Source organism: Myotis daubentonii, chromosome 3 (assembly GCF_963259705.1).
Source record: "Myotis daubentonii chromosome 3, mMyoDau2.1, whole genome shotgun sequence".
Classification (NCBI taxonomy): domain Eukaryota; kingdom Metazoa; phylum Chordata; class Mammalia; order Chiroptera; family Vespertilionidae; genus Myotis; species Myotis daubentonii.
Genome location: NC_081842.1, coordinates 219,477,824 through 219,588,259, shown reverse-complemented (window position 1 = coordinate 219,588,259; position 110,436 = coordinate 219,477,824). Strand labels below are relative to the sequence as shown.

The 110,436-nt window shown below is 62.2% G+C and overlaps 8 protein-coding genes and 1 long non-coding RNA gene across 18 annotated transcripts; 3 read left to right on the top strand and 6 right to left on the bottom strand.

Annotated features, from left to right (window-relative positions):
* The first annotated feature begins 1,248 nt into the window (after positions 1–1,248).
* Positions 1,249–14,340, top strand: LOC132231782 (ATPase family AAA domain-containing protein 3). Its single transcript, XM_059691555.1, has 16 exons — positions 1,249–1,574; positions 5,094–5,170; positions 5,399–5,500; positions 5,814–5,873; positions 6,629–6,698; positions 7,031–7,196; positions 7,327–7,396; positions 7,549–7,704; positions 8,329–8,385; positions 8,529–8,654; positions 8,863–8,987; positions 9,366–9,417; positions 9,691–9,761; positions 10,594–10,761; positions 12,018–12,126; positions 13,620–14,340. The coding sequence occupies exons 1-16, from the start codon at positions 1,373–1,375 to the stop codon at positions 13,782–13,784; spliced, it is 1,776 nt and encodes a 591-aa protein (XP_059547538.1). The 5' UTR covers positions 1,249–1,372; the 3' UTR covers positions 13,785–14,340.
* Positions 14,341–14,407: 67 nt separating this feature from the next.
* On the bottom strand, positions 14,408–21,304 carry TMEM240 (transmembrane protein 240). Of its 2 annotated transcripts, XM_059691556.1 has the most exons (4): positions 20,650–21,165; positions 20,225–20,331; positions 15,463–15,671; positions 14,408–15,094 (listed from the first exon to the last, which is right to left on the bottom strand). In XM_059691556.1, the coding sequence occupies exons 1-4, from the start codon at positions 20,704–20,706 to the stop codon at positions 14,946–14,948; spliced, it is 522 nt and encodes a 173-aa protein (XP_059547539.1). In that variant the 5' UTR covers positions 20,707–21,165; the 3' UTR covers positions 14,408–14,945. The 2 variants fall into 2 exon arrangements, with proteins under 2 accessions (XP_059547539.1, XP_059547541.1); XM_059691558.1 differs by lacking the exons at positions 14,408–15,094; positions 15,463–15,671 and adding an exon at positions 19,580–19,975 and having other exon boundaries at positions 20,650–21,304.
* Positions 21,305–21,900: 596 nt separating this feature from the next.
* Positions 21,901–44,615, bottom strand: SSU72 (SSU72 homolog, RNA polymerase II CTD phosphatase). The gene is made up of 5 exons (XM_059691584.1): positions 44,255–44,615; positions 33,811–33,954; positions 24,412–24,551; positions 24,026–24,144; positions 21,901–22,195 (listed from the first exon to the last, which is right to left on the bottom strand). The coding sequence occupies exons 1-5, from the start codon at positions 44,431–44,433 to the stop codon at positions 22,094–22,096; spliced, it is 684 nt and encodes a 227-aa protein (XP_059547567.1). The 5' UTR covers positions 44,434–44,615; the 3' UTR covers positions 21,901–22,093.
* Positions 44,616–52,640: 8,025 nt separating this feature from the next.
* On the bottom strand, positions 52,641–54,882 carry FNDC10 (fibronectin type III domain containing 10). The gene has a single exon (XM_059691554.1). The coding sequence runs from the start codon at positions 54,695–54,697 to the stop codon at positions 54,014–54,016; it is 684 nt and encodes a 227-aa protein (XP_059547537.1). The 5' UTR covers positions 54,698–54,882; the 3' UTR covers positions 52,641–54,013.
* Positions 54,883–62,665: 7,783 nt separating this feature from the next.
* On the top strand, positions 62,666–72,574 carry MIB2 (MIB E3 ubiquitin protein ligase 2). Of its 2 annotated transcripts, XM_059691563.1 has the most exons (21): positions 62,666–62,820; positions 65,383–65,455; positions 65,886–65,993; positions 66,299–66,568; positions 66,634–66,805; positions 67,628–67,734; positions 67,834–68,028; positions 68,150–68,292; positions 68,375–68,482; positions 69,350–69,454; positions 69,561–69,723; positions 69,809–69,942; positions 70,032–70,180; positions 70,261–70,417; positions 70,497–70,657; positions 70,756–70,882; positions 70,977–71,210; positions 71,555–71,733; positions 71,816–71,997; positions 72,078–72,143; positions 72,246–72,574. In XM_059691563.1, exons 4-21 carry the CDS (start codon positions 66,322–66,324, stop codon positions 72,482–72,484), a joined length of 2,868 nt encoding a protein of 955 aa, XP_059547546.1. In that variant the 5' UTR covers positions 62,666–62,820; positions 65,383–65,455; positions 65,886–65,993; positions 66,299–66,321; the 3' UTR covers positions 72,485–72,574. The 2 variants fall into 2 exon arrangements, with proteins under 2 accessions (XP_059547546.1, XP_059547547.1); XM_059691564.1 differs by lacking the exon at positions 68,375–68,482.
* LOC132231796 (uncharacterized) lies at positions 62,936–73,880 on the bottom strand. The gene is made up of 2 exons (XR_009452142.1): positions 73,599–73,880; positions 62,936–62,972 (listed from the first exon to the last, which is right to left on the bottom strand). It is a non-coding gene; the product is annotated as an uncharacterized LOC132231796 (long non-coding RNA).
* A 37-nt stretch (positions 73,881–73,917) lies between these two features.
* Positions 73,918–76,305, top strand: MMP23B (matrix metallopeptidase 23B). Its single transcript, XM_059691583.1, has 8 exons — positions 73,918–74,259; positions 74,533–74,672; positions 74,752–74,891; positions 74,961–75,128; positions 75,456–75,620; positions 75,698–75,808; positions 75,898–76,024; positions 76,096–76,305. The coding sequence occupies exons 1-8, from the start codon at positions 73,939–73,941 to the stop codon at positions 76,268–76,270; spliced, it is 1,347 nt and encodes a 448-aa protein (XP_059547566.1). The 5' UTR covers positions 73,918–73,938; the 3' UTR covers positions 76,271–76,305.
* Positions 76,306–76,737: 432 nt separating this feature from the next.
* CDK11B (cyclin dependent kinase 11B) lies at positions 76,738–90,363 on the bottom strand. Of its 5 annotated transcripts, none has more exons than XM_059691566.1 (20): positions 90,213–90,363; positions 89,878–89,999; positions 88,986–89,101; positions 87,556–87,683; positions 86,335–86,473; positions 83,020–83,156; positions 82,528–82,650; positions 82,339–82,434; positions 82,093–82,257; positions 81,118–81,183; positions 80,328–80,503; positions 79,479–79,569; positions 78,795–78,916; positions 78,510–78,615; positions 78,009–78,130; positions 77,825–77,932; positions 77,631–77,747; positions 77,396–77,544; positions 77,134–77,323; positions 76,738–77,041 (listed from the first exon to the last, which is right to left on the bottom strand). In XM_059691566.1, the coding sequence occupies exons 2-20, from the start codon at positions 89,986–89,988 to the stop codon at positions 76,949–76,951; spliced, it is 2,355 nt and encodes a 784-aa protein (XP_059547549.1). In that variant the 5' UTR covers positions 89,989–89,999; positions 90,213–90,363; the 3' UTR covers positions 76,738–76,948. The 5 variants fall into 5 exon arrangements, with proteins under 5 accessions (XP_059547549.1, XP_059547550.1, XP_059547551.1 ...); XM_059691567.1 differs by having other exon boundaries at positions 80,328–80,497; XM_059691568.1 differs by having other exon boundaries at positions 87,586–87,683.
* A 776-nt stretch (positions 90,364–91,139) lies between these two features.
* SLC35E2B (solute carrier family 35 member E2B) lies at positions 91,140–109,369 on the bottom strand. 4 transcript variants are annotated; one of them, XM_059691581.1, is made up of 10 exons: positions 109,238–109,369; positions 106,742–106,856; positions 101,828–102,201; positions 101,089–101,224; positions 99,306–99,433; positions 98,284–98,404; positions 96,696–96,749; positions 96,252–96,324; positions 95,291–95,436; positions 91,140–94,112 (listed from the first exon to the last, which is right to left on the bottom strand). In XM_059691581.1, exons 3-10 carry the CDS (start codon positions 102,135–102,137, stop codon positions 93,878–93,880), a joined length of 1,203 nt encoding a protein of 400 aa, XP_059547564.1. In that variant the 5' UTR covers positions 102,138–102,201; positions 106,742–106,856; positions 109,238–109,369; the 3' UTR covers positions 91,140–93,877. The 4 variants fall into 4 exon arrangements, with proteins under 4 accessions (XP_059547564.1, XP_059547565.1, XP_059547562.1 ...); XM_059691582.1 differs by lacking the exon at positions 109,238–109,369 and adding an exon at positions 109,017–109,138; XM_059691579.1 differs by lacking the exon at positions 109,238–109,369 and adding an exon at positions 108,715–108,895.
* Positions 109,370–110,436: the final 1,067 nt, after the last annotated feature.

Here is a 110,436-nt window from a genome sequence, read left to right as displayed (position 1 = left end):
TACTAGAGGCCCGGTGCATGGATTCGCGCACTGGTGGGGTCCCTCGGCCTGGCCTGCAGGGATCGGGCTGAAACTGGCTCTCTGACATCCCCAGAGGGGTCCTGGATTGTGAGAGGGCAGTTCTCAGGTGATGCACCCCGGAATCAACCTCCCTCTTCTCTGGTTCAGTGCACATCATAGCTACCGGTTGGAGCGTCTGCCCCCTGGTGGTCATTGTGTGTCATAGCTACTGGCCAGTCAACCAGTAGCTTAGGCTTTTATGTATATAGATAATTTTTTAAAATATTTTTTTATTTCAGAGAGGAAGGGAGAGAGAGAGAGAGGAAAATCAATGATGAGAGAGAATCATCAATTGGCTGCCTCCTGCATGGCCCACACTGGGGATCACGCCCGCAAACCTGGCAAGTGCCCTGACCAGGAACTGAACCTTGACCTTCTGGTTCCTAGGTTGATGCTCAACCACTGAGGCACGTCAGCCGGGCTATCTCTGTCTCTTTTTAAGAACATGTTTTTATGATTTTAGAGAGAGGAAAGGAGAGGGATAGAGAGACAGAAACATGGACATGACAATGAAACAGCCATGGGCTGCCTCTTGCATGCCCTCCACTGTGGATAGAGCCCGCGATTGGGCATGTGCCCGACCTCCCTGCGTGGGTGATGCTTAACCAGAGAGCCAGGCCCGCTGGCTGCCACAGGCGTCCTCTCCCAGCCTCTCCGGTCCTGGCGCACATCAAGATCCACCACCAGCCCTATCCGGTTTGGCTCAGTGGATAGAGCATCGGCCTGTGGACAGAAGGGTCCTGGGTCCGATTGCGGGGTACAGGGGGCAGCCAACAGTGATCTCTCTCATCACTGATGTTTCTATCTCTTTCACCCTCTCCATTCCGCTCTGAAATAAATAAAAATATATTTTTTTAAAAAGAAAAAGATCCACCACCGCTCCCTCCCCACCTGCCTCTCCGCCCGCCACGGAGTCAGGAACTCTGCAGGCGCCCCTAGCAACGGGACACGCCGTTGCTATCAGAACGGACGCCGTTTCCCTCGGCGCGCACGCTTCCCCGGACGATGAATTATGTCCCCGACCGGACCCCGTAACCAGGGACCGCCTCCCGTCCTCAGTCGGCCCGCCCCAGAGCCAGCTCAGGCAATCGCGTTGCCAGTACCGATGACGTCACGGCCCGCGCGGCCAATCCGAGGGCCGCGCGGTCCAGGTCCTCAGGCGCTTCCGTCGCCCGGGGAGGAGTAGGCGTGCGTCGCGCCTGCGCCGTGGCTCTGACCGTCGGCTCCCAGCGCGTGGAAGCTACTAGGAGCCGCGCGCGTGCGTCCGCTCGGTCCAGGTCCTGGCGGCGGCGGCACGCGGCGCTCGCGGGCCATGTCCTGGCTCTTCGGCATCAAGGGCCCCAAGGGCGAAGGCGAGGGACCCCCGCTGTCCCTGCCGCCCGTGCAGCCCGGGGCCGAGGGAGGCGGGGACCGCGGCGCGGGAGACCGGCCGGGGCCCAAGGACAAATGGAGCAACTTCGACCCGACGGGCCTGGAGCGCGCGGCCAAGGCGGCGCGGGAGCTGGAGCACTCGCGTGAGTGCGGCGGGGGCGGGGGCTCCTCCACGGAGGGCCGGTCCACCAGTCCCCGGGCAGCGGGCACCGGCGGCCTCTAGCCCCTCGGGCGTCGGAGCGACAGGGATGCACGTGGTTGTCGGGGGTCCTGCCCGTCAGACGGACACGGGCCTCCGGGGTGGGTCAGCCCAGCTCGCGCGCGTGCAGGGCGGCTCGGGCTCCTGTCGCCCTTGGCGCCGTCCCGGCTGCCACGTGCCCTTCGGGCGAGGAGACCAGCGCCGAGCGGCCTCCCCGCGGTGACAGGTCGCCGGGGGCAGGTTCCGGCCGGGCCTGGAGTCCGGTCCCCGCAGTCCCCGCCCCGGGCCGGCGCTCCTTCCCCTCCGCGTGGGTCGGCCGAGGCGTGGTCAGATCGGGGTGGCTGCTAGCAGGTTTCTGCATAAGAGGAGAAGCATGGCTGAGGGCCATTGGTTTCATTTCATTTTCTTTTTAAAATACTTTTGTTGCCCTGGCCGGCTCGGCTCAGTGGATAGAGCATCAGCCTGCGGACTGAGGGGTCCCGGGTTCGGTTCCGGCCAGGGGCGCATGCCTGGGTTGCGGGCTCCATCCCCAGTGTGGGGTATGCAGGAGGCAGCCAATCAGTGATTCTCTCCCATCATTGATGTTTCTCTCTCTCTCCTTCTCCCTCTCTGAAATCAATAAAGAAATATATACTAAAAAAAATACTTTTGTTGATTTCAGAGAAGTGGCGAGAGGGGGAGGGAGAGAGAGAGAGAGAGAGAAACATCACTGATGGGAGAGAATCATGGATCGGCGGCCTCCTGCACGCGCCCCACTGGGGATCGATCAGCCGGCAGCCGGGCCTGTGCCCTGACCTCCTGGTTCACAGGTCCACCCTCAGCCACCGAGCCCGGCCGCCGGGCTCAGGAGGCCACAGCGGAGGATTGGGGTCCGTTAGCCTGCAGGTCGGCGAGGTCTGAACAGCCGCCGGGCAGACAGCCCTGGCCCAGCCGGTGACCTTGCTGACCAGGAGTCACTGGCCCACATCCTCCCCAGCTCCCCTTTCTCCTGTGCCTCCGGACGTGGTGTGAGAGAGTAAGAGCCTGGGACGCAGAAGGCGCTGAATGAACTTGGAAGAACGTAAAGGCTCTCAAACGTTTGCTTAAGCAGCGGGGCCCTGTGTTCCGAGGAGGCCCAGAGAGCAGCCTGTGAACTGGTAGAAGCGGAGCCTCCGGGCAAAGGCCTGGGGCGGCCTGGCTCTGGGATGGCAGCGGCTCAGTCCAAACACCTAGGCTTTGGGGCGGGGCCAGGGCAGCCCTGTGCCTGGGACACGCCCCCGGCAGCCGGCGGTACTGTGCTTTCTAGGTAATTCCAGCATCAGGCTGGGCTGGGAAACCGGGGCTGGCCTCTGAGCATTGGGGTGCTGCAGACTTCGCTGGGGGACGCCTTTCTGCCCCAGCTCCTGGGGGGTTGCACCCGCTCACCACGTCCAGAACGTCCACGTTATCCCGCTTTTAGAAGCTGAGCCCTGGCTGTTGGCTCCCCAGCTCCGTGCAGTTACATGGACCGAGCGAGGGGCCGGCTGCGGGGCCTCCCTCCTGCCTGCTCCTGCCTCTGAGTTGCTCCCACGTCTCCTGCCCCAGAACACTCTCCGCCTGGGTCCCCAGGGCTGTCTGCTCTCCCGCCACCGAGCCCTCTCCAGGCGGCGTGTCCTCGGGGGCCACCACCTGGAGCTGCGGTCCCCCCACCAGTCTCCGCACCCAGCGACTGTCCCAGATGTGGGCTCTACCCCCTTTTTGTTCCTGCCACCCTTTCTGGCCTCTGCCACCCAGCAGGAGAGGATTCGCCCTGGCCGCCCGCCCCTTCCTGTCCCCAAGGCCTTCCCTGTGCCTCACGCCCCTGTCTCCCAGGTCCCCCCTGCGGCCTGTCCTCCCCAGACACCCGGCTCTCACTCAGGCCGCCGTGCCCGCAGTGCTGGGCCGCAGCCTCTCTCTCGGCCCCTGGAGCCGTCCTCAGTGCTCCTCGCAGCCGGGCGGCCGCCTGCCTCGCGCCTCCAGGTCCCTGGTGCGCCGTGGTTTCCCAGGTCTCCGCCCTCGGAGGCCAGAGCGGCACCTTTGGCCTTGAGCTGCCTGGGAGCGCCAGCCCACCTGCCTGTGCGCTGCAGGAGGGGGTGCCTGAAGGGGCACCTGCCTGTGTGGCTGCTGCTTGATGCTCTGGAGCACACGGCTCCTGGGGCAGAAAGATGTCCAGGTGAAGAACTGTTGCTGTTGGCACTGAAACCGTCGCCGGTGATCAGCGGGCGACGGGGTGCCAGGCCTGTGCTGAGCTGTTAGCCTGCTTTCTCATTTCTCGCCTCCAGGGGTCAGGTGGGTGGGTGGGTGGGGGACTCTGTGCTCCAGTGTCAGCTGAGGTGCTCAGAGCTGAACCTGGCTTGCCAGAGGTCACAGGAGGAAGCCGGTGGCTGGGGTTCGGTCCCAGCGTGGTGAGCCCGGCATCCATGTTCTGTCTTGTGCTCTCGGCTCCCCCGCGGTCAGAGTCACTTGTTAAAGGGGCTCCTGTGGTCGGCTCAGCCTTCGGCTTCGTGGCGTCCCATGCTCACCAGAGCAGCGGGCTGGGGCCCTGGGGCCCTCATGCTGCCTCAGAGGGGTCCTGGCAGAGGGGCTCCAGGAGGCCCTTCCCCAGCTCGGACTCCCTGCCAAACCGCGGGTCTTGGGCCCATGCAGACGCCCGGCTCCCGCCACGCCTGTGTCATGCGTGGGCTGTGCTCACAGTGGCAGTTGAACTCACAAAACCCCAAACTCTACACTGACGTTATGCGTCGCCCTCCACGTATGGCGGCTTCCCCACCGCCCAGGTAGAAACTGACGTCTGCAGCCCACGGCTGGCTGAGTCCGCGGAAGAGAAACCCAGGGGTACTGAGAACCGACTGTTTACCGAGAAAAGCCGCGTGTGCGTGGACCCGCGAAGCCCAAACCCACGGAGTGCAGGGGTCCGCCGAGCTGTGCCTGGGGGCTTCCTCAGCCCAGGGGGAGCAGGAGTTGGTTTCCTTTCCAGAACCCAGACATAGACAGGTGTGACCTCCACCTTAGCGAGGAGGCAGGTGGACGGTGTCAGAGCACCGGTGTTCACGCACCCGCTCTGGGAAGAGCCGCCTCCCGGGCTCACGGCTCGTTTCTAGTCTAATTCTCATCCACCTTCTTGCCTGCGTGTGCTTGATGGCAGTTCCGTCACCTGTTGGAGGCTTCAGAGAAATGTGCGGCCCGTGAGAAACAGGACGTTGGCTGCGGGCTTGCTTTTGGTTTCATTGGGAAAGGGCCGTGTGTTGACCTCAGGGGGCGAGGTCCGCCTGCTGATGGAACCCTCCGGAATGTGGTGGCCTCGGGGGACGAGCCCTCGCAGGAGGTGGGGGTGGAGCAGACATAGGCGACAGTCCCTGACCAGGAGGAGGGTGGGCGAGCTGTGGTCTCCCTGACAGCCTCTCGGCAGCGTGGACTCACCTGGCACCCATGTGTCCTAAGGCCCGGCTCCCGCACTCCTCCGCAGGGCACGCCAAGGAGGCGCTGAGCCTGGCCCAGATGCAGGAGCAGACGCTGCAGCTGGAGCAGCAGTCCAAGCTCAAGGTGAGTGGTGGGCTGGTGCTGCCAGGCCGGCCGTGGCCGAGGGGAGAGGAGGTGCCCCGGAGAGGGGTGAGCTCCCGCAGCAGGACCTGTGCCCAGACCTGTCCACTCCGAGCACACGGGGTCCAGCAGGGGGGAAGGGGGGGTGGGAGGGGTTGTCAGGAGTGGGAGCCCGAGCTGCCAGCCTGAGAGGAGGCTTGGGGTCTGGGCCTCAGCTCTGTGTGTCCGCAGGAGTACGAAGCCGCTGTGGAGCAGCTGAAGAGCGAGCAGATCCGCGTGCAGGCTGAGGAGCGCAGGAAGACGCTGAGCGAGGAGACGCGGCAGCACCAGGCCGTAAGGGCTGCAGGGCCACCCAGGCACCCGGCGGCCTGGGGACCAGGAGGGGGCTGTGGGGCGCCATGGTCCCACATGCAGTCTGGGTCTCTTGTTGACCCTTGAGGACCTGGGGTGGCCTTGCACAGCCCCTAAAGCCCGCGGACCCCTCCGTACTGAGTGTCCGCGCACGTGTCCTTGCAGACAGCCTGCGTGGGGCTCGTGGCTTCTTGGGGCTCCGGTGCCCAGTCGGGTCTGGGGCCACAGGTTGGTTGCGGGTCGCCCCCCAGCTTCTCCAGCTGCGCTGTGTTCACGCTGCTCTCTCCCTCCCCAGAGGGCCCAGTACCAGGACAAGCTGGCCCGGCAGCGCTACGACGACCAGCTGAGGCAGCAGGTGAGTCGGCCCCTGCAGGCGGGAGAGCCTGGTCCTGCTGGTGGGGGACCGAGGCCAGGGCTGTGGACGTGAGGGTTGTGCTGGTTCTGGGGGAGCTGTAGTTGGACTCCCGCACGTGCACACCCATGCCCCGTGGCTCCTGCCACACTGTGCCCCACGGCCTCCACGCGCGCTCTGCAGCCTCCATGCGGCGTTCCGTGGCCTCCACGGCAGAGGCAGGCTCCAGCTGCTCTTAGGGTTCAACCAGGTGGCACGTGACTGGGAACCTGGCTGAAGTGACAGGTTCATGAGGGGCAGTTTCAAATGTTTGTGCCTCTTGTGAGCATTATAGCTTTAAATTTTTAAAATACATATATTTTTTATTGATTTCAGAGAGAGAGAAACATCAACATTGAGAATCATTGATCGGCTGCCTCCGAGCCTGCAATCCACCCGGGCATGTGCCCTGACCGGGAATCGAACCATGACCTCCTGGTTCCTAGGTCACTGCTCAGGCACTGAGCCATGCCAGCTGGGCTATAGCTTTTAAATTTAATGAGCAGAACCCAGAGTGTTTTATGGACACCCGTGACCCCGTGGCCAAGCTGTACCAGGGGTGGGGGCTCCTGGCCCTGGCCCCTGGGCACCTGCGTGTCCAGCCATGTTCAGGCCTGCCTGCCCGGGCTGTGGATGGTGCAGCCCCAGGAGGTCAGCCCCTGGGCGCGTGCGTGTCCTGATGCTGAAAGCTTTTCCTTTTTCTTGTGGCTTCTTCTCAGCAACTTCTCAACGAGGAGAACCTACGAAAGCAGGAGGAGTCGGTGCAGAAGCAGGAGGCCATGAGGCGAGGTAGAGTGGTCAGCTCGCCGGGCGGTGGGGCCCGAGGATGGCCCGTGGGCAGGCGGGGGGTCGGCGCTGCTTGAGGCACCTGGAGCCCCAGTGGGGCTTCCTGAGGCCTCGGGGTCTCTGCCTCTGAGCCGACGTGAAAGTGGAAGCTTCAGCCCAGGCTGGGCGTCCGGGGTTTGGTCTTCTGCCCGGCACCCAGGGTCTCACGTGACTTCCTCCTGTGAGAGGTGTCTGGGCCTCGGGTCTGCATTCCGGGCTCCTCTGTCGAGGACCTGCCCGCCGCAGGGCCGGGGACCCCAGGCCTGGGGCTGAGCGCGCTCCCTCCTCCCGTGCAGCCACCGTGGAGCGGGAGATGGAGCTGCGGCACAAGAACGAGATGCTGCGGGTGGAGGCCGAGGCGCGGGCGCGGGCCAAGGCCGAGCGTGAGAACGCGGACATCATCCGGGAGCAGATCCGCCTGCGGGCCGCCGAGCGCCGCCAGACCATCCTGGAGTCCATCAGGTGAGGCCGCCCTGGCCCCGGGCAGCCTGTGCTCGCACGCGGACGGGGAGGCTGCCTGTCAGGCCCTTACTCTCTCTCCGGCAAGTGCACAGGCCTGTCCCTCCTGCTCACACCAGTGCCTCCCCGACAGGACGGCTGGCACCCTGTTTGGCGAAGGATTCCGGGGCTTTGTGACCGACTGGGACAGGGTGACCGCCACGGTAAGCACCACTGCCGCCGTGGGGCCCCGGGCCTGCCCTGCAAGGTGGCGGCTGGTCCTCCCGCTGCCCCCACCCGGCTCCTGGCACAGGGTGGCGAGGTGGTGAGGGCGTGGTGGCAATGGGGGGCATCACTCGCCTCCTTCCGGCCGCAGGTGGCCGGGCTGACGCTGCTGGCTGTCGGGATCTACTCTGCCAAGAACGCCACGCTGGTGGCCGGGCGGTACATCGAGGCGCGGCTGGGGAAGCCGTCCCTGGTGCGGGAGACCTCCCGCATCTCACTGCTAGAGGCGCTGCGGCACCCCCTGCAGGTAAGGGCTTGGCTGTCGGGGGACCAGTCCTCCTGGCGCTGTGTCCTGCCCATTCCTGGCCTGACAGCCAAGCTCCCGTGTCCTCCTCCCTCCATCTCCCCACGTACCTCCCCCTCCTGCATGCTGGATTTGCTCTAGGTTTGTCCTCGCTGCGTCCCTGGAGGTCTGTCGGCGCCGGCACAGAGGAGAGGGGTCCTTGGGGTTGGGGAGGCTCATCCAGTCGGCTCAGTCCCCTGGGGTCGCCTCTGGGTGTTTCCAGACAGCTGGGGCTCCCCTGTGCCCTTTCTCTGTAAGAGAAGTTGCTGGAAGTCATGGTGTTGCTGCCTCACCTCCATCCCCCCCACCCCTCCCCCGGAAGCGTGCTTCCCGCCCAGCGGGGATCCCGAGGCCTGTCCTCCCCGGGCTGTGATCTCTGTATCAGTCACGATGTGGGTGATGGAGAAAAAGAGAGGTCAGCAGCGACCTGTCCGTCCCCCAGACCAGCAACACGGACAGCTGGTCAGTCCGCCTTCTGAGCGCTGGCCCGAGTCCTGAGCGTGGGCCCGCAGGGCCGTCCTTGTGGCTCTAGCGCTTGGTGGCTGCCCCAGGGCTGCATCCATGACCCTGACCCCGGCTCCCCTGCAGGTCAGCAGGCGGCTGCTCAGCAAGCCTCAGGACGCGCTGGAGGGAGTGGTCCTCAGTGTGAGTGGGCAGAGGCGGGTAGGGGGCACTGCCTGGCGAACCCGCCCTGGGGTCAGCTGCCTCTTGTGCTGCCTGGGTGCCTGGGAGGGACAGACTGACTGGGCAGGGAGCGTCCCTCTAACCAGTTGCTCGTCCCCTGGTAGCCCAGCCTGGAGGCCCGAGTGCGTGACATCGCCATAGCGACGCGGAACACCAAGAAGAACCACAGCCTATACAGGAACGTGCTGATGTACGGGCCGCCCGGGACGGGCAAGACACTGTTTGCCAAGGTGAGAGGCGGCCCATCCCCTAGTGGCGCCTGCCTGGGGCCTGGATGCCATGGGCAGGGGGCAGGGGCTGGACCTTGTCTGCTTTACGGGGAGGAAAAACTGCCTGCCCCGCCCACCCCAACCCCTAGCTGCGCCTCCCCGTCCCCTGCCCCTGCTTTCCCCTCTTCCCGCCTCCGCACCCCACCCTCAGCCTCTACCGTCTCCCCAGAAACTGGCGCTGCACTCAGGCATGGACTACGCCATCATGACGGGCGGGGACGTGGCCCCCATGGGGCGGGACGGCGTGACGGCGGTGCACAAGGTCTTTGACTGGGCCAGCACCAGCCGGCGAGGGTGAGCGGCACCTCCTGGAGGCCTGGTTCCTAGCGTCCCCTGGCTGTCTGGGAAGGAAGGGGTCAGGGACTTCCTGCAGCCAGTCCTGCTGCCCCGGTGCCCAGGTGCCCAGGTAGTCCGGCAGCACCGTTCAGGGGACATTCACCCCGTGCGACTCCCGGTGGCCCGGGCTCACAGGAGCCTCTTGGTGCCGGTGGGTGTTTAATTCAGGGCCAGGTTCTGGCTGCTTTCTCCTGGTGCTGGCACTTGGCACGCCCCGGGTCGAGGTCTGGGTCCCAAAGCTGCTGAGGGCGCGTGGGGTGGGGGCTCCTGAGCACCGGCCATCCCAGGGGCCACGCAATGGGAGGCCCCTCCCTCAGGCAGCCCCTCCCCCCACAGCCTCCTCCTGTTTGTGGACGAAGCAGATGCCTTCCTCAGGAAGCGAGCCACCGTGAGTGTTCTGGAAGCTTCTGGGTGGTGTGTTCAGTGGCTTAGGCTACAGCTGTGCTTTCGGGAGGGTCATGCCTGAGGGTGGCCAGGCCTGCTCCTCAGCTGAGCTTTGCTAAATATTGTTGGACAAGCGGAAGCATCCCTGGCGTTTCTTAGAATCTTCTTGATCAAGTTCAGGTCATAGGCGCCACCGGGAGGAGCAGACACTGCCTTCCACGGGCAGCTCCGCCCAGCTGCTCAGCCAGCCTGTGCCTGACCCGGCTTCTCTCTGCAGGAGAAGATCAGCGAGGACCTCAGGGCGACCCTGAATGCCTTCCTGCACCGCACGGGCCAGCACAGCAGCAAGTGAGGCGCCTGCAGCTTGGGCTCCGCACAGAGCACTTGCCGCGTCAGCCCACCTGGTCCTCCGCGCCGCCCACTGGGGAGCCGGGCACGGCCTGTTCACGCTGCTGCAGGGCGGGGCAGGGGTAGGGCAGCGCTGCCGACCCAGTGCCCGCGGTGCCCACGCGTCTCCCGCTCTGGGACGTCCCGTGTCCCTTGTGCGGTGTGTCTAGGAAACACTGAGAAAATTTGCTGGGGTGTCTGGGCAGCGGCCCCACAGCTGGGTCCCCTGGGGCACAGATGCCCCGAGAGTGGGCTGGCCCCTTTTCAGTCCCCTAGTCACGCTCTTCTGCATCGGCGTGGCCCTCCTGCCCCGCCTCCCCAACTGGTCACACGGGGCGCCCAGCCCTGCTGGTGGGCATGTCCCTCACAGGCCATGGCTGCGACCCTGGAGAGGTGGCTGACCCTGTGAGCTGGCCTCGGCTCAGCCAAACCCTGGCCCTGAGCCCCGGCCTCCTGGTCGGAGGGCAGGGGGCTGTGTCAGACCTGGAGTCTGTCCCTCCTCACAGCAAGGCTTATCCGGCCTCCCCCTGGGCCGTCGGCCAGAGATGCATGGGGTGGGGCAGGGGCAGATCTGCTGGAGGGAGGGTGGACCACAGGGACCAGTGCTGGGTCTTAAAAAGCCCAGCCCGAACCTGCTAGCCGGGGGCAGGAGGTGGGCAGGATGGGCAGGTGGAGAGGGAGCAGTGGGTCGATAGAAGTGGAATCTGCTAGAGAACCACTGGGAGGGTTGGCCTGCGCCCCAGCTGTGAGCACGCGGCTCTGGAGCCCTCAGCTCCTGCTTCTGTTGCTGCAGGTTCATGCTGGTCCTGGCCAGCAACCAGCCCGAGCAGTTCGACTGGGCCATCAACGACCGCATCGACGAGATGGTCAGCTTTGAGCTGCCGCAGCGGGAGGAGCGGGAGCGCCTGGTGAGGATGTATTTTGACAAGTATGTTCTTAAACCAGCCACAGAAGGAAAGCAGTAAGTGTCCTGGAGCCGCCGGCGCTCCCTGCCCTCTCGCTGGCGTCCTCCCAGCAGGGCCTTGGCCCCCAGGCTGACCTCTGACCCCTATCGTGTGGCTTCACGAGGGGCTCAGGGCGGGTCATGTGCGACTTTGTCCCTGGAGGCCCTGCCACCCCCCCGTCCACCTGCCCCCTCCCGTCCACCTGCCCCCCCCGTCCACCTGCCCCCTCCCGTCCATCTGTCACTCCTTGTCCACATGCTGGGTCCCCATGTCCCTGTCCAGCTCTCTGCCGGGTCTTGGAGTTGACAGCCCATCCTTTTCTGTTACACAAAGTGCCTTAAGGAGGCAGATCCAGGCCGCAGTCAGGCCTGGGCGGTGAGGGCTGTGGTGGGCGGTTGCAGACCTAGAGCATCGCTCTGACACCTCCATCCACTGCACCCCGACTCCCAGGAGCCCGGGGCCCTTTGCCAGCATGCAGCAGGCCCGCCTCTGCAAAGCCCGTGTGGGGGTGGCGCCCTCCACACTGTCCAGGCCGCGCTCACTCGCCGCGGTGCCTGGCGTGCTCCAGATAAGCAGAGCCCGGCTATTTTAACCATCTCCAGGGGACGGGTCTCGGCAGCTCTGACCCGAATCCCTCCGTGCTGGCAACAGGGAGAGCGGCCTCTGTTCCAGACGGACTGTGCTCACTGCCACCCTTGTGCCTGCCCCCCAGCTCCCCTGGGCCTCCTCCCTTTGCCCCCAGCATCCCGGCCGCATGGGTGGGTTTCTGAGGCTTTTGCCGTGAGTGTCTGAGTGGTGCTCCTGGCCCTTCAGCCAGACCCGCCTGGGGAGGCTCGGCGCACGTGAGATGGCGGGAGCTTCACTCCGGTTGAGGCGTTGCTCTGATTTCCTGCTGCTCTGCCGGTTCCCCGGTTCACCCTGACGCAGCTTCAGATGCTCTGCAGCCTGGGGCTGGGCAGGGTTGGCAGAGAAGGAAGGACATGGTCCCTGTTCCCAGGGGACAGCGGGGCCCCTCCTCGTTTCTCAGCACGGCACTGCCCCTGCAGCAAGCATGCCCCACCGTCCTCACCCCAGCCCCTGCCTGGACCCTCGGGCTCCAAGAGGAGAGGAAGTGCCACCAGGGCAGGAAGGCCAGCTGTGCCCTGCCCGGGGGTCCCTGCACAGCCTCCTGCCCTGAGTCCCGCCCTCCCTCAGGGAGGGTCGTGGGGCCCTCACAGGCCTCTGGTCCTGCCGGGAGTCGGGGCCCCGGGGTCATGTGGGACCCTCTTCGCAGGCGCTTGAAGCTGGCCCAGTTTGACTACGGGAAGAAGTGCTCTGAGATTGCACGCCTGACCGAGGGCATGTCGGGCCGGGAGATCTCCCAGCTGGCTGTGGCCTGGCAGGTGAGTGGGCAGGCGCCCCCTCCGCCTCTGAGGCCTCCCAGCAGCCGCTGCCCGGGCGCCCCATCCTGTAGGCATCAGCTCCTTGGCTGCCCAGCAGGAAAACACCCGCTCTTGCATCTGACAGCCTGACCACCGGAAATTCAGAAATGCTTTTAAATGACTATTTTATTCACTCAGTGCCCATCTACTTCAGTTTGAAGTGTGGCTCAGATGTGCAGGGGCTGCATTAGAATGAGCTGGGTTATGCTGCTGTAACAAATAGCCCCAGGTTGCAAACTTGTATCCTGTGGGCCAGGTGGCTCTGCTCTGGGCCTGTATGTGCCGGTGGCTGGAGGACAGATGTCTTAGCTCGGGATGCAGTAAGTGTGCTCATCACAGGAGTGGCAGGGGCAGCCCAGGCCGGGCACAGAGCAAGGTGAGCAAAATGCCTGGTCAAGTGATGGGACTCGCTCTCGATGCCCCACATTGGCTGAGGCTGCTGGGGCAGCTGGACTGGCTCAGGCCCCTGCTTGGTGGACACCATTGCTGTCCACTCAGCAGGCTCAGTCAGCCACAGGGTGGTGACAGGAAGCAGGTAGGGTCCTGTGTCATCTGGGAGGGGGTGGCCCATGGTCACCTAAAGGTGACCTGCTTGGCAGCTGAAGAGTGGACCACCCTGGGCCTGGTTACCAAACTTCGGTGACCCCACCCAGGTGCCTGCCCCGTTGGGGGGTGGGAGCCCTGGGCACTGGGAGCAGAGTGGCCGGGCAGTGGCCTGGCTCTCAATGGTCCCTGTTTCTGGAAGGACTGTTTGCAGGTGGTGGGGGTCCTGTGAGGGGCAGGCCCTGTGGACCACAGTTGCTCAGTGTTCGGGGGCAGTTGGGCCTGGCGGGGCCACTCACCCCATCAGAATTGCTGGGGCTCCTGCCGCCCCTCCATGTCGAGAGGAACTGTCCCCCGAAAGGCCTGTGGTGGTTCTGTGGTCTGTGCCCTGGCAAAGGGCAGCTCTGCTGTCAGAAGCAAGGCCCTCAGTTCTGCAGGGGGGCTGGGCTGCTTCCCAAACTCACCCGGGGCTGCCTAATTTTAGAAAGTCACTGAGAAACTCATGGAGTGAGGCCAGGCCAGGGGCCAGGTGGGTGGTGCAGGGATGGCACCAAGTCCGGGCTGCAGATCACCTGCGAGCAGGTGTGAGTGGGCACATGTGTGTACTGGAGGCAAGGTGTGTGCCATCAGCGGGTAGGAGTGTGTGTTCTGCCCAGGGAGGATGTTGGCCAGCCATCCCCTGGCAAACTCTGCACCACGACTTGGCTCCCACCTGCCCCCAGCCTGAAGGAGGACATCTCCAAGAAACAGGCTCATGGTGGGGAAGCAGCATGGAGGGTGGGCCGGCCAGGCTGTGTTGTTGGGGGCCTGGCCCTGGCCCTGCCTACAGGGTGACGGGCCTGGTGCCTGGGGGTCCCCATGCAGGCAGCTCCGGGCCCCTGCCCTGCCTCAGTGCTCTCTCTCCCTGCCAGGCCATGGCGTATGCCTCCGAGGACGGGGTCCTCACCGAGGCCATGATGGACGCCAGGGTCCAGGACGCCATCCAGCAGCACCGGCAGAAGATGCAGTGGGTGAAGGCCGAGCGAGCCAGGCCCGAGGGCAGCCAGCCCCCGCTCCCGAGTGCACAGACGGAGTGAGCTGGGCCTGAACCCGGGGACCCCGGGCGCACTGGCTGGGCAGCACGAGGTGCCAGGTGTCCTGGAGTAGTGGGTGCTGCACAGCCCCGCACCTCCCCAGGGTTTCCGTCTTCCTCTGGGCAGGCCAGGGCAGCATTCGGGCCTCTGCTGCGGACAGCTGCGGCTCTGGTGTCTGATGGGAACCTGCCCTCCACGCATTGGTTGTGGCTGGAGAGCCTCAGGCTAGGGCCGGCCACGCCTGTGACGTGTGTCTCCAGCCAGGCCCAGAGCAGGGGGAAGGCAGGTCCCTGGCGTCTGGCTGCTGAGGCTGTGACCTGCAGGGGGTGGAGCCGGACATTGCAGGGGCCCAACCAGACCAGAACCTGGCCAGGGCTGAGCGGAGCAGACCCTGTGGTGCCCTGCACACCGCTTTGTGCCCTTGGGTACCTGGTGGATCTGCACCCGAGACCGGAGACCCCCCGACCTGCTGGGGCGCTGCCCCGGCCCAGATGGCCTGCAGCCCTGCCTCTCCTGGAGCTGGGTGTTTCTGTCAGAATCCAATAAAAAACTGACAACTACCTCAGTGCGTCTCATGGCTGGTGAGGGGCGGGGCTGGAGGGTCACGTGAAAGAAGAGGCAGAGGCTGGAGCTTTCCGGAGAATTTACTGACCAGCAGGGGCGGGGGTCACAGTGAGGCGCCCACCAGGGATGCCCTGGGCAGGGTGGCCGCACTCGCCACAGCGGGGCTCAGGGGCCTTATTGCTGCTGGGCCGGGGCCTCCCACCCCTCGCTGGGGCCCGCGGACGCACACGCCCCATGCACATGCTCCCGTGTGCAGACGTGGGTGCAGCCGGCGTCCGACCCCCTTCCCAGTCCAGACCCTTTCCCGGCTTCCCCTCCGCCCGGACGGAGAGAAGACAGCCGGCTCGGATGTGGGTAACAGACGTGATCCCCGGCCAGGCGCAGGGCGTGGGGCCCGCCCCCCAAGCGCCCACACCCTGCCTGGCCCTGGAGACCGGGGTCCTGCCCCCAGACCGGCCCCACCCCGACCCCTTTATAAAAAGAAGAGACAGCACCTTCCGCTGGACACACCCGGCGGCCGGGGCGCCCTGGCTCAGGCGGCCGTCCAGTCCGGTGTTCGTGGGCACGGTGGCCAGCGGCCCCCAGAGTCCTGCGCGCGGCCTAAAGGTGCCGCGGGCTCGGGTGGCCGTTGTGGTAGAGTTTCTGCTTCACGTGCACCATGTTCCCGGCCGCCTCCTCGAAGGGCCTGTGCGGCCGTCGGCCCAACTCCCGCAGGTTGCACAGCTTGGGCAGCCAGGTCCACGAGCCATCTGCTGGGCGTGGTCAGCGTCCGGTCAGGGCGGGGCGGCCCGACTCGGGGGACGGGTTGTAACCAGGGAATGACTTGGGAGGGCGCTTGGCTTGAGCTCGGTCTGGATGAGCATGGCCAGGGGCGTGGCTTTGGTTGTGGGCGTGGTCTAGGTGGCTGTGGGCGGGGCTGTGGTCTCCGAGGGCGGGACGGTCTGGGCGCGAGGGCCCCGGCGTGGGGGCGTGGTCTGTGGGTGGGGATGCGTTGTGGGCGTGGCGGGGCGTGGTCTGAGTGAACTGGGCGTGGTCTGGGTGAACTGGACGAGGCCAGGCGCTTGGGGGAGGAGCCTGGGGCGGGGCGGGGCGGGGCCGCGGGGCGGGCGGCACTCACCGTAGCGCCGGCCGGCCCTCCAGGCGCGCACGGCGCAGTGCAGGACGCCGTCCATCCACACCAGGAACCAGCTGATGCAGAAGCCGAGCAGCAGCCCCAGCATGAGGTCGATCTCCTGCTTGGTGACGTTGTCCGTCACGAAGTAGTTCTCGGAGGCGTCCACCACCGACTGGTCCCCGTCGTACGGGATCACGTAGTGGATGTGGTGCCTGGGGGCGGGGCGGCAGGGCGGGCTGGCACCTCTCCCGCGGGGCCGGCCGCCTGGGGCTGCCTGCTGGGGCCTCTGAAGCAGCCCTGGTGGGGTCTGAGGTCCGGAGGGCCCGCGGACCGCCCAGGGCCCCGGTCCCCAGGGGGAGGCTGCCCGTAGGGTGGGGGGTGCAAGACCAGTGGTCGTCAGCGTGAAGTCCAGTCCGGGGCATCTGCCCACACTGCACCCCCTACCTCTGCCCGACCTGGGCTGGTGGCTGACCCTGACGGGGTCACGGGCCAGTGCAGGTGGGCCAGTGGTTCCAGGGTGGAGGCCCAGGGCAGGTGTCCCGCTCTGAGGGCAGGTTCAGAGCCCACTTGCCGGACAGGTGCTGACCGCCCCTCTGGCCTCTCCCTAAGGCGACACTCACTAGCCCTTTCGGCAGCTTCCATCCGGGCACAGCGAGTGGCTATCCCCTTCTCCGTCCTTGAGTCTCTGTCCAGAACCCATCCCTTCGTCCCCTCTCCCGGGTGCACCCTGGCCTACGCCCTGCGTGGATCTGTAAGTCCTTGGGCCGCTCTGCTGCTCTCAGTGGTCGATGGAACTGTCTGGGTTTCTCAGCCCGTGGCCCCTCCTCTGCATCCGGCACCCACCAGGCTCTCGGCCTCCCCTGCCTCCACTGGCCAGGCTCAGGCTCCTGAACCCCCCAGGCCCTCGCTTGCCCCGGAGGCCACATTACACGGTCCTCACACATCTCATCAAGCCTCAGAACTGCCTGGATACCGCCTCCTCCAGGGAGTCCTCTGGGCCCGTGACACCAGGTGGAGTGGCTCTGCCCAGGAGGGTGGACTCTGGGCTTCCCCCACCCTCACCCCCTCACTGTTAAGACAGCCTAGGAGCCCTGGCTGGTTTGGCTCAGTGGATAGAGCGTCGGCCTGCGGACTCAAGGGTCCCAGGTTCGATTTTGGTCAAGGGCCTGTACCTTGGTTGCGGGCACATCCCCAGCAGGGGGTGTGCAGGAGGCAGCGGATCGATGTCTCTCTCTCATCGATGTTTAGTCTCTATCCCTCTCCCTTCCTCTCTGTAAAAAAAAATCAATTAAAAAAAAAACAACAATAAAAATGAGTGAGCGCCTAGGAGCCAAGGCACAGTGGGGTCCATGCACCCTCAACCCCCAGTCATCTTTGTCCCTGGCTCCTACAGACCCTCCTCTTGCCAGGCAGTGCAGGGGCCACCTGGGGTCCTCCTGCCCAGGGGGCCGCCTCTCCTGGCCCACCCCTCTCCGAGTCCCTTTGCTGGCTTTGCCAACTCTCCATCCATCCCCACCCCCCAGAGTCCCTGCCACTCCATATGGCTGCTCTGAGCTCCAGCTGCCTGCCTGGCGTCTCCATGTGGGATCTACAGACACCTCAAACTCACACCTAAAAATAGGTCCTCCCTCCCAGAACCTGCTCCTCCCGGCGTCCCTCCAGTTAGATGCTGACACCTCCGCCTGGTCTTCCTGGAGACGGGTTCCTCCTTCCCCCGCACTTTCCTATGCTCCCCGCCCCCCAGAGAGACCTCTGACCTCAGGCCCTGCTGCACCAACACTGGCCACAGGGGGTGCCTTCCTCCCCAGGGTCAGGGGAGTCCTGTCTCCTCACACCCTCTCCTGCTCCTCCTGGGGACCCCTGTGCACAGCAGCCCACAGGGCAGGGCCCCCATACCCCCGCCCTCGGTCAGTCAGCAAGAACTGGCTGACACCTAGTAGCCATTGCTCATCTGATCAGTTTGTCAATAGCCATTAGGAATCATCAATGGGTGATGGAGCCCTAGCCGGCTTGGCTCAGCGGATAGAGCATCGGCCCGCGGACTGGAGGGTCTCAGGTTTGAGTCCAGTCAAGGGCACCTACCTCCGTTGCAGGCTCAATCCCCGGCCTCAGTTGGGGCACGTGCAGGAGGCAACCAATCGATGTGTCTCTTTCACATTGATGTTTCTCTCTCTCTCTCTCTCTCTCTCTCTCTCTGTCTCTCCCCCTCCCTTCCACTCTCTAAAAATCAATGGAAAAAATATCCTCAGGTGAGGATGAACAACAACAAAAAGTGATGGAAACGAATGATCACCACCTAGAATGTGCAGCAGCTTCCAGGCCCCCTGAGAGGACGCCCCTCAGGAGCCGTTAGCAGTCCCATCACCCAGGCGCCCCAAGCCTCCGGGTGCTGATACTGAACATCACCACCCTCTTCTGCCTCCCCAGCCTCCTGGGCCTAGGACCTCTGGTGGGTCCTCAAAGGACAACTGCTTCTGACCCCTGGACACGCTGCTGGGCAGGGCAGGACTTGTCAAAGGCTGGGCCACCACAGGAGCCAGACATGCCCCTGGTGCTCAGAGGAGGCAAGGAGGAGGCCAGGTCCAACCACCGGGAGGCTCAGGACCCCAGAGGCTGGAGGCACAGTCTGTCCCATCACTGTCCTGGCACCAGCAACTCTCCCCCTGTGCTCTGCCCGCTCCTTCCTCCAATGCAGGCCCCTGGGGACAGGGCTCAGGTCTCCCATGTACACACGTATTTCCATGACGGGAACATACATGGGTCCTACCTGGACCATGCATGCTGCATGTGTTTACCTGCAGTCCAATGCATGTTGTGTATACACGCCGGCCACATGCACAGGACATGGCGTATATACCATGGACTTGGCCCATGAGGTCCGCATGTGTGCATGTGTATGCTTGCCCAGGCACAAGCATGGTGCATGTCACATGGAGATGCACATGCATGTGGCTTTGCACAGAGCCACCTTCTCTGTGGGCGCCGGGGCACATGCATGGATGTGTGTGCACAGACACCACCTGCTGGCACGCACACTGGAGTATGAATGTACATACATGTCCTCTGCATAAAACTTCCCGCAAGGCATGTAGAAGGCACACACGTACGTGCACGCTTATTCTTGTACAGGGTGTGTACACACATGGGTAGAGTCCATTGTGGCAATGCGTGTACATGGCATATACACAAATACTCCATGTGCAAAACTATGCAGGCAGTCACTGGGCCCACATGGAGCACACTGGTCGCTGTATATTGTATCATATACATGTACTGGGCATACACATGTTTGTTGTCAATAAACAAGTATATGTTGTACACCATATCATGTATGTAGTGATGTGTACGAAGCACACACATGTGGACACAAGCATGCAGAAACATTCTTAAGTTCATAGGTGGATTTCCACAGACACGCTAACCTGTGCACACAAGCCCAGCTGTGCATACCCCATGGACATCTGTTTACATGAGCCCACGTGTACTCTGGACACTGCATACATATGACTCACACACACACCCTGTGCAAATAGACTCTGAAAGCACATCCTGTCCGCCCTCAGTGTGAGGTCACCGGCCCAGAGAGGCTGGTCACAATGCAGCAGCCCACACACATGTAAAATGTGTGTTACCCGTGTTGTGCGCACCACCAGTCCCAGGGGGTCTCCAGGTCACCCCAGTTCATACCACTCACAGCCCTGGCCGCCCCAGGCAGGAACTCAGGGGTCTCTGGGAGAGTATGGCCACCGGGAAACCTCCGGGAGGTTCCTGGCCAGCACAGGTGAGGGCTGCTTGCACTGCTGTCTCCACCTGCTCCCAGGCCCAGTTCTGCTTCCACACACCGGTCGGCACCCACGGGCAGGGAGCATGCGGAGTGAAGCCTGAGGCCGCTTGCCTCTCCCCAGGCCCACCACGTGTGCACACGTCGGGAGCAGGCGTCCAGGTCAGGAGTGAAGAGGACGGGTTCTGGGGTTCATGCCCCTATCTCTCGCTAGCTGCGTGACCCCTGTCCGCTTTCTCACTGATTCCAGCCCGAGGGTGTCCTGTGGGGTGAGGGTGTGCATGCGGACATGCGCGTGTGCTGCGTACCCACATGTATATGCACAGACGGTACACACACTCGCGTCTCATGAGATGTTTATTTCGTACATGGACGTACAAACATGCATGGCCCGGAGGACGCCGTCATTACATGTGCACAGGATGCGGGTCACAGTGGGTGGTGTGGCCTGGGCGCTCCAAGCTGAGTGACCTTGAGCAAGCTCCACCCCTTGCCTCAGTTCCTCCTCTGCACAGTGAGGGGGTGGGCCCCGCCCACCTTGAGCGGCAGCACCTCCCTGGACCTGGCTCCCAGGAAAGTTCACGGACACCGTGCAGGGTCCAGGGCAGAGGCTGGTGCGCTCCGTGGGCACAGCCCTGGGCAGGGTCCCTCCCGGACACCAGGCTGGGCTGCTGCTTCCTTGGCCTCCGGGCCCTGGACCAGGAGGCCTGGGGCCTGTTCTGCCCATCACCCTCTCTGCGAAGGCGTTTTGGGAGGGGGTTCTAACTGACCCAGGCGCGCACCCCGCTCCAGAACTCCACTGGCCAACCTCCAGGTGCCTGCAGGCGGCTGGACAGCCCTTCCCCCGCTGGACCCGGTGCCGGATTCAGCGGCCCCATGGGCCTAGCGCGGCCCTTCGCAGGCCTGCGCGGGCTCCCGCGCGCCAGTGGGCCCCGAGTCCCATACATGTGAGATCACGCGTGAGCCCCGCGGGCACAGACTCACCGGCCACAGTTGCAGTGGCAGACGCGGTCCTCGCCCCGCAGGTGCGGGAGGATGTAGTTGTGGAATCGGTCCAGCAGGGCGTTCATGTCCATCAAGCACGCGATGGCCTGGAAGAGCCCATGACCGGTCAGGCCCAGGAGCAGCCCGGTGTCCGGGTGGGGGTGGGGCGCTGGGGACCGGGGAGCGCAGGCCGGGGATGGGGGTGCTGAGGGCAGCCCAGGATGGGGAGCAGGCTGGGCAGGGGGAGCGCAGGCTGGGGATGGGGGTGCTGAGGGCAGCCCAGGACGGGGAGCAGGCTGGGCAGGGGGAGCGCAGGCCGCGCGGCCGGTAAACAAGGCGCGGGAGGGGGAGGCGGCCGGCGGCGCGCGGGCGCGGGAGGCGGGCGCGGGTGGGGGAGCGGGCGCGCGGGAAGCCCCTCCGCTCACCATCACGATCGACGCCCCCAGAATCATGAAGATCATGGTGTTCGCGCTCATGGACATCGGGCGGGGCCGGGCCGGGCCGGAGCGCCGCCCCCCGGCCCCGGCGCCCCCCCGGCCCCGGCCCGATGCTGAGCCCCCGGCGCCTCCGCAGAGGTCAGCGCGCCGCGCACCCACCGCCGTGGGCCGGGTAAGAAGCGCGCGTCCGGAGCGCGGGGCAGGGGACTCGGTTGCTTCGGGGTCGTCCAGCCGCCGGGCCACCGTGCTCGCTGCGCTCCGCTCCGCCCTCGGCCCTGCCTCCCTCCCGTCCTCGCTCCGCGCGCTTCGGCCCCCTCTCCCTGCGCGCCCGCCTCCGGGAGGGACCACGCGGCCGCCCTGCCCCGCCCCCTACCCCTCCCTGGGGCATCTGGTCAGTACGCGGCCCTGGTCGCCTGCCCAGCAGCTCAGGAGCCCAGCGCACGTCCCGACCCCAGTGGCGATCCAGGGCCCCCGGGCGCAGCTCCCTCCTCCCTCCCCATTTGTCAGTGGAAGTATCTGAGCGGCCCTGGGCCCCCAGCCCTCGGTGGGGAGGCCCGCAGGGTCGCTGGGGAGCTGCCCGGAATGTCACTCCAAAGCCTTGGCCACAGGGACCAGGACAGCTGAGCAAAAGCCAGAGAATGCCCCCCCTCCCCCCGCTGGGGCAGCACCAGCCTCGGCCTGGCTTCCCGGCCTGGCTTCCGGAGGGTCAGTCTCGGGCACCGGGACTGGGCAGCCTGGGAGCTCCGTGATGCTGGGACCTGGGGAGGCTTCCGAGTCCACCCTCCTCCACAGCCCAGGACACGTGGCTGCACTGCCTGCACCACCCCACTCCCTCCCCGCAGGACCGAGCTTTTCCTCTGCATGAACCAGGAGGGTCACCGGGAAGCCGGGCTACTGGGGGGGAGGGGGCGGTCAATGGTGGGGGGCAGGTGCCGTAGGGAGTAGGGCCCCATTCTGCCAGCAGCCCCAGTGGCCGCAGAAACCCTTGGGTGCCGGGCAGCCGGGCCCTGGACTGTAGCCACAGAGCCCAGCAGAGAACCCCTAAGTGACCGTCGGGGGGCATGTCGGGCACCCAGCTCTGCCTCCTCCAGAGGGGCCTGCGCGGGGCCAGAGAGACGGGCCAAGCTCAGGACAAAGCAGAGGCAGCAGCAGCTGCTCACTGGACACCTGCAGGCTCTCTCCCAGGTGTCTGACCGTCCAGCCAGGTCGGGGAGGGAACACAGAATGGCAGGCAGACACTGCTTTGCTTAAAGAAAAACACTTTAATTTCACACTAGTAACGAGGGTGGGACACCGAACTCGACAGCTGTGGGGCCAAACTATGTACAGCGCAGGGGCCATCCCTGGGCAGCAGCCCTCGGGGTCAGACGGGTGGGAAGTACAAGTATTAACAACAGGCAGCGCGGAGGCCGTTGGGCGGGTGGCTGCTGGCTCAGTAGAAGCAGACGGTGTGCAGGAAGGTGCGGCCGCTCTTCTCCTCGAACTCCTGCAGCAGCTCCTCGATCTCGTTCTCCATGTCCTCCGTGTGCTGGATCTGCGGGCAGAGAGGCGTCTGAGCGGGAGGAGGGGGAGGGGGGTGAGGGTCCGAGGCCCCAGCAGCCCCGCAGGTGCTGACCATGCTTCCCACTCCTCATGCCGGGTGGCCCAGGCCTCCCCTGGGAGAGCGCAAAGGGAAGGGGCTGGGCTCTGAAATCAGGGCCTGCTGTCCAGTGTGTCCCATGTTCCATGGAGCCCGGCCGGCTGGCTCAGCGGGTGAGCGTCGACCTATGAACCAGGAGCTCAGGGTTCATTCCCAGTCAGGGCACGTGTCCGGGCTGAGGGCTTGATCCCCAGTGTGGGGTGTGCAGGAAGCAGCCAATCAACGGTTCTCTCTCATCACTGATGTTTCTCTCTCGCTCTTCCTTCCTCTCTGAAATCAATAAAAAATATATTTAAAAAATGGAAAAAAAGTCACATGCATTGCAGCTCCGGACCCTCACTCAACGGACACCGGGCACAGAAGGGCAGTCCCTTTCCCCCGAGTGGGGGGCGCACCGTCCCATGCAGGGTGTGTGGCAGCATCTGTGGCCTCTCCCCACCGGCTGCCACCAACTTCCCTCCCAGTTGTGAGATCACAAGTGTGCAAACACAGCCAGGCGCCCCGGTGGACAACCACTGCCCTAAAAGGCGTAGGTGCTGCCAGGGGTCAGCCTGGGTGGCCAGCTGGACTGCAGCCAAGGCCATTGCTGGCCCCAGTCCTGGCCTAAAGTAAGGTCCCTGAAGAGCGCCACCCCCACCCCAATCACTCAGCTTTAGCCAGGGTGACCCAAGCCACACGTGTAACCTCGGGGACATGTCTTCCCCCTGCAGCCTTTTCTCGTGCATGACGGCCGGATCATGGGCACAATCGCTGGAGCTTCAGCAGCCACACTGGACCATGAGGCACACGGGGAATGGAAGCTGTGCTGGGTCCCTCAGAGCAAACCAGCAGGGTGCACCTATCTCTAGACTTCTTGGTTAAACTTTTAAAAAAAAAATACTAACCCAAGGATGTTTTTCCCATTGATTTTTGTGTTAAAAAAATATATTTTTATTTTATTTCATAGAGGAAGGGAGAAGGAGAGATACATCAACGATGAGAGAGAACCATTGATCAACTGCCTCCTGCATGTCCCCCTATTGGGGATCAAGCCTGCAACCTGAGCACATGCCCTTGCCTGGAATCGAACCTGGGACCCTTCAGTCCGCGGGCTGACACTCTATCCACTGAGCCATGCCAGCCTGGTCCCAATGATTTATAGATACAGTGGAAGGGAGGGGAGGAGGGGCAAGAGAAAGAGAGGAACCACTGACGTGAGAGAGACTCTGATGGGCCGCCTCCCGCAGCCGGGGATCAAACCGGGGACCCCTGGGGCGCAGGCCGAGGCTCCTGCCATGTGTTTCTTCCTGTTTCTGTCCCCCACGCCAGCTCACCGAAACCCAGGGACCGGGGCAGAGCCAGGGCTGTGGGCTCCTCCGTGCTCGGTGCTTTTGTCACGCGTAAGAGACACTTTGCTCTGAGCACAGCTGCGGTGGCTGCACCAGCCCTGGCTTTCCGCACAAGGGAGGTGCCAGGGCCAGGGGCCGGCCGCCCGGAAGGGCCAGTGAAGGGATGTAGAGCCCCTGAGGCCCTTTGACACCTTGACACACGGCAGCTTCATGGCAGCGAGACCCCCGCAACCACTGCCTTCTGTCAGCGTCACACGCAGGCGAACTGCCCAGAGCAGCTACGGACTCTCACACCGTGGGCTCCCTCGGGTGCAGGACCTGGGTCTGGACCCTGAGCACCGCCGCCCGTCCCCAGGTGCCGGCGCAGCCAGAGCAGGCCAGGCGGGCGGATACTCACGCACTGGCACAGCTCGCAGATGAGGAAGGCCCCCAGCGTGGCCTCCTCGTGGTTGTCCTGGATGTCCACGTTGATCACGTGCACTGGCTGGCAGGTCTCCTGCTCCCTGGAATTCAGATCTAAGGGGACAGAAATGGCACGACGTCACCTGCCCTGGCCGAGCACCAAACCTCCTCCTCAAAATGGCTGTGACCCAGTGAACACCAGGCCCCGCCTCACCCCTCACCCGTCCTGGGAGAAGCACTCAGCCGGCTCTGCCCTGAACACGATGGGCCAAAGCCCCTGGCCAGGCCCTCCCGGCCGGCTGTGGGCCCCCTGGGGCCGGGGGGAGGGGGAGGGGGAGGATGAGGGACGAACGCACAAGCAGGCAGAGGGCCCGGGCTCACCTTCCACCACCTGGTCGTACACCCTCTCCTCGCAGGTGAGGATCAGGTCGAACAGGTCTCTGCAGTTCTGGAACCGCTCTGGCCGGGGCTTGATCCGCTTGTTCCTGTCCAACATGTGCAAGATGCCGTTCTGCGTGTAGCTGGGCACGGGGTTAAGGAACTTTATTGACTTTATTTTTTGGTTAATCCTCACCAAATGATCTTTTCCCATCGATTTTGAGAGAGTGGAAGGGTAGGGGAGAAACAGAGAGAGAGAGAGACGTCCAGGTGGGAGACTGGGTCCTGGGATCGAGCCTGCAACAAAAGTACGTGCCCTTGACCAGAATCAAAGCTGGACCCTTCAGTCCAAGGGCCAATATTCCATCCACGGAGCCCCGCCGGCCAGGACTTCAGGGGAGACGTCATGAACTCAGCTGAGCGGCGTCTGCACAGGCAGAGCTGCCAGGCTCCACGGGCAGGAGCGCCCAGGCCTTGAAGCGGGCAAGGCAAACGGCGGCCCTGTCCTGATGGGCGTCAGGACCCGCCCACCTCAGCCGGCCAGGCCACAGCTTCCAGACCAACAGGTTCCAGAAGTGGAGACCTGAGGCGGGCCACCTCCAGCCACCGTTCTCGCCGACCCACCAGCCGCCCGACTCGCCCCGCAGCAGCTCTGCTCACGCCGACCCATCAGCAAGGACACGGCTGACCGTAAAGCCACCCAGCCTGGCTCAGCAACAGCCATGCAATCCCAGAAAACCGGCAGCAAAAAGGGAAGGTGCCGGGATCACCACAGACAGAGTGAAAGGGGCCCCCCACAGTGAGGTCCACGCCAAGCAGGTGACCCCTGAGCTGGAGGCCCTCCTTGGGGGTCCTCCAGACAGGGTCACACCCCCACCCAACACAGTGACCCTGTGTTCTTGGGGCCCCAGGGAGAGGGTGTGGCCTGTAAGGGTCATTCCGGACCACTGGAAAGATGCATCTCGTTAATTCCATTTTAGAGGTACAGACCGGCTGATGCGGGAATTCTGAGTGACACATTCAATGTCTCCCAGACAATTTATTTAAATCAGCTCAGATTACTCACATTTCCTCCCTTCCTTTCATAATGTATTTAAGTGGTTTATCGAACAGTTTTAACTTAAAACGATGCTAGACTGTTAGCCGCGGTGTTCTGGCTCCTGACACTTTCCAGCTAAGTTAGTGAAGCCAGCGACCCGCAGGTTTGCTGCCCAGCCCCACCCCACGGGCTCGGCCAAGGCTGCGGTTCAGCCTGTGGTTAGCCCCTCCCCTGCCACCCAACCAGCCTGGCCCTCGGGAAAGGACCACAGACAGTCCTGCGAGAACTCGCACTCCCCTCCACGACTCAGGCAATGTCACAGGAGGGTGAGCTCGTTGGTGAACCAGACCCCGGCCCTCATTGGCGGGACAGGAGGTAAAACAGTGGCCTTTCGGGACTATTTTCTGGCAAATTCCAAGGATGTATGGCCTGCGCCAAGCCAAGCAGGACCAAGGGCAGGAGGTGCCCGCGCCAGCCCTTGAGCAGGAAACCAAACCCACCTGCCTTCAATTCCCAGAGACCCAGAGCTTCTCGAACCCCCACTTCAGGCCACAAGGGACAGGAGGGGGATGGGGATGAGCTGAGCCTGCCACCTGGACGAAGCCCCAATCAGAGCAGAGCTGGGGCCAGAGGGAGCGGCCGTGAGGGGCGAGCTGCTGGGAGCAGCAGACCCCAGGCCCTTTGTCAGAGCGAAAAGCTCCCGCAGCCCAGGACGCCTCCTGCTGAGCAGGGCTCCGCGTGCAGCGCGTGCGCCTCAAGCAGCCCCGAACCCAAGGGCACACCCTGGGAGCAGCAGGCACAGGGGGCCTGAGGCCCAGAGCGGCACGGGGAAGCAGGAGGACAGGGCTGACCCCCCTCCCTGAGCGAGCGAGCACTTAGGTTTTCAGTCACAACCCCCGCCCCCAGCACAGCTGCTCCTGTGGCCGCGGGCAGGACGGGCCTGGCTGGGCCTCCCCTGCAGTGACTCCGTGTGAAACAGGAGCTGGGGGACACCTCGGCAGCTTCCTACCCAGGCCAAGGAGAGAGGACAGAGCAGGTGGGCCCTGGCTCTGAGGGACACCTGCTGAGGGCACGGAGCGGGCAGGACCATCTGCACCCAGGCCCTGAGGGCCCTTCTGCTCCTCCGTGGCCATCCCTGGAAGCTGCTGGTGCTCACGGTGCAGGGCTCCCAGCTGCGTGGGAGCAGGAGGGCGTGGGCAGCGGGAGCTGGGGGCCAGGCCAGAGACCCCTGTGGGCGCTTGGCTCAAAGCAGAAAGCAAGGGAATGTGCTGCAGGAACCGGAGAAAAGACCAGGCCCTAGCAGCAGGGCTCCCCCGCTGCCCTCACTGAGGCCCTGATGATGGGCAGGGGCCTGCCATGCCCCCCTACCCCGCTCCCCAAGTCCCAGTCCTGGGTGGACAGAGCACTTCCCAAGGGCAGGAAGACTCCCTCCAACCTCAGGAAGGGGCAGGGAGGCCGGGGCAGGGACAGCCCTGACCCCAAGCCAGGCAGCACCCCTGGACAGGGCAGGAGTGCAGCCCCCCCGCCACGCTCCCTCCTAACCACCAGGGCCCAGAACCTTCACCGCCCCCCCACCCCACCCCTGCACCTGTGGGGTCATCTGCTCAAGTCCAGGCTGGACGGGTTGTGGTCGTGGTCGTGGTCGTCCTCTGCTGACAGGATGCTCAGAGCCCAGGACGCCCTGGTCGACACCGACTTCCCTCGGCCCCCAGATGCAGTCACACCCAGCTCAGGTGTCCCCACTTTGTACCTCAGCCTTGGAGGTGACCCCAAATCCTCTGTGGTTGACACTCCCTAAGGGTGGGCCATGCCAGGGAGCCAGCTCTGCACTGGGATCCTGTCACCCAATTTAACTTCTAATCTTAAACTTGATCAAACAAATGTCAGGCACAAACTCTCAAGTGGGGCCCAAGTCCCCTGGGGGGGGGGGGGTCCTCAAAGGCACTGTGGCTCAGAAGTGCCCACGGGAACACCCTCCCCAGGGCTCAGGCAGGGCCCTGGGACCACCAAGGCGGTCACAGCAGGTCCAGCCGCACTGGGCTGGGCTGACACTGCAGACTAGGCTGCGCCTGCTCAGCTCAGGCACACACTCCCTGGGACGGGCCCAGCGCCCGCCCCCCCGCCCCCTTGTTTCGAGGGCAGGAGGGCCCTATGCCAATTCCACAGCCACCAGGAGGGGCAGCCCCAGCCAGGAGGTCCGACTCCTGGCCAGTGACCCCTTCTCTGGTGTCTCCACATCCCCTCTGACCCCTGCCTGGTGGGTGTGCCCGTCCAGGGACCCCTCCCCTGCAGCTGGAGCTACTTGGGCACCCAGGGGACAGGCGGTTCCTCAGCAGGGAAGCTGCCCAGCCCATCTCGGGAACAGCTCACTTAGATTTTATGATGATGCAGCGGCAACATGTCTGCCTTTACCTGTGACCAGCCCCAAATGAATGGGGCAGTGGCCCGACGAGCTCTGGACTTGAGGGCCAGGTAGGCTGGCACCCCTGGTTGCTCAGCCTGGCATCTCCCTCAGGACCCCTCTCTTTGAACCCCCCTCAGAAAGTTTCCCCTGCCATGGCAGGAGGGCCGCACCCCTGAAATCCCATACCCCATCCTCCAACGCCAGTTAGAGCCACGGCCACGGCCACCTGGAGCTCAGATGCAGCACAGGCTGAAGGGACCACATGTGGGAACCATTGCAAAGCACGCCCAGTGGGACCAGGGTGAGGAGTGGCTGCCACCCTCTCCTTCCCAATCCTCCCACGGCCCAGAGAAGCAACCCACCCTCTCCCATCGCGGATACAGGTGACACCCCCAAGGCCTGCCGCATCCTACATTTTCCTGGCAAAGCGTGGAGTCAGCACGGATACAAGACGTTTCCCATGACCACAGGCCGGGCCCAGCGGCTGCTGGCCAGGTAGGTGCATCCTGGAGCCCATCCCCCACTGGAGGGCCGGCACCAGGGCAGGAGCCTGTGGGGAGCCCCTGGCACACGGGGGAGAGGAAGAACGGCCAAGAGCAGCTTTAAGCTGGAGAACCTCCCAAAGGCCTGTGGGGCCAGCTGGGAGCCTCAAACCACTCAGAACCGCTCAACAAAAGCTTTCGAGCAGCACTTTTTATATTAAGAAATAAATTCAAACTCATTTCATAATCAAAGCAATTTCTGCAAAGCATGTAGGCTGCACAAGCGAGAGCGTGGGAACCCGAGTCCACTCGAAGAGGCGCTGCCCTGCTGCCCTGAGACGAGGGCGGCCAGCTCTGCCGGGGGTCTGCAATGGCCCCACCCCCCTGGCTTTAGGTCAGGTGACCCACTTTCAACACACCGGGTGTGTGTGTGTTGGGGGGGAGACCAGGTCCACCCCTTAGGCCTGGGCGAGTGCACAGTGAGCATGGCCAAGGCACCGCCGATGTCCAGACCCCCAGGTGACCCTGGCTTCACCTCATTCACCCCAGCAGTCGGCTCTGCTCAGCTTGTTAAATAAACAAACATCATTTAAAAAAACAACGTAAACACACAGCTGCCGACCAGGGTGAAACGCACCAGGGTGAAACGCGACAGGGAGAGCCCAATGCTGCCCGTGCCGGCGCCAGGCGGGCGACAGGGACGCCAGCACAGTGAGCCCGGCCTGGGGGGCGGGCCAGGCAGCTGTTCCCACCCACCAAGCACAGCACGAGAAAGCGGGCCAGCTGGGAACACGGCTGACGAGACCCGAAGAAGTTTCTGGAGCAGCCCAGTGGCTGCAGCTACAGTGATGGTGCGGGGGCCTCAGAGAGGACGGGCCCCTCTCGAGCGCTGTGCCCACTAACCGCACACCCAGCACGGAGGTCAGGAGGCTGTGGGATATACAGTGCGAGAAATCATTTTTATTTTTAGCTTTTACCCCCTGATAAGAAAGAAGTACACAGTGAAGTGGTGGGTACACACGTGTTAAGCCAGGGCCTAAACGACAATGAGACTGAGATGGAGAAGCATAAAGTGACTATGACGGGAGATCGGGAGGCAGAGGTGCTGGACACAGGCTCTGGGAAGGGGTTACATTCGAATTTCAAATCCATGTTTAGGGACAACTGGTCACGTGTTCAAAGCCCACGAACATGTTTGGAGGCAGGCTTTCACAAAGCCGCTATCCACCGAAAGGTTTCAAACAGCCCAGAGCCTCCTGACAGACCAGCCCCTCCTCCCGGGCCCGCGGCGTCCCCGCAGCTCCAGGCTGGCCATTCCACATAGAAGCAGGTGACCGTCTCTCCACCAAAGGCTCCCCAAGGCCGCTCCCGGCTCAGCCGGGCTCCTCAGCAGGAGCTGGGGCTCCTGGGGGGAAGCTCAAGTGTGGAAAATGACCCCCCGGAGCCACACGAGTGCCCACAGGAAACACTATGTTTAAGCCACTCTGTATTCATGTGAACTCGTGGCAAAGGGAAGAAAATTTAAGGTCAAGGGGGAACATGTGCACTTAAAAACCAACGGTTGGAGGCCAAAGACGTCATCAAGCAAGAAATGGAACAAACTTGGCATTTGTTTCTCAAAAAGAAAAAAGACCGTCCGATGCACACTACAACATGGACAACCTCAAACCCCGCTGGTGTGAGCAGCGGCCAGGAGACCATGCGTCATGTCTCCAGCTGTAGACTGCCAGAAGAGGGGCACCCACTGAGAGGGTGGGCAGTGCGGGGCTGGGAGAGCTGGGACGGAAACAATGTTCTGGAAGCTGCCAAGACGGCGGCACAGCCCTGGGAGATGCACGGAAGTCACGGGCTGCCCTTTGGACGGACAAACTGCACACACCACACACCACCCTTTTCGAGTTCCCTCGTTAACGCAACTCAGAGGAGATTTCGTCTGGAGGGTCAGGTCAACTCCGGTTTCCTGAACTATTAGTAAATAATCCCCAAAAGGAAAATGGTAACGAAACTGTGACTAACCTAATTCCTGCTCCTGCTGGTGGAGAAAACCACACCAGCTATTTCATCAAGTCCTTTGCTCCTAATGGGACAACTGGCAAAACCTTACTGAGGCCAGTCCTTGCGAATACCATGATGCCAGTGCACGCAGGGACCTGAGGCCTGGCTGCGCCGGGCAGATGCAGGCCGCCTCCAGAACCTGTCACTCTCTCCATGGAAAAGTCATTTGCCAGCCCTGGCCGGCATGTCTCAGTGGTTGAGAGCATCAGCCTGCACACTGAAGGGTCTCAATTCCCGGTCAAGGGCATGTACCTGGACTACAGATTCCATCCCCGGCTCCGGTCAGGGTGGGTGTGGGAGGCAACCAATCAATGCGTCTCTTTCTCTCCCCCTCGCTCTCTCTAAAAATCAATGGAAAAAATATCCTTGGGTGAGGATCAACAACAAAGAAAATTCATTTGCCCCATGTTACAGCTTAAAACAGTGGTTCTCAACCTGTGGGTCGCGACCTCTTTGGGGGTCGAACAACTTTTCACACGGGTCGCCTAAGACCATCAGAAAACACACATATAATTACATATTGTTTTTGTGATTAATCACTATGCTTTAATTATGTTCAATTTGTAACAATGAAGTTGGGGGTCACCACAACATGAGGAACTGTATTAAAGGGTCATGGCATTAGGAAGGTTGAGAACCACTGTCTTAAAATATTTTTCTAGCTTTCTACTGGTTACTAGAGGCCCGGTGCACAAAATTCATGCATGGGTGTGTGTGTGTCCCTCAGCCCAGCCTGCACCCTCTCCAATCTGGGACCCCTCTCATAATCCAGGACTACTGGCTCCCAACCGCTCGCCTGCCTGCCTGCCCTCTAACCACTCCCCTGCTGGCCCAGTCCCCCCCAAGTACCCTCCCCTGCTGGTCTGGTCCCTCCCAACTGCCCTCCCCTCCTGGCCTGGTCCCCCCACAAGTGCCCTCCCCTGCTGGCCTGGTGCCCCCCAAGTGCCCTCCCCTGCTGGCCTGGTGCCCCCCAAGTGCCCTCCCCTGCTGGCCTGGTCCCCCCCAAGTGCTCTCCCCTGTAGGCCATCTTGTGTCCACATGGGGGCAGCCATCTTATGTTGGAGTGATGGTCAATTTGCATATTCCTCTTTATTATATACGATAACTGCCACTTCTGCAAACACCAACCAGGCATCCTGTCCCGGCACGGGGCTTAGCTCTTAGCTGCACAAATCAGGAGCAAGTGAGGAAGCAAGCAAACCGCTAGCCCCCCTGAGCTGGATGCTGGTCCCATCACTCATCAAGGATCCCCTCGCGTACGTACTGCCAGGCGACCCACTGATGCCCCTCCCCTCCCTCCCTCTGGGCGTCTGCAGTGTTTAGTGACCCCTGGAGCAGATACCCTCCATTACTGGGCAAGGGCTGCACTTGGGTCACGCTAAGCACCAAGCACAAGGTTGTTCTGCCCCTCCCCCACCCTCCAGGAGACAGAACTTCCACCCACATGAAGTCAATCAAGCAATGAAGGTGTCCCGTGCCGCTACATGCCCAGCTTTGTGGGGCAATCAAGAGGGGAGGGGGCTTTCCTACACGGGGTGGGTCGCCAGGAGACAAGTACTGTTGGTGACAGTGGGCACAGCACCCCCCCCCCCCCGCTTTCTGACATGGCAGAGGCACGCGCGCGCGCACACACACACACACACACACACACACACACACACACGTGCAGTTGTCTTTGGAACAGATGCTTCGGGGGGGACACCGAGTTCTGAAAAGTGGGTTCTGCTTCTGTTGAACTATCAGGGACACGCACATCACCCTCCTGCTCAGAGCCCCTCTGGATTTCGTCTTTTAAAAATGTGTCAGCTGCCGGCCGCTGTGAAAGGGCCTCTGTGAGCACTGAGGGAGTGTGCAAGCACACCACCCCGTTCTCACTGCTCCTGTGGGTGTGAGCTTAAACGTGAACGCTGCTGACAGAATATCTTCAGAACCAGCCAGGGTCTCACGATAAGCTCCAAGCACACGGAAGCCTGGGGCTAAAACCCAGCTCTTTCCAGGAAAAAGGGACCCTGGTTAACGCTGCTGCCAGGCTAAGGGCAGCCTCAGCTCCCAGGACCCGGAGACTGTCCTGAGGCTGCTCCTCGGCCAGCCAGCGCCCGGCCTCTCCTCCTGGCCCAAGAATGTGAGCAGAGCAGTTGCTCCAACATGGAGGGAGGACACAGGTGAGGACTCACCACTGGAAACACTCAGGGAGCTTCCCCCAATGCAGGCTCTGCCTGGGGTTGTGAGAAAGGGCCCGAGAACAGGCACTGCCCCAGTTGCGAGGGCTCCCGCCCGCCCAGCACACAACCTGGGGGACTGGCTCCAGGTGCCACCCAGACCCCCAAGGCCCACTGCAGTACCGACAGGAAGTGCCTGTTTCTGCCCCAGTGCCCCCACCCACATCTACCTGGAGCCTGGCAGGAGCGGGGGCTCACACACGAGCTACAAGACCTCCGGGCCACTCCGGCTAACGAATCTAGATGGACAGAGAACACCTGTGACCTATTAACACCTGTGCCAACATGGAGACCAAGCGTTCCATTTGGTGCTACATCCCTTTCACCCGAATTCAGCTGGGTTCCACCCTGAGAACTACACGTCATTGACGGCAGAAGCCCAGGAGTCCACAGCAGCACAGGGTGGTAGGTGCCTGGTCAAAACCCCGGCAGCGATCACCTTAACCACACACAGCTCGGTGCCACGTTCACAAGACTATATTTAAGAAGTACCTTCCCCTTAAAAACCACGTGAGAACAGAGTGAGCAGATGCCACCTGCAAGCTAAGGAGAGCGGCCTCCAAGAGCCCAACTCTGCCCACACCTTGATGTGGGTTTCTGCCCTCTAACGGTGAGAAAATAAATGTGCTATTTAAGCTAAAAAACAAACAAAGCACAAAACCCTTTCTTTCGTGAGTCTGAGGAAGCAGAGCCAGCCTGTTGCCTGTGCCTGATGCAAAGCAAAGTTCCTTCAAATTGTCACTTACTAACAGGCTTCCTTTGCTCACACACGAGGCCTTTAATGGATCTGACCTTCCAGAGACATCACCAGAGGTGGGTGCAGCAGCCGGCCGGTGTGGGTCAGTGCACACCCACCGGCACACACCTGCCTGCTCAGGAAAGCAGGCGGCCCTGCAGTGAGAAAAGCAACGGAGCCTGCGGTTCCCTCCCCCATCTCATCTGTGTAATATCATGACCTTGTCACCATGGACTTCCCGTGTCTGTCTGCGTGCCCTACGTGTCCATGGCCCCCAGGGTGCTGACCCTTGCACTGTCCAAGCAGCACTAGAAACGCACTTAGTTCTCTGAGCTGAGAAGACTCAGCACAGCACCCAGCGGCGGCCACGATCCCCCCGCCTCCCAGACGCCCGCCGTGGGCCGGCACGATGCCTGTGCCACAGACCACCACACTGGGGTCTTGAAAAGGGGGACCCGCTGGGATACAGCTCCTTGTCTTTCCTAAGGAGATCGTTGTACATCTGATCATATGTCGTTTTGAAATCATAAACGTTGGGCTTGTCGGGCGCTGGCCCTGGGAGCTTCACGTGAGTCCCTGTTCCGAAGGACCGGACACTGAATCCCCGTTTGCTGAAAGACACAAAGGAGACAAAGATCACAGCTGGGTTAAGTCAGACACGGACCCTGCAAGCACGGGGCATGCGGTGGGAGCAAACAAATGAGTAACCCTGTTGGTATTCGCGAGCACGCTTTTAAATACTGAACTTTAAGTACTTTATTCAAATTTGAGAGTCATGTAGCCTGTGACACAAAAACCAGATGAAACCGAAAATAACGGTGACGCAGGGCTGCCTGCCACGCCGGTTCTCTCCCACAACACGCTCCTCAGCTCCAGCGGGGCCCAGTGCGCAGCGGGCATGACAAATGGCTGCTAGATGAACGGGACTCAGGCCGCACTCAGGCGGAGCTGCTGAGTGACTAGGAAGCCTCTGGATAAGGTGCTGGCATCCGAGTGTCCAGCTGTGAAAGCTGGTGTCACCGCCACCTGACCTCTCACTCCTGGGAGCCCCCCGCCCCCCACATGCACCTGCAACCAGCCCCAGAACTGTCGGCAGCGGCGCTCAACCACCCAAGACAGAACCTGCAGGTCCATCCACACAGCAGGGCACTTCCTGCCACTGAGAAAGGGTGAGGGGCAGCACGTGCACCGAACCCAGAACTGGTCAGAGGACACGGGGAAACAGATGAGTGGCCAACCAACCGAGGGCCAGGCACTCAGCGGTGACATTCCGCACGGGCCGCCACTGCACATCCCGACGGAGCGGGAGGCCAGGCGTAAGGACGTCCGCAATGTGTGCTGTGACCAGAGGGCAACAGGCCCAGACACCAATCAGACTTGCTGACCACCTCCGCCCAGTCCCCACCCTGCCCCTCACCAATCCAGGTAACATACAAGAAAAGGAGTATTTTCTGTCAAAGCCCCAACCAGCCCGACAAGTCACCTCAACCATGGCGGTGGGAACCAGGCAGCGATAGGAACCCACTGCCTGCTCGATCCCCACAGGGGCCATGGTCATCCAGGCTGGCCGCACCTGCTTCTCTGGAGGTCATGTTCCCCTAAGCTGGCCTCCCAGCTGACCACTGCCCCACAGGAACTGCCCCAACAAGCCACTTCCCCTGCAAGTGCCCTAAAGGTGCTGCCAACGCTCCAGCAACCTAACGGCTATTTAACCAACCCTTTCCGCAGAGTGTGAAACCCATCAGCCCGCACGGCTCCCCGAGGGCAGAAGGACTCATGGGAAAGCAAGGCGCCGAGAAGCCCACAGGCACCAGCTCCCCCACCTCTTCACTGGCTCACCCCTAGGGCACCAGGAGCTGCCGCTCTGGCCAGCGGGAGGGATGTGCTGAGACCCACAGCTCCCCAAGGACCGGCGTGGAGCTGAGGCCTGTGCCCAGCAGAAGGCAGGGTCGTCCCTGTGGAGGGAGCAGCCAGGCCTGGGCCTCAACCGCGAGCTGAGGAGCACGTGGGCCGAAGGTGTGCATTAACCAGGGAGAACACTTGTGGCCAGCAGAGACCTAAGTGCGAAAGCAGCTGCTCAACACGTACCTGGGCCCACGCTGGGTCTGTCTCCAGAGGCCACACGTCTTTCACGAGCCCTGCCTCCTGGCGGTCGTGCTAAACAAGTCACGTGAAACCACATCCAGAAACACCGCTCCACTCAGCTGTGCAGACACTGCAACTGAAGGCCTGTGGCAGCCCTGTGGCGAGCAAGTCTACGGTGCCGTTTCCTTTTCTTTTTTAAATACATTTTTATTGATTTCAGAGAGGAAGGGAGAGGGAGAGAGACAGAAACATCAATGATGAGAATCACTGATTGGCTGCCTCCTGCACGCCCCCTCCTGGGGACCAAGCCCGCAACCCTGGCATGTGTCCCTGACCAGAATTGAACCTGGGACCTTTCAGTCCACAGGCTGACGTTCTGTTCCACCGAGCCAAACCAGCCAGGGCTACAGTGCCATTTTCTAGCAGGCTAAGATGATGATTACCTAGTCCTGTGGTCAGCAAACTGCGTCTCGCGAGCCACATGCGGCTCTCTGGCCCCTTGAGTGTGGCTCTTCCTAAGCCTTAGGAGTATTCTAATTAAGTTAATAACAATGTACCTACCTATATTGTTTAAGTTTAAAAAATTTGGCTCTCAAAAGAAATTTCAATCGTTGTACCGTTATATTTGGCTGTTGACTAATGAGTTTGCCGACCACTATCCTAAGGTATGTACATTGTTGGTTTAGAGCAGGGGTGGGCAAACTTTTTGACTGGAGGGCCACAATGGGTTCTTAAACTGGACCGGAGGGCCGGAACAAAAGCATGGATGGAGTGTTTGTGTGAACTAATATAAATTCAAAGTAAACATCTTACATAAAAGGGTACGGTCTTTTTTTTTTTTTAGTTTTATTCATTTCAAACGGGCCCGCAGGCCGTAGTTTGCCCACGGCTGGTTTAGACAGTGCTACTGCACACTTTAACAGACTGCAGTGCAGCGTGCATATCCATGACTTATGTGCGCGGGAAAACAAAACACACAGGACCTGAGGGCGTCTGGAACGCACCCTGCAGTGTCTCAGCTGTGATGCAATGAGGTAACTGGATATTCGGGAGAGAATTTTTGGGGTTGAATCCAGCTGGCGTAGCTCAGTGTCACTGAGCGTCAGCCTATAAACCAGGAGGTCACGGTTTGATTCCTGATCGGGGCACATGCCTGGGTTGTAGTCTCCAGAAGTGTGTGTGCGCAGAAGGCAGCCGATCAATGATTCTCATCATTGATGTTTCTGTCTCTCTCTCCCTTCTCTGAAATCAATTAAAAAATACATACTATAAAAAAAGAAAAGAAAAAAGAGTTGCTTAGGCCCTGGACGGTTAGCTCATTTGGTTAGAACGTTGTCCTGATACACCAAAGTTCAGGTTCAATCCCCAGTCAGGGCAGGAACCAACCAATGAATGCATAAATAAGTGGAACAGCAAATCAATGTCTCTTTCTCTAAAAGCAACAACAAAAAACAAGTAAGGAATGTATTAAAATGAGCCAACTCTTAAAATGAGCCTAAGCACAGCCACACTTGAAATCATCGACGAACTATCCAGTGAGTCCATCCGAGCCACAGCAAAGGAGTCAGGAAGCCCCAATGGTGACATTTCCAATGTGAAAAACCACCACTTCTCCTGGCAGCAGGTTCACCTTCCATTTGATTCGACAGTGTTTCCTGAAGCTCAGTATGTGCTGGGGGCAGTGGTCAAAACAGACCCATCTCTCTCCTCAGCTCCTGGGGGATGAGAAAATAAACAAACATCCAGGACACAGGACAGTGAGGAGCACGTCCAGAGGCTTCTGGGAGACCCCCTAGAGCAGTGGTTTTCAACCTTCCTAATGCCGCGACCCTTTAATACAGTTCATGTTGTGGTGACCCCCAACTTCATTGTTACAAATTGAACATAATTAAAGCATAGTGAGTAATCACAAAAACAATATGTAATTATATATGTGTTTTCCGATGGCCTTAGGCAACCCCTGTGAAAGGGTCGTTCGACCCCCAAAGGGGTCGCGACCCACAGGTTGGGAACTGCTGCCCTATAGGGCCTTCCCGTCCACATGATGCAGCTGTCTGGGTCCGACCTGCGGGGATGCCACCTGGCAGGCCTGTCTCCTGCTCATCGTGTCATGCTGGGTCTGAGGTTTCACTGGGTGTCCAGATGGAACACTCCCCATAGCCCTGACAGTAACTCATCCCCAAGGTAACCGGGTCCAGCCCTCCCCGCAACCGCCCAGACAAGGCTCCTCGCTGGCTGGGTTTCTCTGAGGAACTGCCTGCTGCCATCCTCACCGCCCTCCAGACTCTGAGATCGTCACCAACCATGTTTAAAAATAAGATGAATGCAGTTTGTTCCTCCCCCAACAAAATGCTCACAAGTGGTAAAGGCTAATTAGCAGCAAAGCCCTGCTTCTTCTAAGCTGGTGCAACGACATAACAGCCCATCCTGCGTGTGACAGCTGTGCCGTGTGACAATTTGTTTCTTACATAAGAGAACCGAGGGCTAGAATAAAATTCCTGACAACAACAGGCTTTGTTTCAACGGTCAACTATTTTCTATGTTAATCTAACCTTCCAAACAAGTGTTTACCAAACGCCTTCACGAGTACAAAAATCTTTCATCAAGAACCTATCTGCCCCGGCCAGTGTGGCTCAGTTGGTTGGGGCATGTCCTCTACACCAGAAGGTGGCGGGTTTGATTCCCAGTCAGGACACAAGCAGAAGACAACTGATCGACGTTTCTCTCCCTCTCTTTCCCTCCCTCCCTCTCCCTCTAAGATAAACAAAACCTATCCAAGACAATGTTAAATGTGGGGGTATAGAATTGTTTCCCTTGTTATCCAACGACTACAGGGAAAATGCTAACGTTAAGAAGAACACCAGAAGAATCCAGAAGAATCGTAAGAGGGTCAGTGCTGTAGTGTGAGCACTAACCTACTGGGAAGCATGCCTCTGGCTAAGAGTGAGCCCAGACCTGCCAGCCTCCTGGGAGCACAGCCTGTGGGGACAGAGCCCTCACCACATCCCCTCCACAGCTAAGTCACTGCTCCTCAGCCCCATCGCTAGCTACGGGACCTCATGCCCACAGAGCACAACCAGCTGCTCCCAAGCTACCTCACCTACAGTCTGCCTGCAGCTTCACTGTGAGCCGGCCAGGACTGGGAAGGCACACTTCTGAAATGTCAACGTTCCAATAAAAGTTGTATTCTCACCAGCAAATTGTGGGCCCAAAACACATTCCAATAAACATTTTCTATGATTTCATTTATGATGATCCCACAGGCCAAGAATGAAACGGAGCAGCTTCTAAGCAGATCTGTGCCTGAACTTGTGACAAATGTGCCCTTTAGACTGCCCGGTCGGTGCCCTGCTTGGACACCCTCCTGCCCCGTCTCCTCACAGGCCACCTTGCTCTGCCGGCCACTGGGGGCTCCCCCTCCACACAGCACCAGCACCAGCAGAAGGCAGTCCCAGGCCAGGACGCACACGGGCTGCACCGGCTCAGGCGCCTGTCCTCATCCGGAAGGGCCGGAGGAGACCCGAATGCAGGGAAGAATGCTCAGCTGTCGGGGCGGTTCCCATGCCTGGTCTGCCCGGTTCTGTGTCAATGTTCACCTTCAAACGGAATTCTCCAACCTGTCCTGCTTCTGAAGACAAAAACCATGTAGCCCCTCAGAGCCCATGAAGGTGGACGTGGTCCTCTGCCATTCCCAGGACCCGACTTCAGACCCAGTCACCTTTCCACATCATTTCCAGTTGGCTTCCTTTTTCCTTTAAGTTCTCCCAGAGCTGAGATATCAAAGATGCAGCTACAGAGGCTGCAGGACCCAGCTGACCCAGCCTAGTAAGCAGTTTCTGTAAATGTGCTCAGACCAGAGGTTTTGGGCACCTTGAGTGGGAGCACCCTGAGATGTGCCAGGTGTGTGACCACACCACCTCAGGCAGCCTGAGACACGTCCCCTCTGGGAGGAGGTCCGAGCGCCTTCTCTCCCCGTGTGGCTTGGGGCCCACATGATGTGAAGATCTGAGAGCACCATCCAGATCGGAGAACTGCAGGACCTCAGTTGACTGTGGCACCCCCACCTCCACCCCCCGGATCCCTCCTTCAACCCAGGTTTTCCCATCCCGAGTCTTGGTTGTCACATCTACAATGACCGGGGCCCCTCGGGTCCCTCACAAGCTGGGGCCTCCTGCTCTGGGCGGCGCCTCCTCCCCTGTGCCTGTGAGCATCTAAGGGTGTCCAGACGCAGTCAGATGGGGCTGGGAAAGCACCTGCTAGAGGAGCTCCAGAGACGGGCTCACCTGTTTGTCCCATGTTTGCAGCCCCTGCTCACCTTCCCAAAACCACACAGCCAGGGAGTTGTGACTGAGAACTCAGCCCAGCAACTCATAGAAGTCTGTCTTTAAAATTTGTTTTGAGCCCTGGCCGGTTTGGCTCAGTGAGTAGAGCATCGGCCTGCAGACTGAAGGGTCCTGGGTTCGATTCGGGCCAAGGGCACATGCCTGGGTTGTGGACTCGATCCCCAGTGTGGGGCGTGCCAGGAGGCAGCCAATCAATGATTCTCTCTCATCATTGATGTTTCTCTCTCTCTCTCCCTCTCCCTTCCTCTCTGAAATCAATAAAGATATATATTAAAAAAATAATAAAAATAAAATTTGTTTTGGATTGCTACATGTACAATTAGAAATGTAGCTTCCAAAAATCAACATGCCTCTTAACATCTAGGAGGTAGTTTGGAACAAAAAATGAATTGGCTCTAAAGAGAAATCTTAATCCACAAAGTACAAAGAACAGGAGTCTCTATGGAAGCATACAAGTCTTCCAACACCTTAAAAACCTAATCCCCGCCCCCCCCACTGGTATTTGAAAAATTTTAGTCTGAAAAGATAAAAATGATCACCCCAGGGAACATTCTGACTAGCTCTAGGAAGTGCCAACACTCATTATCACTTGTATTCGACTTGTCAAAAAAAAAATGCAGTCCAAGCTGATTTCAAGAGGGCAAAAACAAAACAAAACAGGGTTTCACTGATAACTACCTACAGAGTGCGTTCAGGTAACCACATTCTTTTTGATATTTGTCTGTTTTCCTATGCATACTCTTTTGTATTTGTAACCAGACTGCACACAAGTTTCTTGCTTTTTTCCATCTACCACATCATTTTTCTTTGCTTTCCACAAACATCACCTTTAAGGTCTAAATCTCTAAATCTGACTTTCGTAAGCTCTCCTAATTGTAACAGAAACCTTCAATAAGTTTCTGAAAATGCATTTAAGCCCTGTAAAAAATCCAAATACATAAAGCCATAAGTACTTTTTCAACAGTGAGAAAGACATGAAAAATTGTTCAATATCAAAGCAATTTAAAAATAAAGGAAGGTGAGATCCACACTTCTGCCCTGGTAGCATGAAAAGATTGTGAGGAAATGAAAATTTTATAAATAGGTATTTTCTGGAAGGCAGTCTGGCAAAAACGTATCAAAATGTAACTCTACCTCTAGGAATTTATGCCAAGGAAATAACCAGAAAATGTGCAGATACTTAGATGGCACAAGGATGCTGACATTGTACGACTGCAAAATAGAACAAGAACGCTCAAATGTCTATTAATGGGAGACTGGATACAAGTCACCCTGCCCAAGGGCCCAACCACTGGCTGTCACCACAGGAACAGATGTTCAAACTCAAAGCATCAAAATGAAAGTGACCCTGGAAAAGTTGCTCAGTTGGTTAGAGTGTCGTCCAGACACACCAAGGGCTTGATTCCTGGTCAGGGCACATACAAGAAGCAACCAATGAATGCGTAAATAAGCAGAACAACAAATCGATGTGTCTCTCAAATAAATAAATAAAAAAAACCACAGAAATGAGTACTGCAACCAGACCATGTTCACATGATGTGAAGAGAGGTTAGAGCTTCGTTTTGTCTCCCTTTAAGTGTATTAGACACAGAAAAATGGTATTTTGAGTGATCTTCATCTTCCATATTTTCTTCAGTGAGAATTTTGCAAACAAAGATTACTTTTTTAACAAAGGAAAACACTCCCCAAATAGGCATTTTAGAAATTAAAGAGCCATGTCTGAAAGAACCTTACATTCACCACATGAATAACGTGTTACCCTAAACTTACCTCCTTTGTCCTCATTCTGCCCTTGTGATGAGTAAACTTGAAAGACAGTAAACTCGGTAAAAGCACACAAAAGAATTCCTACTCTGGCTTGTTTTGCCCCTCTTTCCACAGGAGACCCAATGCTGTGCTCCCACCACTATGAACCACTAAGAACTTGCTATCTTTTTACTTTTCATTTTTATTTATTGACTAGGGGCCCAGTGCATGAATTCGTGCACCTTGAAAGGAACTGTGGGCCGCAAGGCTGTGGTGGGCACAGTGATGGGTCTCGGCCCATCCTCCTCACCCCTACCCGGCCCCTCCCGCCACTGCCCCTGGTACCGTCTGCAGGCAGCTCTGCTCCCGTCGACACCCCACACACTGAGGGCGCTGTTCCCGCTTGCACCTGCTGACAGTGTGGAGTGACTGGGGCCGTGCCAGCAGCGGTGCTAGCGGGGCCAGTGCTGTCAATGGTGCGAGCAGCAGCTGCTGCCCCTATCACCCCTCAGGAGCAGAGGGAGGTGGAGGAGCCCTCAGGGGCGATCGGGGCCAGCAGCCACCACTCACACCCGCTGATGGCAGCGGGTCACTCTCAGTGCCAGGCACTGGCAGTGGGTGCGAGCGGTGGCTCTGGCGCCAGCAGAGGGTGTGAGTGCCAGCTGGGACTGTGGCGTGTGGGAGCAAAGAATTTTCAGTAACCACCAGAGGCTCACCCCAATGACAGCAAGTGGTGCCCTGCCTCGGTCACCTGCTCCACCATTACCCCCATGGCCAATGTCTGCCATGCTCTGCACACACCCCCTGGTCAGTGCACATCATGGCGACCGGTTGTTTGGTTGTTCCTATTGTTCCACCGTTTGTTCTATTTGCATATTAGCATTTTATTATATAGGATGTTAGAGAGAGGGGTAGGGAGGGGGGATTGTGTATCGATCTGTTGTTCCACTTATTTCTGCACTCAGCCTTGGATTCTTGTGTGTGCCCTGACCTGGATCAAACCCACAGCCTTGGTGTTATCTGGCTGACGCTCTAACCAACTGAGCTCCCGGGGCCAGCCCAGGGCATCAGACAGGCATAACTTTGAAACCGATTTCACTCACAAAGTTGCTGCAGGTAATTTTTTAAACTTTTTCTTTTCTAAGATTTCATCCCAACTTTATTACACAAATACTTAGTAGTAGGACTTAAACAAAGGATCACCAGCCAGAACCAGCAGGATGAGGTGGTCTCCACAGCACCTGTTATTATAATTAAAAACATTAAATATCAGTTCCCTTGAGTAGTTTTCCAGGGGTGTGAACGCGCATTCTTCTGCTTAAATTTACCCAATTTTGCCGAAACCGGTTTGGCTCAGTGGCCAGAGTGTGGGCCTGAGGACTGAAGGGTCCCAGGTTCGATTCCGGTCAAGGGCATGTACCTGGGTTGCGGGCACATCCCCCATGGGGGGCGTGCAGGAGGCAGCTGATCGATGTTTCTCTCTCATCGATGTTTCTAACTCTCTATCTCTCTCCCTTCCTCTCTGTAAAAAATCAATAAAGTATATTTTAAAAAAAAAATAAATAAAAAATAAATAAATAAATTTACCCAATTTTTAATGACTGGAGACATAATGCAGTTGGGGGGTGTGACCCAGCACAATGTAACTCCAGCATATGTCTAGTTTTAAAATAACTTTACAGTTTAAAAATAACTTGCACATAGACTTCTCAGGTTCAAAGCGTGTGATAACACGCTACCCCAAAATGGCCTCCCGTGAATACTGCGGACGGGCCGCCGATGTTGGTTGGGAGGCGTCAAGCTCCCCCTTAGCAGATCACGGCCACGGGACCCTGCCCGCCTCAGCAGGGAAACCGGAGTGCGGGGCCCCGCTCTCCCCAAGTCACCCGGGGCTCAGGCAGGGCGGGTCACAGCAGCCAGGCTCTGCGGTGCTTCACATCCGCACACAGGGGCGCCGGGAGCGAAGGCAGCTCCCACTGTGCTTTACTGTCACCACCGACGGGTGCACCGAACTGTCACAATAATGCGAGTGACCGAGGGGGAAACTCTGTCAGGCAAGAATAAACTCTCACTAAAGACACCAGGGCCCCCGAGGAGGAGTTCCGCTGAAAGATCACGCGAGGCGCCCACTCCACTGCCCTCCAGAGACGCCGGGGCCTTTCAAAGGGGTTGGAGAGGGTTTCTGACTTGAGACTTGAACGTGTGGCTAGAGAGAAGCAAACACACAAATTCCTGACGTCGACAACACGGCTGTTTCCCTATTTTTTTTTAAAAGCCTCTTCCTGTGCTGAGGTCACGTCCCGCGGGCTTCCCAACAGGTGGTAAGTGACGCTTCGCCCTGGACCCTAAGCCGGCGTCTGGGCCAGACAGGCCCCCCATTTTCCGATGCGCCGACGGGCGTGCCAGGCGGGCGCGCCGAGCACCAGCCTCCGGGTCTCCCAGGAGCTTTGCGGTTCCGGGGGCGCGGGAACGTTTTCACTTCGAACCTGGATTTCCCCGCGATGCTGACCACACGTGGGCGCACCGCGCGGCCGACCGCACCCTGTCCACCCCTCGCAGAGCTCGGCCCCCGGAGTCCAAGAGCCCGGGCCGGGCAGTCCCCCGGGCTTCCTTCAGGGACCGCCCGGCCCCGGACGCGCCGGGGAGAGCAGAGGCAGCCTTCGCCCAGCTCGGGCCGGAGGGACGGCGGGCCGGCCGGGGGACGCGGCGCGCGGGGCCAGGGCGGAGGCCCACCTACCTAAGGATGTTGTGCGCCTCCATGCTCCGGTTCTGGTTGCTCGAGCAGACCACCGCCACCCGCAGCGGCGACGACGGCATGGCGGTGGCCTCACCGTCCGCTCCCTCCGGCTCGGGACTCCCACCCAGGCGCGGCTCTTCCGCGCGACCAAGATGGCGGCCGCGGCTCCCGGAAGTCATGACGCCAAGCGGCGGCGCCGACGACGTCCCGCGTCGGGACGCGCGGCGCGGGAGGACCCGGCGTCCCGCAGGCCTCCCCGCGCGGTATGAAGCCGGGCAGCGGGCGGAGGGAGGCCCACCAACGGGCGCCGGGCGGGCGAGCTCGCCTCTGCTGCGAGGGGGCGCAGCCGAGGCCCGCGTTCCTCACAGGAGCTGCCCACCGACCGCGTCGGCGTGCTGACGTCACAACGCCGCGCCGCCGTCGCCGAGAGTGACGCGAGGCGTCGCGAACGTCCCGCCGTTGTCGCCGGCAGTGACGCCACGCCGGCCCAGACAGGCGTGGGAGGTGGCTGGGCGCGACCCGGCGCCTGTCCTGGCCGCTCTACGCGCCCCAGAATCCCCTGGGGCCCCGGGTTCTCCCTCGCTCCCGCGTCGCCGGGAGAAGCCCGCAGGGACGGCTCTGGGGTCGGGACGCAGCTCCACGTGCTTGGTGGCTGGCCCTGCTCTTAACTTCCTCTTCCGCTCTCGGATGTCCTTCCTCCATTTTCCTCCGGGCGGAAACCTCTACCGGGCTAGCCGTGGCTGCTCCTACAGGCTTGCTTTTTTTTCTTTTCTTAACCCCTAAATAAATCCTATTTGCTGAATGAACACCTGGCCAACTGTTTACTTACTTCCGGCCTATTTGGGGCCCCTTGTCCCCGTCGCTCCAGGTCGGGTGAGCGGGCATTGCGGCGCCCACGGGGCCAGCTGAGCTCCGTGCTCCTCCTCGGCGCGGAGCTAAAGGGTAAGTCCTCCCGGACCCGACCTCCCGCCGTGTGTCCTGAAGCTCTGCAGCCCTTATCCGGGACCTGGGGAGTTTTCGGGGTTTTGTCTCTTTTCTTGTTTACTGTTAGAAGGCCGTGTTTGTCGGGCTCTCAGTTGACACGTTGGCCTGACCCCCGGGGGGCCGGGCTGTGTCTTGGGCGGGTTCTTCGTGCTGGTGGTTGTCAGTCCGCTTCCGTCTGGACGCAGACGGTCCCAGTGACCCTGTCGCTCAGCCACTGGCCAGGCGGGGAGGACGACGGTAATGTTTGCTCTGAAACAGGCCAGGACCATCCCTGCCTCCTGCCAGGTGCCGGGTCCTGGGCTGTGACCTGCACCCGGGAGTGGCCCCGAACCAGCACCGTGACTCCTCCGCGCTGCCCGGTGTTGGGCCCAGTACCTGCCCGGTGGTGCCAGGACCCACTCATCTCGCTGCCACTCAGGGCACGCGGTCCGTGCGCGTGGTTTCCGTTAATAAAACCCACCAGTGTCGGACTGCGGGGCAGCCTCCCCCTCGGGTCTCCCCCGGACCTCTGCTCTCGGAGGCGGGTGCTCAGTGGCAGGGCCTCCCCCGGGTCTGCGTGCACTGGCCGCACTGGCCGCACTGGCCGCACTGGCCGCACTGGCCGCAGGCTCTCCCTCCGGAACTGGCTGTGGGGCCCTCGGCTTTCCCTCTGTGACCAGGCTGTGCTCGGCGGGACTGGCCGGGACTGAGCCTGCAGGTTGCTTGAGCCGGTGCAGCCTGTCTGGGCCCTTGTTCCAGAGAAAAGTCTACGGTCTCAGTTATCTGAATATTTTCAAGGTCTCCCTCCTGCACGGACCCCGGCTGAATTTATGTTTAAAAACCACCGTCCCTCCTCATGCGCATTTCTAACTAAATGGACAATGTGACCAAAACTAATTGAGGTTCTCAGTAGTTATGGGAAACATTTGAGATTCCAAAACTTAACTTTTTTTAAAAATATATATGTTATTGATTTTTTACAGAGAGGAAGGGAGAGGGATAGAGAGTTAGAAACATGGATCAGCTGCCTCCTGCACACCTCCCACTGGGGATGTGCCCGCAACCAAGGTACATGCCCTTGACCGGAATCGAACCTGGGACCCTTCAGTCCGCAGGCCAACGCTCTGTGCACTGAGCCAAACCGGTTAGGGCAAAACTTAACTTTTTAAAAAAATATATTTTTATTGATTTCAGAGAGGAAGGGAGGGAGAGAGAGAAAGAAACATCAATGATGACCCTAGCTCTGTGGTCAGCAAACTGCGGCTTGCGAGCCACATGCGGCTCTTTGGCCCCTTGAGTGTGGCTCTTCCTAAGCCTTAGGAGCACCCTAATTAAGTTAATAACAATGTATCTACCTATATAGTTTAAGTTTAAAAAATCTGGCTCTCAAAAGAAATTTCCATCGTTGTACTGTTGATATTTGGCTCTGTTGACTAATGAGTTTGCCAACCACTGCCCTAGCTGGTTTGGCTCAATGGATAGAGTGTTGGCCTGGGGACTAACGAGTCCCGGGTTCAATTCCAGTCACAGGCACATGCCCAGGTTGCAGGCTCAGTCTCCCATGGGGGACATGCAGAAAGCAGCCAATCAGTGATTCTCTCTCTCTCCCTCTATCTTCCTCTCTGAAATTAAAAAAAAAAAAAAAAAATTAAAAAAGAAAGAAAGAAACATCAATGATAAGAGAGAATCATTGATTGGCTGTGTTCTGCACGCCCCACACTGGGGATTGAGCCCCAAACCCGGGCAGGTGCCCTGACTCGAACCGTGACCTCCTGGTTCACAGGTCAGCGCTTCACCACTGAGAGTCATGCTGGCCGAGCATCCACACTTTTTTTAAAAAACTTAATTGGACAACCACAGCTCTGAAATTGCCAAATGGAACACCTGTTTTGAGGCTTCCAGACATTACCAGGAATCTGCAGTTGCCTCTTCGCAAAATAGTTTTAGGATTAACTGAAGCCAACCAGCTTCTGAGGAAAGAAGACGGCTTCAGAAGCCGCCTGTTCCTCGCTCCTGGTGCCGGCTTGCCTTCCACTCTAGCCTCCTTGCCTCCGGCTCTAGCTCCGCCCCTGGTGCCCTCCCCGCTGGAACCTCCTCTCCCTCCCTCCTCCGAACCCATCAGTACTGGACCCTTTAAAGTTAAGCCCTCTGAGGGTCCTAATGAGCCCCGAGCTCCCTCTGTCCCATGGACTATAGACTCCCCTAAGGGGACAGCGTCCTCACAGAGCTGCGGACGCGCCTGACACGTTCATTCAAACCGACCAGCCCGGACTCTCCGCTTCATGTCAGCGGTGTTTGCTGGTCCGTGAAGGCAGGCCCCGCTCTGGATGAGACCTGCTGGGTCGCAACGCCCTGAAAGGGGTTTTTAGCAAAATGCTAGGAAAGGGGGTGGGGTCCCCACTGAGCCCTTACAGCAGCCTTTCCACAGCCTGTCGATCGGAGCAAAATTCAGACTTGCTCCCCAAGTCAGATGCGTCTGTGCCTTGTAATTAACTTGATTTTAAGGAAAGGTCTGGTCTTCCCTCAGATGTTGAAGTCACTCCAGTAGCCTTTGCCTCTGTGCTCACTAAAGGCTGAACTGGCCCCGCTGGTGTGGCCAGTGGTTGAGTGTCCACCTATGAACCGGGAGGTTGGATTCCTGGTGAGGGCACATGCCTGGGTTGGGTGGTTGATGCCTGCATTGCCCGCTCAGTCCCCAGCAGGGGGCCTCCAGGAGGCAGCCAATCAGTGATTCTCTCTCATCATTGATGTTTCTCTCTCCCTCTCCCTTCCTCTCTGAAATCAATAAGAAAATATTAAAAAGAAAAAAGCACACAGGTCTGAGGTTATCAAAAGTAAGGATTTCTTTTCAACAAAGGACCCGGCAAAGTTAGCACATGTACAATATTTAAAGCAGCCAGAGGTGCCTGTCTAGAACTGTGTTTGACACGGCCCCCACTGAGCACATGTAGCTACCTAAGGTAAACAACATTTACGATGCACCCTCACTGGTTCAGCTCCGTGGGTAGAGCGTCGGCCTGCGGACTGAAGGGTCCCGGGTTCGATTCCGGTCAAGGGCATGTACCTTGGTTGTGGGCACATCTCCAGTAGGAGGTGCGCAGGAGGCAGCTGATCGATGTTTCTCTCTCATCGATGTTTCTAACTATCTCTTTCCCTTCCTCTCAGTAAAAAATCAATAAAATACATTTTTTAAAAATTCACTAGCGGCAGCCTTAATCCAGTGAGCGGTACCTTTGTAAGAGGAAGGAGGCCGTTCGGACAGAGGCAGAGGAGATGCTCGGACGAGAGGACCGTGGGCTCTGCACCCTTGGACACTGGAGCGATGTGTCCCCAGGCCAAGGACCCAAGGTTGCCAGCGGGTCCCGCAGGTGGCGAGGGGCACGAGGCAGAGCCTCCAGCAGGTGCCACCCTGCCGCCTGTGAGATCACGATCCTCGTGTCTTCAGCCTCCTAGTTCGTTGGTAATTCCGTGCCGCGGCCCTCAGAAACGTACAGCGTAGATGAGGACATCCCAGAGAGGCCTGTGGCACGGTGCTGATCCAGAATACTCATGGAACTCTTGGAAATCAAGAGGGAAAAGTCACCGCAATGGAAAAACCTACAGAAGACCTGAATAAGCAGCGTGTCCCGGGGACACGAGAGGGACGAAGGAGAACAGGACGCGACGCCCAACCTCTCGGGAACGAGAGAAAAGCAAATTCCAATAATACTGGGTTTCTGCCACACAGCCAACGGATGGGCGGGAGCTAGAGAACGGAGTGCTGCCGGTGCTCATGGGAAATGGGGGGGTGCCCACGGCCTCAGCCATGAAGAGCGAACTGGCAGTATTGGCAGAAGGAAGTCGGCACACCCCCGAGACCCATCGTCCCCCACCACGGGAAATCCTCGCGAAGGTCCCTGAGGAGGACGGTGGAGGGTCTCCATGGAACGTCGTGATAGTAGTGCAGCTGCCTGTGTCCTCCCGGCGTGAGGACAGGTACGTGCGGAGGAGGGGCACGCGGGAAACCTGGGCAACAACGGGGAAGGACGTGTTTGTGTGCACGGCGACATGGAGGCCTCAGCGATGTGGCAGAGCCCCGGCCGGTGTGGCTCAGTTGGGCGGGTGTTGTTTCACGCACCAGAAGGTTGCCGTTCTGATTCCCGGTCAGGGCCCAGGCCCGGGTTGCAGGCTCCGTCCCCAGGAGGGGGCGTGCAGAAGGCAACTGATTGATGTTTCACTCTCACATTGATGTTTCTCTCCTCCCTTTTTCTCGCTCTAAAAATCAATAAAAAAATCTTTTCAGCCTTAACCGGTTTCACCCAGTGGATAGAGCGTCGGCCTGCGGTCTCAAGGGTCCCGGGTTCGATTCCAGTCAAGGGCATGTACCTTGGTTGCGGGCACCTCCCCAGTAGGGGGTGTGCAGGAGGCAGCTGATGGATATTTCTCTCTCATCGATGTTTCTAACTCTCTATCCCTCCCCCTTCTTCTCTGTAAAAAATCAATAAAATATATTTTAAAAATCCTTTAAAAAATAAAAAGATGTGGTATCAAGGAAAAAATAAGATGAGCAACACGACGTTTGAGGTAAATGGTAAAACATGGATGTAAGGATGCATCAGAATGACTGCTGATGGGGAAGAAGGGAACAGCAGGGGAGAATCTGTCAGACAAGAATCCAAGCGAGCAGGACAGACACTGGGCCAAGGGAGGAGGAGGCAGGGTAGGGGTGGGGGTGGGTGGCGCATCCCATCCCAGACAGGGAGGCCTTGTAGTAACATTCCCGACGGCAGAGCTGGGAAGTTAGGGCGCTATCGCCCCCCACCACACCCGACCTAGGAGCTCAGGCAAATGCTCTGTGTTGTATGAGACAGGACAGGGTAGCGGTCGCATCCCTCAGACTTACTATCAGAAAAAAAAAGATAAGCATAGTAATCTCTCTTTTTTAAAAAAAAAATATTTTTATTGATTTCAGAGAGGAAGGGATAGAGAAAAACATCAATGATGAGAGAATCATTGATCGGCTGCCTTCTGCACGCCACCCACTGGGGATCAAACCCACAACCCAAGTGTGTGCCCCGACTGGGAACTGAACCGTGATCTCTTGGTTCATAGGTTGATGCTCAACCACTGAGCCATGCTGGCTGGTTAACATCTCTACAGGTAAGGCACACCAGAAAGAAACTCAGAAAATCCAAAAATTTTAACGGGATATTTCATCGGGAGCTAAACGGAGTTAGAGAAATGGTAAAAGTTATGACAGAGCATCCTGCATTAGAAATGGGGAAGATTTTTTTTTTTTTACTGAGATCATTGGAAAAAATGAAGATTTGAAAGACCACTGGTAGCCTGGCTGGCGTGGCTCAATGATTGAGCGTTGACCCACGAACCAAAAGGTCATGGTTCGATTCCCGATCAGGGCACATACCCAGGTTGTGGGCTTGATCCCCAGCGTGGGGCGTACAGGAGACAGCTGATGGATGATTCTCTGATCGTTGATGTTTCTCTCTCTCTCCCCCTCTCACTTCCTCTCTGAAATCAATAAAAATATATTTTTCTAAAAAAGACCACTGGTACAACTTAGGAATAAAGGACAGATTTCTAAAAAAGGATAAGACGCAGGCGTAACAGAGGAGGCGAGGCGTCCATCATGTGTTCACAGAATGATTGAGGGTCACCCTGTTGATAAGTGAGGAGCCTGCTGTGAATTAGGTTGGGGTGAGCAGGGAGTCTGGCCATCGTAGTGGGGATTTCAAGAAGGGCCCCAATAAAATGTGTGTGTGTGTGTGTGTGTGTGTGTATATATATATATATATATATATATATTAAAAAAAAAAAGCAGCACAGTAGCACCCCTACAGTAAAGAAGGCACGCCAGAAAGACGCCCAGAAGACAGACAAAGACCACTGGTGGCCCGGCTGGTGTGTCTCAGTGGTTGGGCATTGACCTATGAACCAGGAGGTCATGGTTTGATTCCTTCAGGGCCCATGCCCGGATTGTGGGCTTGTGTGCCCGGTCAGGGCCAGCTTGGGGCCATGTGTCCGTCACGTGATCACATAATGACTGTGGTGAGGAACGTGCCATGGATTAGATTGGGGTGAGCAGGGTGTCTGGCCATCGTAGTGGGGATTTCAAGAAGGGCCCCATGCCTGGAGCTCCAGCAGGTGAGGCGGGGACACAGTCCTGGGGTATTGGCCTGGAGGGCACTTCAAGTGGCCGCATGGACAGCAGTAATGATGGCCCCCGTGGCGGCCTCCCATAGGCCCGTGACCGGGCCCCATTCCTGTCTCCACCTTACAGGTGAGGAAACAGGCCCTTCGGTGTTCCTACCCGAGCGGTTATTTCTATCCGTGTCAGAGAATGAGCTTCAGTGTCTGCAGGCAGGTGAAGCCTCCACCACAGGCCAGGCACCTGGACCCACCTCCAGGGCACAGGAAGCCGGGAGGGTCACAGGTGAGCAGCAGGTCACCACCAGCGCAGTCCCAGTGGGAGTGGCCACAGAAGAGCAGAGGGAGGAGGGGCTGGGGAGGCTCCCATGGCAGGTGGGGCTGGCGGGGTCTGGGCCAGGTGGACCAGAGGGGCAGGGGGGCAGAGCCTGGGAGGATGATGGACCCTGGGAGGAGGGGGTGGTGAGCTTGGGAGCATACGTGTTTGGCTGGCCACCAGGTGCAGGCCGTCTCCCAGGCCCAGCTGACCGCTCTGGGCAGGTGGTGCCTCCAGCCTCCATGAGCCCCTGGCACAGAGCCCTGCACTCCCACCTCTGGAGAAGGCTGCGGGTCAGGGTGACCGGCCACCCCATTGGCGGCTGGACAGGTTTGTGGTTCTAGCGGGTGGGCTTGAGCCCATAACCAGGGCCCAAGTCAAGTGGAGGGCCAGGAGGGGAAGGAGGGCAGACAGCAGGGAGCCTGACCGGGACTGAGGGGGCTCCCCCTGCCCCCTAAAGAAGACGACACTTGAGTGCCCTTCACAGGTGGCCTGAGACAGGCTCGCCATCTGGCTGCTGGAACTGGAACCCTGCCCGCCCCCCCACACATGGCTGCACCCCTCCTCCTCCCCTAGAGGATGAGTCACTCCAGAGCCTGCCCCTGCCCCCCCCCCCCCCTTCCTGGCTGGATTTTGCTCCAGGATCTCAAGGACGGACGAGGTGGAGGAGGGCCCAGAGTGAGGGTGGGTGGCGAGCTAGTGCATGTCACACAGGAGCCCCATGGTTACCCTCTGTCCCCCCGCCCAGCTCTAGCACTGCATTGGGGGGCAGGTAGGGAGGGGCCCTTCCTAGAGCTCCCAATAGCTGCCTGTCACAGCTCGTGCTCAGAGCCTGGCTGCTTCTCACTGCAGCAGGTGCTGCCCCCCAGCCCCACACCCCGCACTGCATGTTTTCCCATCTGAGGGTGCACAGCTCCCCCCTCCCACTCCCCCCACCTCCCAAATAAGCACACAAGGCAGTGGTTTGAGTCTAAGGATGATGGACGTTTAGACGCTGGCACCAGGCTCACACCTGACCAGCAGCACACCAGGGGCGGGCACAGCGAAGGCAGAGGTAGGGAGCGGGCACTGTGGGGGCACCAGCCAGCGCCTGGGGTTGCTGGTAGCCGCTGGGGCGAGGGCAAGGTTGAGGAGGGTTAGCCACAGTGACTCCAGAAGTGCCAGATCCAGGAGGTCACAGTCCGGGGCTCACGCGGAGGGCAGGCACGCCGCACCCCTCCTGGCACCGGGCACTGCCAGGTGGTCAGCACAGGAAGAAGCCTCGGCGAGGGCGCGCGGGTCTGCCCGGAGAGGAGCCCGGCCAGCCTTCCGGCCACAGTGGGTGTGTGGGCAGCAGCATCCCTGGCCGATCCTGGGCTCCCGGCCCCAGCGCAGGAGGAGGTGGGGCGTCCTGTCGGTCATGCTGAGGTGGCGGCTTGGGATCCAGACCACAGTGCAAGGTCCAGCTGGGCAAGGCTGGCACCTAGTCTGCCTTCCGGACCCAATGCTGCCCCTTCAGACCAGGCCCCTTCTTCCCAGCCATCTGCCCCCACTTACCACAGGAAGTCCTCATCAGAGGCAGCACTGCAAAACGAAAACGGGGCTCCCCGCCTGGAGAACTGCCAGCTTCCCCCCAAGGTCAGAGGAACTCACCCCCGTGCAGCTGGAGGCCAGGCCCCACCTGCTGAACCGCATCCCGGCTCCTAGCTGGTCAGACACCCCCGCAGGGACACACGGTGGAGCACTGTTTACGAGGCTCCTGCACAGCTTGAAGCGGGGTACCCACGGGGACTCTGGCCCAAAGCGCATACAGCCCAGCCCGCCAATCTGGGGGACCACCGATCCCCTTGGACTGCACGGGAGGGGGTGGCTGGGAGACTAAGGCACAAGGCTAACCTAAGCCCCACTAAGGGTGGGGTGGAGGGAGGACAAGGTCCAAGAGGGCCTGGAGCAGCAAAGCGCACAGGAACCAAGCAATGAAGACGGCCTGGGTTTTCCAACTTGGCACAGGCTGGAGGTGCAGGCGACGACCCGGGGTGCCAATGGCTCTGGCTACAAGGCGCTCCATGTCCTGACAGTCCCTACAAAGGCCTCTGGAGAAGGGGAAGGCCCCTGGTTGCGGCCCACACCCTCCACAGGCCCAAGGGCCAGTCTCCAACTGGATTCTGGGAAGCGGGTAGCTGGCTGGCGAAGTGGTGGGATGACTCCAAGGTCCTGGCGCAGGCCTGCGCCCTCTCCATCTCCAGCGGGCCCTGCGCGGACAGCCTCGGGAGGGAGCAGGAACGGAGGGCAGGGCGGGCAGAGGCCTCGAACGCACGCGCTGGTCGGTAGACAGAGCGCCCGCGGCCGCCTCCAGCTCACGGCTGCCTGCGCAGGCCCGGGCGCCCGAAGGCCGGATGCATGAGGTTCTCCGTGATGTAGGCCACGAGCAGGCAGATGACCACGAGCATGACGCAGATGGAGCCGCCTACCGCCGTCATGGCCACCACGATGTCCCGCATGCCGGCCGGCTCCGCGACGAACTCCACGCACTCCGTGGGCCCGAAGGCCTCGGCGGCGGCGTGCTCGGCGTGCAGCGGCAGCGGCTGCAGGCACAGGTGGTAGCGCACGCCCTCGTGCACGTCGGGCAGCAGGTAGTCCCGGCAGGAGGCGCCGAGCAGCACGCGCTCGCAGGGGAAGCGCGTGTAGGCGCCGCGCCACGAGCAGTCGAGCATGAAGGCGCGCACGCGGCGCGCCCGGGCCGGCGGCAGGCGCCACTGCACCAACACGCTGCGGTTGCGCAGGACGCTGGCGCGCAGCGAGTGGCCGGCCGCGGTGTGCACCGCGCAGCCGGGCTCCTGGCAGCGGAAGCCGCGCACGGGGCTGCGGAAGCACAGGCGCCCGGCGCCCGCCTCGGCGTCCTCGGGCAGCACCTTGTAGGGGCACCAGGGCGCGTCGGCCGCCGGCTCCCAGCCTGGGGGCGTCGGGGCGGCCGCGGCGCAGGGCGGCGGCCCGCAGGCGGCCAGCAGCAGCAGCAGCAGCGGCAGCGGCGGGGCGCGCATCCTGCCGCGGGGCCTGGCGCAGCGGGACGCGGGCTCACGGGCGCGGGCGGAGGGTCACGCGGGCCGCGCCGCCGCCGCTCCCCGCGCTCGCCCCGCGCGCCGCGCCCTCCGCCGCCGCCGCCCGCTCCGACCCGCTCCTGCGCCCGGTGCGCGCTCGGACCCAGCGCGGCGGCGGAGGCGGGGCCGCCCCACGCCCCGCCCCCCTTAACCCTCGCTGGGCCGTGGCCTGTCGGCCCCTGGAGGGTGGATCTCGAGGGAGAGCGCGCGAGGGAGGTGGGCGTGAGCCCTGGGGGTGGCCACTGAGCTCTCAAGACTCCCAGCCCCGGCGGCGCGCGCGTGGCAGGCTCCGCGCAAGTTCACGGTCCCTCCGCTTCTCGCCGTGTGAGCACACTTCGGCCCCCGCCCCCGCCCCCGCCCCCGCCCCCGCCCGGCTCCCTGAGGCTTTCCCGCGGGCTGTGGTCCCGGGTCGTGGCCGCGAGGGCAGCTCCGCGACTGCCTTAGCGACTGGGACGGGAGGTCGCGGCCCGGAGCGCGCAGGACCCTGGGTCACGCTGCCGGGTCAGACTCGGGTGGGGACCCAAGGTAAGGGTCCCGGCCTGTTGTGGGGGAGGAGGCGAGGACGGAAGCTTTCCTTCGCTCCCAGGGCTGTTCCCCTTGAGAGCTGGATGGCGCCGACCGGGAAGGGCGCGATCGATCGATAAGGCTTCCTTTGGTGAAAACTTTTTCACTCTGCGCAGGAGAGAGACAGCTACAGGCGGAGCACCCTCTCTCCTGATAGATCCGGGGGGTTGCCCTCTCGGTGGTCCCGGAAGGGGGTCAGGGCTGGACACGGGGTAACCCCCACCCGCAAGCCCACCTTCTCCCACGCGTGTCTTCAGGGGGTCCCGAGGCTCTACCAGCCGTGGGCAAACTACGGCCTGCGGGCCGGATCCGGCCCGTTTGAAATGAATAAAACTAAAAAAAAAGACCGTCCCCTTTTATGTCATGATGTTTACTTTGAATTTATATTAGTTCACACAGACACTCCATCCATGCTTTCGTTCCGGCCTCCGGTCCAGTTTAAGAACCCATTGTGGCCCTCGAGTCAAAAAGTTTGCCCACCCCTGCGAGTCTAGCCGCTCAATCCATCCCTGCCTGGACCTCCTCCTGCTCCAGACAGCCCTCCAGGGCCGAGGGCACAGGGCCTGGCCCGAGTGGACAAAGCAGCACTCAGCTCAGGCAGCGCGTCTGGCAGGGAGGTGAGAAGCACTGCGGACCCCTGGGCTCCTGGGCGCTGCTCTCACCCGGGGGAGGGAGAGGAGACGCGGGTGGCTGCAGAGCTGAGTTACTGGTCCCCAGCTCTGGACAGCCGTGGAGCACCCACTCACCCATGGAGCACCCCACCTCACCCTACCCCCAGCCTCACTAGTTCCTGGTCATTTTCCAAAAAGTCCAGGTCAGCACCAGATCTCAAGGCCTCGGAGCCTGAAGCCAAGGGTCAGACGCACCTCCCTCCCGGCTCCGCCCAGCACACCGCCTGACGTAGCCTGGAGGGCCCTGACCCCCAAACCAGGCCTCTGCAGCTTGCGGGGACCCTGAACAGGGCCTCCAGGCCTCAGCACCCAGCTTGGGGGTGAAGGCTTGGAGAGGGAGGCCCTCCCCAGCCCTGCCGCTGGCTCCTCCTTTCTCCTCAAGCAGAGAGGGCCCTGGGCTTGGACCCCTGCCCCAGCTTTCGGGGACTCAGGAGCTCCCCCAGGGAAGCAGAAAGTGATGGTGAGCTAGGGACCCTCCTAACCCCACCCGGAACCCCGCGGGGCTGGGCCAGCTTGCTCACATCGGCTGCAGTGGGAGCTGAGACAACTGCAGGTGCTCTGCCTGAGGGGAGGGCACCGTGGGTAGAGCCGGGCAGGTGACAGTGCGGAGGGGGGGGGGCGCGGAGTGAGAAGGGGACTCGTTGGTGGGAGCGCCATGCTCTCCATGCCTTAGAGACGCACGTGGGAGTCATGCGGCAGCACCCTGGGGGCGGGCCGCTTTCCTCCCGAGTTCTGAGATCACAAACTTTGCGGCAAGCACTGCCCTGGAACAGACGCTTTCTGCAAACGCACAAAGTGTGGGGTGGGGGGCACGGGAGAGGGGGGACCCGTCTGGGTCGCTGGGATCGGCATCCTGGGCGTTCAGGTCGCCTCCGGGGGCGCGCAGCTGCGGGCGGGCGGCGACCGCCACCTGTCGGCGCGCGGAGCGCAGTTCCCCTCGGTTCCTCCTCCCTCTCAGGAATGTCCCGAGGGGTCTTGCCTTTGAAAGTGCAGCAAGAACTCTCCATTTCACAACGTTTTCTGTCCCCTTCGTGCCCTTGGATCGTCTTCTCTCTTTCTTATCAATCGGTGCTGCCTCAGCCTTTTGCAAGTTGCAAAGAGTTCCAGTTTCTGGCCTCTGGCGTTGCCTGTGACGGTTCAGCCGGACAAAGATGCCTGGCTTTGGGCTCTGTCCTTCCTGGATTTGAGGTTCAGGGGTGTAGGAGGCCTTCCCAGCCCGGAGGCCCAAGAGCACATGTCCTCCGGGCCCCAGTACTTAAGCGGCTTGTTTTATGTATTTGTCTGTTTATTCTGCACCTGAGTTTGGGTCCCAGAGACATGTTTCCGGGAAAGGCAGGTGAGGCTCCAGCCTGAACAGAGGCCTGGCTGGCAGTCTGAACTCACCCCTCCCTTGGGCAACGCGGCCAGGTGTCCAGGCCCTGGCCTTCGGATCCTGGGGAGTGTGTGTGTGTGTGTGTGTGTGTGTGTTGGGGGGAGGGGTCCTTTCCCACACCGCTGCCCAGCCGGACGGCCCTGGGTGCGCCCGTCTCAGCCCCCCTTCTCGGGGTCCTTATCTGTGAGCCGGGTCGACAGTACCGCCTGGCTGGTCGGGCTGAGTGAGGACTGCCTGTGAAAACACAGGTGCCCAGTACTTAGTGAGCACTGCAGTGACGCTGTTTACTGAACTTGAGAGGAGTGCCGACGGAATGGACTGCGAAGAGGGAGGTAAACTGGAAATCTGCACTCTGTGGGGTGGGGCCGGCAGGCTCCCTTCCCGAATCTGGTTCCAGGAGGGAGCCTGGCAGACGGGCACCCTGGGAGGGAAAAGGGCGGCCCTGAGGAAACATCCACCAGGTCGCCCACGCCGCCACCGCGGTGGCCCAGGGATGCTGAGCCCTGCCCAGGTGAGCAGGGCGCCCACCCAGCTGTTAAGACTGCCTTTGTCCCCCATATCCATTCTTCCTTCCTTTCTTAGTGATTTCACCACTAGCGTGCCGGGGTAGGTCGTCTGAAAAACCACACATCCCAGCTTCCCTTGCAGCTGTGTGTGCGCCAAGTTCTGGCCGATGGGATGCTGGTGGTAGGTGCACCTCCCGACTCCTCCTTCTGGAGTCCCCTGTGGAGGGGCCAGCCCTGGACCCCCTCTGCCTGAGAGAAGACCCAGCCTCGGTCTTGTCTCAGACACTTTTATTGGAAGGTTTTCTGACACTGTCCGTGGGGCTCGATCCTCCCTAACACAGTGTCTCGCTCTCAGATTGCAACAGGGAAAGAAGGCTCGCCAGACATTCGAGGAAAGCTTCCGCCTGGAAGTGGACAGACCAGAGCAAGTGGAGAGAAGGAACCGGGATGGGAGAGCCAACGCAGAGAGCAGGAGAAAGGCTTTGAAGAATCTGTAATTAAACTGAGAAAAATGCACGTATGAAGAACATACTGTGTGTGTGGAATCAGGGAGAGTAAACATGAACTCAGAAAGGGAAGAGATGAGAGCCCGATGTGTGTTTCCAAACCATCCAGCAACTCTCCAGGTCTCAGCAGACACTGACCAGTGTCCCACAATTTAACTAAAACAAATTTGTAGGCCCTGGCGGGGTAGCTCAGTGGGTTAGAGCGTCATCCCAATACTCCAAGGTTGTGGGGTTCGCCTCTGGTCAGGACACATACTAGAATCAACCAACAAATGCATAACTAAATGTAACAACAAATTGATGTTTTTCTCTCACAAATCAATAACAATTTTTTTAAAATATATATTTTATTGATTTTTTACAGAGAGGAAGGGAGAGGGATAGAGAGTTAGAAACATCGATGAGAGAGAAACATCAACCAGCTCCCAAGGTACATGCCCTTGACCGGAACCGAACCTGGGACCTTTCAGTCCACAGGCCGACGCTCTATCCACTGAGCCAAACCGGTTAGGGCCAATTTTTTTTTTTAACAAAAATGAATTAAGGAGCCCAGCTGGCATGGCTCAGTGATTGAGTGTCGACCTATGAACCAGGAGGTCATGGTTCAATTCCCGGTCAGGGCACATGCCCGGGTTGCTGGCTCGATCCTCAGTGGGGTGGGGGGGGGGGGGACATGCAGGAGGCAGCCGATCAATATTCTCTCTCATCATTGATGTTTCTATTCCTCTCTCTCTTTGAAATCAATAATATATACAATAATATACACACACACATATATATATATATATGTATTTAAAAAAAAAAACAACTCCCAAGTAGATGGACATGAGCCTCTGGGATGAAAAAGACAACTGTGTGTGTAGATCCATGGGTAGAAAGGTCCACATCGAGGTGTATTGTGACACTTGGCAACACTGAGGATAAAGATAAGATCCTAAACGCTTTCTCAGAGAACAAACATATCCCATACAAATCGTTAGGAATTAGTACGGCTTTAGAGTTTTCAACTGCGGCCCTGGCAGCTGAAGGAAAAAACAAAAAAAAACCCTGACTTCAAATACCTTGAAGGAAAAGCATTTCCAACCTAGAATTCTATACCCTGCCAAACTATCAGAGTGAGAGTAGAATAAACACACTTCAGATATGGACCCTTCCCAGGAAGCTACTAGAGGCTGACTTCAGTAAAACGAGAGAGCAGACCAAGGAGGGGGTCAGCACAGATTCCAGGAAACAGACTCCAGCACAGGGGAAAGGCCGAGTTAGCAGGATGACCAGAGAAAGCACAAGATGACAGCTATGCATGGTCTCGGAAGCAATCAGTCTGGATTGGAGTAGGAGGACGTGGGGGGGGGGGCGGGCTCTAGAGAGAGGTCTCCAGGAATTAAATAGAATGTGTCTGAGCCTTTGGAAAACGTTATCAATAGGCATGTGGCAAAGATGTTAGAGCCTTGGGAAAAAATTAGGTATGAGTTAGTAAAATTCTAGGCATAAGAAAAACACTAAGGCAAAAACAGAAAAGAAAAAGGACCAGGTATTAACTCAAAAGAAAAAGAAATTACTGTGTAAGAACGGAGGCAGGGTTGTATGCAATAACAGGTAGCAGAGCAGCCAGCACCGGACAGGTGATGTAATCCTAATGGGTAGGGAGGTCACGTGGCCATGGCGGGGTGGGGGGGGCGGAGGTGGCGGGGTTGTTTGCAGATAAAGTTCTCACTGACTATCTGGAAGTCCACAGAAATGTCTAAACACAAGGGACTAGCAGCTTCTGGTTTAGAAACATGGAGGTTCCGGTCGCAGGAAAAGCTACAAGAGTTGAAAGGATTTGCCTCTGCGGAGCACACGAGAGACAGTGACTTTTACGATGTCCTCCGTTCTGCGTGAATTAAAGCCCTGCACTGGGCTTACTTTGATTTTACAACAAGAGTTGCCGTGACCACGCCTCATCTCAGCGTCCCAAGGGCCAGGGTGGTCAAAGATGCTGCAGACAGACACCCCGGCATCCGCAGCCTCCGTCTCCCGGCAACGGAACGCGTCTCCGAACCCTAGAGCGCCACGTAGGGTCGGCGAGGGCGACCCGCCCATCCGTGACGCACTTCCGGTTCAGCCCCCGCCCCCGGGCGGAAGAGCTTGACCCCTGGTCCGCGCGCTGCCCGGATCGGATACTCGGGCTTTAGTCCCCTGGTGCCCAGTTCCGTCCCCGCGCGTGCTCGGCCCTGGTGACCCCGACCCCTTCCCGTTCGGGCACACGCCGCTCGGCCCCTGTCCCCGGCGGGCGTGGCGACAGTCCCTGAGGCCACCGCAGTCCTCTGACGTGCGTCCCACGCTGCCCAACGCGAACGCGCCCAGCGTCCGCGGCGGTGCAGAGCCAAGCTGGAGTCCCAGCTCTTCCCGGGGAAGCAGGCCTCTTCCCATCGTTGCGGGACCTGGGGTCCCTCTGTCACCCCCGTCCGCTCGCCCGCAGCTCCCCCAGCAGCCGGAGCGTCAGCGCCGCCGCGGGGCCTCCTGGGAGTTGTGGTTCAGACCCGCCCCCGATCCCGGCGCCGGCGGGCTGTGGACTACAACTCCCGGCAGGCCGTGCGGCGGCCCCAGGAGCCCGAGCGCTGGGGGCTTCGGCAGCCGCGGCCGGTGGGCGCGGGCGCGGTGACGGGGTGGCCCGGCGGGCCGGTGCTGAGGAGCTGAGGGGCCGCGGGCCGGCCGGCGGCTGACAGACTCCGGCTCCTCAGGTCCCCGAGCTCCCGCCGCGGGACGCAAACTTCCGGGCAAGTGGAGGGGTCGGCGGTGGTGGCCCCGCGGCCGGGGCCGGGGTCAGTCCGCCGCCCGGGGCCTGGGCGACTTCCCGAGGAAGGAGATGGAATGACAGGGGGCGGGGCGGCCCCGGGAGGGCGAGGCGGGGTCCGCCTCGGGGTGGGCGCCGGCCCCGTCCTGTCCTGTCCTGTCCAGCCCGCCCGGCGCGGCGCCCCCGCTGCCCCCTGCGGGCGGGCGCCGGCGGCCAGGGCGCAGTGCGGGGCCCTGACGTCTGCGGGGCCGCGGCTGCCCGCCCCCCGGCTTCGCTCCAGGCGGCCCCGGACCGCAGGGAGCGCAGCCGGACGGGAGGACCCGGGCGCGGCAGGTGGACAGCGCGCAGCCTGGAGCAGACAGCCCGCCCCGCCCGCCCGCCGGGTGCTCGCTGCGCCCTCCCGCCGCCGCCGGGTCGGGGCTGGCGCTGAGCTCCGTGCAGGCGCCCGGGTCTCCACGCATCCGGCTGCAGCCCGGCGGGCGGGCGGCGGGCGGCGGGCGGCGGGGGTCTGGCCGGCGGGGCAGGTGCGCTCCCGACCGGCCTGCGGGTGCCATGTCTGGGCGCTGCTTGCTTGTGAGTGTGTGTTGGGGAGGGGCCCGGGGGGCGGTGCTGATAGATGATCCCCGCCGCCCCCCGCGTCCAGAGCCAATTGAAGAAACAGGCGAAGGTGCCAGACAGACTCCCGGCGGGCGCCGCGTGCGGAGCTTGGCAAACCCGGGCCTGCCCGGCGGGCGCCCTGGCCATTGCTCTGTGGCCTGACTATCGCCATCCCAGCCGCCAGCCGCCGGTGCAGGGCGGGGGCGCGGGCCTCCGTCTGCAGGCTTCCACCTGCTGGCGGCCACCCTGCCCTTCCTTTGGCCCTCCCCCCCCCCCCCCCCCGCAGGCCTCACGCGGGTCCGGTCTGGGCTCCCCCCTCGCCCCGCCCCCCGCAGCCTGTCCACTGTCTCAGCCAGGCCGCCCCGACAGGCGCCTGTTGATCGTCCACCCCGGGCGCTGATTGCAGCAGCAGCAGCAGGGCTAGGGGTGCAGGGAGAGGAGTGGCTGCCTCTGTCCGCCCAACTCCTGGGCAAATGTGATCACCTTTTTTTTTTTAAAAAAAAAGTGATTTAGTCCCCACAGCTTTTACGTTTTTCCCAGTAGAAGGTTCACAAGTAGGGGAACAGCTCACTTGTACACGGTCCGGCGGCCGGTTTGTGAAGAGCTTTGCCCCCCGACACAGCGGACCCAGGCCACTTGTCTGGTTGCGGTAAAGGCTGCAACTGGGAAACCGCCTTTAAATGTGTATTATGTTTGTTGATCTCAGAAACAGGGAGAGGGAGACGGGGACAGACATCCATGATGAGAGAGAATCACCGATCGGCTGCCTCCTCCTCGCCCCCCACTGGGGACCGAGCCGCAACCCGGGCCTGTGCCCCGACCGGGAATCGAACCCTGACCTCCTGGTTCACAGGTGGACGCTCACCCACTGCGCACGCTGGTGGGGCTGAAACCAGCTTTTCATCCATTTTTCTGCAGGCTGGCTGGCTGGCTGCCAGCTGGGGTGGCTGTGGTCTGTGCTGGCGATCGCTCCCGGTTCCCAGTAGGACGTCTTGGTGGCTGAGCAAGTTTGAGGCCCAGGAACTGGAAGCGAAATGGCCGGTTCGCTGGCGCCAGGCCGGTGTGTGTTCTGAGGTGAGTTCCGGTTTTGCTGCAGCACGACCGTCACACGAGTCCTGACGCCCTGGCAGCCTGCGAGTCGTGGCCGACATTCGCAGCGACAGCCTCTGGGTGGGTTTGGGCGCCCGGCCTGTGGCCTCCGGGGCAGCTGGCCGAGCACAGTGTTTCTGGTAAAGGAAGAAAAAGAAGTGACTCTGGGGGAAGTCCCCACTGGAATGGGGCCCCCTTCCTGGCCCCTCCCGGCTGCTGACCCTCCGCACGCACCCTGGTGGGGCCTCCCGAGGTGGGGGGTGAACTCGGACCCCAGGACCCGGTGTCAGGTGGAGGCCAGTTGGCCATGTGCTGGGCTCCAGGGTGGACGGCGATAAAGGCCGGGCAGGGACGTGGGTGGAGGAAAGCGGTGGAGAGGCCTGGAGCACACCCGGCCCGCCTCACGAGGGGCCTCGGGTGCTGGTGCTTCTGAGGCCGGGGGGACGGGCGCCCCATCGCTGTGGCAGGTGTGGAGGAGGGGGCAGCGGGCAGGCGTTGCTGGAGGCCCTGCTCAGGCTCCAGGTGATGCCACGCTGAAGCGGAGGGCAGACCCCAAGACCCCGGGGTGGGGTGTGGAGGGGCGGTGACAGGAAGGCTCTCAGGCCGCGGGGGCCCCAGAACAGGACCCTCCTGTTCTCCACTGTCCTCAAGGGGTGTTAGTCTGGGCAAGAGAGGTGAGGGGTGGGGGGGACCCATGGTTAGTGCCCCGACCTGGGGGTGTCACATGTGGGCTCCCGAGAGGGTCAGCCCTGAGGGGGGGTGGTTTCCTGGCCGGGGGCTGGAGAACTGTCTGCTGAGCTAAAAATACCGGGTGTGAAGACATCAGGTACTGGCCGGAGGCGCCCTGGAAACCCTACCCCGCGGCCCACAGGCAGCCATTCGCCAGCCGAGTGAGGCCTGGCCCTGATTTCACAGGTCCTGCCAGGCCCCCACCCCACTCTCCATTCTGTGCCCACCCTTGAGGGCAGGGCCCTGCTCGGGGTGCCCCTGCCCCATGGCTTGTTGGAGATGGTCCTGCAGCACATGGCGGGGACCCGGGGGCCAGCAGACAGGCAGGTGTGGCTGCCAGCAGGCTGGGCCGAGCCCCCAGGGCATGCCACCCTGTCTGGCCACAGCACTGGCTAATGGCACTGGGGTCCTTTCCTGCCTGAGTTCGTTTTTTTTTAAAAAAAATAAATTGTTATTGATTTCAGAAAGGAAAAGAGAGAGAGAGAGAGAAACATCAGTGATGAGAATCATGGATCGGCTGCCTCCTGCACGCCCCCTACTGGGGATCGAGCCCACAACCCGGGCCTGTGCCCTGATCAGAATCAAATCCGAGACCCTTCAGTCCTCAGGCGGACGCTCTATCCACTGAGCCACACCAGTGAGGCTGCCTGAGTTCTTTCTCTCGGGGTGGGGCCAGTTTCTGGGCTCTGCAGTGGGGAAGCTTCTGCCAGCAGGAGCGTCAGCTGGGCCCAGGCGTCCACCCTTGTCTGTCGCTGGGAAAGAGGCTGCCCTGTCCAACTGCAGCTCAGCAGGTGCATCGGGCGGGGAGGGTGTGAGGGCCGGAGTCAGAGCGAGCGGCAGCTGCTGGTGGAGGCCCTGAGGCCACCCGTGGTGGCCTGCCATGCCCGACTGCCACGGTGGCTGCCCAGGACCCTCCCCCTTGCCGGGTGCTGGCACCAGGCCCAGTCGGAGGTTCTCAGGGGTCACTCCTGATGTGGGCCCTTTGGCTGCAGTGGCCTGGGGGCTGTGCTCCTGGCTGGAGCCCGCAGCAGCCTGGGGCCTGGGCGGTCATCTTGGTGGAGATCACAGGGGAGGGGAGGGCAGACGGCAGGGGCGTGGCCCAGGGGGCGAGCTCCGGGCAGACCAGCACGGAGTGGCATTTCTGGGGAAAGGCTCCTGATCAGTTGTCGGTCAGAGGGGCTCGTCCTTTTCAAAACGTCCCCCTGTTTGTGGAAGCCCCAGAGGCCCCGGCTGGGGAGGAAGGCGCCCCCACGGGGACTCTGCCCGCGAGGAAGGGGACTGGCCGAGCAGCTCGTACCCTGAGACTACGAAGGTTCTGCGCTTGGACCCTCAGGCTGCGCACGGACCCAGGACCCTCCCACCCTGTGCTGGATGCAGGTCTCAGAGTGGGTGGGGCAGAGGGTGGGCCCCTGCTGCTGCTGGAGCAGGAGTCGGGCAGGGAAGCCTGGCCACTGCCTCTCCTCACTGCCCGTCAGCGGCCTCAGCCGGGCCGGTGTTCCCTGAGCTGGCCAGGCCCGGAGGGCCGAGTGTCGGGCTGGGGGTGCCGCAGAGCCAGGCCCGGGAGCAGGGCCGGGGGCAGGGGGATGTGGCCTCCCTCTCTGGACTGGCCTCAGTGCCCGGTGCTGGGCAGTTGTCCGGCTGCACCCAGCCCTGCCCTGGTGCCCACCACGCCTTCCCCCTGCAGAGCCCTGACCCCACGTGAGGTCCTGCGCACCCCACAGGCACACTCCCCGGAACGGAGTGGTGGCCGCCTCACCTCCCAGGGACCCCTCAGCCTCTCCTGCAGGTCCCGAGGCTCCTCTCTCAACTGTCTTCCAGGCCTTCATGTTGCGCAAGAGCCTCTGGAGGAGCGTGTAGCGGGGCACAGGTCACGGTGAGCCCAGCGTTCCAGGTGAGCAGGCATGTATCTACTTGCAGGTCAGGGGGTAGCACCTCCCTGGGCCTGGGGCCCCAGGGCCACTTCTGCCTCTGCCTCCGCCCCCCCACCCCCCCTCCAGCGCCTGCATTTGCTTGTCCTGTTGGTGGCCTTTCTGTAAACGGGGCCGTGGCGGGCACACACCGCCAGCAGCGGCCTGGCGATCAGCCCGTGTGGTTTGGCTGTTGGGGGGGCCCCTGGTCCAGTGTTTTCTCTGGGGTGTCTGCTCTGCTCGCTGAGGCGGGTGCCCTTTTCACGGGGCAGGTGCAAGCCCTTCGCGGGACGAGCTGACTGCAAACCGGGCGGGTGGGCCCCGCCCTTTCAGTCTCTGGTGTCCCCAGGAGCAGCCGTTCTGAGCGGCAGCCGTCCACCCGTCAGTCACTGCACCGTCTGTTTGCTCCGTCAGCTTTGCTGTCTGACCTTCCACTGCTGCCTGGAGCCAAGTCCACTCGATCCTGAACACCCAGCACTGGGCCTCCTAGTGGCCACGTGCTGAGGGGACCTCCCCTGCCAGGTTTGTCCCCTGGTCCCAGGGGTCCACGTCCTCTCCTGGGGATGCCCCCCACCCGAGTCACCACAGGGCGAGTCTCGGGGCAGCTGGAGGGACCCTTCAAGGGGCCCACCCACCCCCAGGACGTGCCACCCCCACCGTTAGGCTGCTCTCCCCGGCTGCCCCCACCCCTCCGTGGGCTGCGGGCCTCCTGCGGTCCCCAGCCCGCGTGTCCACCACGCTTCTCCCCGCATCCCTCCCTCTCGCTGGGTGCCTGCCCGCTTTCCCTGGCAGCCCCACTGTGGCCTGAGGGTGCCCTCTGCCTGCAGGTCCCGGAGCAGCGCCGCCCACCATGGACCCAGACCCCCAGGCGGGCGTGCAGGTGGGCATGCGCGTGGTGCGGGGCGTGGACTGGAAGTGGGGCCAGCAGGACGGCGGCGAGGGCGGCGTAGGCACGGTGGTGGAGCTCGGCCGCCATGGCAGCCCCTCGACCCCTGACCGCACCGTGGTCGTGCAGTGGGACCACGGCACCCGCACCAACTACCGCGCGGGCTACCAGGGCGCGCACGACCTGCTGCTCTATGACAACGCCCAGATCGGTGCGTGCGCGGGCCGGGCGGGGGGCGGGGCGCGCCCACCCCCCCTGACCCTGCCCCGCCCCCAGGCGTGCGGCACCCCAACATCATCTGTGACTGCTGCAAGAAGCACGGGCTGCGGGGCATGCGCTGGAAGTGCCGCGTCTGTGCGGACTACGACCTGTGCACGCAGTGCTACCTCAACAACAAGCACGACCTGGCGCACGCCTTCGAGCGCTACGAGACGGCCCACTCCCGCCCGTGAGTCTGCGCCCCTGCCGCCAGGCTGCCGCGGTGCAGGCGACCCTGGCCAGCGCCTCCGACACCGACAGCCCTCGGCCCGCAGTTCCGGAGTTGCCTCTGCTAACTTCCCCAGGGGCAGGGCAGGCCTTTCTGGGCCATTTCCCTGAAGAATGGCCGAGTCATGGTCACTCTGGCCTCCGTCCGCTGGGGAAGGCGACTATGTCCACTGAGCAGGTGGTGCCATGGTCCTGGTGCCACCCCCAGAGCCAGGCGTGGCTCCCCAGTGTAGCCATGGCGGGCACTGAGGTGGCCTGTGGCCTGTGTGGCCCTGCAGCCAGCATCCTCTGTGGAGGTCCTGGGCTTGGCAGTGGGCAGCCCACGCTGGGCCAGCCCCAAGGCACACGGGGCAGGAGCTGTGGTCTGGCTGGGAGCCTCTTTGCTGTGATGGGGTTGGGGGGGGCGAGATTACGCTGGGGACAAGGCTGCTGGGTTGGGGGCACCCAGAGAGACCGTCCCTGTTCCCTGTGTCCTTGACACTCACACGCCCACATGTGGCCAGAGACAGCGCAGGGTCAGCTGTCTGGGCACCTGTGGCCGAGCCTGCATTGCCTTCCTTCATTGCCCAGGCTGGCCCTCCCTGGACCAGGCCCTTGGGGGGGCCTGGGGTGCATCGGGGAGGCCCCTGGAGGAACATGGTCAGCAGGCTCCAGGCCGAGTGTGGAGGGTCCAGAACTGCTGGGCAGCCGTCCTGGGCCCTGGGCGCCGGGAGCGAGGCTGGGCAGGGCAGTGGCCGGTACCGTCACCGCCACCGTGCATGGCCCAGGTCACACTCTCTTGCAGGGTCACACTGAGTCCCCGCCAGGGCCTCCCACGGATCCCATTGAGGGGCATCTTCCAGGGGGCCAAGGTGGTGCGGGGCCCCGACTGGGAGTGGGGCTCACAGGACGGTGAGTGGGGTCCAGGTGGGAGGTGGGGGCTGGGCTGGCACTGGCTGTGGCTGGGCCTCGGGGCACGGGCTTAGCCGGCTGGTGGGGCACTGTCTCCAGGAGGGGATGGGAAGCCAGGCCGAGTGGTGGACATCCGTGGCTGGGACGTGGAGACGGGCCGGAGCGTGGCCAGCGTCACGTGGGCCGATGGCACCACCAACGTGTACCGTGTGGGGCACAAGGGCAAGGTGGACCTCAAGTGTGTGGGCGAGGCGGCCGGCGGCTTCTACTACAAGGACCACCTCCCGAGGCTGGGTAAGGGCCGCCCGGCCGTCCGGCCTGGCCGAACCTGTGTGGGGTGGGCTGGGCTGGGGTCTCTGGGGGTGGGCCCGGGGTGTGGGGGTGCCGCCTGAGCTGGGCCTGCGCCTGCCTCCAGGCAAGCCCGCAGAGCTGCAGCGCCGGGTGAGTGCTGACGGCCAGCCCTTCCAGCCCGGGGACAAGGTCACGTGTCTGCTGGACACAGACGTCCTGAGGGAGATGCAGGAAGGCCATGGCGGGTGGAACCCCAGGATGGCGGAGGTGAGCTGCCCCGCCCGCTAGCCCTGTGCCCTCCCCTCCCCCTTCCCTGGACCCCGAGCCACAGCCTCCACGACCGCCACAGTTCCTGGGACAGACCGGCACCGTGCACCGCATCACCGACCGCGGGGACGTGCGCGTGCAGTTCAGCCACGAGACCCGCTGGACCTTCCACCCGGGGGCTCTCACCAAGGTGCATGGGGGGCGGGGCGAGCCCTGTCCATTCCCTCCACACCCCTCCGTGGACCTGCTCATCCCTGAGGAGGAGGAGAGGGCTTAGGGGGTTCAGGTGTGAAGAGACGGAGGAGGGCCAGGCGCAGCGCTGGCAGCTGGGCAGAGCCCGAGGAAGCCACCACAGCTCCACGGGCAGGAGCCACGTGGTGGCTTTACTTTCTCCCGTGCCCGTGGGCGCTGCGTGGGGAGCGTGTGGGATGGTGACGGTACGGGAAGGCCCAAGGACAGAGGGTGGTGCTTGGCCCACGGCGGCGGGCTGGGAAGGGGCACCTCGAAGCAGGACTTCCCAGCTGGGAGGGGGACGTCCACAGATGGGGGCCCTGGGAAGGAGTGGGTGCCAAGGAGGGGGATGTGCTGTCACCAGCTCAGGACCTGAGGGGCCTCCAAGGAGGGTGTGTGGGGTCATGAGACAGTTTAGAGCGAGTCACATGCAGGTGAGGGAACAAGGGGGCGTTTATGGGTGGGGAATGGGCCCTGGTCCGTCTCCTGCTCTGGCCCTGCCCCTGGTCATGCTGGGGCCACACCCCACGCCTTCTGCTCTGGCCATGGCCACGCTGCCTGCTCCCCATCTGTGCAGGACAGGCCTGTCCTGGGTGTCCCACCTGCCGAGAGCTGGTTTGTCTGGTCTGGATCCGCTGCTGCCTCTTCAGCTGTCACCCCTGGGGCACAGGGACTGAGCTACCCAAGGCTGCCCTGGTCACCAGTGGCCTTGTCCAGCCAGACCCTTCGGTTGTGTTTCTGGTCAGGGGTTAGGGTCAAGTTCAGGCTGGCCTATCCTGTGGAGCAGCCACATGGTCAGGGCCCCTCACCGGCCTCTCTCTCTCAGCACCACTCCTTCTGGGCGGGCGACGTGGTGCGGGTCATGGACGACCTGGACACGGTGAAGCGGCTGCAGGCTGGGCATGGCGAGTGGACAGATGACATGGCGCCTGTGAGACCCCCTCCCTCCCCTCCCCCTTCCTCCCTCCCCTCGCCTCCCCTCCTCCCTGTCCTCCCTCACCCGCAGGGAGACCGGCCTGTGACGCCCCTCTCCTCAGGCCCTGGGCCAAGTCGGGAAGGTGGTGAAGGTTTTCGGAGACGGGAACCTGCGTGTGGCGGTCGGCGGTCAGCTGTGGACCTTCAGCCCCTCTTGCCTGCTGGCCTATCGGCCTGAAGAGGACGCCAACCTGGACGTGGCTGAGCGCGCCCGGGAGAACAAAAGTGCGGGACCCAGCAGCGGCCGCCTGTGTGAGGGGGGTGCTGCCCTGGCCCCTGCCTCACCTCTCCCCCTGCCCCTCCCCTGCAGGCTCCCTGAGCGTCGTCCTGGACAAGCTTCGAGCCCAGAAGAGCGACCTGGAGCACCCCGGGCGGCTGGTGGTGGAGGCGGCCCTGGGCAGCGTGGCCCGGGCGCTGGACCTGCTGCGGAGACACCCCGAGCAGGCAGGCTCCTGGACCCACCCTCGTCCCAGGCTTGGCCCACCCCAGGGCGGGGAGCAGGGGCCAGGAACTGACCAGCAGTGCTCCCGCAGGTGGACAGCAAGAACCAGGGCAGGACGGCCCTGCAGGTGGCTGCCTACCTGGGCCAGGTGGAGCTGCTGCGCCTGCTGCTGCAGGCCCGGGCGGGCGTGGACCTGCCCGATGACCAGGGCAACACGGCTCTGCACTACGCAGCCCTGGGGTGAGGCCTGGCGGCTCGGTGGGGGCGGGGCCCGCAGTTCTGCCAGTGGGCACAGCACCCTCCCGCCTCCTCTCCATCAGGAACCAGCCCGAGGCGGCCCGCTTGCTCCTGGCTGCGGGGTGCCAGCCCAATGCTCTGAACGACACGCAGAGCACGGCACTGCACGTGGCGGTGCAGAGGGGTTTCCTGGAGGTGGTGAGGGCCCTGTGTGAGCTGGGCTGTGACGTCAACCTGCCAGTGAGTGCGGGGTCCCCCGGTCCTATCCCTGGGGTCAAAGAGCCCTGCCGCCAAGTGACCGCTGGCCCACCACCGACAGGACGCCCAGGCCAACACGCCCCTGCACTATGCCATCTCTGCGGGCGCCGGCGCCAGTGGCATCGTGGAGGTCCTCACGGAGGTGCCGGGCATCGATGTCACCGCCACCAACAGCCAGGGCTTCACCCTGCTGCACCACGCGTCCCTCAAGGGCCACACGCTGTGAGTTTGGGGTGGGCACCCAGCCCGGAGCAGGCGCCCGCCACGCTGCTGGGCCACTCTGGGAGCCCCCGCCACCCAGACACCTCCCTGCTCCACAGAGCGGTCAGGAGGATCCTGGCCTGGGCGCGGCAGCTGGTGGACGCCAAGAAGGAGGATGGCTTCACGGCCGTGCACCTGGCCGCCCTCAACAACCACCGGGAGGTGGCCCAGATTCTCATCCAAGAGGTGAGGACAGAGCCCCCGCTGCCGGGGTGGGAGTCAGGGTCCACGGCGGCCCCAGGCTGAGTCTGTGCCCCCCCCCCCCCCCCGCCCCGCCCAGGGCCGCTGTGATGTGAATGTTCGAAACCGTAAGCTCCAGTCCCCGCTGCACCTGGCCGTGCAGCAGGCCCACGTGGGGCTGGTGCCGCTGCTGGTGGACGCTGGCTGCAGCGTCAACGCCGAGGACGAGGAGGGCGACACGGCTCTGCATGTGGCCCTGCAGCGGCACCAGCTGCAGCCCCTGGCGGCCGATGGGGCCCGGGGGGACCCGGGGACTCTGCAGCTGCTATCCAGGGTGAGCAGGTGTGGGGCTGGGGCTGGAGAGGTGGGCCGTGCACCTGGCTGCAGGACCTGAGTGACTGCCCACTCCCTCTGAGGGTGCTTCCTGGGAGCCAGGCCCTGGGGGGGGTGGTAGCCCCCAGGTCAGCCGTTTGCAGGAGGTGTCTTCTGTCCTGTCACCTAGTGTGGCCTGCATCCCTGCGATTCTGTGCCCCTGAGCAGCCTGGAAAGGGGATGGGGGTGTCTCAGCATTCACCCCTCCCTCAGGGGCTTTCCCTGCCGCCTCCCCTCTGCCCCTGCTTGGGGCAGCTGGTGCTCCCTTGAGGCCTGCCAGCCTTTCCAGCCTCTGTCTGCCCCCAGCTGCAGGCCTCGGGCCTCCCAGCCAGCGCAGAACTGACGGTGGGCGCCGCAGTCGCCTGCTTCCTGGCGCTGGAGGGCGCGGACGTGAGCTACGCCAACCACCGCGGTCGCTCCCCGCTGGACTTGGCTGTGGAGGGCCGCGTTCTCAAGGCCCTGCAGGGCTGTGCCCAGCGCTTCCGGTGAGCCGGGGCGGGGCGAGGTGGGCGTGGTGGGGCGGCACCCCGCGGCCTGGGCCCTGTCAAGCCCCCCCTCCACCTGCAGGGAGCGGCAGGCGGGCGGGGGCGCGGCCCCAGGCCCCAGGCCGGTGCTCAGCACCCCCAGCTCTGCGTCCAACCCGCACGTGGCCGTGCCTGCAGGGCCGGAGGCCGCCGAGTGCCTGGTGTGCTCTGAGCTGGCCCTGCTGGTGCTGTTCTCCCCGTGTCAGCACCGCACCGTGTGCGAGGGTGAGTGCGGCCCCCGGGGCGCGGGGTGAGGAGGAGGAGGGGGCGGCGCGGCCCCGCCCAACGGCGCCCTCCCCCCGCAGAATGCGCGCGCAGGATGAAGAAGTGCATCAGGTGCCAGGTGCTCATCAGCAAGAAGCTGCGGGCAGGTGGGTCGGTGGGCGGGAGGAGCAAACTCGGGCCCCCCCCCCCCCCCCCGTCCCGTCCCGTCCCGCTCTAACCCCCACGGCCCGCGCCTGATCCCGCCGCAGACGGCACGGAGGTGGCCAGCGCGGCCCTCGCGCCCGGCCCGCCGCGGCAGCTGGTGGAGGAGCTGCAGAGCCGCTACCGGCAGATGGAAGAGCGCATCACCTGCCCCATCTGCATCGACAGCCACATCCGCCTCGTGTTCCAGTGCGGCCACGGCGCCTGCGCGTCCTGCGGCGCCGCCCTCAGCGCCTGTCCCATCTGCCGCCAGCCCGTCCGCGACCGCATCCAGATCTTCGTGTAGCCGCGCCCCGCCCTCCTGCTCTGGGGCCACGTCCACCATCGCCCTCGAGAGCCCCCCGCCCCCTGTTTTATAAAAAGAGTCACGAACTTGGCCGCCTGGTGCCCGTCTTTGGGGAGAGGGGCGCGGGCGGGTCTCGGTTCTTCCCGGACAGAAACACCAGCGGTCCCGCCCCTCCGCCCCGAGCCCAGCTGTGGCCTGCGCTTCGGCCAGACGTCCCGCCTCACGTGTCCTGCCCGTCCCAGGGCTCCCGGGCCCAGACGCCAGCCACCGGCAGAGAAACCTTCCGGGCCCAGGCCGCCTCTCGCGACCCCCGGCCCCTCCCCCTTCCTCCTGGGCGGGTCCTGGAGACGGGCTTGGGCCACAGCAGGGCCGCTTCTTGCTGAGTTCGGGCCCAGGATAAGCAGGGCAGGGGAGGGGCCCGCAGGGTCCAGGAAGAGGAGAGGGCCGGGCGCGGGGCGGGAGGGCGGCTTTGTCGGGCAAATACTTAGCCACGCAGAGGGGACGCTGCTCCAGCTGGGCCCGGCGGCAGCGCTTTCCAAGAACCACCCCAGACGCTCCCCCGGAGCCTGGCGGCTGCTCACCAGGCTCTTGGCGCTGACCCCGCTGGCCGGCGCACGGCTGTCACTCTGGGCTCGAGGCCTGGATGGAGAACGGGGAGGGCCCGGACCCTCGGCCTCGTCTGGCCCAATCCTCCCACCCCTCTGCCAGCCAGAGCCCCCTCCAGCTCCCAGCCCTCTCCTCCCCCCTCAGTCTACGCACCCCCCCCCCCCCGTTCCCCCAGCCGAGGGGCGCCTTTGCCAACACCCTGCCTGGCTGGCCTCACCCCAGCTCAGTCTGAAGGCCGCCCCGTCGAGTCTTCCGGCCTCAGTGTCTCCCACCTCCCACCCAGGACCACTCCGAATTGGGCCCTGGGCCTGGCTCTGCTGGGAGAGAGCCCAATGGGGGATTCCTAGCTCCCCGCAGCCCCTGCCCCTGCGCACCGCACCCCACGTCCCTTATGGGGTCCCTCCGCGAGCCTCTACCAGCTCTCGGTGCGACCCCTGCAGATCCCCCCTCTCCTGGCGCCACCCCCAAGCCGCTACCCCGCCTCTCCCCCCTCAGCTGCCGGACTCACTTGCCACGTCCCTCCCGCGTATCCCCGCCCCTCTAGCGGGGACCCTGCCCGGCCAGCGCCGGCGGGACGTGTCCTGGGCTGGCCTGGTCGGAGGTTCCACGCCTGGGTCTCATTCCGTGTCCAGGGGGTTGGGGATTCCATTGAGGAAAAAACCTCCAGTCACTCAACCCCTGCCCGTTTGGGGCCCCAACTGACCGTCCCTGCTGGATGCTGAGCCCCTGGCGTCTGTCCCTCCCTGACAGCCGGGTATCTTCTTGCGCCTCCCCCACCCACACCCCCCGCCCCAGCGTCCCCGCCCAGCAGGCCCTGCCCCGGCCGGGGTCCCGGCGCCAACAGCGGGATGGCCAGCTGGTTCCCTTCAGGGGTGGCCGCCCCCGCCTCCCCACCCCCACGCCGGGGCTGTAATCCGAGCCGCTTCGGCGCCTCCCCCAGCTCCTCCCGCGCCTGCGGTCCCCGCAGCCCACGCGCCCGGAGCCCCCACAGCAAGTCCGCAGGCGCCATGGCCCGCGGGGCCTGCGTCCCCTGGGCGTCGTCGGGGGCCCGCGCGCAGGCCGGCTGGTGGGGGGCCGTGCTGGGCGCCCTGTGCCTGCTGCCCGTGCTCCTGCTGCTGGTCCGGCTGGGGGCCCTGCCGGCTGCCCGGCCCGCCTCAAGCGCAGCGCAGGTGAGTCCCTCCCGGCGCCAGGGACAGCGCAGGAGTCCGAGTGTCCGCGCGTCCACGGCGCCCAGTGGATGGGGGTGGGGGACAGCATCCCTCCAGCTCCGCCCACTCTGACCCGGCTGGTTCTCAAGCCCTTTTCCTTTCGGGCTGTAAAGGCGCGCGGGGTGGAAAACCAGGCAGCGCTCCCCCACCTCCTTCACTCACGGCCCGTCTCTTCCTCGCGTTTTGCATCAGGCAGCCCCTGCTGCCTCCTCGGAGCACTTGCTTCCTTTGAAGGAAGACGCCGCCGCGCCCCACCCCGCGGGTGTTCTCACCACCCCGGGGCCCGGTCCGCTGCTCCCCCAGGCGCCCCGCAGACGCCGCTACACGCTGACCCCGGCCAGGCTGCGCTGGGACCACTTCAACCTCACATACAGGTGCGACCCTGGCCTGGGGGGGGGGGGGGGGCGCGGCAGCAGCCCCGCCGCCAACCCTAACCTTGACCCTCCACCCCAGGATCCTCTCCTTCCCGCGGAATCTTCTGAGTCCCGGCGAGACCCGGCGGGGCCTGGCCGCCGCCTTCCGCATGTGGAGTGACGTCTCCCCCTTCAGCTTCCGCGAGGTGGCCCCAGAGCAGCCCAGTGACCTCCGAATAGGTGAGTGCCGCGCCCCCGCCGCCCGCCCCCCGCCCGCCGCCCGCCCCGCCTCAGCCCTGTGCTCCATAGGCTTCTACCCGGCCAACCACACCGACTGCCTGGTGTCCGCGCTGCACCACTGCTTCGACGGCCCCACGGGCGAGCTGGCCCACGCCTTCTTCCCCCCGCACGGCGGCATCCACTTCGACGACAGCGAGTACTGGGTCCTGGGCCCCACGCGCTACAGCTGGAAGAAAGGTGACGGCGGCCGGCCCCCTGGGGGACCCTCCGCGCCCTGGGGTCCCGGTGGAGGGCTGGGGGCAGGGCTGCGATTTGGGGTGAAGCAGGCAGGGAGGGGGCGGCTGTGAGGAGGCCACAGGCCTGAGTTCCGGGAGTTCTGGGCCTCTAATCCCCACGCCGAGCGGAGCTGCATTCCTGGGGGTGAGCTCACCGCTGCGCCGCCCGCGCCGGCCGGCCGGGAACCTCTCATCTGCCAGAGACTCCTGCCCTACAGACGGGGGCCGCAAGGAGGGGGCCGGGGCGGTGGGCGGCCGGGCCCCCGGCGCTGACCGGCGGGGCCTGCAGGCGTGTGGCTGACCGACCTGGTGCACGTGGCGGCCCACGAGATCGGCCACGCGCTGGGCCTGATGCACTCGCAGCACGGCCGCGCGCTCATGCACCTCAACGCCACGCTGCGCGGCTGGAAGGCGCTGTCGCAGGATGAGCTGTGGGGGCTGCACCGGCTCTACGGTGGGTGCCTGCGGCGGCTGCGGGCCGGGGGCGGGCGGGGCGCGGGGCAGGCCCTGAGGCCAGGCCGCCCCCTGTAGGCTGCCTGGACCGGCTGTTCGTGTGCGCGTCCTGGGCGCGGAGGGGTTTCTGCGACGCCCGCCGGAGGCTCATGAAGAGGTTGTGCCCCAGCAGCTGCGACTTCTGCTACGGTGCGGCCGGTCCCAGCCTGGCCCGGGCGGGGCGGGGCGGGGCGGGGGCGGGGTGCTGACCGGCCTCTCCCTCCCTCCCTCCTGCGCAGAGTTCCCCTTCCCCACGGTGGCCGCCACCGCGCCGCCCCCCAGGACCAAAACCCGGCTGGTGTCGGAGGGCCGGAACGTGACCTTCCGCTGCGGCCAGAAGATCCTGCACAAGAAAGGCAAAGTGCAGTGAGTGACCCGGCCGGGGCGAGGGGCGGCGGGCTGGGGTCCCCCCACTCAGCCTCCCTGCCCCCCCGCAGCTGGTACAAGGACCAGGAGCCGCTGGAGTCCTCCTACCCTGGGTACCTGGCGCTGGGCGAGGCGCACCTGAGCATCATCGCCAACGCCATCAACGAGGGCACCTACACCTGCGTGGTGCGCCGGCGGCAGCGCGTGCTCACCACCTACTCCTGGCGCGTGCGCGTGCGCCCCTGAGCGCCGGCGCTGATAAAGGTTTTCTCTCTGACGTCTCCACGCCCTTTCTTGGGGGGTGGGGCCCTCTAGACCTGGCCCCTTAGGATCTGGGGTGCCTGGGGCCAGGCCCAGTCCAGTCAGAGCAGGAGCTGGAGGCAGGGAGAGGCCGGCCCACGTGGGGCCAGAGACCAACCACTTGGTCCCCGACTGTGGGGCCAGGGCCAGCGCAGGGCCAGACACAGCAGCGCTCCCTCCAACATTTCACCGCATCTTAAAAGGTGTAACCACCTCGTACGCAATTCTGCGTGCCCAGCTGTGGGCGCTGGGCTACGGGTGCCCGCTGAGGGCAGGAGGCGCCCACGCAGGAGCCTCAAGATTAGAGAGACTGAAATCACAGCCAGGACCTGACCACGTGCACGTGTGGCTGTACCCTCTGCACTGGCTTCCCCTCCTCATGTGTCAAATGTGATAAATCTGAAAAAAGAGCCTTTTCTTCCACAAGGAAATAAGATTTAATTCTACAAATTTACAAGCCAAGACAAACGAAACATGGAAAACGAGGCCAGCAGTTCGACTTGAGGCTCCTTCACGGCAGCCCAGGCCGCAGCAGCCTGTCATCTGGGCGGGACGCGGGTCTGGCCCACAGGCTGTGGCCGCTCCTGCCCCTGGTCCCGCTGTTTCTGGGGTCCACGCTGAGCCTCAGAACTTGAGGCTGAAGCCAGGGCCTGCGGCCGAGGCCCCCTGGTTGGTGGTGGTGAGGTGGAAGCCGGTCTCCTTCAGGTCGTCGTCACCCTGGGGAGCAAGTGGCACCGTGGGGCCCTGGCCGGGCCAGCTAATCCCAGGGACACCCCTCACACCGTCCCCCCTGCCTGCCCGCCCCTCACCAGCTGGCTGTAGCCGAGGCCTCCCTCGGGGGGTCTCGGGCTGGTGCCACGCTTCACCCTCTGCTGTTCGCTCTTGGCGGGCCACGTGGGGAACATCGAGGGGTCGATGGGGAGGGGGGTCTCGCGAAAATACTCGTGCTTGAGGCCGTCCTCAGCGCTGACCCTCCGCCCAGGAAAGTAGGTCAGGAACCTGGGAGAACAAGGCGCTTGGAGCCCTGGGAGGGCTGGGAAGGCGCCCGCCCCCGCCCCCACAGCGGCTCACTTGTTCATGAGGTCGAAGCCCTGGTCGGACAGCAGCGCGCCGAAGCGCTTGCGCAGGTTGTTGTAGGGGTACTCGGTGAAGGTCATCTTCTTCACGGCGGGCAGCTCGTTGTAGCCCGGCCAGATCTTCTCACTGGGCGTCCCCAGGTCCTGAGAAAGGGACGTCTCAAAACATCCATGCCCAGCAGCGACCCCCCAGCCAGGCCCTGACCCCCCCGCATGGTGCCCTGACCCACCTTAAACACTTTGTTGATCTGATCAATCTCTGACTTCCCGGGGAACAGTGGCTTCTGCGTCAGCAGCTCCCCAAAGATGCAGCCCACGGACCACATGTCCACGGCCGTGGAATACTCCTGGGGACAGGGACACACTCAGGGGCCAGCGGGACCGAGCGCAGGGTGGGGCAGGCCCCACCCAGCCCAGCACGTACCTTGGCCCCCAGCAGCAGCTCTGGGGCGCGGTACCACAAGGTCACGACGACAGGGGTGTAGGCCTTCAGAGGGGACCCATACTCACGTGCCAGCCCGAAGTCCCCCACCTGCAAGGATAGTGGGGCCGGGAGTGGGTGCCGGGCTGGGCTCACCGGGGGCCGCGCTCACCGGGGCCGCGCTCACCTTGAGGATGCCGGCGTGGCTCAGCAGCAGGTTGGAGGTCTTGAGGTCGCGGTGCAGGATCCAGTTGTCATGCAGGTGCTTCACTCCGCACAGCAGCTGGATCATCAGCGTCTTCACCTCCCCTGCGGCGAGGGGCACGGTGCTCTCACCCCGAGACGCCCCAGCCCCGCGTGGCCTCCCATGCACTCACAGGCACACGCAGGCACACGCACTCACACGCAGGCACACGCACTCACACGCAGGCACACACACAGACACACGCACTCACACACAGGCACACACACACAGGCACATGCACACACACACAGGCACACGCACTCACACGCAGGCACACGCACTCACACGCAGGCACACACACAGACACACGCACATGCACTCACACGCAGACACATGCACTCACACGCACTCACACGCACTCACACACAGGCACACACACACACAGGCACATGCACTCACACGCAGGCACACTATGGGCACAGGCTGCGGCCCCGCCTGGCTCACCTGGCAGGAAAGGCTGCTTCATGGTCTCCATCAGGCTCTTGAGGTCGTGCTCCACGTAGTTCATCACAATGTAAATCTTGTCCATGTTGCTGCCCACGACAATCTCCTAGGAAACGAGACCAGGCTGGTGGCCCCCGCGGCCCTGGCCCCGCCTGTGCCCTGACCGCCAGCCGCCCCAGAAGCCGAATCCGAGCAGAACCAGGCGGGAGCTGGGACCCAGAGTGAGGACTGGGAAGGGCCCGACAGGGCTGGAGGCCGGGCCTCCCTCCCGCGCAGGCCACCTACCCTAACGGTCACGATGTTGGGGTGCTGCGCCTTGAGAATGGTGTTGATCTCCCTCAGCGAGGTGATCGGAAAGCCCTCCTTCTCCTTCTCCATCTTCAGCCGCTTCAGAGCCACAATCTCATCTGAAAACAGTGCCAAGACGGTGCCGACACCTCCCCGCGGGGAGCTCACACGTGCGAGCGCCAGGAAGCCCCAGGCGTGTCCACGCGGACACAAGCCCATTCGCACCAGCCTCCTTGGCACCTGCTGTGACCCCCCCCAAGCCTCCAGCAGGGACTCGGCTCAGACCCACTCTGCCCTTCCGAGACCTGGCCCAGACTGGGTCTACCCGCCCCTGCTGTGGCAACCGAACAGGAGTCTCCTGGCCAGGCTGCCTCGGCCTCTGGAGGTACCAGGGGCTCAGCGGCTCTGAGTGTCACCCCTGAGTCATGCCCAGGTGCAGGCTGGGCAAGGCCAGACCCCTGCCAACACCAGGGGGGATTCCCAGGATCACAGGGACTGTGTACCTGTGACCTTGAGGCTGAAGGGCCAGGGCTCAGATCGCAGCTCCCTGCACGTGGCCCGGCCTCCCTCAGAGCAGCATGGAGGCCGCTTGGGGATTTGCGGGGCGCGACCACAGACAGTCCTCAGGCAACCCCACCCCTGCCGTCTCCATCCCCTTGGGGGCCACGCGAGCCCACCCACCTGTCTTCTTGTCCTTCGCTCGGTACACCACCCCATAGGTGCCCTCCTCAATCCTGTTCAGGCACTGGAACTCCTCCACACTGCGGCAGCCCTGCAGGAGGCGCTGGCATGAGGAGTGGCAGCCCTGGCATCTGGGGGGGTGGGGGGGTGGGGAGCAGCTCCCTCCTTCCCTTTTCTTCAGTGAGCGCAGGCCCCGCGATGTGACACAACCCAGAGCCGGTCCCAGGCCTTCCTTCCCAGCCCCCGGCCTGCCCTGCGCCCCGAGGACAGGAGGGCCGGCAGCACCAGCCCCGCCTCCCGCCGCACGGGCTCTGCTGGGCCGGAGAAGCCCCCTTGGGTGGGGCCCCGTGCAGGGGGCACCATCCTGTGTCACGTGCGGCCAGGGCCTCCGCTCAGAAGCCCCTAAGCAGAGCCGCTAAGGCAGCTGGGATGGCCGAGGGGCCCCGAGCGGGTGGAGGCCTCGGTGGGGTCGCCACTCACCCCTCCACCCCTCGCCCCCCTCGCGGTGCCCCCGTTACTGGTATTTTCCCAAAGAGAAGACGCACGCTGCCTCCCGCAGGCCTTCCGATCCCACACACACTGGGCGAGGCCCCGGGAGAGGTGACCATCGAGCCGGCCGCACCGGCTGCCTGCCTCCCACACGCCCGGCTGTGGCAGGGCCTTGGGAGGTGCGGGCAGAGGCTGGACCACGACCAGGGGCACAAAGGAGGCCGGTGGCCGAGCCCAGCGCGATGGTCACTGCGCTCAGGACAAACCCCCGCCCCCGGCTCTGCTCCCCCCACCCCCACCCCCACCCCCACCCCCGGCCCCTCACGACCAGCAAAGGAGCCAGCGTGCCGGGCGCCTGACCTGCAGGGCGGGCAGGTACTTGGGCAGCTCCTGCTTGAGCTCGATGGGCGACAGGGCTGGGGATTCGGGCACGAACTCGCCTTCGGTCAGGGCGGTGCTGTGGGGGGTGCCCTCGCCCACCTCTTCCTCCCCTTCTTCGCTGTCCGCGGAATCTCGGTCGAATCGTGACTCTGGAACTTCCAAGTTTAAACCAATCATGGAACCGGGAATGAGCCACTGCCACAAGCCCCTTCCTGGTCTGGGGGTGGGAACACCAAGAAGCCACACGGCAGCAACCCCAGGGTGCCTGCCACACGAGCTGCTCCCCTGGACAGAGGGCACCTGGGCCTTGGGGCCCGCCAGCCGGGCCACGGCCACAGCCACTGTGAGCCACTGACCAGACGCTGAGCTCTGAGGAGGCAGCCCTGGAACTCACAGGCCCAAGGGCTCAGCGTAGCTGCCTGTGGCCATGCCGGCCCGTGTGGCCTGTACCCACCAGCCACGGACCCGAGCTGCTCCCCTCGCTCCCCCGCGCTGAGGCCGGGCAGGCTGGCAGTGCCCTGCCTCCTGCTGTCCAGCCCCGGCGGCCCTGAGGACGGCACTCAGCTAGCACTGTCCCTGCAGGCAGCCGGTGCTGCGTGGGCCCAGGTCTCAGCAGGCAGCCCAGGGACGCCCCGTGGCTTCGGGGCCGGCACGCCTGGGAGGACGGTTTTTGAATACGTTGCCATAGTCATGCTCACAACTTTTGAGAAGTTGTCACCACACTTAGGGACGGACGAGGAAGAGAAACGATGCCAGGGAGGCCTCTTACCAACGAGGATGTGGTTCTCAGCCTCTCGCTCTTCGTCTTCACTCATTTCTTCCTCACTCACCTCCTCTGCAAGAGAGCAGCGTCCACCCAGTGTCCCCCCGCCCGCGAGTGCCCCCCGCAGGCTCTGGGTCTGCTCCTTCCAGGGGCCTTGTGTTAGTCCCAGACAACAAGACGTTTTCCACTTGGAAGTTTTTTAAAAAATCAGACTTTGCCCGGTGGATAGAGCATCGGCCTGTGGACTGCAGAGTCCTGGGTTCGATTCTGGTCAAGGCACGTAAATTGGTTTCAGGCTGCTCCCCAGCCCAGGGCAGCATGCAGGAGGCAACCAATCGATGTGTTTCTCTCACATCAATGTTCCTCTCTGTCATTCTCTCTCTTCCACACTCTCCCTAAAAATCAGTGAGAAAATATCCTTGGGTGAGGATTAACAAAAAAATAAAATAAAACGAAAGTTTAAAAAACAAATTAGACTTCTAATTATCTTTGTCAATCCCAGGACTCTATCCAAATACACAATTGTGTGCCCTGGCCAGGCGGTCAGTGGTTAGAGCACTGTCCCCATACCCCAAGGTTGCAGGCTTGAACCCGTCATGGCACATGCAAGAATAAGCATAAATAAGAGGAACAAATTGATGCTTCCCTCTCAAATGAATAATAAGTAAATCCCATCTAATAACAGCCTAATATGCAAATTGACCGAACAGTGGAAAGACAGGTGGAACAACCGGTCGCTATGACCCACACTGACCACCAGGGGGCAGACGCTCAACGCAGGAGCTGCCCCCAGCCTGCAGGCCCCAGGACAGCCAAGGCAGGTGCCAGTGACGCCGCCCCCCCACCCCCATCACCCTGCAGATGGGCCCTGATCGCCGGCCAGGCCTAGGGACCCTACCCATGCACGAATTTCATGCTCTGGGCCTCTAGCAAATACATAAAATGGGTTACAAAAACCACACACGTGCCCTGCGCTCTCACCTGCCGACTGTCCAGACGCGTCCTCAGAGTTGCTCCCGGTCTCCTCTTCCTCCTCCTCCTCCTCCTCTTCCTCCTCCTCCTCCTCCGATTCTTCACTGCTGCTCCCCTCCTCCTCCTCCTCCTCCTCCTCCTCTTCCTCCTCCTCAGAGCCTGACCCTGATTCCGCTGTAGGCAGCAAACAGCAGGAGTGACCCTGCGGCCCTCCTGAGCAGCAGGGCATCTGGGCTCGGCCGGGAGCGCGGCTACCTGAGGAGGACTCGGCCGAGCTGGTCTTCCGCTCGTTGTCGCTGATGTCTTGTAGGTCAGACAGCAGGTCTCTCTCTTCCATCTTCTCTTCTTTCACTTAGGAAGCAAACCACCAAAGGTGAGTGCAGGGAGATACTCTGTAACTCAAAGACCGACACCAGAGGCCCCAGCGGGCACTGCCGGCCTCACCTGGCTTCCGGCCGTCTCCCAGCTCAAACCTCTCCCGCGGGGGCCGGGGCGGGCTGCGGCTCCAGTGGCCGGCCTTCACTTTATCGCCGTAGTCCTCGCGCATGGCTCGGTGATGCGCAGAAACTGGCAGCCGGCACAGAACAGGAGACCACGATGGCAGCAGCCTCTTCCCACCAGGGCCACCCCCACCCGTCACCCCACACCCCTGCTGAGGCGACGGCCCACGTGTGCGCGGGGCGGACGTGACCTCCGGACACACTTGCTAATGGCAGCCGGGCAGAGGCTAGAAGCCAAGGGAAGCTCCGACCCCGAGGGTCCAGGTGGCCCCCCAGACCCACCAGGAAGGGCCGGGAATCACCCCTCAGGCCTGTGCTCCCACCTGTGGGCAGCAGGGGCACCGGACACGGACATGCTGTCAAGCGCCAGGCGTGCGGTGGCCCTGGGGTGCAGCCCCACCCACCGCTGACGGCCCCCCTGCCCCCCCCAGCGCACCTTCCCTGCGGGCCTCCCGCTCCTTGCGCCGCTCCTCCGCGCGCCGCTCCCGCTCCTTCTGCTCCCGCTGCTCCTTCTGCTGCTCCCGCAGCTTGCGCTCCCGCTCCCGCTTCCTCTCCAGCTGCTCCAGGCGGTCCCTGCAACAGGCACATGCCAGCTCCTTCCCCAGAAGGGGGTTTACCCTCCCGCCCGCGCTTTCGCTCAGGTGTGTAAGTGTTCCATCTGTGGAGAGCGTCTTAACGGGAGAACGTGTGCGCAAGCACGTCCGGAGGAGGCACCCCGACAGCACAGCCGGATGAAGAGCTGGGACACGGAGGCAGGCCTGCTAGGAACAAACCTGCTGGTTCTGGAATGTTCCACGTTCCCGGTCACCAGGGCTAAGATGCCCCAAGACTCTCCCAAGCATGTGTCACAGCCCTGGCTACGTCCACCTGCACACGGGGTGTGTCTCCGAGGCTACGGGGTGACGGTGGGAGCCGGGGAAAGCCGCTTCCCGGCGAGGTGCCATTTGAGCACAGGAAACACTAGTGACCGAAACACGTGTGGTGGCTGCACCATAAGGCGGCCAGATAGTGAGCCGTGATCACAGGCGACTCCCACAGCTCTCGCAAGTCCACACACAACCTAAAAAGCTGGCTCAGCTTTATAAAAAAGTACCATCAGACGCCCACAAAAATGAGCACAAGCAAAACACGGCGAGAGCCAGTCAAGGCCCGCAGCCGTCACCAGCCCGGGGCCAGTGCTGCCCGAGCGGCCTTCACCCCCCGAGCGGCTGGACAAAGGGTCCCGGACTCCAGGTGCCGTTCTGTAGCCGCCCGGGCCCAGCCTAGTTCAAGGTAAAGCTGAGGTATCATTTACAGGTGACATTCAGCCACTGAACCCACTCTTTCATCCACGTATGAAATCACGCAGCCATCGCCGGTCAGTGCTAAAACCTCCGTCCGCCCTGCCCGTGCCAGGCCCCACCGCGCGGCTCTGCTCATCTGCTCAGATTTCCCGGACCTTTCTCTGCTGCTGCTTTGGGCTGTTTGCTTTTCTCTTTCCTAGTTTTTTGAGGTGGACGCTCAGGTGACTGACTGGACACCTTCCTTTTCGGACATCAGTGCTTCAAGCCAAGCTTTCCCTCGAGGCAGTTTTAGCTGCACCCTGGGTTCTGACATGGCTTTTGTTTTCACTCAGAACAGTTTCTACTTTTTTATATAATTTCTTCTTCGGGCCACAGGTTATTCAGAAATGGTTGTTGGGTTTCCAAACGTTTGGGGATTTCCCTTTGTTGCCGACTTCCACCTTAATTCTTGCATGGTGAGAGGGCACACTAGGTGTGCTTTCAATTCTCTCAAGTCCCAAGTCTGTTGTATAGCCTTGCGTGCAGCCTGTTGGGAACTGTCCCAGGAGCTCCTGCAGTGAGTGCCCTGCAGCGGCAGGGGGAGGCTGAGCCCGCGGGAGAGGGGTGGTTGGTGTTATTTTCCAGGACGTCCATGACCTGGTTGATTTTCTGTCCTACGACGAGCAGACATTTCCAACGGGGACCAGCTGTTCTTGGCTTGTGCCCCTTGGGCTCTCGCAGGTGCAGAGCTTGACCGCTGTCCCACCTCTGCCCTGATGTGCGCGTGCAGCTTGCTGTTCTGAAGGCCTCTGTTCTGTCACTGGGAAGCCGCTCCAGCCCTCCGTGGTGCTGTCTGCACGGTGTGCCTCTCACCAGCCTTTTCCGTTCAACCCACTTTTGCCTTTGACTCTAAGGGGTTCCCCTCACAGGCAGCATACAGTTGGGTCTTACTTTCCTGACAATCTCGCCGTTGTCGGTACAGAGACCATGTCCCTGTTAATATAACTACGGGTATGGTTGGACTTGTTTTTTTTTGCTCCTCGTTTTCTGTCTTCTTCTGGTTCCTCTGCTCCTGCCTTGGACTAAGTGCCTTTGGCGCCACTGTAATCCTGCTCTTACCCTTGGGTCCGTGCCAGGGCTCTCGGGTGCAACTCCCGAGATTAACACCAAGTCCATTCCCGTGAGACAGAGCAAGGGCTCCAGGCCCCTCCCTGCCCCTCTGTGCAGCCTCTGCGTGTTCCATGCTGCACGAGCGTCTGGGTAATCGCTGTTCTGCAATCCCGCGTCTTTTGCAGAAGAGAGGTGAGAAGAAACACACCGGTTCCCAGCGCTTGTCTTTTCTTCCTGTGGATTTGCTGCCGAATGGAGTCATTTCCGTTCGGCTGAAGGTCTTGGAGTAACTCCAGGTCCTGCTAAGCCAGTCCACGTGCACTGAGAGCCGTCTTGCGGGCCACAGTCCTCGTGGACAGCTTCTCAGTGTGAACATGCGATCCTGCCTCTGGCCTCCCGCGCCGGCAGCCACCCGGGACCGCAGCTCTTCTGTGGAGACAGTGTCTCTACTGCTGCCTCTCAAGACCTCCCCGCCGGCTCCCGCCAGACGGACCCCGTCTTTCTGTACTTGGGGTTCACTCTTTTTGGAAATCTCGACCATTCTCATCAGATTTGGGAAGTCTCACTCCGTGGCCTCCGCTGCCCGGGCGGCGTCACCGGGAACGTCCTGCAGTTGCTGAGGCTCTGCCCTTCCGAGCAGCTGCCCGCCATCCGCCTCCCTCACGGCTTCCTCTCTCTTCTGAAGCCAAGAAGCTACATCTGGACAGTTTCTACTGATGCTTTTCTTCCTTAACAGGAGTCACACTTTCCGATTTCCTTGTACATCTCAAAATGTTCTGTTGAAAGTGGACATTTTAGATAATGTTGTAGCAACTCTGGATTCTAACGTGTCCTCTCGGGTGTCGCTGTTTGTTTAAACCTGGGGACTCGGTCTCCGTGCGGCGGAGCTACTGCTGTTGTCCATGTTCCTTCTATTCTCAAGCCTGGCTCCAGTAGGGTGTGCACAGCTGTACGGTCAGCCCACACGGCACAGTCAGCACAGGTCAGCAAGCACGGATGTTTCACATGCTACCCACGCACCAGACACGGTGAGGGATGTGCTCGCCTCCCAGTGGTCTCAGACCTTTACCTCCTGGCCTCAGCTTCTCCCTCCACCAAGGCTCTTCTCACACACCTTCCTTAGATGCCTGCTCCGTGCAGCCTGGGCTGCCGGGATGGGAGCCCATCTACCTGCTTCCCGGCCTCACAGCAGGCCACCTCCCAGGCTTTCTCTGGAAATGACCTCAATGCAGAGTGGCCCTAGTTTACACCCACATCTACTGTGCCGTGGCCATGTCACGCCCCACCTGGCACAAGTCTGTTCTAGATGCTTTTTCGCAGCTTTGGTGGGACGCTGACCATCACAAGCACCGAGAGCCCCTCACAAGCATGCCCGCTACCTCTCTCTCCTGGAGTGCTCTCTGGCCATCTCCCGCCTCTTCTGCCTCTCCCACTCCCGGCGCGCCTTGTCCTGCTCCTCTCGGTGCCGCTTCCGCCGCTCATGCTCTCGCTCCTTCTCCTTCACTCTGGCGTGCTTGCCTGCGAGAGAGAGAGAGAGAGAGAGAGAGAGAGGGAGAGGGAGAGGTGTGACACGTGAAGAAACATACCTTGCGAACACTTATGTGGAAATATAAAGCGAAGAAAAAATAAACAACTGGGATTACTTAATACAGTGGAACCTCGCTTCCTGAACTTTTCATTCATTCATTCTGGAAGGCTGCTTGAAAACCCAATCATTTTTTCCCATTAGGAATCGTGTAATTAATTCGTTCCAGACGCCCAAATGATGCCGTTTTCACCTTTCTTATATACAGTACATGTCTACTGTACTGTCTAATCTATAAAAGAAAACACTAAAAACAAGAATGTGAAATGTAAATGAAAATTTAACAAAAAGGAGATGTACAGTAAAAAAACTAACAATTATAAGCAGCAACATAAGTAAAAAGCCACAAAAATGTTCACAGCACAATATCCTGAGATGATAACAGTGTTAAACTGACCCATATTCACTTTGTCACCTGAGAGATGCAAGACTGATCATACAGGTTCAGCATGAAGGGCTGTCAGGTTGAGAAGCAAATTATTCGAGATGAGAGACACTGGACAAACGAGGTTCCACTGTATTCTTAACATTTTCCGTATTGAACAAACTATGATTAGACTGTATGTATTTCCATAATTTAAGAAGTCTCCATTCATACAGCACAGAGGACGAAGCTTGGCTCTGCTGAGTGAGCGCCTACGAGCCACACAACTACGCTCACCACCTGCGTGCGAACGAGCGAGCCCTGCCTCACGCCAGGCGGCAGCTCTTGGTGATGGCGGGAGCGAAGCCACTGCTTGGCTTTTTTAGCTACAGCAACTCAGCACTGAACAGTGTGCTTCTCCCCTAGGCTTGTGAGTCTTATGTGTAAACTACCACCAAACAACGTCATGTCAGGAAAAAGAACGGCCAAAGGAAAATGAAGTAGCTTTTCAGAATGATTTCCCATAAGTTTATGATTTAGCTACAATTTCACTTTCTCTCCGAATCTTTCCACTGTTTTCTGAAGGCAGGAGGCTATGAACTAGGAAACAGACCACACTTGAACACGACACAAAAGAAAAATGCTCTGTACCCCCTTCTGCTGAATGACTACGATGCCTACGTTTCTCTTTTCTCTTCTCATCTTTCCTGTGATGAGCCTTTTCTTTCCGTGACATTTGCTGGGGTGGTTTGATAGCCAAAGAGTCATCTTCCTCTCCTCTGAAATAAGACACAAGAGGCCACATCATGCCGAGCAGGTCACGGAGAGCACCGGGTGAGGGAGTGTCTCCAACACAGAAGGGAGAACGCAGATTATCAATAAAATGGAATCGGAACCATCATTTAAAAATTATGTTAATGATGAAACTTAGCCAAGACTGTAAACTAAATGGACTCATATGAAAAGTGTGAGAAATCACTGTGGCATATGGAACAAAAATGCCTGAGGAAACGTTAGGGGGTGATGGACAAGTTCCTTATCTTGAAATAGTTTCCCATGCGTGCAGAACTGTCACACTGCGTGCAGAACTGTCACACTGCTGCAGAACTGTCACACTGCGTGCAGAACTGTCACACTGCGTGCAGAACTGTCACACTGCGTGCAGAACTGTCACGCTGCTGTAGAACTGTCACGCTGCTGCAGAACTGTCCCGCTGCGTGCAGAACTGTCACACTGCGTGCAGAACTGTCACACTGCGTGCAGAACTGTCACGCTGCTGTAGAACTGTCACGCTGCTGCAGAACTGTCCCACTGCGTGCAGAACTGTCACACTGCGTGCAGAACTGTCACACTGCTGCAGAACTGTCCCACTGCGTGCAGAACTGTCACACTGCGTGCAGAACTGTCCCACTGCGTGCAGAACTGTCACACTGCGTGCAGAACTGTCACACTGCTGCAGAACTGTCACACTGCGTGCAGAACTGTCACACTGCGTGCAGAACTGTCACACTGCGTGTAGAACTGTCACACTGCATGCAGAACTGTCACACTGCGTGTAGAACTGTCACACTGCGTGCAGAACTGTCACACTGCGTGTAGAACTGTCACATTGCGTGTTTTAAACATGTGCAGTTTATTGTCATTTATACCCCAATAAAGCTGTGTTTAAAAAAGGCCCCACCGTTTTAATCAAACCCAAAGTCATTTAACAGTATCTTCAACCGCCTATCTGACCACCATCTTGGGAGCGTCACAGCCTGTGCGGTTCTGCCTTCTTTTCGGGTCATGTTGCCTTTAGTGAGAGAGGGATCCGAGGAGGACACAAGTGGAGACTGGACAGGGAGCAGCGGGAACACGGACCGGAGCCGCTGTTCGGCCTGTGCAAACCTCAGGCGGCCACCGCCGAGACCCCAGCCGAGTCCTCACGCCTGTGAGTGCAGGGCCGACTGAGGCATCAGCGAGAAAAGTCTTCCCACAAGAAGGGGGTGGGAGCGGACACCACGCTGGAGCCGTTTCCATGGTGAACCCCAGGACCGGCTGGGCCCCGCGTCCCTCTGTCCAGTGCCGGCGCCTGCGCTCACCGGTCCTCCATGGAGTCCTCCCTCCTGTAGGGCGAGTTCCGGATGGTGATCTCCATGCGGTGGTCCCTCAGCTCCCCCTCCTCCAGGGAATCCCGCTTGGAGTCGCGGTCATCAGACTGCGGAGCAAGGAGAGCGACCCCTCAGGCAAGAGCAGCCCAGACCCAACCCCCCGCAGGCTGAGCTAGCTTCCCTTAGGAACATCACTCAGGTTTCACCCTCAAAATGCAGAAATGCTTCCATTCAAGCCCCAGACACCCAACCACGACTCTAACGCAGAGCCCGGGGGAAGCTAAACCGGCGCATGTGACGGGCATCGGCCTCCGCCACGGACCGGACTGCTCAGGCGCCAACCGAGCCTCACTGCGGCCCGGGGGCTGAGACCCATCTCATCGGAGAGCCCCGATCGCACCCCCGATGCCCCCTCCTCGCGCCCCCGATGCCGCTATTGCACCCCCGATGCCCCGATCGCACCCCCGATGCCCCCTCCTTGCGCTCCCGATGCCTCTATCGAAACCCTATGCCCTCTCCTCGCGCCCCCGATACCCACTCCGCACCCGGGGGGGGGGGGGGTCTGTGGATGTTGCTCTGCAAACCAGGGAAGCCGCCAAGCACGGGTCGCGAGGGCCAGGCAACCCCCCGCCCCCGCCCTGAGGCCCGGGGGGGGGGGGGTCAGAGGTGCCGATTAACAGCGAGGAAAGCCAGGCGCCTCGCCCTGGGCTGCGGGGCGAGCTGCCCCCGCGGGCGCCGGGGTCTGAGCGCGGTGAGCGGAGGAGACGGGGCTCACCTGCGACATTCGGAGGAACAAAGAACGTCGCCCAGGAGCGCTGCTCTAATGGAAAAACGAGGGCAGAGAATTAAATCTCCGTGAGAACCGACTGAGAGCGCGGCTTACGTTTTTCAGGCGCTTGATCTCCGCCTTCTCCTCCTGCTCCTTCCGGCGCTTCTTCTCCTGGAGGATCTCATCCAAGGTCTTCACTTTCCAGGAGTCCTTTTCATCACCCATTGGAGGAGGCTCTGCGGGGGGCGGGCCGTCAGCGCGGGCCTTCCCGCCACCCGGCTCGGGCCGCCGCGCCCGGGTCCCGGTCCGGGTTCGGCAGGAGCGGCCCGCGGGCCTCGCGTTCCCGAGGGAGGGTCCGGCGGGGGGGATCGGGGAGCGCGGTGCCCGCCGCCGCCTCGGCCTCAAGGCCTCGCGGGCGGGACGAGGGAGCGGGAGCGGCTGCTACTCACCCCTGCGCCGCCGCCGCCGCCGGTCCGGAGCCCGAGGAGAAACTGCGCCCGGCGCGCGCCCGGAGCGTCGTTACTTCCTGCGTCGGCGCGGGGTGATGACGTCACGGAGACCGCGGCCGCAGGTTCCGGCCGGAGAACGGGGCCCATGCGCGTCACTTCCGGCCTCGGCGCGGTCTGATGACTCGCGGTGGAGCCAGTCCGGGCGCCGCGCCCGCCGTCCCTCGCGGCCTGGCCGCCGGGTCCCCCCCCACGCCCCGCGGGCTCCTCCGCGGCGCCGACCGAGCCCGCCGCCCTCACAGCCTGGCCGCCCGGGCCCGCGGTTGGAGCGAAGCGCGCTGCGCCGGGCTGAGGGCGGGGGCTTCCGGGCCAGGGCACCGGCGCCGGTGGGGGGCGCGGCGGCGGCCAGCGGTTCACTCCCACATCCGAAAGCAATTTAAAAAGCGGGGGGCGGCCCTGGCCGGTTCTCTCAGCGGATAGAGCATCGCCTGCGGAGGTCATTCCGGTCACGGCACACGGGGTGGCCGCCCAGTCCCCGTCGGGGCGCAGGAGGCCGCCATCGCGATGTTCGTGCGGCTCCGGCTGAGACCGAGCTGTGCACCCGGTCACCGTGCACCCCCCCCCCCATCATCGGTGTCTCTCGCCTCCCTTCCTCCCCGAAATGAATATTTTTGAAAGGGGGGGCGGGAAGGGGGGGACACCTACAACACTCCATTAAAACGGAAAAAGCACGGCCAGCAGAGGCTGTGCCCAGGCCTCGGCCCCAAGCCCCGCCGCTGCTCGGTGCCCGCGGGCTCCGGAGCCCGAACGGGGCCTCTGCGCCTGGCGGTGCTCCGCTCCCGGGGCCTTGGGGACAGGAAGCCATTTGTCACTCCGGTGCCCGCAGCAGGGCCGTCCTCCCGGCCGCACAGACCCATCACCAACGCAGGCGCGAGCACACGCGGGGCTTTTATTTACTTTTTAGAACGAGAGTCAGATGTGGCTGCGGAGGCAGCTTCATGTGGACAGAGGACAAGGGCACCACAGGTGAGCACGTTACCACAGGTGGAGGGACAGGGACTGGCCGCCTGCACCACGTTCTGTCTGGTCCCGTAAAAACCCAAACAGGCGAAATACAAAGCACTGGACACCCGGGCCCAGGCTTCTCCACGGCTCCGTTGGGCAGAAAACAGATGGCTCGGCTCTGATGTCAGGGTTATTTCCGTCTCCCAGTGTGGGGAACCTGACCAGCCCCCCCAGCTGGAGCCCACAACACCGGGCAGGTTCAGACAACGCAGGCAGCAGGTCCGCAGTGGCAGCTTTCCTCCAGTGAAAACGGCCGGGGTGGGGGTGGGGGCGGGGGCCAAGCCCAGACACACACAAGACTTGGCCAGTTAGAACAGCCTGTAGCCCAGTGTGGACATCTGGGCACGGGTCCCGGGGCCGTCACTCAGAACCAGAGCCAGCGGGTTGAAGGTTTTATGTCCGGCTGCCAGGCGAGCAGCTGACCCGTCTGCTCTCGGCTCCTCGGCCAGCACAGAAAGAAACGGACGCTGGGGCTTCTAAGAAGACGAGAGGCCCCACCAGGGCAGGTACATGTTTTGGGAAAGAAAGTCCTCAACACGACGCTGTGCAAAGGCAGAGAGGGTTTCCATCCGGAATGACCTCCTTCCTGTTTCCGGCCCAGAGGAGCGGCGAGAGCACCGTCAGGCCTGAGGAAGCGTGTCGCCGGGACAGACAAGGCCAGGCTCCGTGTCCGTCACCCCCTGGCCCGTCTGCGTGACCGACCATCCACAGGAGACTCAGCAGGAAGCAAACACCACTGGTTTGGGGAGAAGCGTGTCGGGCGCGGGCCACAAGCACAGCTCCAAGTGGTGACATGCTTTGAGCAGCACATTTTTTCCTGTTTCCTGTTCATCGTGTTTATTCTTTCTCAAATTAAAGACACATTTTGGGTTGTGCAAGGATGTCATCAGCTTTCTAAGGCAGACGACTCACACTGCTATGCAGAAGTGATGATACTGGAACTGAAAACAAGAGGCTTTCTGTGCCCTTCAGCAGCGGGCGTTTTGAAAGCCAGAGATCTGGACGCGTCTCGGTATCACCGGTTCCAGTGTGTGTTCACAAAGGCACAGACAACCACAGACACAGGCATGACCAATGGATGACGACTCCCAGTCATCGCTGGTGCACACACCTGAGACCGTTCAGCGAGGAGAACATACTATAAAAACGAGACAGTTCACTGAAGACGCATCCTGTCTACACAGTCCTTAAAAGGCCGAGCGAGGCTGTGGCTGTGACTCCTGGCGACGACCCGGAATGGAGACTTAGAGGTGGAGGCGAGACTAACGGGAGGAGTGTCAGCCCCAAGCAAGGGCTCTGCCAGCCACAGCCCCGACCGGAAGTCTCCAAAGCAGCTTTGCAGGAAGTTGCCTCATTTACTAGTAATCGTCATCTTGTTTGTGGTCCGAAATTCAGAAAATCAAAACTGGCTGAAGCCCTGGAGAGAGTGGAGGGTGGGGCACGTCATGGGCCTGGGCACCGGAATCCCTGACAAGACGCGGAGACTGCGGCCACGGCTCCGACGACGGATGACAGTCTGCGGGAAGGCCCAGGCGACCGTCCTGCCTGGGCGGCCACAGGTGGCCCTTCTCTGTTCACGTCCCACCGTCAGGAGCCGGGGCAGCAGTGCTTTCACGCTGGTCCTCACAGATCAACTCCACATCTCTCCCTGGCCACCGGCAGGGGGTCCTCCTTAGCTGAGGTTTTCAGGGATGCAGAAAAGGAGGAAAGAGAACAGAATCCTGGGGAGGTCGCAGAAGCGTCCAGTGAGGGAGAGCGTGCCAAGCAGGCGGCCACACCTGCCTGTCCTGCGGACACGGGTCAGCTCCGTGGAAAGGCTGTGTAGTTTAAAAGGCCTCGTTGACTTCACCACATGGCAAACGTTTTCAAGTCGGCAGGACTTCATGAGACGTGATTATTGCTCTTTGTTTCCAAGAGGCCTGGTCTCCCCAAGAGGCTCTGTTCACATTTCCAATGAGAAGCCATCGGGAAGCCAGGGGCCTGGACAGCAGGAGGGAGACGTGACCGGAAGGCGGCCTCACGCTCCTTTTCTCAGGGAGCCCAGTCCCTGCAGGCGGGCTCCTGGGCGGGGCCAGACCTGCTCACCCAGGAGGGCGGCTTCTGACAAGCCCCAGGGCTCAGTAGCCTCGAAGGCTGGCTGGCATGGGCTGTGAGATCTCTCCATCAGCACCAAGCAGGGAGCGCTCAGTGGCACCGGGACCCAGCTCGGGCTTCACAGTTGACCCCTCTGTGGGGTGTCGCCCACAGAGGAATCAGGGCCGGGCCCACTGCAGTGCGACCTGCGTGCCCAGAGGGCCATGCAGAGGCCGGCGGGTCCCAGGCCTCCGCGTCTGGCACGGGGGCCGCAGGAGGCAGTTTCACACCCCCTGGCGACGGCTCAGCGGCAGCTGGACCTAGTCAGCCCTCAGGGAGCCAATGTCGGGGGTCCCCATTCACATTCCGCTGGTTTTGACTGAAACCCCAGAAAGGGGCGAGAATGGCCACACACGCACTTTCCTACTCCAGCTGACCAGGGGGCTTAGGCAGCGAGGGCAGGGGACCACATAGGCAGGAGGGCAGCCATGTGCGCCTCGAGGCCCTGGCGTTGGCCGAGGCCCTGGCGCTCAGTGGTGCGGCCTGGGATCCTTGGGCACCAGCGGCTCCGTGCCGTCCTCCGGCGTGCAGCTGGCTGAGGCCAGGCTCTGCATGGCCTCCCGCTGGTGCTGCCTGGCCTTGTTGTAGAGCAGGACGCCCGCCATCACCAGGACGGTGCCCATGGCCGACAGGCTGGTGATTTTGTTGCCGAAAATGATAATACTGAGCCAGATGGACAGGGCGTGCTTCACGGTGCTGGCGACACTGCAAGACGGGGGGTTGTGCACATGGCTCCCGGCCCAGGCGGCTGTCGAGCACTTACTGCACTCGCTGGGCCCGATGAAAACAAACAGAGGGGAGGACGGCTGCCCCAGAGTGGCCCGGCGTGTACGCCTGGGCGACACTGAGGCTGCGGCAGGTGCGGCGCCATCGAGCCCTCTGTTGTCCTCACTGGGGACAGTCCCACTGTGGTGACCGCTCAGCCGTTACAGGAAAGAGGCGGACGCACACCACGTGACGTGGCCAAGCTGCCGACCACTGCTGGAGTTTCTAGCTCATTCTTTTCTATTTGTTACTGAAATGGTACTTTTATTAAATCCATCCTATATAATAAAAGGCTAATATGCAAATTATCCCCTCAGGAGTCCGACCCAGAGACCAGGAGTTCAATCGCTCACTATGATGTGCGCTGACCACCAGGGGGTGGTGCGGAACATGGCGGGGGACCAGCAGGCAGGAAGGAGGAGGCGGGGAGGTGGGGAACCTGATGGGCCCTGATCTCCGGCCAGGCCTAGGGACCTTCCCCGTGCACAAGTTTTGTGCACCGGGCCTCTAATCCAGTTATAAAAGCGAAAACTGGCTAACCAGACCTTTAACCCCTCCAGGTTCCCAGAGCCGGTGGTCGCGTGCAGTATTCACAGGTAAGTGGATGGAAGTCAGTGAAAGCAGGAAGTCAGGTCTGCATTGAGCTCACACAGTACAGGTGCTCGCAGCCACCAGGGCCCACAGTGCCCGACCGCTGACTGCGCTGCTCTAAGCACAACAGACCCACCCAGTGGCAACCTCCCTAAAAATCTCAGCCCAGCTGGACATGGCTCAGTGGTTGAGCATTGACCCAGGAACCAAGAGGTCAGTTTGATTCCCGGTCAGGGCACATGCCCAGGTTGCAGGCTTGATCCCCAGTAGGGGGTGTGTGGGAGGCAGCCAATCAGTGATTCTCTCTCATCATTGGTGTTTTTCTCCCTCTCCCTTCCTCTCTGAGATCAATAAAGATTTAACTAAAAAAAAAAAAGCGCTCTTTCTTTCACACACGTCACACGTGTTTCAAATGGCACCAAAGGCAGCGACCCGGCCACTGTGCCCCGGGACCTCGGCCAGCACCTCACCACTTGGCACTCACAGACTTGAGGCTGTGGCACCAGCCAGGCAGACACCTGTCCTACCTGAAGGTCACGGGGGAGATCCTGCCCATGAGGGCGTAGGCCGTGACGCTCTGCAGGTGGAACAGGACGCCGTCCATCAGCAGCAGCAGCACCACGTCCTGCGTGTAGCTGAAGCTCCTCCCGCTCCTCCCGACCACCGGCAGGTCCTGGTGCGGAGCAGAGTGGCGCGGCACGCCCGGGTGCCCGTCACCGGAGGACCTCGTCCCACGTGCCCAGCCCCCGGGGCCCACGAGCTGAGGCTGAGGCCGCTGTGAATCCTGCCTTCTGGGTGGCGACCGGACGGCATCGACCAGGCATGCGGCCAGTGCACTCGGTCTCCAGGGAATCGCAACCCCAGCCACAGGGAGGCCCCCTCCCCCCACCAGGACGGCGACTACAAAAACGGCAAGGATCAGAGAACACGAGCTGGGGAGGCCGGGCAGAGGTGGGGCCCTTGGGCACTGCTGGTGGGAACGGAGCAAAACGTGCAGCTGCCGAGTCTCGTTGCTCCTCGAACATGTAAACACAGAGCACCCTGGCAGGGGAGGCTGGGCGGCCGGAGCACTGGCTGGCGCACAAGGGCCACTGGTTCAATTCCCCATCAGTGCATGTGTCCGGGTTTCGGGCCCCATCCCCAGTGTGGAGCGGGCAGGAGGCCGCCAATCAATGCTCCTTTCACATCAATGCTCCTCTCTCTCCCTCTCCCTTCCCCTTTCTCTAAAGTCAATTTTAAAAATGTTTTAAAAAAGTAAATGAAAATAAATCAGCCTAAAACCGCCACAGGAGAAGCTCGGAAACTCCCACAGCTACAGCTTGGCCTCAGAGACCCGCACCAGGCCTGGCCTCCACCTTTGTCCGTGCTCCTTGGGGCACGGGGTGGACACTGTGTAATTCAGCAAAGCAGGACATTGCGCCACCTGCTCTGCTCCCAAAGCGCTAAGGACAAATGCCGCCAGGTGCCGGGGCGCTGCTCCCCACTCACCATGAAGAAGACCCAGGCGGGGACCAGCATGGCCACGGCAGCGGCGCTGGTGTAGAACTGCAACTCGGCCGCCCTGCGGGCACAGCACGCCTGAGCCACCCGGACTCAGGTGAGAGCAGCGGAAGCACCGAGCAGAGCAGGCAACAGGCTCCCAGGGTGACGAGGAGGCTCCCGGGGGGACGAGGAGGCTCCCGGGGGGACCAGGAGGCTCCCGGGGGGACGAGGAGGCTCCCGGGGGGACCAGGAGGCTCCCGGGGGGGCCAGGAGGGCCTGTGCCTGCTGAGCCCACCCGCACGGCCACGGGAGGGAAAGGTGGCCCGTCCGGGGCCTCCATGGGCCACGGGGCTTTTCTCCCGAGTCCCACGGTCACTGAAAGCCCCCTGCACCCAAGGGAGAGGCGAGGTCCCGGGCATTTGGCCTGGCCTGGGAAGCTGTGATACTTACGAGAACCTGTACTTGTCCCCACTGAGGAGCTTTTTGGAAAAAACATTCTGTAAACTGGAATGAAGGAGAGAAGAGGTTACCATCGAGGCAGGAAGTCAGTAGGGAACCTGAAATGGACAAGGCGTCTGCAGCCTTTTTCACGGCGAGGTTGAGCAACAGGCCTGCAGCCACCCAGCTCTGAGGTGTCAGAGGACCCAGAGCCCCCCTCTGAACCAAGAGTCCCCCTAAATCAGCACCTGCCGCGGGCCGGCACACAGGAAACGGAACAGGAGCTCAGGCTCATGAACTCCCGAAGGCGACAGACACGTGGGAAACCACGCACACGCACACACACACACACACACACACACACACACGTGCACGCACGTATGCGCACACGCGCACACACACTCACACACATACACACACACACACACACACACAGCCAAAGAGAAAGCCAGACAGCGTCCGCCGGGAAGCAAGGGGCTGCCCTGGCGAGTGGCGCTGCTCGCGCGACTCCAGGAGCAGCACGTTTTGTTTCATGAAAAGCCTGGCGAGACAGAACTCTCAGGGTCGGGCCTGGAACCGGAACGATGGCTCTGCAGACACCGACAGCCCAGACAGAGCCTGGCAGAGCCCTGGGCTCCGCTCCTTCGGGAACCGCTGCTGCAGGACCATCGGGCACGGGGGCACGGCCGGCGGGGCTCAGGGGTTAAGCATCGACCTATGAACCAGGAGGTCACGGTTCGATTTCTGGTCGGGGCACAGGCCTGGGTTGTGGGCTCCATCCCTAGTGGGGGGCGTGCAGGAGGCAGCTGATCCATGATTCTCTCTCATCATGGATGTTTCTCTCTCTCTCCCTCTCCCTTCCTCTCTGAAATCAATAAAATATTGTTAAAGAAAAAAAAAAAAAAAGAAAGTGGAGGGAGGCTCATGGAAAAAGATGCCTCCTGTGACTTAAACAGAAGGCTCGGTGTGTGTGTGTGGGGGGGCATGGAGTCCGCGGAGCTGAGGCTGCGGGCGTGCGGTGCAGGAGGCTGTGTAGGTCGGTCGGTCACGCGTCTAGGAGCAGCAGCGGCGGGCCGCCTCGGGGCGTGGGGGTGGGGGTGGGATTAAAGCTGTTCACGTCTCAGCAGGATGATCCCAGCCTCAAGCCCCACTTCGGGGGGACAGCGACCCCGACCCCCGTGGCCGTGTTTCCTCTTCTCTCAGCAAAAGGACGAACCTGAATGTGACTGCTGGTTCTGAAATGCTGGGCTGCCTGCAGGGCGGACCTCACGACACCGACGCAGCGCGACTCCCAGAGGTCCACGCAGCAGCCAGGACGCAGCTCGGGCCGCGGGGACCCGGCTCCCTGCACCCCACGGCCCTGGTGAGCGTTCTTAGGGGTCAGGCCATGAACCATCAAGCTCCAGCTTGTTTTTGAGAAAAAGTTACCGTTGCGGAACCTCCAGTTCTGCTCCTTAGGAAAGGCAGCAGCAGACGTACTGGCTGAGCTCTGAGGGCAGGACGGAACCGAGCTGCTCTGGACTGAAACACCCGTCCCCCAGCTGAGGCAGGTGAGCAGTGCGCCCCGGGCACGCGGTGGCCCCACAATCCCCGGACTCACCAGTCCATGATGTTGGTGGACAGCGCGGCCGAGAACCCCAGGATGTTGAAGCTCATCTCGGTGGCTGTGCACAGTGCCAGGCCTCCCATGACAGGGATGAGGGAGAGGTTGACCAGCAACCCTGCAGAGGAGGACAGGGGGGCCCGGCTGTGACCTGACTGTGACCCGGGAGCCTGGCTGTGACCCGGCTGTGACCTGACTGTGACCCGGGAGCCCGGCTGTGACCCGGCTGTGACCCGGGAGCCTGGCTGTGACCATGTGTGGCCCCGCCGCTCCTCTGGGAGCCATGCTGCCTCCTGCCTTCCCAGCGCCTTTGTCTCTGTGCTGGAGGGAGGCAGAGGCACAAGAGCCCACCCCCCTCAATGCCAGGCCCCCCGATGGTGGCCTCTGCCGGGCCTGGGTGACCCCCAGGCTGCACAAGTTCTCACCAGCAAACAGGAGAGGAAGGGAGATGGGCTCAGGGATTCTATTAAAAGGAGAAACGGGGGGTGGGAAGACTCAGTGCCTGAGCCCACGCGGTTCATTCCTTTCATTCGGCACCGAAACCCCGGGCGTGAGAGGCAGACAGCCCTCTTGTCCGGGGAGGGCCTCGCCCGCTAGAAGGGACCCTCGGCACCGCTGCTCTGAAGTCTGAGGCAGCATGGACGCGGGTACGAGCCCTTCCTGTCCAGCAAAGAGGAAGCAGCGCAGCCTCCGACCACGGCCACGTCCTCGTCCCAGGGCCCTGCTGCCCTGAGCGCAGCTCCGGTTCCCCAGGCAGCGGCCGGCCAGCAAACCCACTGCCCAGCGCCTGGGGCAGGAACTGCCTCCACCTGGTGCCCAGCTCTCGCCTTGGGCTCTGCCCGGGGATTCTGCTGCTGAGGACCATGCGTGTGAAACCTGAGGGCCTGGACGTGCGCCTGCCCCTCCTCAGGAAGGACCTGTCCTGCGTGCGTTTTGCTAAATTCCATCAAGACTTTCTCCCCTTTCTCAGGAAGTCAGCTGGCCGGCGGGGGGGGGGGGGGGGGGGGGGGAGCACTCACCCGTGTACTCCCCCAGGATCATCCGGGACATGATCACCGTGAAGATGGGGGCGGAGCTCTTCACCGTCTCGGCAAACGACACGGCCACGTTCTTCAGGCTGACCAGGCCCAACACCACGGTGGCGAACCTGGAGAAGCCGGAGGGGTTGGGATGGGCCCGCCCCCGGGGGCGCTCACCTGCCTCTGCCGGGAGTCAGCCAGGGGCCGCGCCTGACCCCCCGCAAGCTGTGCTGGCTCTGGCCCTCAGGAAATGGCCAGCCGCCTGCAAGGGCCACTGTGGCCAGAGCGTGGGCCCCGAAGGAGGCGCCTCACCCTGAAACGTGGCTAAGCTAGTTTCGTGGCCGCTCCAGAAAGGACCCATCGGGCACGAGATGCACAAAGCCAGGTGCAGACGTCGCCCTAAAACGGAGACTTCAGAGTTTGCACTGCGCTCGCCTCCGACCACCAACGGTGACGTCACTCAGCCGCTGCTCACTCTTGGTGACGGGAAAGGCATTTTATTTTATTTTTACTTTATTTTCTTTTGTGAAATCTGTTGTTAGTGATTTTTTTAGAGAGAGAGGAAGGGAGAGGGATCGAAAGATAGAAACATCAATGAGAGAGTAACATCTTTGATCAGCTGCCTCCTGCACGCTCCCCACAGGGGAGGGAGCCCGTAATCTGGGCATGTGTCCTGACCGGGAATCCAATAGAAGGCTTCTTGGTTCCTGGGTTGATCTCAACTGCTGAGCTACACCAGCCGGATGGTAAAGGCATTTTATTTTATTACTAGAGGCCCAGTGCACAAAATTCATGCGGGGAGGAGGAGGGGAAGGGTGTCCCTCAGCCCGGCCTGCACCCTCTCACAATCCAGGACCACTGGCTCTTAATTGTTCACCTGCCTGCCAGCCTGATCACCCCTAACCCCTCTGCCTGCCAGTCTGATTGCTCCTAACTGCTTGCCTGCCTGCTTGATCGCCCCTAACCACCTCTGCCTTGGCCCCTGCCATGGCGGCTTCATCCGGAAGGTCATTCGGCTGTCTGGTCTAATTAGCATATTATGCTTTTATTATTATAGATTTTTTAAAAATAAACTTATTTATTTATTTATTTATTTATTTATTTATTTATAACCCTCAGCTGAGGATATTTTAAAAGAAGAAACTGGGGGGTGGGAAGACTCAGTGCCTGAGCCCACACAGTTTATTCCTTTCATTCGGCACCGAAACCCCGGGCGTGAGAGGCAGACAGCCCTCTTGAACGGGGAGGGCCTCGCCCGCTAGAAGGGACCCTCGGCACCACTGTGACCCGGGAGCCCGGCTGTGACCCAGCTGTGACCCGGGAGCCTGGCTGTGACCATGTGTGGCCCTGCTGCTCCTCTGGGAGCCACGCTGCCTCCTGCCTTCCCAGCGCCTTTGTCTCTGTGCTGGAGGGAGGCCGAGGCACAGGAGCCCACCCCCCTCAATGCCAGGCCCCCTGATGGTGGCCTCGGCCAGTCCTGGGCAACCCCCAGGCTGCACAAGTTCAGAGATTGTTACAGAGATTGGATGAGAGGGGAAAACAGAGAGAAACACTGATGTGTGAGAAACACATCAATTTGTTGCCTCCTGCCTGTGCCCCGACCAGCGCCTGGGCCGGAGAGGAGCCTGCAGCAGAGGTCCGTGCCCTTGACTGGAACTGAACCTGGGACCCTTTGGTCCACAGGCCGACGCTCTATCCACTGAGCAAAACCGGCCAAGGAGGGAAAGGCCTTTTAAATAACGTGCAAAAGAACCCAGGCCCGCACTCACGTGCCAGCCCTCACCTCATGAGGCCCACGAAGAGCATGGTCATGACGAAGTTGGGCGGGAAGGCAAGCCGGACTTTGTGCTGGTATAGGCAGCAGGGGACGAAAAGCTTCAGGCAGCCGATGCACGTGGTCGACAGCATCTGCACTGCGCCTGCCGGACGGGGCTGCAGTGATGAGCTGTAGCCGTGGTCGCGCCCACCTCTGTGCCCCCATCCAGCTCTGTGCCCTCACCGAGCTCCATGTCCTGCCCACCTGCCTGTGCCCTCCGGGGCCCAGCTCTGTTCCCCCGCCCACTGTGGCCCCCCCCACCCCCCCGCCCTGCCCTCACCCAGCTGTGCCCGCCCACCTGCCCAAGGCCCAGCCCTCACACAGCTGTGCCCCGCCCATCTCCCCGTGGCACCGCCCCCACCTGCACGGTGCCCTGCCCACCTGCCCATGGCCTCCACCCACACCCAGCTGTGCCCCGTCCTCACCAGCTCTGTGCCCTGCCCACCTGCCCGAGGCCATGCCCTCACCAGCTGTGCACCGCCCACCTGCCTGGGGCCCCGCCCTCACCCAGCTGTGCCCCGCCTCCACCCAGCTCTGTGCCCCGCCCACCTGCCTGAGGCCCCGCCCTCACCCAGCTGTGCCCCGCCTCCACCCAGCTCTGTGTCCTGCCACCCTGCCCACCTGCCCAAGGCCCCGCCTGCACCCAGCTGTGCCCCGCCCCCACCAGCTCTGTGCCCCGCCCACCTGCCCGAGGCCCCGCCCTCACCCAGCATGCTGGGCTCGCCCTCCAGCAGCGAGAGGATGTACTTGTTGAGGAAGAGGGTGCAGAAGCTGAGGAAGAACCAGAGCGTGAGGTAGAGCAGCGCGCGCGAGCTCCACACGCCCAGGTCCGCCTCGATGACCGTGGTCTCGGTGATGGTGACGGCCAGCAAGCTCTCCTCGGCGCCCTCGCTCCTGGCGAAGACGATCTTCTCACTTCGGGGGCCGAACAGGGAGCCCCAGCCGAGGGCCGGCTTCCCCCGGGGCGTCTCCTCGGGGCCCGGGGCCAGCTCCGCGGGCTCTGCCGGCGCCGACATGGTGTCCCCGCGGGCGCGTCCTCAGGTGGCAGGACCGACGCGGTGCCCCGTGGTCTGCAGCCGCCTGGTCAGGAAAGCGGACACGTGACTCCGGTGGCAGGTCCCGTCCCCGAAAGCTTGCATCTCACACCTGCAAGCGGGGTCCCCTCATTTCCCGATCGTGTCCCCCAAACCTCCAACCGCCCGGCCCCGCCTCAAGGCCCAGGCCCGGTTCCGAGGCCCAGCTGCTCAGGCAGGACCTGGAGTCTCCCTGCCTGTGGCTCCGGGACCCCTGGCCCTGGAGACCCGCCCGCCCGGCTGCTGCTCTGCGGCTGCCCAGCTGGGCCCAGGCTTGGCGGGGGGGCGAGAGGGGCGCACGGGGGGGGGCGGGCGAGAGGGGCGCACGGGGGGGGGCGGGCGAGAGGGGCGCACGGGGGGGGGTGGGCGAGAGGGGCGCACGGGGGGGGCGGGCGAGAGGGGCGCACGGGGGGGGTGGGCGAGAGGGGAGCACGGGGGGGGGGCGGGCGAGAGGGGCGCATGGGGGGCGGGGGGCGGGCGAGAGGGGCGCACGGGGGGGGCGGGCGAGAGGGGCGCACGGGTGGGGGCGGGCGAGAGGGGAGCACGGGGGGGGCGGGCGAGAGGGGCGCACGGGGGGGGGCGGGCGAGAGGGGCGCATGGGGGGCGGGGGGCGGGCGAGAGGGGCGCACGGGGGGGGCGGGCGAAAGGGGAGCACGGGGGGGCGGGCGAGAGGGGCGCACGGGGGGGGGCGGGCGAGAGGGGAGCACGGGGGGGGCGAGGGGCGCACGGGTGGGGGCGGGCGAGAGGGGCGCACGGGGGGGGGGCAGGCGAGAGGGGCGCATGGGGGGCGGGGGGCGGGCGAGAGGGGCGCACGGGGGGGGCGGGCGAGAGGGGCGCACGGGGGGGGGCGGGCGAGAGGGGCGCACGGGGGGGGGCGAGGGGCGCACGGGTGGGGGCGGGCGAGAGGGGCGCACGGGGGGGGGCGGGCGAGAGGGGCGCACTGGCCGTTCCTCCCCCCACAGAACAAGCTGCAGTCGCACTCGCGTTCCGGCCTCCGGGACCCCGGCCCGTGTCCTGGAGCCACAGGCCCCGCGTCCACGCTGCGTGTTTAGGCCGAGCTGCTGGTGGGGGCCCACCTCCCTCATTGCAGGGCGGGGCGAGGCGGGCAGAGGTCGGGTGGCCGCACTTCCGGCAGATCTGACCAGCCCGCGCCCCGCTCCCCGTGCGCCCCACTCCCCGCAGCTGTGGGGGGCCAGAGCCGACCTCAGTGAGCGCCTCCCTGACCAGGGCCCACAGCCATGGGGCTGCATGTCCCTCCTCCACGCCCGGGCGCCATCGGGTTCCCGCGGGGCCGAGTCACACCGGACCGGGCGGACCTGGACCAACATTCCCAACCCCCCGCGACCAGCTCAGGACCCTGCGAGCCCAGGATGGCCCTCACCCCCCAGCCACACTCTTTCCATGACCCTGGACCCCCACGAACAGCCCACCTGCCCCTGCCTGTGGCCCGGGGGGCAGGCACCCGAGTCCGCACCGTCCAAGTGCCTCTGGAGGCACCGCGAGGGCTCAGAACATCTTACAAATGAAAGTGGACGCTGGTCCTCCCTCCTTCCCAAGACAGGCCTCCCGCTGCCGCTGCGTTTTCTTCGGAATAAACCGCCTGGGGCGCGGGGACCCTCACCCAAATCAGGAGGAAGCAGCGCAGTCCCTGCCCGCTGTGACCGCGCCCAGCAGGAGACCAGAGGAACCTTCTGTGGGTCATTAAACAGCCCCGGGCTCCTGCCAACCTCCGGCCCCACGCAGAGAAGTGAAGAAACCAGACAAGGAAGCAGCGGGGGTGGGGGGGTGCGGGGGCATCTCAGGTGCAGCCCCTGGAGACACCAAAGTAAAAAACAGCCAGAAAGGCCCCTGGAAATCACCCACAGGCAGCAGAGGCCTGGCTCCTGGGGGCGGGGCGGCTTTGGGCCACACCCCACAGAGCTTCCAGCCCCACCCTGCCGGGCACCCAGCCGCCACCCCAAGGGCTGGCACAGGTCCGGCCTGAGGGCCTCTGCAGATGAGGATCAGAGATCCCAGATCACCCCTGAGGGCCCAGCAGGGAGGAGCCGCCAGGAGCTCAGGGAGGGATGGAGCCGAGGACGCAGGCCCCTCTGCTCTGAGGGGGACAGGACAGGCGGGCAGAGGCCACAGAACTGCCCGGGACGGAGGCGGGGCGTCCAGAGGTGAAACAACCACTGGAACAAACCTGGGTGCTCTGGGCAGACCACCTCCCACGGACGTTCCCAAGTTACGGGGAGCACGGCTCTGCCCTTGAGAAAGTGGCCGACACTGTGACCAGTGGTCACAGCAGAAATCACCAGCAGGAGACAGGCCTGGCGCCGCCCGGATCTGATGCCATCGCTGGAAAACACCAGACAAACCTGCGGTCTGCTGGTGCCCGAGCCCGAGCACAGAGCTGGGGCGGGGAGGGGCACGGCCTCAGCCCACGCGGGTCCCGGCAGGGCCAGCAGCCGGGACAGGACCAGAGTGGGGAACCAAGGCAACACTGTGAGCTTTGGAATCACACGTCCTGAGTGAATAAACGAAAGAAACCCCGTGGAGACACCGCGAGGAAACAGCGGGACATCAGAGGGGAAGTCCCGATGCCCCGTGAGAACCCTCCCCCCAGGTCTGTAGTATCAGGGTCCTGGATTCGATTCCGGTCAGGGGTGCGTGCAGGAGGCAACCAATCAATGTGTTTCTCTCACATCGAAGTTTCTGTCGGTCCCTTTCTCTTCCACTCTCTCTAAAAATCAATGGGAAAATAGCCTCAGGTGAGGATTAAAAGAAGCATCACCAACAGATGCTGAAACTAACAGATAGAAATCCTATATAATAAAAGGCTAATATGCAAATTGTCTGGTCGAACTCCTGAGTTCAATTGGGAATTCAACCAGGGGGCGGGCCTGGCTCTCCAACTGCCCTCGACCCTCCCTCCCCCGCCAGCCCCACCCCCAGTCAGCGCCCCACCCCCATCAGGCAGGCCAGCCGGACCCCACGCATGCAGGAATTCATGCACCGGGCGTCTAGTTGAGAAATAACTGGATGTTTAGTCTCAAAGTACAACCCTACCAGGTGGACACAGATGACAAAGGGGAGAGAGATAAGGGACACTTCCCTCAAGGGGAGGCGGGGAGGAGGGCCTGCCCCTGGAGAACTCGGACTGGCACTTCCTGGTCATGGGACATACTGGTGCAGAGACAGACAGACGGAGCAGCACACGGGCCCTGGCGGTGGCTCAGTCGGTTGGAGTGTCGTCCTGCACACCAGAGGGCCGGGTCCTTCCCCGTCGGGGCACATACCCAGGTGCGGGTTCCACAGCCTCTGATGCTCGGAGGGTTGTCACCCAGTCCAGAAAAAAAAAAATTGGACCCTTACACCCACGGGAGGCGCAGGCGGCGAAGGAACAGCCTGGCGGCAGCGCTCCTGTGCGAGACGCCAACGTGTGACACTGTGACCAGGGAGAAGGCGCGGAACGTCTTTCTGGTCCCAGGGCAGGGACACCTTAGTTCAAACCCCAGAGGCACCGCCCATACAGGAAGGCAGGAAGGAACGGCCACCGGCTACGTTAAGACCTTCTGTTTCATCAGAAAACATCACAAAGTCACAAGTGCCAGCCTGGGAGAAGGATTCACACACAGAACGTAGAAACAACTCCGACAACTCCACAGGAAATACGCAGAAACGGGTGTCACGGGAGAGGATTTCTAAGTGGCCAATAAGCACAAGAAAGGGCGTGTGGCCGGGCTGGGTGGCTCAGTGGTCGAGCATCAACCCAGGAACCAAGAGGTCAGGGTTCAATTCCCGGTCAGGGCACATGTCCAGGTTGCCAGCTTGATCCCCAGTAGGGGGCGTGCAGGAGGCAGCCAATAGATGATTCTCTCTCATCATTGATGTATCTCTCTCTCCCTCTCCCTTTCTCTCTGAAATAAAAACATATTTAAAAAGAAAAGAAAAGAAAAGAAAAGAAAGGGTGTGTAGCCCTGGCCAGGTAGCTCAGTTGGTTAGAGCACTGAACCTTTAAGCCATGGTTGCAGGTTCAATCCTGGTCAGGGCACATACAAGAAGCAACCAATGAATTAATAAACGGAAGAACAGATCAATGTTTCTCTCTCCCCCTCCTCTTTCTCTAACCAATAAATTAAAAAGAAACCATATATTCGAGGTTGACATAAGGTAAACATTTGCAGACCCTTACAAACCAGCAGTTCCAGAGAGAACCCCACGGACAGACCTGCAGCTGGCCCCGCAGACACGGGCCACACTTGGGAACCCAGCTGCCTGCCGGGGGGGAGAGCGAGCGCGGACACGGTGGGGGCTTTCACCAACGCAACACGGGTCAGCAGTAAGAAGGAATAACTAAGCAGCACACAGGAACACACACACACACACACACACACACACAGCATGGATGATGGGTGACCAATGAAATCAGGGGCTATCGTCGGTAATTAGCAGAATGAAACGGGGCCTCTGGGATGCAGCGAAGACCCTCAGAGGCTGACCCTCAGAGGTGTGCTGGGCATCGCACGGGGAAGCCGGAAGGCCGGGGTCAGGGCCCTACTCACCCAGGTCCTGGCCGCGGTCACGGCTGCCTCCCGGCTCCTGCTCATGTGTTCCCACTGCCAGCTCTTTCTCAGCCCACGTGACTCGCGTTTCTTTCAGGGAGAAACGGTGCCCGCCCTGCAAGACGGAAGCAACCTGATCTGACAAGGAAAAGGGACTTTAAGATCCAACAGCCGCCCTAGCCAGTTTGGCTCAGTGGACAGAGAGTCGGCCTGCGGACTGAAGGGTCCCGGGTTCGATTCCCAGTCAAGGGCTCATGCTCGGGTTGCGGGCTTGATCCCCAGTAGGGGGTGTACAGGAGGCAGCCGATCAATGATTCCCTCTCATCGTTGATGTTTCTAGCTCTCTCTCCCTCTCTGAAATCAATAAAAAACTATTTTTAAAAAACCAGCCGGACTCACCGGAGCCTGCCTGGAATCCTGACCACCCACCCAGGTCCCGGGGGACAAAGGTCTGAATTCCCCCCCTCTCGGGGGACAGCACAAACAACCAGGACTAAACGCAGGCCTGGCCGCCCAGCACGGAGGGAGCCGGGGGCTGAGGAGAGGCCTTGCTAGGCCAGGGCGGCTCCCCTTTCTCCCCCTGGACCCACCCTCAGAAGGTGCCCACGGAGGACTGGAAGGGGACACTGTCTTCGTGACGCTCAGGTGCTGCACCGAATGAGGTGGCCTCGGGGGCAGCCTCCACGGAGCCTGCAGGGAGGGGCGCGCGACCGCTGGAAGGGCCTGGGCTCGAACCCCAACCGCGAGACAGCGCCTCCTGCTGCGGTCCCATCCTGGCATGCTCACCGCGGAAGGGAAGTTCGGCCAGAGCCGCCAACCTTTTCCCAGCGAATTTCCCAAACCCCTCCCTCCGGGCGAGGGCCAGGGGCCCAAAGGCTCCCGGTTCTAGAACAAACGACTCAAGTCCTCAACTCGGATGATGTTACAGAATTGTACCCCCGAGACCTACTTACCTTTATTCACCAATGTCACCCCCATAAATCCAGTTAAACAAAGAACCCACAAGATGTCCTCTGGGCACCAACCACCCGCGGCCTTGACCCACCGCCTCACAGCAAGTCCACCTCTGGGAACTCATCCCAAACGAACTGCCCAACGAAGGCCCCGCCTGGACATATAAGCCACTAAACAGCTTTGTGTTCAAGGCCGAAACGCTGGACACGACCCGACCCAAGCGTCCCGTAAGGCACGTGCCACAAACCCTGGCAGGCGCTGGGCACACGGCGGCCCACGGTTCTGACAGAGTCCCCTGTCACAGGTGCAGGGCACAAGACGCCCCGACGTAGAAGGTACAGATGGTTCCGGACAGGCGCCGGTCACCAACTCTGTGCCCTCAGGGAGGTGGAATCGAAATCTGTTAACATCCTCCCCACTTCCCTCCCTTTTCTGAGGTCTGGATTGAAAACGGGGGTCTTGAAAGTAAAAGCCTTTCCTTTCCCTCTGAACGGCCCGCTTCGTGCGGTCGGATGCGGTTCCGTTCTGCAGGTTTTAATATTTCCAGGAAAGTAACATGCGCTCCATCTGAAAAACCACAAACGTTTGAAAACCCGCTGGACAAAGACTCCGCCCCTAAATGGAAGGGTTTTTATTTCCCAGCGCAGCGCCCAGAGCCGCGGGGCGCCAGCACAGAGGACGTGGGGGGCGGGGGTCACCCGCGAGCCCCCAAAGTCCAAACCCAGTTGCAGTCACTGCCGGGCTCTGGGCCTGCCCGGCAGGTACCCGACCAAACCCGCTGTCGCTGGAACCTGCACCAGCAGGATGTCAACCATTATGTTTCATTTTCTAAGATTCTGGGCAAGAAAAAAAAAAAATCGCCGAATGCCATGGATTCGTGGGCGATCGTGCCCTTCGGCCCGGAGCGGAGGCAGCGGCGGCACCTGCCCCAGGGCCATGCCCGCCTCGGGGAGCCTCGGGGCCCGGCTTTGAAACGCAATCACCCCGAGACCGCGACCGTCGCTCCCGTCCGGCCCCACCTGTGTCCGCCGCCGGCCTCGCAGCGGGACCCGAGGCGGCCACCATCCGACCCCGCGGGGCGCCCTCCGCGTCTGGAGCCGGGGCCCCGCACCCACGGGGCCGAGCTCGGGTGGCGCCAACGGTGGGCCGGCTCCTCCGCGAGGGGAAGGTACGCGAAACAGGGCGGAGCGGGGCGTGATGGAGGGGCGGGGCCGGCCTTGGGCGGCCGCAGGTCAGCCCCCGGGAGCGGTCAGCCCCGGGCGAGAGGGGCGCGGGGGAAGGACGGGGCCCGGCGCTGGGGGCCCGCGGGCGGCGGGCGCACCTGAGGCCGCGTGTTACTCGGCGTCCCCGCGCCCATCACACCCCCCTGGAGACACGCCCCGCGCAGGACGCGGCCCGGGAGCTCCTAGGCCGGGGCCCGGCAGGACCCGGGCGGCGCCATCACCCGGAAAGCGCGCCGATCCCGCCCCCGGCGGGAAGGCAGCCCCGCCCCCGGCGGGAGGAGGCGGCTCCGCTGCGGGATCCGGGGACCCCACCACCCACCGGCCGGAGGGGCGCGAGGACAGCCCGCGGGGGTCGCTGTTCGGCACAGGGAGCCCGCCCGGCCCGTGGACCCTCGCACCCCGCAGCGGGGCCGGAGGCGGGTCGCCGGCTGCGGGGAGGCCGTGGGGGGCGTGGCCCGCGAGGACTGCGTCACGCGGCTGCCCGGCGTCGGGGCCCGAGGCATTTAGGGTGCGGCCGCCGGACGAGGGGCGTGCGGGTCGGGGCGCCTCTCGCGGGCGCGGGAAGGCCCGGAGCAGACCCGGCCCGAGCGGGCCCCGGGCGGCCGCGTCCTCGGGAGGGAGGGCGGCGGGGCGGGCCTGGTGGGCGGGCCCTCTGCAGCCGAGTGCTCTTCCGGCCGGAAGTGACGTGCCGGAAGCGGCCGGCAGTGGGCGGGTCACAGCCCGGGCCGCACCCCCGGCCCAGGCGGGTCCACCCACGAGACCGAGGCGGCAGCCCCCGGCTGGAGGAGGCGACGTCCGCCCTGTCGGTCTCTCCGCGGCCGGGACAGACCGCGACGGGAAGCCGCGGGGATAAATCACGTGTTAACTCGGGGGGAGCTGATGGGAGCCGCAGCGATGGCGCCCACCCCCCTCTCACTTCACGCGGCCCCGGGCGAGAAGAGGCGCTGCGCCTGGGACGCGCCAGGGAGAAGGCGGGCGGCGGGCGGGCGCCGCACCGAGGAAGCAGGAGGAGCTGGTGTCCGCCGCCACCGCCTCCTCCGGGCGGGCTGCTGTCCTGCGGGAGCCCCGGCCCCGGAAGGCGAGGCCCTTGGCGGAGGCGGGACCCTGTGGGCAAGGCCCAGGCCCGCCGCTGGGTCTGACCTGCTCTCGGTGGGTGCGCCTCTGCGTCCCCGGGGCCTTGGATGCCGCCAGCAGCCGCCGGTGGTGCTTGTGCAAACGGACCAGACCGTCTGCCACCCTGAGGCGCTGGGCCGGCGGGCCGCCAGGGGCAGCCGACCTCCCGGCTGCAGTGGCTCCGCTCCCGAACTGCCCGATGCACAGGGTCTCCCACCCAAGGGCAACCCGCCTGTGATTGAACAGGCAGAGCGGTGGGCACTGGCGCGGCCGTGGTTGATGCCGGCTCCGGCCCCGTGCCCTGTCCCAGCCTGTAGCGCCCACTTTGATCCTGGCAAAGCCTTGCCCCACCCCACCCAGGGCTGGGGCGGGGGGGGGGGGGAGCAGGGGAGCGAGGCAGGTGCT

Bases quoted from the DNA above. Each gene is read 5' to 3' on its own strand.
- LOC132231782 (XM_059691555.1), top strand. From the start codon at position 1,373: ATGTCCTGGCTCTTCGGCATCAAGGGCCCCAAGGGCGAAGGCGAGGGA. The intron at 1,575-5,093 runs GTGAGTGCGGCG...ACTCCTCCGCAG, and splicing joins GCGGGAGCTGGAGCACTCGC to GGCACGCCAAGGAGGCGCTG. The intron at 7,397-7,548 runs GTAAGCACCACT...TTCCGGCCGCAG, and splicing joins GGGACAGGGTGACCGCCACG to GTGGCCGGGCTGACGCTGCT.
- TMEM240 (XM_059691556.1), bottom strand. From the start codon at position 20,706: ATGTCCATGAGCGCGAACACCATGATCTTCATGATTCTGGGGGCGTCG. The intron at 20,332-20,649 runs GTGAGCGGAGGG...GGGCTCTTCCAG, and splicing joins TGGGGGCGTCGATCGTGATG to GCCATCGCGTGCTTGATGGA. The intron at 15,672-20,224 runs GTGAGTCTGTGC...CCCCGCCCCCAG, and splicing joins TGCCACTGCAACTGTGGCCG to GCACCACATCCACTACGTGA.
- SSU72 (XM_059691584.1), bottom strand. From the start codon at position 44,433: ATGACTTCCGGGAGCCGCGGCCGCCATCTTGGTCGCGCGGAAGAGCCG. The intron at 33,955-44,254 runs GTAGGTGGGCCT...TGTGTCTTTCAG, and splicing joins GAGGCGCACAACATCCTTAG to CAAACGGGGATTCAGTGTCC. The intron at 24,145-24,411 runs GTGAGCCCGGGC...CTGTCCCCTTAG, and splicing joins GTACGACCAGGTGGTGGAAG to ATCTGAATTCCAGGGAGCAG.
- FNDC10 (XM_059691554.1), bottom strand. From the start codon at position 54,697: ATGCGCGCCCCGCCGCTGCCGCTGCTGCTGCTGCTGCTGGCCGCCTGC.
- MIB2 (XM_059691563.1), top strand. From the start codon at position 66,322: ATGGACCCAGACCCCCAGGCGGGCGTGCAGGTGGGCATGCGCGTGGTG. The intron at 69,455-69,560 runs GTGAGACCCCCT...CCCTCTCCTCAG, and splicing joins GGACAGATGACATGGCGCCT to GCCCTGGGCCAAGTCGGGAA. The intron at 69,724-69,808 runs GTGCGGGACCCA...CCTCCCCTGCAG, and splicing joins GCGCGCCCGGGAGAACAAAA to GCTCCCTGAGCGTCGTCCTG.
- MMP23B (XM_059691583.1), top strand. From the start codon at position 73,939: ATGGCCAGCTGGTTCCCTTCAGGGGTGGCCGCCCCCGCCTCCCCACCC. The intron at 74,673-74,751 runs GTGCGACCCTGG...CCTCCACCCCAG, and splicing joins CACTTCAACCTCACATACAG to GATCCTCTCCTTCCCGCGGA. The intron at 75,809-75,897 runs GTGCGGCCGGTC...CCTCCTGCGCAG, and splicing joins CAGCTGCGACTTCTGCTACG to AGTTCCCCTTCCCCACGGTG.
- CDK11B (XM_059691566.1), bottom strand. From the start codon at position 89,988: ATGGGTGATGAAAAGGACTCCTGGAAAGTGAAGACCTTGGATGAGATC. The intron at 89,102-89,877 runs GTAAGCCGCGCT...CTTGCTCCGCAG, and splicing joins AGATCAAGCGCCTGAAAAAC to TCTGATGACCGCGACTCCAA. The intron at 77,545-77,630 runs GTGGGTCAGGGC...TCCCTTTCTCAG, and splicing joins AGATCAACAAAGTGTTTAAG to GACCTGGGGACGCCCAGTGA.
- SLC35E2B (XM_059691581.1), bottom strand. From the start codon at position 102,137: ATGTCGGCGCCGGCAGAGCCCGCGGAGCTGGCCCCGGGCCCCGAGGAG. The intron at 101,225-101,827 runs GTGAGGGCGGGG...CCCGTCCGGCAG, and splicing joins GGGCGAGCCCAGCATGCTGG to GCGCAGTGCAGATGCTGTCG. The intron at 98,405-99,305 runs GTGAGTGCTCCC...CCTCCTCTGCAG, and splicing joins GATCCTGGGGGAGTACACGG to GGTTGCTGGTCAACCTCTCC.